Source organism: Peromyscus leucopus, chromosome 17 (assembly GCF_004664715.2).
Source record: "Peromyscus leucopus breed LL Stock chromosome 17, UCI_PerLeu_2.1, whole genome shotgun sequence".
NCBI lineage: Eukaryota > Metazoa > Chordata > Mammalia > Rodentia > Cricetidae > Peromyscus > Peromyscus leucopus.
The window spans coordinates 14,923,414-15,067,592 of NC_051077.1; the positions used below are offsets into that span (position 1 = coordinate 14,923,414).

At 38.5% G+C, this 144,179-nt stretch overlaps 2 protein-coding genes across 2 annotated transcripts; both read left to right on the forward strand.

Moving 5' to 3' along the window:
- Nucleotides 1-20,147: 20,147 nt before the first annotated feature.
- On the forward strand, nt 20,148-76,649 carry LOC119089191 (cell cycle progression protein 1-like). Its single transcript, XM_037211564.1, has 25 exons — nt 20,148-20,221; nt 21,065-21,158; nt 22,958-23,043; nt 24,957-25,050; nt 28,516-28,601; nt 31,374-31,467; nt 32,969-33,039; nt 36,081-36,177; nt 38,294-38,322; nt 38,415-38,487; nt 40,840-40,907; nt 41,594-41,687; nt 42,223-42,296; nt 46,031-46,305; nt 47,334-47,367; nt 49,839-49,902; nt 51,366-51,576; nt 53,766-53,934; nt 57,851-57,921; nt 58,614-58,731; nt 62,114-62,319; nt 63,316-63,535; nt 69,300-69,412; nt 70,575-70,670; nt 76,384-76,649. The coding sequence occupies exons 4-24, from the start codon at nt 25,002-25,004 to the stop codon at nt 70,660-70,662; spliced, it is 2,304 nt and encodes a 767-aa protein (XP_037067459.1). The 5' UTR covers nt 20,148-20,221; nt 21,065-21,158; nt 22,958-23,043; nt 24,957-25,001; the 3' UTR covers nt 70,663-70,670; nt 76,384-76,649.
- LOC114708481 (U6 snRNA-associated Sm-like protein LSm6) lies at nt 73,679-88,352 on the forward strand. Its single transcript, XM_037211897.1, has 2 exons — nt 73,679-73,841; nt 88,065-88,352. The coding sequence occupies exons 1-2, from the start codon at nt 73,679-73,681 to the stop codon at nt 88,301-88,303; spliced, it is 402 nt and encodes a 133-aa protein (XP_037067792.1). The 3' UTR covers nt 88,304-88,352.
- The last annotated feature ends 55,827 nt before the right edge of the window (nt 88,353-144,179 follow it).

Here is a 144,179-nt window from a genome sequence, read left to right on the forward strand (position 1 = left end):
ATGGCTCAGTGAGTTAAAGCATGGGCTGTTAAGGCTTGAGTTAGACCCAGGAACCCAGGTGGTGGGAAGAAAACTGACTCTTGGCAATTGTCCTCTGATGTCCACACTCACTCAGTGGCACAAGGCATTCACATGCATCCACATTCAAAGTAGATCAAATGTAATAAAAAATGAAAGAGGAAAGAGTATAGGAATCAAATTAAGTAAAATAAAGCAGGAGTATAGAGGAAAAAGCATGAAAAAAAACTTTAGAAAATGAATGATGGTATCAGATCTGTGGGAAGACTCTAGTGTGAGCTGATTGTACAAATGCTGTGTAAGTTTGTACAAGGTTCACTGGGGTAAAGCACTCCCAGTGAATCTTGTCTTCTTGACCTCAGGGAAGCCATTAAAGATTAAAGCAATGACACAACTATTAGGGTGTTTGGCCATCCCATCACCAGAGTAGGTCAGTTCTGGCTGTCTCTCGACCGTTGCCAGCAGTCTTTTGTGGGGGTATCTTTGTGGATTTTTTCTGTGGGCCTCTTTAGCACTTTGTTTCTTCCTTTTCTCATGTGGTCTTCATTTACCATGGTCTCCTATTCCTTGTTCTCCCTCTCTGTTCTTGATCCAGCTGGGATCTCCCGCTCCCATAGGCTCTCTTTCCCTCGACCCTTGCCCTTCATTACTCCCACTCAAGTCCAGGTTGTTTATGTAGATCTCAGCCATTTCTCCATCATTGGGCAATCCTCGTGTCCTTCTTGGGGTTGTGCCAGAAACCCCATCCAAGGACTGAGGAATCTGGATGCAGAGATCCACAGCTAGGCCCCAGGTGGAGCGCCGAGAGTCTAATTAGCAAGAAAGAGGAGGGTTTATATGAGTGAAAATTGTTGAAACCAAGATTGGATAAAGCACAGGGACAAATAGCCAAATGAATGGAAACACATGAACTATGAACCAAAGTCTGAGGGCCCCCCAACTGGATCAGGCCCTCTGAATAGGTGAGACAGTTGATAGGCTTGATCTGTTTGGGAGGCATCTAGGCAGTGGTACCAGGTCCTGTGCTCATTGCATGAGTTAGCTGTTTGAAACCTGGGGCTTATGCAGGGACACTTGGCTCAATCTGGGAGGAGGGGACTAGATCTGCCTGGACTGAGTCTACCAGGTCAATCTCAGTCCTCGGGGGAGGCCTTGCTCTGGAGGAGGTGGGAATGGGGGGTGTGCTGGCGGGAAGGGGAGGGGGGCAGGAAGGGGGAGAACAAGGGGATCTGTGGCTGTTATGTAGAACTGAATAGTATTGTAAAATAAAATAATAATAATAATAAAAAATTAAAGCAATGAGACATAAAGGTCTGCATTTGATTTACAATAGATAAGCCCGAGCATTGTGCTAAGCCCTGTATTTGGATAATTTTCATCACATAGTGTTAATACTTTTCATAGTGTTACCACATAAGAAAAAGAAAAGTACATTAGGTATGAGAAAATATAGATTATTTATGCAGTGTTAAGAAATGACAGAATTGACCCAAAGCCTGATTATTTATTTACTATTACATTAAAATCATTTAAAAAATTTTCATGCATTATATTTTTATTGTATTTTCCTTCTCCCAAGTTTCCCAGATTCTCACCACCTCCATACCCATTCATGTTCTTTTCTTCTCTCAAAAAATAAAACCCTAAACACAAAACAAAAAACCCCAAAGATAAAACACATCAAACCATAACAAAAAAAGGACACACACACACACACACACACACACACACACACACACACACACACACACCCCAACCAACCAAACAAGCAAACAAAACCGTGGAATCTGTTATATGTTGGTCAACTATTTCTGGGCATGGGGCCTATCCTAGAATGAAATTGATGACATTGGAGAATACCGATTCCCCCCCCCACCCATCACAGCAATACCAGTTGCAAATCGCTTCTTGTTTAGGGGTGGGACTTTGTGTCCACTTCTCAGTGTTGGATATTGTCTAATTCATGCTGTTGCAGGCTCTGTGCAGTGTTCACAAATGCCAAATCCTCTTTAAAGGGTTTTGGTACCTTATGTCATTTCAATTTGGGAGACCTTATAGGGAAAAATCACTTTAGGTTTTAGCTTCTAGAGTCTAAAAATATCAAGTTATGGTAATGGAATATGGACTACTTCATAATGATCAGGAGCTATGTTCAAAATGCTAATTGTGGTGAGAAGTTCTGGTCTCATTTTGAAGTTGTCATGTGATGCAGATGCTGCCAGAGCTCTGAACTGAATTTTAGTGACAATTACATAGACATCTTTCTAAAGATGTATAAATAACCACTGGGTAATGATCCAGCACACAGCAGGGACAGAAGAAAGCAGAGATTTTGCTATTAGTCCTCACTCTTTTCCTGGCCAATGGAAAAGAATACAGACAGGCAAACATAAAATAATTTGTCTGTTTCTTGATTAATAATCTCATATGGCTCAAAGTGTTTTTTAGGAATTTAATTCCAAGTTTGAAATTACTATTGTTAAGCTGAGAGGAATGGAAGTTGTCAGACACATTCATTTAAAATGTAGAAATGAAAAATAAAAATGTGAATGTGGAGAATTTTTTTCATAGAAAGGTCAATCAGGTAGACAGAACAAGGAGGGGGATACTCCATGTACATTCAGTCACAGATGAGGAACTTGAGAGAACTCAGCACATTACACATGAAATTCATATACTTCCCTCTAAATTAAAGTGTAGACTATTATTGGAAGGAAAGTGAATGGAAGACCATGGCGAGTAGCAGATACTCAATTCTCCACTCAATCACTTGGAGGCAGCAAAGGCCATGGTTACCTTAACCTCTCACCTTCAGTGGGATACATGCGAAAGAAGAAGCCATTTGTATTAACACAGGCTGTTTGATATAATCTAGTGATAAGTTATATGATAAACCAATCATTGGAATAGCAGGGCTGTCTTTTATAAACATGGCTTACATTTCACATGGAGCACTTTTTTTTTTTTTCTTTTTGGTTTTTTGAGACAGGGTTTCTCTGTGTAGCTTTGCGCCTTTCCTGGAGCTCACTTGGTAGCCCAGGCTGGCCTCGAACTCACAGAGATCCGCCTGGCTCTGCCTCCGAGTGCTGGGATTAAAGGCGTGTGCCACCAATGCCCGGCTTCACATGGAGCACTTTAGTAATCTCACATTCTCCTGTAAAAGTCAAGCTTCTTTAAACTTTGGCAATCATTCGGCACTAACAGCTTCTTATTCCTCATGTGGATTATGTTTGCACACTATTTTCAAAGTGCTCACTAAGAACTTTTAAGATATGAAAACTAGAGGAAACCCAGAAATACGGTCCTAAAAATAGTTCACACACATGCAAATGAACAATTCTATGTATTATGTTTTCATGAGTGCATTCAATGTGATTGACTCAGAAACTTCATTGAAATAATTCTCCTTTTTCTAAATATTGGGGCTGCTTTGAGCTTCTAAACTTTATCAGAAATGAGGACACAGAGAACTCTCATTCAATATTGGCATGAGTGATATGGAAATATTTTGCTAAAGAGCCATTCTGTTTCTTGCTACAGTCAGAGCGGAATTATTATTTTTGGATCACGATATTATCCCATAATCACAGTTTCATTTTGTTTTCCAACACTTAGGAATGCCATACTGATGTAGGTTGTTTTTATTCAATTAGAAGAGAAAAACAAAAGAGGTGTCCCCAACACTAAAATTAATAATATTTTGAAAGTTAACCACCAGGAATATTTTTGCTAGTAATTTTGTATGGAAAGTATGTTTAACTTTCTCATGTTTACATATAATTAATTATGTCTCTGACTTTTTAGACTTTCCTGAAGACTATGCTCAATTGAAGGTAATAAGTTTTAAGTTTTTATCTTACATCATTAAATTCATACTATTTGAAATAAGCATGTGTTACTTTAAAAAAGTTGTATGTATTTTTGTGTATCCACCTGATTGTATGTGTGTATGTGTGTGATTGTGTATATGCCGATGTCTGCATAGAGGCCATAAAAGGGCACTGGTCCCTTTGAGTTAACATGTGTTTGGTGGATGCCTGGCTTGATACATGGGTATCAGATTCCCAACTTTGGTCCTCATGGTTGAACAGCATATGCTCTTAACCACCAAGCCATTTAAGTGTCTTGTTTTAAAACCCATACAGAAGAAAACTCCTCTTCTGTGTGAAGCACCAGCAATGGAAGAAGTCAAAGCATTTGACCCAGGTACATTCTGCAGTCCCTCTGGGAAGATGCTTCAGAACAGAAAGTGCGCATGGTCTTGTGATTTCGGTCCTCTGCTCTTCAACTTTTATGTGAGGACTTGGTACAAATAAAGTGTCACTGTTTGGATTATCTTTCCAAAAAGATATACAGTAACTTAACATAATCTTTCCAAATTTCTAACTATAGCTCAAATATTGCACCTTTGAAGTCTTAGTACCCCAACACTCTCATTTTCAAATCACCATGCTTTTTTCTTTGCTGTGACTCTTTTTTAAATTTTATTTTATTTAATTAACATTTTTTCATTTATTTTATATACCCACCACAGTTTCCCCTCTCTTTTCTCTTTCCTGTGCCCTGCCTGCTCCCCTTCTCCCTCCATCCTCTTCTACTACTCTGTTTCCATTCAGAAAGGAGAAGACTTTCCATAGGCTTGATAAAGCATCACCATGCTTCTTACGGATAGCTGCAGTTGTACGTAGAAGTCCAAGGATTTTATTATAGGTAGAGTTTTTCTGTGTCCCAGCCGTCACTCCCAAATAACTGAAAAGAAGCTTAATATTTATTAGAAATGCTTGGCCAATGGCTTAGGTTTGTTTTTAGCTAGCTCTTATAACTTACATTAACCCATTTCTGTTCATCTTTGTGCTGCCGTGTGGCTCATGGCTTGTTACCTCGCTTTGTACATATCCTGCTTCCTTTCGTCTGGTGACTCCTCTGACTCCACCCTTCTCCTCCTAACATTCTCTCTGCCCCTCAAATCCTGCCTAGCCATCATCCAATCAGCTTTTTATTAACAATGGGAGCAATATATATTTACAGTGCACAAAGACTGTTCCACAGGATTTTGCAAAGTTTGAAAACACTTAGATGAATATTATTTCTAGTAGTACATGCTTAATAATGGCATAGAGACTAGAGTTTTCTTGATATCCATATGTATGAGGTATTCTGAGCTATCTGATAAGTTCATGTGCATTAAGAATTCAAAGTGTGCTTATTAGTTGCACTTAGATACATAATCTTTTGGTGATCTTAATCTAATTTGATTTCTTTTTAAAGGAAAAGTTCATTTGATCAAAATGTAGAAAAGATGAGGCTACCACATATGGTACAGTTTACAAGAACCTCACTAAGCATGGGTTCTATTCAGTTTCACAATTTGCTCGTTTCTTCTGGATAGTGCAGTGCTTAGTAGACAGGAAGTGAAGGAGTATGGGTTTAGATGATATAGAAGCAAGATTATTTTCAGTCAGGATTGTAAACTTGCATTGGCCTCTACACTTCTGGGGAAATATGGAACTGTTCAGTCTTAAGATTTTAACTGAGAAATAAAAAGTACAACAAAGCCTGAAAATATGCAGCTCCCGCTTACAGGTACAGAAATCTGTATCCAGTTGGATCAGGGGTTTCCTATTCTTTTGTTAGGATGATTCCAGAAGGATTTAAATTTTGGCTAAATAAAGCCTCCATTTTCTCTTCATTGAACAATGGAGATAAAGTCAGGGCAATTTCTTTTTCTGTTCCTGCCTTGTAGCCAGAGAGACCTTTTGTTGCCCAGTATGTGTTACTAGAAAGAACTATTTGCTCAATGTACTGGCTCACAGTCTTTTATTTATTGTTTTTGAGACTGGGTTGTACTGTGTAGCCCTGGATGTCTTGAAATTTACTATGTAGACTTAAAGCCCCAGAAATCCACTGCCTCCCAAGATCTGAGATAAAAGCAAGTACCATCATGCCTGGCTTCACTAGGATGCTGGGTTGATAATTATTGCCTCTATGACACTCTTCTACATACATTTTCTTTTCATTATAAAATTGTTCTCTGAGAAGCCAATGTCATCTTACAAGACTTACCTGTTGTGGTCTAAGGTCATACATTCAGTGGAAAATATGGTAGAGTTCAACTTTATTCAGACCAGTATGTTTTCATCTAATTTGTCTTTTAGTCAATAGACTCTTGAACTTATTGCCCCTAGTCAATTATGGTAGCTGGTCTATAACTGGAACTAATGCACAGGGTTTTGTTTTTTATTTTTCTGAAACTGGGTCTTACTGTGTTCACAGCTATCTTAAAATTAACTATATAGACCAGGTTGGCCTTGAACTCACAGAGGTCAATATGCATCTGCCTCCTGAGTGTTGGGAATAAAGGCTAGCACCATCTGATCTTCCAATAATACAATTTAAAAATAAAGCATACTCAACTGATTTACTGTTGATTGTCATAAGTTAATTTATTTTTATATTATTAATTACTTAGTTCATGCCCTTAATCAGATATGATACCAAATCCCTGTAACAGGGGCCTTACATTATATATATATATATATATTATATATATATATATATATATATATATATATATGCTATACTATACTTTTTAGCTTTTACTTAAATCTGCAGCATTAATATTCTTTAATTTAGAAAATATCCATACATAGACCTCCAAAAATTGTTACTACCAGTTTTAATTCCAAATCCTTATACTTACAATGTTGACACATCTACCTATTGTCTTCATTTATTTATTTTAATTGGTTTGGAGAATGAATCTAAATCCACATACGTGGCCTGTGTTGTGTAAGAAAGCAAGCTGAGTAAACTTGTAAGCTATGTACCTCCACAGTGCCTTTGCTTCAATTCCTGCTTCTAGGTTCTGCTGTGAGTTCCTGCCTTGGTGATAGACTAGAAAGTATAAGCTGAAATAGATCCCTCCTCCACAGGTTGTGCAATCCTAGTAATGGAAGGAAAACCAGGATAAGTAGAGAGGAAATAGAGATAAGTGTCCAGTGTGATTTCATTTCATTTCAGTTTTGCTCCTATTGGTGTGTCCATTTTTTTTTTAGTAGAATAATTTGTGAATGCATGTTTGAGCTCTATTCAGGCCTTATTCATGGAATTGACTCATTGTAGAAGTGACATATTGGAGCTTCTGGTAGTTGATGTATTTTCTAAGTCAGTGTAAGACCAAGAACACAGCAAACAGCAGCAGCAGCAGCAGCAGCAGCAGCAGCAGCAGCAACAACAACAACAAATGACAGCAATCAATATACATCTTTCAAAATAATGTCAAATATTAATGAATTCAATTTCCCAATCAAGAGACACAGGTTAACTGAATGAATTAAGAAACAAACTCCATCTTTCTGCTGTCCATAACAAACTCAGTTTACCTTCAAATATAAATGATGTCTTAAAGTAAACAGGTAAAGATTAGGGTATTCTCCCCCTCCCAACTCCTCAGATCCTCCTCAGCTCTCTACCTACCCAATTTTATGTTCTCTCATTCTCAAATTAAAAAAAAATAAAATCAAAATAAGCAAACAAAGAAAATCAATAAGACAGAAAAATGGCTAAAATAAAACTAAACCAAATAAAAGCACACACCAGAAAAACATGGAGCTCATTTTGTGCTGACTCCTGGGCGTGGGACTTTCCCTGAAGTCTGGCTGTCCCTCTGTTGTCATGCCACTTGAGGGACTGATGTTCCCTTTGTCTGAAGGTATCAATTGAAAATAGCTTCTTGGTTAGGGGTGGGGATTTGAGTCCACCTGGTCTTTGTAGTTCTGGGATTTTGTGTGGTTTGAATCTTGCAGGTCCTGTGCATGCTGTCACAGGCTCTATGAGCTCATCTGGGTTTCAGTCCTGTTGTGTCTGGAAGATGCTTTCTCTCTGGAACCATCCACCACCTCTGGCCCTTATAACTTTTCTATATCCTCTTGTGCGTAGATCCTTGAGTCCTGAGGGGAGGGGTTTGACAAAGACATCCCTCTCAGGACTGAGTGCTCCAATGCCTCTCACACATTGTGCACTGTCTAGTTGTGGTTCTCTGTGCCATTTCTCATCCACTGCAAGGAGAAGCTTCCCTGAGGAGGGTTGATCTATGGTTACATCAATGTCCTTAGGAGTCATTTTATTGCATATTCCTTTAGCAGAAAAGTACTAGTAGGTTTTTCTCTTAGACCCATGACCTATCTAATCCCAGATTCTTGGACCCTTTAGCAATTCCATCTCATGGACTGGGCCTTAAACCCAGACAAAAGTGGTTGGTTACTCTCATAACTTTTATGCCACGATTGCACGAGTATATCATGTAGGCAGGTCATTCATGTTGCCGGGGTTGTAACTGTGTGATATTGATGAAATAACTTCTCCTCCACTGCTGTGCCTAAATCAAAGTTCCTAAATTAGTAACTAAATATCCATTTTATATTACCACTGATTATTAGCTTCCCTCTCTGTATTATTATAAAGCCTACCTCTTTTATCAAATTGTCTTTGTAGTTTATTTTAATTACTATTTCATTTTACCTAATATGGATTTGTCAGAATCAGATACACAATTGTCCTCAGAGGAAGAGCAAGAATGGCCTGATAACAGTGAAGGGGAACACCTAAAGGTACATAAGTATTTCAACAAATTATCTTTTTTAAGATTTTCACTGGTAAATGTTGAACCCATGGGTCATATGAAGTTAGTTTTTGACTTCCATGGAGAATGAATAGACTGTGATTTAATATTTAATCTCAACTATGTAGCTAGGCAATATGCTAGTTTTAGAGTCAACAGTGCCGTAAAATAAACCTTATCCTTGGATTTGTTCCAATTAAAAATCATTTTTGTGTGTTTTTCAGTTTTTTAATGTCTTCACATGTTAAAGACAGTCAAATTTGAATTCTATCAGTCAGAAATTAAAGCTTTGAGCAGTATACCAGCAATTTACCCTGAATTTAATCCATGCTAAAGAGTTACTATCTTAGTGACTCAAAATTTGTACTACCTATTGCTAATCAGTATTTCACAGCTTCAAGTTTCCATCCATGGTTTGGTTCTTCAGTTGTTGTCAGTGACTCTGTTATGTGAGAGACATGTAATTAGCCCTATTACCTATAAGGAGAATAATAAATCATAGAAAGTGGCTTTTGGTGTTATCCTCCAAAGAATAAATTTTAAACTTGTCTTTGTTTCAAGGACAAGAGTTAGCGAATATAATAAATGATGTTACTCTTCCACTTTACTTGGTATTAGAACATGTCAGGACTGGATAGGTGGAACAAGAATACAGAAATGTATGCTACCATGTGGATCTTGTATAGAACTGTTGAAGGAATATATAATGAAATATAGCATGTAATATACAAGGCTTCTTTACACACATTTAATTTCTTTGACCTCAAATAATTTGTGGCCAATATCAATTATGTATGAGGGTATTAAATGTAGAATGTGTCACATGAATATGTAGATAGTATTTTAATAGTCAAACAAGTAATGAGAAAACAACATCTGTGTTCCAGCTGGAGAATACACATAATGTTTGGTTGGAGAATGTTGCAGGGGTGAGTATGGTGATGAAAGCAGAACCTGTACTCAGAGAAAAGTCTTTCTGAATGTGACTGTGAAGCTCCAACCAAATGAGGGAGAGGGAGCCAGGAGAAAGTCTGTCTGGAAAAGAGAACAGTAGATCACATCAGTCCACTGGTTGAGACTTAACATCCTGGATGATACAGGACACATTGAGTAACAGAACCATCACTATAATCATTTCATTTATTATATTATATGAAAAATAAATTTCACAAGTAAGAACCTACAATAGCTGGGTGGTGGTGCATGCCTTTAATCCCAGCACTTGGGAGGCAGAGTCAGGCGGATCTCTGTGAGTTCAAGGCCAGCCTAATCTACAAAGTGAGATCCAGGACAGGAACCAAAACTACACAGAGAAACCTTGTCTTGAAAAACAAACAAACAAACCCCCCTAAACAAAACAAAAAACCCTAAAACTTACAATATGGTTTGCCATATTTTTGAAGTTCTCTCTTAATTGGAAAGAACCATATATGATATCTAATATTCCTTGTCTTTATTTAGATAATCTATGGAAAAATCCCCATATTAATTTATCACTTTGCTCTGCTAGTTTTCTTCTTCATAACATTTTCCCCCCAGGATACCTAAATGGGGAAGCTCCTACAAATCATTGTTACACTCAACATCACATACTTTAAAGCCTTTCTTCATGGTTCTTTAGAAACAAAACATTCCTGTCATTGGAAATATTGTGCATCAATAATGATATCATAAAACAAAATTCTTCTAAATTATAAAAATCCTTTGTAATTTTACAAGGGGATAATATTTTGGTATTCTGAAGTTCATTCTTCATTTAAGCATGCACATTGGCTGTGCTATCAACTAAAATCTATATCCTCTTGATCTCCATGATTAGTGTACATGGTCAGCAACTCTTTGAAGATAAAACCTAGACATTATTAAGGAAATATATTTGATGATTTTTAAAATTTTATTCATTTTTTAAAATTTCAGTATAATTAATTAAAAAAATAGGAATTGAGATATTGTCTTGGGAAGTGTTAAGTGATCTCTATGTATAACTTACTTTTGATGGTAACTTCAATAATATATGATTAAGTGGTACATTTGTTCACAGCCAACATGCAAAGAAGAGAAAATATCATAAACCTCCAAGAGATCCATACTTCTACTTCCTCAGTGATATTATCAATATAAACGGTTTAAGACTTGATACATGTGATGTTCATAGATGGCTATGGGTCACAATAAACATATTTACGCTATGCGAATCACTATCCAATAAGATAACTGTGGAGGAGATAGAGTGTGTGATGAGCGTGCTCAGTCTCTTCTGCTTTAAATACTCTGATCAATTATTCCATATTGATAGTTGGCATTTCACTTAATTCTCATTACTTTTACTTTTATACACCTAATTTCGTAATCCTAACTTGATCTTCTCCTTCTATTTCGGTTCTGTCTTTCCCATCTTCATTCTAAGGCTGTGTTTCACCACTTGGTGTATCCTTGGTTATTCATCCAGGAACCATTGTTCTAATGATTAGGTTTTTAATTTTCAATTATATCATATATTAAATCAGCAAATGGAAATTTTGATTTGGAATTGTGTATTTAGGACAATTCTCTCATTTGCAGGGACTTAATATCTCGCACTTAATTTTTAATTAAATCCAAGTGATTTAGAGCACACACCTTCTCAACTCACACTAGGTACATTCGCCACATACCTCTACCACATGCTATATTAGATGGAGAACGGACGTTAAATGATCATGAGTTAGATGAGACCGTATAGTATATCAGAGTAAGGAGAGACTGGTTCGTCATTTAACATACTGTGTGCGAGTATCAGAGGAGGCTCATGGAATCTTGTTCTCTTCCATATTGAGCATGAAAGCAATATATATCCTACTCAGTCTGAGAAACCACATGCTCTCGCTCACCAGCCAGCACCACTACTATGCAGAAAGGTCTCAGTCGTGGTGGTCGTAACAATATAAGAGCAATAATGTGTGGTGAGTTCGTCGCAGGCTGGAAGCACAGGATGTGGGAGTTGTACGTTGAAATGTAGAAACATGAAATGCTAACTTCAGCGAGAGTCTTCCACTCAGAGCAAGCTAACCTCATCAGTACGTTGAGTCGGTCTAGAAAATTAAGTTATAGGGAGTAACCTTTAGTTGCAAGGAGCATGGTGGAAGGGCTGCAAGTATAGTCTAAAACTGGAGACCTTTATTATGACCTCCTCACATACAATTGTGGACTATCATGGCACTAATCTGACCTAACAACTTATTTGAGTCAAGAGAACTATAAATGTGTGTAGGGCCTTGTTTTCTGCTATTTCATTTATATTCTATCTACAGTCTATGGGTTGGTTTGAACAAGATCCACGTGATGGTCAGACAATCAACTTATCTTACGTTTCTCTTGTTACGCTACACGTAGATCGAACGATCCTGAATGTCTATCAGCACACGTAAGTGGAACGACACAGCAACCTACACTAATTTAATTATATTCGTACTGTCTTGTCCTTGAACAAAACAGACATTTAAAATTATTTCTTTGGCAGGATAAACACCAAAAGCCACTTTCTCATGAATTTATCATTAACTTTCCTCCTTAAATCAGGTAATAAGGCTAATTACCATGCTTCACATAACAGAAGTCACCTGACAACAACTAACAACCCAAAACCATGGAATGGAAACTTGAAGCTGTGAAATACTGATTAGCAATAGTAGTACAAATTTGTGAGTCACAAAGAGTAAATCGCATAGATTTAAATTTCCAGGGGTAATTGTTGATACTGGAGTTAATTTGGGACTGGATAGATTCATGTTTATGTGAGTATGGAAAGATTTTTGAATTAATGGATATTTTTTTACGGTGTTGACTAAATAGATATTGTAGTATGTTGGATATATTAATAAAGTATTAATTGAGTCAAATATTATATGAATGGGTTAAATTTAAGTAAAATTAAAAATAATTTTTGAAAATAATTAGTGTTTTTTGTTACACAGGGAAATTATTGTAACATTTGGGAAATTGTGTACGATTTGAAATACTATAGTAATGATAGATTAAAAAATAAGAAATTTGAATAAAAAGGTAGTTAATTACAGAGAGGATGTATATATGGAATATAATTTGTATAATGAATTGATTAGAGAAGTGGAGAGAATTATTATCAATATAAAAGGCTAGCAAGACATTTATGATATAAGGAAATGGTGGATAAGTTGAGAGAAAATTTTTGTTTGGGTTTAAGATAATAGATGGAATTGAAAGGTAGAATTGGGATGATAGGTAATGGTTAGAGAAAATTAGTATTTTATGTAAAGGATATAAATCAAAAAATATAGGAATTGAGTAAATAGATAAGGATTTATGGAAGATGGAGAGATAGACAGTGCAATGTTGAGGGATTGGAGAAATAAGTTGAAGAGGGAGTTGTAAAATATAAGATAAGGCCATTAGCAGAGAGTTAAGGGAAGGCTGATGTAGAGCCCATACTCTTCACACTAGAAAACGGATGAAAGAGCTCGACATAGAGCCGTAAGCATGAGATGAAAGATAAAAAGAAAGAAATAAAAGAAGTGAAAATATAAGAATATTTAATTGATAATTAAGAAAAGGGAATAGTAGTGGGAAAGAGGAAGAGATTAGGAGTAGGATGAAAAGTTTTTTGTGATTATTGGTTTCAGTTATTTGATTTTTGTTTTGTTTGTTTTTTTGACTCTCATTTTCCCCTCTTTAACTCCTTACGGCGCCCCCATACAAGTGGTGGACTGTGAGTCGAGTGACGTAGTATGAGGGAAAGACCCTACTCACTTTTCCCCTCAGCACACCAGCTTCCCCCGTGTAACTCTCGTGGTCCGGACTACTTTCTTTATGCTCGTTCTTTTCGGCGTCCGGCACCCGAACGAACCGCTCGCGCGTGGGTTACAGCCTTCTTACCGCATCTATTGCACAATTTTCCCTGAAGCTCTTGATTCCTGGTTACTTTGGCCGTGCTTCTCGCCCCGCTCCTGTTGTTCCTCTTCCTTTTCCTGTCCTTCTCTTCTTTTTCCGACATCTTTCCCCCCTCCCCATTCTCTTTTTCCGTCTGTTTCTGTCGTTGTACTATGCGTCTTCCATCCTATTTCTTGTTCTCCTCGACCTATCTTTCTCCACTCCGCCCCCCTCTCTTTGCCTTGTTCTTATCTCCCTCCTTCTTCTTCCTCCCTGCCCCGTTCTTCATTGTTCTTTCTTCTTCTTCCCCTTTTCCTCCCCCTTCCTCTTCCTTCCTTTTTTTCCCGCGCTCCCGCCAACCCTTATTCCCCCCTCTCTTCTTCCCTGTTCCCCTCCCCTTCCCCCCTCCTTCTCTCCTCTTTCCCCCCTTTCTCTCCTCTCCCCCTCTTCCTCCCCCCCCTTTTCCTTTCTCTTTCTTCCCCTTCTCTTCTTTTTCCCTTCTTCTTTTTCCCCTTTCCCTCTCTTCCCCTTCTCCTTCCTTTCCCTTTCCTTCTTTCCTCACCTTCTTCCCTTCTCTCCTTTCCCTTCCTCCCTCCTTTTCTCTTTCTCTTCTTCTTCCTTTCTCCCTCCCTTTTCTTTTCCTCCTTTCTTTCTTCTCCTTCTCTTCCTCTTCTTTTTCCCCTCTTTCCTTCCTTCCTCTTCCCTCCTCCTTCTCCCCTTCCCCTTCTCCTTTTTCCCTCCTCCCTCCCTCTTCCTCCCTTTTCTCCCTTTCTCCCTCCTTCCTCCCTCTTTTTTTTCTCCTTTTCCCTCCTCTCCCTTCCTCCCTTCTCCTCCCCGTCCTTCTCCCTCCTCCTTCTCTTTCTTCCTTTCTTTTTCCCCTTTCCTCTTTCTTCCCTCTTTTTTCCTCCCGCCCTTTCCTCCACTTTCTCCCTTCCTCTCCCTTTTCTTACCTCCCTTTCTTCTTCCTTCCCTCCCTCCTTCCCCTTTTCCTCCCTTTTTTCCATTCTTTCCCTCTACTCCTCCCTCCTCCCCCTTTTTCTTCACCCTTTCTCCCCCCCTCCCCCCCTTTCTTTTTTTCCCACCCTCCCCCCCTTTTCCCCTTCTCTTTCCTTTTTCCTCCTTTCTCCTGCTCTTTTTTCTTCCCTCTCCTTTCTTTTTTTCCCTTCCCTTTCTTTTTTCTTCCTCTTCCTTTCACCTTCTTCCCTTCTTTTTCCTTTTCCTTCTTTTTTTCTTCTTCTCACTCCCTTTTTTTCTCCTTCCTTTTTCTTCCCCGCTTTCTTCTTCTTTCCCCTCCTTCCTTTTTGCCCCCGCCTTCTCCCCCCCTTCTTCCCTTTTTCTTTTTCCTCTCCTTTTTCCTTCCCTTCTTCCTCCTCTCCCCCTTCTTATCTTCCCCTCCCTTTTCTCCCCTCTTCCCTTTCCTCCCCTCTTCCCACCACCCCCTACCTCACCACCCCGTTTGTTCTTCTTTGTTCCCCTCATTTTTTCCGGCCTTCTCTTGTTCTTTCTTGCCACGCCCTGCCTCACCTCTATTTCTCGGCTACCCTTTCTTTCACTACTTTTTTCTCTCCTTATCTTTTTCCTTTCTTCGCTCCCTCGCCCTTTGCACCTTTCTGCTTCTGTTCCCGCCCCATTTCACTATTTAGTTCCGCGTTTCCCTTCTTTGCATATTTACCCATTCTTTTTTGCTCATTGTACGTTTTTGCCATTAGCACCCTCTTATTTCACCCCCTTCCTTTTCCACCTGTTATTTCCTCCTTTCTCCTCTGTTCTTCCCTCCTGTACCTCCTGTTTCTTTTTATATTCTCCGCCTGCAAACACCTACCCCACTCCTCATTTTGCTCCTTTATTGTGGCGGTTACTCACGCTATTCTACTCAGCTCGCTTCGCTTTCAACCCTTTACGCTTCATTCTGCTCTTCCTCTTGCCTCCCCTTTCCCGTCTTTTTATTCATCACCGAGAACCCCCTGTGCTTCCGCGACCCACACTACCTCTCCCTTGCGCACATATTGGTTGCCCTCCACGTCCCCATCTTCGTCCGCCCGGACTTTCCTATCCGTCACCCCTCCCTCCCCTCTCCTCCTTTCCCACCCCTGCACCCCTCGACTCTCTTTCCTCGTTCCCTCTCTCTTCCTCGCGCGCTCCTTTTGTTCTTCCTTATCATACCGTTTCTCATCACTAGCCCCCTCCTCTCCTTCTTCCTCACTCTCCTTCCCCCCCCCCTCTCCTCTCTTTTTTTTCTTTTCTACGTTTTTTTCTATTCTACATCGTTAAAGGTACATTTTGATATTTTGTATATCTTATGATGTATTTTTGCCTTATTTAATTTTTTACTTCTTCATTTTTGTTCCATCTTCTCCTACATTCATGGGTCCTTATTTTCGTTCCCTCATTTTCTTCTTAGTTGTTTTACATTCATCCTTTCTCATATCCGTCCTCTACTCTGTGCTCTATTCACCGCACACTTTCTATACACATACACTCTCTCTTACGTCCCGCCCCTTGTTCTTATTACCCCCATCTTCTTTGGCATGCTGCGAGGCGGCGCCACCGTAACAATTACCTTACATATTCTATTACCACACATTTTGTTGACCTGATCTTATCCCAATCCTCATTAGCTTTCCACTTCTCCGTTAGATACATCCTTTGTTACCCTTCTTTCTTGTTCTTCTATACATAAAAGAGGATAGCCTCTATTCCTTTACCCTTACCTTTCGTTATCCTCGTACCCTACACTATCTGCGCGATTTCCACCCCGTGTGTCACTTAGTCTCTAGCTCATTCTGTTTCTCGTATTATCTCGTGTTTACCTTGTTCCATCCTCAACATGTCGACACCTATCCCGGTGCTGTTTCCGTTTCCCTTTGTCGTTTTCCCCGCGTGACCTTTAGTCCGTTTGTTTTTCAGCTATACTCTCACTATGCCTCCTTTCATCTCCTTCGCCCACGTGCCGACAATCCTCCCCCTCTCCTTATCCTGACGCCCTAATTCACCCGCCATCACTCCCTCATGCTGATATACATATTTCCCCCCAGTGTGCAGTGTGCATAGCCTGCGCAAATATATATGACTTGCGCCGGTTGAGTCCTTGTTCCCACATGCACGTTCTCTTGAGCCGCGTTCTCGTGGTTGGTGGTTGCACGGTGTATTCCCTGACTGCACTCTATACTGCCTTCCGGTGTAACCACCTGTTCTCTTTGTGTTCTGTCTCCTTCCACTCGTCCTCTCTGCCTCATCTTCGCCGACAACATCCATTCTCCCCTCTTGTTCTCAAGCCCCCTGCGCGAGCTGCCCTATGCTCCCCCCCGCTGTGCGTCCCTGCACGCTTCCGACCTGACGACCAGACCCCTCCGTGCCTAGTGCCACGGATTCCCTTTCCACCATGCCTCTTTGCCCTTGTCCCCATTATTTTCTTCCCTAGCCTCTCGTTCTACTCCTTATCCGTCGCCGGCTTACCACGGTGGTCCGCCTCACCCCTGCATCCTGTATCCGTCTTCTACATCCCAACGCTGCGAGATCTTCCCCCTTTCGCTATTGGTTTTCCCATATTTGCCTTCTCCCTTCACGAGCCCTTTGGTGGTTCTAGTTCTGCTCGCCCTTTCCTCCCCTTATTGGCCTAACTCCTTTCCTCAGCGCTTCTGTTGCGCTATACTCTACCCCCTCCGGCTAGTCCCAGGACCTTGTCCCCTCTTCATTCTTGCGTGTTCCTCCTCCGCTGTCTGTGCCTTCCTTCTTCCCGTTCTTGGCGGCTGCGGCCTGCCCACAGGCATAGCTGCGATGCTACTTGCACCTCTCTCTCTTCTGTTCCCGTGGTTCAGCTCGCACATAGTCACTCACCTGTTACCCCCCTCACACCAGATCCATCTGCAGCACTGTGAGCACGGGTCGGTGGGCCGACACGATCCTCTCATGCCTCCCAGCTCTGCGCGCGGTCGCTGTCTGTTTTCTCCCGCGATTCCCGCCCTGGTTGTCTGCTGCACACCTAAGCTCGCTGTAGCACACCCCCCTGTCCACAGCCTCTACCTAGAGCCAGAACCCACCTTATTGAGACCGTGTGCTCTTATTGTTAACACCCAGGCTTTCGTGTGGAGGCTGTCTCTATAAGGGGTCAGCTCTGGGGCGCTAGAGTGGGCGACCAATGACTGCGGTACCGCAAAACCTTGTAGTTGGCCCTAACTCAACACGACATACTAAATGGTACACTCAATAATTATGACCATACGTCTACGTGCACCTACACCGTCTTTGTACTACCAATTAGATGACAACTAGTCCTCTGCGTCCTGCTCCTCTCATTTGTGTCTCCATTACCATAGGTTATTACTTGTACATAAGTCAATGTTGGCGCCACAGTCACCATGAAATATTCGAGATCTGCGAAGCTGAAGTTTACATTTACTGCAATGTATATAAAAGGTTGTCTTACCTAGTTCTTAACCAAAAGAATCTTAATTTTATATTTAGATGGTTGTCAAATTACATTTGCAAGGCACAGTTTAGCTGAGGCAATATAAGAAAATCCAAATTCATATAACTAATTGGAATTGATAAGATTCAGAATATTGCATTGATATCTTTTGGTGTTATTTCTTTGTATTTTGGCTGTAATTGTTATTTTATCACATAAATTAGTTGGTTCTCTGTTTACTTATAATCATTGGAGTAAACATAAATATAATCCACATATAGATTTATTAATTGAGAATTTTTTGTACGTGAAGAAAGCATATCCTTCATGAGAAATATTAATGATTACCATATAACAAATAGGGAAATTTAAGTGAAAAAGTTAGTGTAAATGCAAATTACGGAGAGGAGTGGACACTCAATATTTCACTTTGTCAGTTTTTCATTTACCTCAGGTGTCTTTTTCGCAAGAAATAGCAAGTACTCAAGAGTACTACTGTTGTTTCAAGGCCGTCAGAGTTTATTGGATATTATTCACATTCTCTTTAATGATTTTTTTTACTTCAAGATATTTTTTTTTCTGTTATGATTCTTAGTTATGTGGGTTTAAATGATTCTGGAACCTTTATGAAGGTATTCAGAAAGATATCTATAGACTATTCAATGACCTTATCAGTTTTTGTACTCCCGTACATAAATGGGTAAGAGCAAAATTTAATGTCAATTCGTTAATTGGCTTAACTATGCTTATTTGCCGACATTAATATTTTGTTTCTCCTTCCCATATATTCTTGAAGTCCGACTCGTGCCTTGGTTTAGCTAAAAGTCGAGTAGATGATACCGGTTCCTTCTAATTGTTAGCTCGTCTTCTGAACACATTTAATTCTATAATTACAGTAAACGCGTTACTTCCGATGCTGAGTTCCTTCTCGGACCTCCCTTTCCAGTCCTTGACCATCTCGTACCAACTTCATGCTGCACAATAATCCTTAATGTAGGTGATAATTCATCTGTAGGATGTTAGATGTACTACAAGTTCATACTCTGTGATGTCCTAGTTCTAGTCGTCACATCAACTTGTACGATACTGGGTTCAATTACATTTATCATCTCTCCCTCTTGTCATTAAGGAGGAACAAGACTCATTACAATTTCTCTTAAAGTTGTAGTGTCTGATCTGTCTGGTGAGGAAATACCTTGCTTGCCCCTTTACTAGGTAATTTCTCTTTAGCTTCAGATTCACATTCCAGTATGAATTAATTTTTCAATAAATTAATTTAGAGAAAATTACTATATATTCAAGGAGACCACTTAATGATTTTATCAAAAATCGTTTCAAAACCAATAATATCCATCACACTATCTAGACGTAAGGAAGGAAATAGAGGAAACAATTTAGTTTAGGTGAGTACTGCAATGCAGGATAATGATTTGCACATTCAAAAGTGTGTTAAGGATAATCTTGAGGGGCTTATGAGATACCGATTATGCAGTGTTTTATAGAGGATGAACTGATGGAGAAATTTAGACCACAAACGAGGTGTGTGCAACTCCAATGTGTAGTGGCCGACCAAAAGAGGGAGATCCACAGGGGAATCGAGAGGGCACTACTTATCGCCTTCTATACTTTATGCTAGAGATGTCAGGAAAGCATCTTGACCGATACACCGTAGTGTAAGAAGCGATACAGTGGAATCAGGCCAAGTTAACCATTGATGGGTTGAACGCAGGCTAAGGGCCCAGTGCCTAGGATGCCCTTTGTGGTCGAGTATGCTGCATATAGTGTATAGCACTTTCAGAAGAAATGAAAAGCAGTTGTGGCTCACTAAATAGTAGAGTCTATCACCTGATAGCAAGACACCTCTCTAACATATAAAATAATGCGAGCTGTACACTAAGAGAGAGAAACATGTTCATTTCTGTTTACTGGAATAATAAGTGCATATATCTTTGTCATGTATATAAAGGGATGAATATGGTGAATCCTACTGTCTATATATAAGATCTATGAAGCTTTTGATAATGACATTTATTTCTGGATCAGAAAACATCTGGTTGATATCAAGATTAATAGAACATTTTTATTGCAAAATTTTATTGCAAAATAAAAATCCAACATTTTGTTGTTCACTTTGAAATTTTTGTATCTAAGGTTTTGTAGCTAATAGCATTTATTTCACTGCTTTCTTGGCTGACTTTACACATATGTATTTGTCAGGAGCCAAGACTGTACAGCTGAGGTCAGAGGGAAAACAGACAGGATGGTGTGGTTGTGGCAAGAGGCAGCGGAAGGTATTCAGGAGTTTGCATTCTCACATCAAGATTCTTCTCTTTGGTAAAGGGGGGGTGTCTTATATTGCACAGCCCTAAATAAAAATGAGGCCATCATCTAATATTTAATTTCAGCATCCTTCTTGTCTTTATTTGTACAATCTGTGTTGATTTCAGAATCTACAGTAATTAGCTCCTAAGCTTATCCTTGGATTTCTTGCAAAATCTTTTAATTATTGCTCAAATTCTAACTACTTGCAAAGTAAAAACGTAAGTCAGTGGAGTTCTATGTTCAGTCACTGTATGAAGAAATAGAAATGTGATTTAAGAAGTATATATAAGAACTTCTCTCTCCCTCCCCCTCTCTCGTCTATCTATCTATCTATCTATCTATCTATCTATCTATCTATCTATCTATCATCTATCTATCTATCTATCTATCTATCTATCTATCTATCTATCTATCTATCTATCTATCATCTATCTCTCTATCTCTCTCCCTTATCTATCTATCTATCTATCTATCTATCTATCTATCTATCTATCTATCATCTCTCATCTATCTCCCAATCTCCCTATCTATCTATCTATCTATCTATCTATCTATCTATCTATCTATCTATCTATCTATCCATCTATCCATCTATCATCTCTCATCTATCTATCTATCATCTATCTATCTATCTATCTATCTATCTATCTATCTATCTATCTATCATCTACCTATCTACATACCTATGTTTACTCTTCAGGACATGCTTCTTTTATTTATGTCTAGTTGCTTTTAAGAAAGGAAATTGTGATGTTTTTGGAGGGTAGTTAGGAAGTCTCTGTGCAAGTCCTTACTAGTCCTAATTTTAACAGCCTATTTTTGAGCGACTTCAACTGAAACGGAATGCTCGAGTGTTTGTGAATCCTGAAAGACAAGTGAAAAATACAGGAGCTGCTGAAGAGAGAGGTAAGAACTCTACTAAAGGTCGTTGCAAGCAATGCCTGTTAAAACATGAGGATGGAGCTGCTCTCTTCACCAAAGACAACTGCCCAGCCAATAGCCATGAGCTAAAAACTGGTCTTACATGACAAAATGTGTATATTCTCAAGCCTCCAACAAGTTACGTCATTGAAGGTGTCTCTGAGAGAGCTGATGTATGATTGGAAGTATTAAAGTCTTCACTCAATATGAGAAGTACTAGGAAATGGAAGAGTGTTTATAAAGAAGGGACAAAGATTAAAGTAGTCAAAATTACAGGGATTAAATGAAGGGAGTCATGCAGGTGTGTATAGCGAAGAGTGTGCAAATAAATTCTTTACAAAATGAAGGGTGGCTGTATTTGATATCTAGAGAGATTTATTATAAGGTAGGGCACCAAAGAGTGTAGGAGCCTGAAATTAGAAGTCATCCTGCATGCCTCCTTACTTGGAGGATTTTGGGCTTCAATATTGGGTCTTATATATCTAGGTTTTCTGCACAGTAGATAAACAGCTATGGCCAGTCAAACATGTAAATATGTTAATATGTAATGCTACTCCAATACATCCCTGCCTCTCTTTTCCTTGGCTTCCACACTCTTGCTTTCCTCCTCAACCTCCATAAACTCACTGGTTATGAGTCACCTCAGGCAATACCTGTGTAGAATCATCACTGACATACTTCTCTATCCTCCAGATCCCAGAGCATACACAAGCCTAGAAAAACCCCAAGAAGTGATTATTATTAAAATAAGTATGATACTAATTTTACAAAAGATGATTTAAACATTGTCACCAGTAGGCCAAGAGCAAAAGAGTTAAAACAATCCAAAGAAATAACTGACAGCTCCAGTGAAAATGAAATTTTTGAAAAATGGATAAACTTCTAAAGTAGTTAAAAGAAAAGCATGCATGCTGACCTGGAGGATGAGAACTATTATCCAGGAAGAATTCAGATATTGTGAATTTTTATAAGAAGGAAGAGGCTGGTCCAAAAGTAGAGCAAAACATTTCAGATAGGAAGGAGATACGAAGTGTAAGATGTGTAATTATGAAGAAAATGCCTAGACACATCCCTCTCTCCAGGTAGAGAACAGTGTGCAGTATGCCAGTATTTGGTTACGTGTAACAACTCTCTTAGTTAGGGTTTTCATTACTGTGAAGAGACACCATGACCACAGTAACCCTTCTGAAGAAAACATTTAATTGAGGGTCTTGCTTACAGTTTCAGTGTTTTAGTCGATTATCATCATGGCAGGGAGCATGGCAACACGCAGGCAGATGTGATGCTGGAGCAGCTGAGGGTCTCACATCTTGCAGGCAACAGGGAGACGACTGACTGTCACACTGAGGGAAACTTGAGCAAAAGAGACCTCAAAGCCCATCCCCCCCCCATAGTGATACACTTACTTAAACAAGGCCATACCTCCTAATAGTGCCACTCCCTTTGGGGGGCATTTTCTTTCAAACTACGATACCAATCAATTCTGTTTCTAAAGTAGGGCTAGTTTGTGTCTAGTGGAATCACTTGTGCATGCATCTTCAACGTGTGTTGACTAACTGTAACATGGTTCCTTTGCCTATGTATCTATTTGGTATATGACTCTCTAGATAATTGTATTCATTTCTCAAGCCAGTAAATACCTAGTTGAATATTACGGTGAGTCTAACCATTTAATTGTCAAGTTAAAAACCCAACTCTTCATTTACTTTTTCAACATTTGTATCAGCGGGTAAGTAGATGATCCTGGTTATTCCACTGTGTTAACACATGATTTTAACACACAGTGCATCTCCCAGGAGCCACAACTGCACAATGGAGGCCAAAGAAAGAACAAACAGGGAGGTGTGGCGGTGACAAGAAGCAGTGGAAGGTACTCAGGAATTTACATTTCCCTTTAAGATTCTCCTCATTGGTGAATATTGAACATGGGCTGAGGCAGTTACAGTCAAACCATCCTACTGAATAATGAGACCATGTCTAACATCTAATATCTAATTTTAGGACCTTTTGCCAACTGTGCCATGCATACCATTTTCAGAATGTACAGCAATTAACTCCTCCTCAGCCTTATCCTTGGATTTCTTTCTTAACGTTTCCTTATTGTTGGAGATCCATTCCTGTAACATCTACCTAATATAGAGATAAGTATAGACCAGATTTGAACTGGTGACCAAGTGGTCTAAAGTATGAACAGTAGAAGAGTGATCCTCCCTGAGCCTAATTTGATGAGCATTCCTAATGACTGAAAAATTCACCTAAGATTTCCTACTAACCAGCAGCATAACAGAGGGTAAGGGTTTGTTTTCCTTTGGACTCTCGCTGCCTTCATCATCTCATGTGTGTGAGTCTATAGGGATGTACATTGGGCCCCACTAACACTCAATAGAATGCTGCCTTCTAGCATGGGCCCTCTTGGGTTGTGCTCCATGTAATTACATTTAATGTTATCATTAATTCAGTGATGGACATCAGCAAATATAATACAAAATTATACATTGGCTTTGCTTGGTGTTAGAATAAATTGAGATGGGCATTCAACTATAAGGCTGAGAGTAAGGGCTCATGGGAAGGCTGGTGCTCACCTATGACCTTAGTGCTTAGGAAACTGGAACTAGAGAATCATCTGAAAAATTAAAATTAAAATGGTGTGGAGAATGGAACTAGAGCTATAGTCACCCTGTAAAACACCTTCTGGTACTTAAAAATTATAAATGTATTATGTGCAACAAAAACATATAAGAAAAAATAGTCCTAACACAGAAGAGCAAATGGGAGGTCATCAGCAATGTCACAAAAATGATTCTTAGGGACCTTGCCCATGTCCACAAGCTGAGGGATGGGGCCCCGGGGGTAGCAGAGTGTGCTATAAATGTGTGGAGGCAGATAATGTGTTCTACACTCTATACCTCTTTGCTTTGCCATAACACTGGACACACACTGCTTTCTTTTGTAGTGATTTAGAGATGATTTGGGACATCTCAATATTGTGTTGTCACTACAAAAGCCAGTTTTCTAAATGGTCACCCATGTCATGTTTTAAATAACTTTTCTAGCCATGAACATGTTCATATGATTTGGCTGCCTTTGCTCATCATGCCTCCATTATGCAATTAGTTTTTAAATTTCTTAATTATCATTCCTTTTTAATGCTTCATTCACTTTTAACAGTTCTCTCTTAATAGGGAACCTGACATGGAATATCTAATAATCTCATGCTCTTATTTAACTGTAAGGTAAAGAAGATTTTCAGACTTGACCTGGTCTCTCCGAGTAGCCAGGTTTTTCTCGATTAAAAATTTACCCAATTTGTTTAGGGCTTTAATTCCAAGAGGACCAACTATAACAGTGTTCAGTTTATTCTCAACAGCTCACTTCCTTTGACATTTCTTCCTTTGATAGGAGATGTTTCTGTCTATGTAAATCTCAATGTCCCATCTTGTCACAGCAAGAGAATAAGATTTGTTTAAAAATTGGGTGGTTAAGTGATGATTACATGGACTAGCCAGGCATCCTGAAGTGCACTTTTTGCTTGAAGATGCACAGTGCAGACTCTTCTGCAGACTGTTTATGATGATGTCTCCCCTGGTCTTCTATGGCTAGTTACCATATGAAGGAAAATGAAGATGTAATATAGAGAGCATAATGTAAGGATCTCATCACATACGTTTTTCTGCAATGCATCTTTTATTTATATCTAGTTGCTTTTGATATGAAGTCTAGCTGTATCTTGGGAGGGTGTCAGGAAACCTCTCTGCAGTTCCTTACCAATGCTCATTTTATCAGCCCATCTTTGAGCGATTTCAACCCAAGTGGAGTGCTCAAGTGTCTATGGATCTTGAAGAAAGTGGAGAAAACACAGGTGGCGCTAAAGAGAAAGGTGAGAACTCTGTTAATTAAAAAGCCATTTGCAGGAAAACAGGAAGATGGAAACATCCTTTGCTCAGCATGTATGCTAACTTGGAGCAAATAGTATAATAATACACGACGTTAATCTTTATCTTTTCTTAAGCTTCTGTAGGAGGTTACATTTCTAGAGTTGGTGAGGGAGCTAAAGTAGGATTAAAATCATCAGAGGTTTGTTTAAAATGAGATATTTGAGGAAATGGAAGAGTATTTCGGAAGAGGGAACAGAGACTGGAATGGGAGGGATTGCAGTCAGTATATAAAGGGAAAGGAGGCTGCTGTATATAGTTGAAAGCATCTTTACAAAATGAAAGTCAGTTGTGTTAGAAATATAGGAAACATGTAAGACAGAAGCATAAAAAAGTCTAATTTAAGAGACTAGGAGTAGAATGAAGTCACCAGGCCTCCTCCATTCCTTACTACTGGTGGAGCATTTAGGGTGGAAATACCAGGTCTTATGGAGCTAGATTTTCTTCACACTAGATAAACATAAGCAGCTGTGTCCAGTTGCGTATATACACATTGTTGTCATGGATAGTGTGGCTCCTTCCATTCAATTCTTCCCTGCCTTCCACATTCCTCTTGGGCTTCCTTCCTCTTTACCTTCCCAAACAGTTTAAGAAGGCTCCTATGTATGACCATCACTGACGTGTTTGTTCATATCCAATACATTCCAGAACATGTACCTAGTAAAAACTCAAGAAACAATGTTTGGTATGTTCTCTACTTTTTATGCTTAATTTTCTATTCTCTTATCCTAAGATTTGTTCTCTGTATTTAGACAACTTGTGATTTTCTATGGTATTTTATTTGTGCTGAAATGTGATTGTACTTGTATGTTAATAAATAAAGTTGCCTGGGGGTCAGAGCTGATAGCAAGCCATTTAGCAGAAGTCTGGCAGTGGTAGCACACACCCTTAATCCCGAACACATGGCAGGCAGAATCTCTGTGTGTTCAAGGACACCACCAGCATGGAGACACATGCCTTTAATCTCAATACCAACCATAGAGACCTGGAGGTCTGTATAGACAGGCAGTGACGAGGAGGTCATGTGGTTGGGTTTACAACCAATGAGAAGGCAGAACAGAAAGCCAATTAAAAAGGAAGTAGGTCTACACAGGAAGTAGGTCTACACAGGAAGTAGGTCTCTTTCTCAGGGGAAGGACGGCAGTGAGGGGTAAGAAGGCAGTGTTGGTCTCAGCTCTTAGCTACTGCTCTGACCTCTTGGGCTTTTAACTCTGCATTTGGCTCTGTGTTTCTTATTTAATAAAACCATTCAGAATTACATCTACCGTTTTCAGGGTTAGTCTCCTGTTTATTACAAAGAGAAACTTCTTTGATGAGGGGTGAGCGCTACAGTTATCTGTGTGTATAAGGACAAACATTTAAAATTCAGGTAGATGTTATACTGGTCTAGTGAAGTAGTGGCAGCAGGTTCTTCTCTAAGATCCATGGCTTCCTAGTCTCAGGTGGTTGGCATGATTTCCCTTGTGTTGAGCCTGCTATTTCTGTCCGATATTTCCAGGCCCATTTTCCTCTAACTGAGATAAAACGTTCTTTCCCTGCCTCAATACATTGTTTCACATGTGTCTGCTTTTGTTTTTGCCCCATCCAACAATATATTTACTAAAGGTCTCTATGTAGAGTTTCTCTTTCATAACGAGGCATCCAGGTGCAGCAAAGCCTACTTACTATAGCTGTGCCTCATTGGCAGCAGCTTCTGCAGCCCTCGGCGATTTATCCTTCGAGTCTCTGTTGGGATCTGTGAATCTCAAGTTGGTAGCTCTACTTGTTAGTATGTCAGTGTTGGGAGCACATGGCTGGCAAGAATTTTACGTTCTTCTTAGAAGCCAGTAAATGCATCATGAAAAAAAAACTATCAAAACAAAACATTTAAATTAAGAGAAAAAACATCACCTTAGATGTCTGATGCTTTCTCTTTAGTCTGATAATATAAGGACTGTAGTGATTCCCAGAGGGCTGAGTGGGACCATTAAGTTTTACAAGTGTCACCATTTTGGCCTGTGCCATGTGGTAACATTAACCAAGATGGGGGTGACGTCATCTTTATGATATCATTAGCAAGGTGGCCAAGTCATATGGTTGCTTCCATCTTGATGGGTTCTCCTAGCCAAGATTGAAGCAAATCTGTGGGAGGCCCACTCCCATTTTTCCCCCAAGGTACTCTTGAAGAGGGAGAAGTGAGAAATATTTAGATAGAAGGATAAAAGGGAGAGAGACAGATAGAAACACAGGATCACTCAGAAGGGCCTAGGTCCTTATCCACTGGCCCCTTCTGTCTCTTCTAAAGGGCTTTTTAAAGGAATACCAAAAGACCTCCCCTTGCTAGATCAAAGCACACCGCACATCCAAGTGCAGACCCTTCAAATCACCTGGTAACCACACACGTGGTCAAGCAATCCTCTAATGTAGCTCTGTTGAGTAAAGCAAGCTCAGATCTCACTAGGAAATCTCTGTGGGCCTCCGCACAAATCATATGGTTGCTTTCTGCTCAAGGTGAACTTGGGCCAATGCTAAAGTGAATCCATACCCCACCAAGGCATGAGTCCCTGGGGAAATAGCCATTTTCTACAACTAATGTGAGTCATTATACCCTTTTATTTAAAAGGACACTTTAGGTAGGTATGTTAGTGTGGGGATAGGAGGATATGGTACCTGTGGTCTAGGCAGGTAGACCCAAACATAACATGGGAAGAGATTTCACGGTCTCAGCTCATAAAGCTGAATCCATGAGTGGCCGATACAGTAGTTAGTTAGATTCAGATAACAGGTTTCTCTCGGAAGAGAAAAAGAAAAAGGGACGAAGAGCCTTTGGGGAGCAACTCTCTAAGGCAGTGGTTCTCAACTTGTGGGTTGTGACCCCTGGGGAGGGTCACATATCAGCTATCCCGCATGTTAGACATTTATATCACCATTCACAACAGTAGCAAAATTACAGTTATAAACTAGTAATAAAGATAATTTTATGGTTGGTGGTCACTACAACATGAGGAACTGTATTAAAGGGTCACAGCATTAGGAAGGTTGAGAAACATCCCATGGTGTTTTCAGTAGTATGTACTTAGCTTCCATCTGTGGAGGTAACCAAGGGCCATAGCAATAGCCTGCAATGTTCACGTGATTCCACATAACTTGTACATTTTGTTTCTGAAGCTGCATTTTTTTCTTTTTTTCGGAACCACTTGTGCATGCTTAACTTCAACATTGTGCCTCCTCTTGTGTACCAATTTGCTATATGAATCTCTAGATAACGGCACACATTTCCCAAGCTAGTTGAATATTAAGCTTACATGAGTGTTTTTATTGTTAAATTAAAAATCCGGTTCTCGATCACTTTATTTTTCAACATTTGTATCAGTGGGTAAGTAGATGATCCTGGTTATTCCACTGTGTTAACGCATGATTTTAACACACAGTGCATCTCCCAGGAGCCACAACTGCACAATGGAGGCCAAAGAAAGAACAAACAGGGAGGTGTGGCGGTGACAAGAAGCAGTGGAAGGTACTCAGGAATTTACATTTCCCTTTAAGATCTTCTCATTGGTGATGTTGAACATGGGCTGAGGCAGTTATGGTCACACCATCCTACCGAATAATGAGACCATGTCTAATATCTAATATCTAATTTTAGGACCTTTTGCCAACTGTGCCATGCATATCATTTTCAGAATGTACAGCAACTAACTCCTCCTCAGCCTTATCCTTGGATTTCTTTCACAACCTTTTTTTTATTGCTGGAGTTCCATTTCTGTAACATCTTACCTAGTACAGAGATAGACCAGATTTGAACTAGTGACCAAGTTCAACAGTATGACCAAGTATGAACAGTAGAAGAGTGATCCTCCCTGAGCCTGATTTGATGATCATTCCCAATGACTGAAAATTGTAACAGGAAGATATATAAACATAGTGATCTATGGTGATACGTCGTTCTCAAAATGTCTCTTGACCCCAAAGAGACTCAATTTTTGCTGGAGCTTGCAGACAAGTTAGTAATATGCCCTGTGATCATTTATGACCATGTACTTAGCCTAATATCCTACTATGTGCTGAGCTTATTTAAGCTTACTTGGTCTTTAAGAGAACAATTTAACCAACCTTACTGTGCTTTGGATTTCCTGTCCAGTCAGCTTTATAACCTGAGCTAAATGCACAGCATCAATTTTAAGCTATGTACCATTCCATTCCCCTGGACAGAATAATGTATGTATATATGTATGTGTTATGGTAATCGTTTGCTGAGAGCAGCCAACATGTTGACAGTAACCTTAAGCAATACATATCCTATAAATTCCGGAAGCAATGTGTGGCTATAGTTGGTAAGAGCTGTTTTTTGCAGTTTTGAGTGTGTTCAAGGTCGATAAGGTGATTCCTTCCCTTTAAAAGTCTATTAAATATTTCTGTAAAAATGTCCTGTTCCTTTCCTGAGTTTTCTGTGCTGTTACGACAAATACAGAGCAAAGCTCCTTGTTAGAGATTGACACCAATACAGACACACACAGGCACACACACACACACACACACACACACACACACACACACAGAGGCAAAGGCACACACAGGCACACACACAGAGACACACACATACAGGCACAGGCTCACATAGGCACACACACAGGCACAGACACACATACATTTTCAAAATTCTGGTGGTTTGTTGTGATTGATGGTTTTTGTTCTTTTGGGGGCCCTGTTACCCAGCTCCCAAATAAATCACACAAGGAGGCTTATTCTTAATTGTAAATGCCTGGCCTTAGCTTGGCTTATTTCTTGCCAGCTTTTCTTAAATTATCTCATCTACTTTTTGCCTCTGGGCTTTTTCCTTTTTTTAACTTCTGTGTATCTTATTTTCACTCTTACTCTGTGGCTGGCTGTGTGGCTGTGTGGCTGGCCCCTGGCATCCTTCTCTCCATGTTCCCCTTTCTTTTTCTCCCAGATTTCTCCTTCTATTTATTCTCTCTGCCTGCTATCCTTGCCTATCCTTTCTTCTTCCTCGATATTGGCTGTTCAATTTTTTTTTTTTTAATTAGACCATCAAGTGTTTTAGACAGGCACAGTAACACAGCTTCACAGAGTCAAACAAATGCAACACATCTTTGCATCATTAAACAAATATTCCACAGCACAAACAAATGTAACACATCTTAAAATAATAATCTACAGCATTTCCTCCTTTTTGTCTAAAGAAAGGTTTTAACTTTAACGTAGTAAAACTATGTACAACAAAAGAAGTTATCAAGTAAGAATTACATTTACAATATGCAGTCCATCTGTATTCAGCATATTTAGAGAAAATAATGCATTATCTATCCTGTCTTAGTGAATCCAAAGATTTACACTTAATTTCTGTCATAGCTAAGGAAAACTATAACTATTTAGTCTTCAACTCCATCAAAGACCCAGAAGGATGTAATGTTATCTAACAACAGAGACATTTGGCTGCCTGGACAGTCACCCAAAGTTCTTCTGCAGCATTGGGGCATCCATCTTCAGCCTACAGGTCCAGAATATCTGGCAGACTTTTCAATGAAGCATGAATTTGAAGGTGTGTCCTGCCTGTATTGACAAAGTTCAACTGTTTTTTTCCCCTGTGAGTCCTGCATGTCCAGTCTGCACAGTACACTGTCAATAGTCAAAGACAAGAGCAGTTTCTTTGCCCTGTGGCTAACCTTGCTACAATGAAATCAAACTCCATAAGCAGTTTCCCCAGTGCCCATCATCTCTGAAGTAAATTGGTGCTGCCAGGAGCAGATGTGTCTCATTGTCATGAAAAGCCCTAAGTTAACAAAACATTTTAAATGCCTGATTCTGTAGGTCTTTGAAAGGTTTGAAGACCATTTATCTAGATATATCTATTTAACCTTGAAAACATACCAAATGTGACTACAAGTTTGATTATTATATATTAACTAGTAACCTCATTGAACAAATATTCCACAGCACAAACAAATGTAACATATCTTAAAATAATATTCTACAGTGGTTTGTGATTATTACAAATATTAGTTAGGTATTCTGAAGTTAACTTCTTGTTCAAGGATGCATAGTATGATTCCTCTATAATCATGTCTCCTCTGGACTTCTATGGTCAATTACCAAGTGAAAGAAAACATAGATGTGTTTAGAGAGCATATGTAAAGATCTGTTTAATTTTTTTCAGTTTTCTGTACATGCAACTTTTATTTATCTATAATTGTTTTTGAGAAATTGTGATGTTTTCCTGGAAAGTTCTTGGGAAATCTGGGCAGCTCCTTACTCATGCTAATTTTATCAGCCCATCTTTGAGCTATTTCAACCCAAGTGGAGTGCTCGAGTGTCTGTGGGTCCTGAAGAAAGTGGAGAAAACACAGGAGCTGCTGAAGAGAAAGGTGAGGATTCTGTTAATAAAAGCCCATTGCAGGGAATGCCCTGAATAAAAAAGGAAGTTGGAGACATTATCTTTACCAAATAAAGTTGCCCAATAAATGTAAGAATCAGAAAGTTCTAAGTGACAGTAGTGAATGTGTGTCCTCAAGCTTCTGAAAGAATTTACACCCAGATGTCAGTGGAGAAACTGTCATGCAATAAAGAGCGTCAGGCTTTTATTTAAAACAAGAACTTTAGGAAACAATGTTTAAGAAGATTATACAAAGATTACAATGGGTGAAGTTACAAAGGATAAATACAGGGAAATCATACCAGTTATTTTAGTGGCAATTATGGAAGAGAAATTCTCCTATAAATGTAGGAAGGATACAAGACAGAAGCCACAAAAGTCTCAGAGATGAACACTAGAACCAGCAGGCACTTTGTGTTCCTCAGTGCGGCTAATGCATTAAGGAGAGAAATAAGAAGTCTTAAAGAGGTGGGTTTTCTTTACAGTAAATGATCAGAGACAGCTATAATGAAGTGATATATGTACTCAAGTTATTATCAAGGACAGTGGCTCCTTCTATCCAACACTTCCCCGCCTCTCTTGTTCTCATATCCCATTCTCACTCTCAGGAATCAGCTCAGGCAGTACCAGTGTCTGAACATCACTGAAACATTTGCTTGTGTTCAACACATTCCAGGGCATGAACCAGTAAGAATTTAGTGAATAATTATTGAGCAAAGTAAATAAAACACTACTGACACAAAAGATGACCTAGACAGGAGCTGGAGAGATGGCTCAGCGGTAAATAACACTGGATCCTCTTATAGAGCATCCAGACTCAATTGCCAGTACCCTCAAGATGGCTCACAGTCCTTTGTAACTCCATTTTCAGGGGATTTGATACCTGATTCTGTCTTCCATAGTCACTAATCATGCATACAATAACAGATATACATGCAGACAAAACACCCATACATATGAAGTAATAATAATAATAGTAATAATAAATTTAAAAGTAGTCTAAACATTGTCATTTTTAGGCCACAAGCAAAAAGTTAGATATCAAAAGAAATAATTGACATTTCAAATGGGAAGGAGACATTTGAAAAAGAAGGAAACTCTAAGGTAGTTCATAGAAAAGCACATGTTGACCTGGAGAGTGAGCATCCAGGAAGATTTCACATTCTTTGCTGAGTTTTATGAGAAGGAAGAGGTGTGTCAAAGTAGTAGAGACACACATTTGCAAGATGAATAAGAAGATGTTTGCATAATGAGGTGTACGAAACTATAAATACAAGAGTGGGTCTTTGACATATTCCTCTCCCCAAGCAGAAACAGTGTGCAATGTGACTTTGTGGTTTTATATAATTATCAATTCTATGTGGGTATTTATATAAAGCCCAACTTTTTTTGGTTTAGTTTAAAGGTTTTTAAACAACTGTTTATATAGATGATCATTTTTTTCTGACTGTTCACATTGTTAATTTTAAACACTTGTATGGATTTATTAGTAGAATCCACTATACTGTTAACACCAGAAGAACAAACAGGATGCCATGACAGCGTAAAGAAGAAGCCACAGTGGGTATGTGAATATGAAAAATTCTTTTATAGTGTTTTCTTTGGTTAAAAAATTATCACAAACTAGGTCCAGTTGCTTTGTGAACTGACCTAGAGACCCACTAGATGGTAATTTAATATTTAATTTGGCACCTTGAAAGCTCTTTCCCTGTAAGTCATCTTTTAACCATCTGCAGTGACTAATGCCTGGCCTTATTCTTAGTAGCTTTTCACAAGGTTTTTGTCCCATCTCATGACCTCATTTCATATTTACAAGATATATTAGATTTGATTTACCACTACAATGTTTGACTTATTAACAAGTATGTGTATTATCATCCCTGGGCACTATTAATGTGAAATCACTGTCATTTCCACTCAATCAAAAATTTGAGATTTCTTATTACCAGACATTGTTGTCCCCATCCCCCAATAAACTTTCACTTCATTCCTTCAGTGTGGTTGTTTCTGCTACATTCAGTGTATAAGACAACAGGGGTCACATACAGATCCCCGCTCACTAAGATTAGAATGAAATTTTCCTGAGTCTAGTCTTTGTCCCTTGTTCCAAACAATAGCGTGCCATTGGAACACAACATCTGCTGCTTGATCCCTTCTTGGGAAGCTTTGGTCGCCACAGCCTTGGTAAATTTCCATTTACTGAATATAGGAGATTAGGATATTGTGCTATATACTATACAATTCAAGAGCAACAAAACAGGCATCAAACGCTGTGATTGCTTCACATAAAAATCAGAGATGATGTCATCACAGAAAAAATTGCCATGGGTTCTCTTTAGCATGGGGATGAGAGTGAGACTTGAAATCTAAGTTTAGTGAATGTCATTTGTCTGTGGCTCTCTTTTGTATCTGTGTATTTCATGCATACTCCACACAATGTGTTTGGGCATGCATTCATGTATGTGAACATGAGCACACATGCAATATGTGTGTTAGTGAGCCAGGGTTTCTTTAGTGGTTTTCTATTGGGAATTATGATACCTAGTTCTTGAGTTTCCGGGGATTCCCCTTTCTTATCCTCCTGTATCCTTGCAGAAGCATTAGGACTATAAATAGTACTCCCATGCTTTTAAGTGGGTTCTGGGGATTTGAACTCTGCTCCTCATGCTTGTATGACATGTACTTCTGCCTGCTTAGCCATCTTTGTTGATTGAAGGGCTTTCTTAACATCACTACCAAATGAAAAAGAGTTCATTGAGAATTATAGGGGAGGGTCACGTGGATAAAGAGAATACGGTATCACATCTGTTCATTTGGGTCACGTGGATAAAGAGAATACCAGATCACATCTGTTCATTTGGGTCTTAGCATTTTGTGTGTGTGTGTGTGTGTGTTTTTTAATATAGTCATCATTTTTATTCTTATAACATATGGGACAAAATGTACCAATCAGTGGCTGACATGGTTCAGTGATTTAACTTTGGATGCATCCTTTTGAATTAAAAAAAAGTGCTATTATTGTGTTTGTGCACGGGGTATGTGTTGGCATACATAGGGAGGACATAAGACAGTTATGTGGAATTCATTCTTTCCTTCTACTTTTGAGTTTCAGAGATTGACCTCAGATCACCAGACTTGTGTGGCATGTACCTTTACTCACTGGGGCTTCATATTTTCTTTTCATTTTTTAAAATTAAACTATAACAGCATCATTTCCCCCATTCACTGTCCTCCTTTCAACCCCTAACATAACACCCCACCCCAACTCTCTTTCCAACTCATGGCCTCTTCTTTTTTTGTTACCATTACACACAGACACACACGACACAAACACAGACACAAACACAGACATAGACACACACACACACACACACACACACACACACACACACCACTATTTTGCTACCAAGTAAACAAAAAATAAAAACACAAGAAAGGAACCAGTAGTCCTACCCAGACATGAAGCCTATGACCAACATAGCAAGATGTCCCTGAGAGTGTAATAGTGGCATATCTTGACAGCAACCAACAGCTAGCTGTATAATCGGATTGAGGGCCCACTCAACAGGAGGGAAATTATGCTTGGTGCTGGAAATCTAGCTGACTTCCCAGGACTACTGAGGTCATGGGCCTTGGCGGAGACATATTATTACCACTTTAGTTTAACCCAGCATAATTTCTAAGTTTAATCTTTATACTTGTTCTCATATGCACAGATAAATTTAGCTCTCATTCCCCATCATATTCTTTTTGAAATGCTCTGTAGAGAAGACTTTCATATGATATCTAATATTTTCATGCTTTTATTTAACCATAACCTAAGGAAAAGTTGTCCTCATGAGTAGGTCATTCTTTCCAATCTATTTCTTAGTAAAATAAACCACCTAAAATATTTCAGACTTTAATCCCTAAAGGAAAACATATACCCAGCATCACATAGTATAATCTCATTTCCTTCCGTATTTCTTCTTTCAACACAAATAATGTTTCTGTCCCTAGAATTCTAAATAAGTAATTCTGCCTTACAACAATTGGAGTATGAGAATGTGTTTAAATACATATTTTCAAAAATATATTTTTTTGAGAACTGCAGATAAGAATTATAAAGTTAATTTATTATGTAAATATGCATATTGATTCTGTTCTGTTTATAAACATGCCTCCTCTTGTCTTCAGTGGTCATTTAAAAATATGAGTTTTTTTAGTTCTTCTTTGTGAATTTCATAAATACATGCAATGTATTTTAAAATTATTCACTCCAGCATCTCCTTCTGGCTCCTCTGTATCACATACCTCTCTCAACTTCATGTGCTATTTTCTTTTGTTGTTGTTTTTTAGTAAAACCATGTGTTCAATTATTGCTGCCCATATACATATGGGTGTGGGACCATTTGACTGTCATGGCCAATTTATCTAGTCAGATATATTATGAAGGTAAAATTGATTTAGAGAGCATATATGAAGATTTCCTTTGAAATTTGGTTATTTTTCAATACTTCTAAAATATTATTGCTTTTAAAAAAATAAATCGAGAATTTTTTGGGGGTGGTTGTGGAAATAACTAGGAAAAGTTTATTTAATTCGTTATACTACCAAATTCAACAGCATATCCTGGAGCGATTTCAGCCAAAGCGGAGTGTTCGGGTATGTATGGAGACAGAACAAGGAGGAGACAACCTAGATGCTGCTGCTCAGATGACATGTAAGAGCTGTCTATTTATAAAACAGGAGGATGGAGACAGTCTCCTCCCTGCTGGAAACTCCCTGTGGAATGTTTGCACAATGGCTCTTTCCAATGCCGGTTAAAGTGAGAGACTCGCTGAGAGAGCCTGAGTATCATTTCCAGTACGTGGGTTCTAAGGGAGACATATCAGGGGCCAGTAAAGAGAAAAGAATGAGGGAGAGACTGTGGAGAGATAAGAGCAGGAGGATGAGGTAGGCGTAGGTAGCGGAGCTTGCGAAAATGCGGTGTTAGGGAATGAAAGGCTGTCGCTTACCGGGGTGGGAAGAGGAGAATGGAAACTAGTTGTAGTGCATCATGTCTGAGAGGCAGAGCAAAATCTCCCCACACTTCTTGTCCTCCTCACTTGGAGGAAGGTATTAAAAGACTGTATCACCAGGCCACACAGACTAGTTTTCATTTATAGAAGATAAGCATCTATGCTCGCCTGTACCTGTACATGAGTTAATGTTATGGGCAAGTGGGATACTTCCCAGGTTATTTTCACATAGGCCAAAAATGGGAGCATGGAATCAGCTATGACATGGTCAGGAATGCCACCAAGAGATCACAGTTGATAGGAATAATTGTGGCTCTTCTGTATGAGAGTGATTCTAGGAAAAAAAAAAAAACAACCTAGGCTTGATCTCAAAACATTCAAAGCTACGTTATATAAATATGGAGGAGACTCCACATTGACCTGAGCCTTTCAAATATATATGAACAGCCTGTTGTGACCCCTGTATAAACTACACATTCTGATTCAGCAGCTCTTAGATTATATGCTAGTAAATTCTCAGAGGATGCAGATGTTGCCTATGAGCTTCTCTTAAAAGAACTGTACAACACATGAAAGCCTCAGTGGTCAGCAGCTCAAGATGCATTGTAATAACAGAAGAAAGTGCAAATTTGCCATTGTTTCTGATAATGTTTCGATCCAGGTAGAAAGGAGCACAAAAAGGGAAAACCTTTCAGATTAAGTCTTCAAAAGGAAATACAATGGAATTCATAAAGGACAGCAGCCCACAGACTATTTTGAAAATGAAGCTTCACCCATGGGAGAGGAGGAAAGATAGAAATAGAGAATGAAAGCTTGGGGACAATGATGAGGAAACTTTAGAGAGCATTTTGAAGAAGGGGCTGCTACATCTTTATTGAAACCAGATTCAACACTGGCAAAATAATATAGTAGGAAAAAGTGGTGAAGTTCAGCCACTCATTTCTTTTGTCCATCAAAGTGACACATGAAAAAATGGAACTCCCATTAAACTCAATGCCATGAACTGGAAAGCAGTAACCTCTGTTATTTTGTCAGGATAGTTAGATTCTTAGTAATTTTGTTGTATGTTGAAAGACATTAGGTAATTCACATTCCATGGAGCCAATGCACTTATGGAAAAATTAACTGTACATCATTCATTTACTTATATGAAAGTTATACTTTCTGGTAAATGTTATCCTGATTTCAAATATAGAAATTTAGTAATTTCAAAATGATTTTGGAAAATTGACATATTTTATTGTAACAATTGTACATTAGAGGCAAAACGAAGGCTTTATATTGTAGCTTAGGCTATATACCTTCTACAAAGTGTTCACTAAAAAGTTTCTATAAACCAAAGGAAATGAAATACATTAATAATATTCCTTAAATGCATATGAAAATGGAACATTTTATGCTTTAGTATTCTACAAGTAAACGTCCAAGATGCTTACTTTGAAAAAAATCTTGGAAGATAAATAATTTACCCATTCCAGTTTACATTTATGACTGATTTTGTTTCCTAAATAAAAATAACACGACGAAACCATAAAATTCCATAGTATAATGGCCAGTTTCTTCCAATTCATTTTGAACACCACATTGGTACCTGTCTTTTTGTTTTAGTAACATTCACTTTCCCCACTGGATTTCAGTTCTGTTTCTGTCCTCATTAGACAGAACAAGCAATGTGAGAATAAACTGAATCCCAGTCTTAAGGGAAATATCCCTAGTGTTAACTATGACGATGATGGTTCTCTACACTAATTCAGTGTGAAATCCTGACTGACTTTGTCATGCTAATATATAATTAGTTACATATCTCTTGCTTTTCAGACTCTTCTGATGAATATATTGAATTGAAGGTAATACTGTTTACTTTTTATTGTATATCATTAACTTCCCAATATATGACATATGCAAAAATCATTAAATGTCTCCTTTCAACCCCATGCAGACTGCCATTAAAAAGCAAGATTCTATACCAGCTGAGGAGCCAACAATGAAGCAAGAAATATCATTCATGGCAGGTAAATGTAGAAATAGGAATTTCTCCTTAACAAGTGCTTATGAGTGTTTGACATGATCAGTCTTTGAATCCAAATTCTTCAGCTCTTCAAATTTGATGGAAGCGTTTTGTGTAAGTAATTCAAACATCACTTTAACCTTCATTGTTCCATAGCAAGCTAGCTACTTGTGAGTTTAAGAGAGTTTCTATAACTCAGCTTTAGTTCAGCTGCTTCAACTTCTATGCATGAATATATCCACAGTCCCATACTGAAAGCACTGTGTTCCTTAGGTTTTACTGGAGTTTAACATTTAAAACCCACATTTAAAACAGATTAATGAATGTTTCCTCAAATATTAGTTAAACGCGTATATAGTCAGCTGCTTGGTGGGCTGAGGCAAAGATTTCTCATGCATAGGAGTTTTGAGTGATCCCAAATTACACATGAAGAAACTGTGTTTTAAAAATACAGGTGGACTTTTTAAATTCAGGCTGAAAACACTGTATATTGGGCAGATTTTTATGTAATTTCTATACTACAAACTTCAGTTCTCCTTGGCCATCATGGTGTCTTGTTTATAGAAGGTATCCACATGATGTGGTAATCTGTGTCTTTTCTATGGTGTAACATTAACAGTCTATTTTACAGAAGGTTTTCAATTATGTTCTAGAATAGTTATAGCCAGTAGCAACTCTAAACTTAGATACTCATTCAGTGTACTTATCTTCTTTCCTTTTCCCCTGCTTGGCTCCTTTTCTTTTGATTTCTTTGTGATTAGTGTTCTCTGTTGGCTTGCTTGTTTATTTACCTATTTTTCCCCTAGGTCTCCCTCTCATCCTCTTCTTATTCTCTAACAGTGAACTAAACTCTGTTCCACGATATTAGTTTTTGGGAGCCTGTTATATGCAAGAGGCAGACATCCCTGAGAAATCTTCAAAGTATTCTGTCAACACATATACACACAGAGAAGAAACCATCAAAGTATACACAAGCAACATTCATGCAGTTTCTTTACATCTTATACGTGATGCTAATACCAGCATCTAGCCCTCTAGGGATCGCAATTTATATTTCCATTCTTTAAATGGAATGTTTTTCTGGACTGATCTTTAGTAGTCTTATACTTGGGGAGACCGGGGAAACATTCTTTTCTTCTCTTAAAACCATTTCTCACCATCTTTCATCATGTCAGCCATTATTTTTCCTTTCGCATTTACAGTAATCTATCTCCGTTGAAAAATGAATGCTAACCACTCTCGTAATTTATTTCTAATCACTTTAAGGCTCCACATACAATTTGCATATCCGACTCCTCCTCATTTTCAAAGTTATTTATTCAGTTTTACTAATTGTAATACAAAGTAGTGAATATCATTTCAGTAGTTTAACACATGGAAACTTTATTTTCATTTTCCCCTTCACCACTGTCCTCTTTTTCCTCTTTCTTTCTTGCATGTCTCCTTCTAACCACATATAGTAAATGCCTGTAAGTTTTTGTCATACACATCCCATTATCGCTCTCCTTCTATACTAATAATCCACTGATACAGAGTTGAAAACAGATAAGGCATATACAGTTACTTAGGAACTCATGACTTCATGGCAGAGCCATACAGAAAACTTAAAATAATGATCACAAATGTTAGAATTGTGGTTACAACAGAAGCCAGGGAGGAAGTCGGTGAGGAGCCCCACACAGAAAGTATTTACTGAATGGGAGTATTCTGTTTGGTAAGTTAGATAGTGGATCAGTTAAGTGCTTATTGTACTGTGATTTAAATTATGCATGCCTATAGTTTGGTATATATCTCAATAAAATGACAAACAGAAAACACAGACATAAAAGTTCCAACTGTGACATGATATCAAAAGTACTTACCAACACCTTGGTTACAAGAACTATAAATTTAAATATTGCGATAGTAATTTGTAGTGAATGTCTTGAGAAAGACATGTATTTTATAAGACAGTGTGTGTCAAATTGAAAATTAAGCTTAATTGGTTATTTTAAACTGGAAAGTAAAATTTTTAATTTTTAGTATAATTATATTTATTATATTTATTAATATATTAAATTAACATACAATTATAGCACTTCATCCTGTTCTTTTCCTCCCTCCAACCCTTCCAACCTATTCCATGTCCCCTTCTACTCTTTCTCAGATTGATGGTCTCTTTATTATTATTATTTTTTACACACATATCTGTATATATTGATAGACAGATACATGCATAAATATATAGCACATAAATATAACCTATTGAGTCTGTTTTTTGTTGTATAACTTACTAATTGTTTTATCTTTTATTACAAAGATTCACACTATATGAATGCTTTTCATTCTCTAAGTACATACATTTATGTTTTGTCAGAGGCAGACTTAGAAGTGAAACCAAAGGAAAAGCAAAGAAGTCATGACTATGAAAATATTCAGTCAGTTGTAAGTAAATATTCAATTTTACTTTTACATTAATATTGTAGTAACTAATTCACCATAGGATTCATGAATTTATATTTTAGAGTTTAAGAATTTCTATATAATTAGTAGACATTAATGAGAATTTTATTTTAAAATATTTGACTAGAAAAAAATTAATTAGTTGTAAAATTTTGAACTTAGAATCTACAGTAGCTTGTGTTTAGTTAAACATTGTTCTGGAAGGTGTTCAATAGGTTTCGTTATTATTATTTGAGTTTCCTTTGCTATAGTATGTAGTCTTTTATGATGTGTCTTTTTTGTTAATAAAGCAATTAAGTTACTGGAATTTCTCTAGATACTTAATGCTGCAGAAAAGCAAGTCAAATTAATATATTCAGGTATGTATTTTAAGTGTCCTCCAGTTATGGGATATAAGTAGTAATTATGTATTCAAAATTGCCAGCGACTACTGTTGCTAATTTCTGTTTCTTCATTCCATTGTCAGTTTACATGATCACCCAATGAAATTAAAAATACACTTGATCTAGGCAGCACTGTGATTTTCCCTATTCAGTTTGTTTTTAAGTTTGCAATATGTAAATCTCTTATTTTTAAGAATACATGCTTATAAAGCAGAACATTCAGATTTTAGCTACAAAGTAATTAGGAAATATTCATGCAAATCACTACCATCATTCATTTTCCAGAATATATTTAAACATCTTCAACCTAAGGGTATTGACCATTTATCCGTGACCTCAGATCAAAGAAGCAAAACTATTATAAGTGGAGAAAAGGAAGGTAAGAAGTGTATGTCACATGTAAATCATTTGGAAGAATGTTTACTAAAGACAAGAGGAGTGATACATTCTGTCAGCTAAAGTGAGTTGCCTTTTGGATGTGTATTAGAGGAGTGTGCTGGAGCACACGGTGAACATCCTCCTCATGAAGTTTCAGTGACATTTTCAGTTTAGAGTGGCGGGACAGGCAGTGAAGTACAGCTACATTTTAAGTATGTTCAAAGAAGAGGCATGGAAAGTGGGAAAAGTAGAGTACAGTGAGTCAACGGAAGGAAGTTGGTGAGTGTAGAGAGTGGAAAAGTGAAACAATCTTTTGATACAGAACTGCAGAATATTGGGTCAGTGTGAAGTACACATGGAGAGGTTGTCTCCACTCTTCTTGTCTTACTCTCCATTGGGAGGGGATCATGGGTTGAAGTAAAGAATATTGCAGAGTTGTATTTTTGTTTATTATAGGTGGCTATAAATATGTGTTCAGCAAATGTACTAAATCGATGAATATATATAATTTTAAACTACAAATATTTGTTTTTCAGCAGAGCCAGATTTAGAAGTGTCATCAGGGGATAACCAAAACAGATGTTATGGCAGTGAGAGCAATCAGTCATCGGTATGTAGATATTTAAATCTAAGTATCTCTTTCAATATTGCTTTCTCTTTTAAATATTGTATAACAGAACAAGAGGAATTGCCTCATAATTTCTCTATATAACATATAATAATTTGACATACAATTTTAAGTAATTTAGACAGTTGTGAGTCTTAATATATTCTTTGAATCTACGATAACATCTGTAAACTTTATGCTCCATGAGTTCAAAAATTCAGAATCATGATTTTGTGTCCATTAATAGAACCTTCTTACATGATAAGGAAGGTGAAGTCAAATTTGAACCTTATGATTAAAGAGTTTAAACAATGTTCAAATTGAAGTCAATGGAGAAAACATGCAGAGCAATAAAAGTTTTAACTTGGAGAAGCAGAACCATACTCCAAGGAAGCATCATCAACATCACCCCCACCAGCACCACCAGCAGCAACAGCAGGCACTCCCACTGATACCTGCAAAGGCCAGCAGGCCAGCAGCCAGAATGAAGGCTTGACTATTGACATGAAGAATTTTGGAAACCAGGAGAGAAGACCTTCACCCAATGTAGTTGTCTCTGACATCACTCACATCTCTGAGGAGGAAATGAGAAAACTCAGCCAAGGACTGTCTGTCTCCCAGTCCTCTCTATCCTCAACTTCCTCTGCCCAGAGTTCTTTTCTCAGAGTGACAATGACTCTGCATGACCTCTACTATCCTGAGCTCTAGTTATAGTTCTTTATGGTGTTTTTAAAATCAGAGGTGTTGAATTTTATCAAATACTTTTTCCTGCATGTATTGGGATAATCACATGATTTGTTCCTAAAATTGTAATTGATTTCTAATTTTAAAGCATTCTTAGCAGGAGCCATGTGATTTCTTCAGGAGACAAAGCCCCAAAATATCACAAGTGTCTCTCCTTGTGGCAAAGCCATGGAGACCCTGACCCACTTGGCAAAGACCTGTGGACAGTTTGCTGCAAAATTCTGGGCATGACCCTGGGAACATATGTTACATGTTCTCCTTGCTTTCATCATACTAGCCATACTGCTGACTTGAATGAGTCACAGTAGGTCATAAAGTTTAATATTACACATTTACATAACTGTTCTGGAAAGAGTGATTTTAACCACAAGTGTCTTTGAGAAATGTTATTAAATAGATGATATTAGGAGTTAATGGGAACAGTCTAGGAACAGGAAGTGAAGCAGAATCATAGTAACCCACAGCTATCTCATTTCTAATAACTGTGCAAATACCACAAGAAATTAAGAGAGATGAATATAAGCATAAGGGATAAACAGTGCCAACTATTAAGAGTAAGTTTCCAAGTTATGTTGCCTATAGGATAAATGGGAAAACTTGCTATGTCCCCAGAGGAGATAGAGTAGTACAGAATGTAGAATGGATTTATCCATCTTTGGCTGGTGAGTTGATTGTGAGAACCCAGACCATACCAGATGTAAATATTAACCACTAGAGACAAATTCATCCTGCATGACACTGTAACTGCATATGCTGCCAACTGGGCACAGTGTTCTCCCTGTAGGTGTGCCCAGTTAGAAAAGTTCCTTTGTAGCTTGCAAAACTGCTTATGCTTCTAACAGTTGAGATAGAGATCAAAAAGGTAATGGCCAGTGGTGGGAGAGTTGGAGGATAGAAGGGAAAAGAAGCAAGGGACAAACCGGTAATTATTGTAATCATTTTTAGAACCTTAGGAAGTAATAACTGATTGTCAAACTGTTCATGCAAACCATTGAAACTGATGAATAAAAACAACTCAGGATATCTGGGGGACACTTGTTTGAATAAAAACAGGTATTCACATTGGCGCCTACTCCACATATCCGTCACATGTCATTGGACCCACCAGAAGCAAGGCTCCCAGCACATACTTGTGCTCTTAGAATAAAACTCAACTTGGTGGGGTCAGAGAGAGGGCTCTGCAGTTAAGAGTGCTTGTTGCGGTTGCAGAGGACCCGAGTTCAAATCCTAGCACTCATGTTCAGTGGCTCATAAGTATTTGTAACTCAGCTCCAGAGACCTGATGCCATCTTCTGGCCTCTGTATGCAGCTGCACACACACACACACACACACACACACACACACACACACACACACACACACACACACATGTAAAAATAAATCTTTAAGAAACTCCTCAATAATATGTAATCATATACTTCGGGATTCAGTTTGTCCAGAATTTTCACATTTATTTTTATAACATATTTTTCTCAGTTTATTATTGTAGTAGTTATTTCATTTTAATAAAATAAATGTGACCAAAGTACTTACAATCTGCTAACCCATTAAATGTTTGGTAGAATTCATCTGGTGAAGCAGCTAGCCTGTTTTATTTTTGTTTTTGGATAGAGGGTATTAAATACACTTTTTTAAGGCTAAAAAAGAATTTAAATTTTGAACAATATCACTTTTGTGACCATTGAATTGTGTTCATGTTAAAGGGTGGGGTGGCTTAATATTTTTATTCTATTTAATGATGATGTTTCACACAAGGATTCTACTGTTGAAGATTTAATTGTACTTTGTGGACACTGATGTCAGTGTTTATATAGAGGGAGAGTGTAGGGTCATAAAAAATCAATCTGGCTGTCCATTATAATGGAATACTATCTTCTGAAAGGTTTATTTTAGTATTTACAAACAATAAACTTATTTCAACCCAGTATAAGAAATTAGTGATTGTTATTAATCTTTTTTCTACTCTTTAGTAGATAGTAAAACATATTAGAATTGGACATAATGCAGATAGTTCACATAGATGTGCAATACTATCACCATATATACTGTCTTTGTTAGGGTTTCTATTGCTGTGAAGAGACAACATGACCACAGCAACTCTTAAAAAGGAAAAACATTTAATTGGGATGGCTTACCTTTTCAGAGGTTTAGTCCATTATTATCATGGTATAGCATGGCGGCATGCAGGCAGACATGGTGCTGGAGAAAGAAGCTGAGAGTCCTACATCTTGACCACAGGCAGCAGGTCTGAGACACTTGAACATAGGAGACCTCAAATCCCACACCCACAGCGACAGACTTCTTCCAACAAGGTCACACCTCCTAATAATGCCACTCACTATGAGCTTATGGGGGTCAATTACATTCAAACCACCACAGATACTTTGAATTAAAATGTAATAATTTTTCTTTTGTATTGTTGTCAATAGATTGTTGTTGTTGTTGTTTTGAGATAGGGTTTCTCTGTGTAGCCCTGGCTGTCCTAGAACTTGCTCTGTAGATCAGGCTGGTCTTGAACTCAAGACCTGTCTGCCTCTGCCTCCTGAGTGCATGGATTAAAGGCCAGCAGTGTTAATAGATTTTTGTCTTTATACAACGTTTGCCAACTGTAGTTACTGCACTTTTTATATGACACTTGTGGGAAACTTACTCATCTCTCTCTCTCTCTCTCTCTCTCTCTCTCTCTCTCTCTCTCTCTCTCTCCCTCCCTCCCAAGTTTAACTTAAAAGACTGAGTCTAAAGTCTACAAATTCTGGAAAATCAACTCCTACAATTTTGTTAGTACCTTTATTTTATTTTTTGATATTTTAATTTCTAGATGAAAAAGGATCAAAAAATGAAATGGGGCGGGGAAGGATGATATCTTAGTAGAGAATGGGGAAATCTTCATTTGTTATGGATGCTCCAAAATGTGACATTTCTAAATATGGGATTTTAACAAAAAATGCTAGCAACTGAGGAGGTAAGTTGCACTTGTGTCTTTTTGTTGAAGGTTGAAAAATCAAAGACGCATGCAAGGAATGGAGGAGACGAAGCAAAACACCCCTATGAAGCTGTTGTTTTTACTGCTACTGCTGCATCTACTGCTGCTGCTGCGGCTGCTACTGCTGCTGCGGCTGCTGCATCTACTGCTGCTTCTGCAGCATCTACTGCTGCTGGCGCTGCTGTTGTTGCTGTTTCCATTGTGGATGAACTGGTTCTACAGAGAAGATCTGGAGAAATCAATAACCAGAGAATTCTTATTATGGAGAATACAGAGCATGATGGGTAAGAGCATAATATTTAGTAGCAGATAACTGCGATTGTCCTATAAAAATTCTAATTTGGGATAATTTCCATATGACAAATTTTATGCTTTTACTAGTGCATAAAGTTATATTGTTAAGGATTTTATTCAAAAGGTAATAATCAGGGTTGTCATAATGGCTGGTTTTGTGTGTCAATTTGACTCAAGCTAGAGTCATCAGAGAGGAAGGAGCTTCAATTGAGGAAATGCCTCCATGAGATCCAACTGTAAGGCATTTTCTCAATTAGTGATCAATGGGGTAGAGTCCCACCCATGGTGGGTGGTGCCATCCCTGGGCTGTTGGTCCTAGGTTCTAGAGGAAAGCAGGTTAAGCCCTTCAGAGTTGGGCACTAAATTGCTACACTGTGCTAAATGCAAAATGATGTTAATGAAATAAAGTGTATTTTTAATGATGTCATCACCCATATACAAGATATTTTGTTATATATTACACTTAGATTGATTCTATTCAAATCTTTACGAGGTAAGAGGATTTTTTCCATTCTGATTTCATTAAGAAATGTAATAAAGTTTTTAGGATATTGTACATCACATGCTGTGCAGACAGAATTCTGAGATGTGAATTCTCTTCTCTAATTGACAAGCTGTTTGTATTTGGGCAAATTACTTGGTATTTCTTTGTCTAGATTGTTGCTTTAGAAAATGCCTAATGTATCCTTTATCTAATAAATTTGAAATTAGTTCAACCCATGTACAGTAATTAGAATATTGTACTGCAATTGCAAAGTCTGTCCTGAACATGTACTTCTTAATATTATTATTAAATTGTTTCCTTCATGTAAGGAGTTAATCCATTTTTCAAATAGATTTTAGTGTTTGTAAAAGTTTAATATTTTTTGAAAAGCATTACTCTTGTTTATTGTTGTCTATCAAAATGCAGAGAACATTAGTATTTTTCCTATATATACTTAATAAGTAGCATAGCCCAAATAGATAGCTTTCTATAAATAATTAATAGTTTCCTGAAATTAATTTGTGCTTTTTGTAGGCCCCGAAAGAAAACATCTAAGAAAAAACATAAGGTATTGTGAAGAGAATCAAAAGTACTTCTTTACTCACCATGTTATATAAAAGACAGTAAAATCTTATAAGACTCTAAGTTAAAATACATTATAAAACATAAAGTGAAGAAGTATAAAGAGCCCCAAACCCATAGACATCAGGAATCTCAACACTTATATGTGGAAGGCAGGGGGATTCCATGACTGTTGGTCCAGATGATAGTATATTGTGAGTTCTAGGCCAGTGTGGGGCACAGATAAAGACCCTGCCTCAAAAATATAAACAAAATAAAAGGTAAAGAGAATATGGATTCTTTTTGTCTAAAACCACCTGTTTGGAAATTATGTTTAAGAAAAAGTAGCTATTGAGAAAAGAATCCATTTTATTTTTAAATTTCAGAGGGTAACCAAGAGCAATGACAATAGGCTTTAATGTTTGAGGTTCTGGGGGACCTCACTGGCCAAAAACTCCAAACAAAGAAACCCATTTCTGGCACTGGCTTTTGAGTTGTTAGCTTCTGGTATCTAGAAGGGGTGTTGCTGCCATGTTATTGGGTAGCTCCATTTTAACTCTCTATGTGGAAGAGTCTACAGTAGTAGGTTTCCATATGCCTTTTTTGATAGGTCTTTAATATTATTTTTCCCTTTCCAAGTCCTTTCCTCCACCCTACCCTTTGCTCCTCAACCCCACTTTAACCCCTCCTGTTTAATTATTCTCTTGTGAACACTTTACACCTATGCTTTCTAGCTCTTTCCTTTAAAAGCACCTGGCCACTGCCCCTCAGTAAATCCCTGAGTTCTTTGGGTATTCCAAATTAAACATGCATACTTGAAATTCAAAGCTACTGTTCACAGATTAGAGGGAACATCTGGCATCTCTTTTTGGGTCTGGGTTACCTCACTCAGAATTTAGAATGGTTATCTCCAGCTCCATCCATTTACCTACACATTTCGTAATGATATTTGTGTTAATAGCTGAATAAATTTCCATTGTGCAAATGCACCATATTTTCAATGTCCACTCATCAGCTGATGGCCATTTAGGCTGTTTCCACTTCCTACCTATTGTGAGTAAAGCAGCAATGAACACAAATGAGCAAGTATCTTTAGAGCAGGATGTGGAGCCTTTGTGTGTATTCCAGAGTTGTATAGTTGGAACTTATGGTAAATCTATTTTTAGCTCTTTGAGAAACTTGCACACTAATTTACATAGTTGTTGCATCAGTTTGTATTCCCACCAGCAATGAATAGATGTTCCTGTTTCTCCATATTCATTTATAGGCCTTTGCTTTGTTGGCCTTAGACATTCTGACTTGGGTGAAATGAGTTCGCAAAGAAAACATAAGTGGCATTTTCCTGAAGACACCACCCTCTTGAGTCATAGAACATGACACAATGAAGCTGGCACGGATGGAAGCTTCATCCATTGTGGTTGACTTTCATAGTGCTGAAAGGTGCTATGCAGTCAACTATAGGAGAAATAGAGCCATCAGCCTGACTTAGCTGTGAACCCTCTGAACTACTACAGTAATGACTGGCCTGGCAAGCTAAGCTCACTGGTGCAGTAGTGGCATTAACGTCCTGGGAGCAAATAACTACTTTCTAAAAGGTTGTATTTAAAGTTTACTCCATGAGATGATGCCCATACCAGCACAATTACTGGCCCAAGAACTTTTGGCTAGCTGGGCCACTGGGTCATAGACCCTAAGGAAAACCTAATATCAGTATGCTGCTAAATGGACATACTACTAAACTGACTTCTAACAATTTGTAATGCTCACAGATCAATGTACCTCTCAACCTTCATCTAAGAAGCTTCTGTTTGCAATAGATGGTGTTTAACACAGTAACTCAAATCAGGCTATTGTGCAAAGGATAAGAGACTGCAGAATGCTCAACCTTAAACCTCAATCCCACTCCCAGTGCTCCACAGTCATTGCAGAAGAGGGTCAGACAGGGTATAAGAGCCAGAGGTAGTTGATGACTACAAGCAAACATTATTTTCTAAACACAGAAGGGCAGTTTCACATATGAACTCACAGTAGTTGTAGCAGCATGCATAAGACCTGGGTAAACTAAGCCAGCCCAAATCCCAACATGAAGGGGAGCATTAGCTACACAATCCCACCACTAGCTGTGAAGCCACTGGTAGGCACCAGTTTCTCGGAGAGACAGGTAGCCCCTGGTTGTGGAAGGTAGCACATGTAAGCGTATTTGGACGGTATGAATTGATCTTGAAGGGTTAAACAACAAGGACACAAGTTTAATGCGTAGGGAAGGAGGGTGAGTCTGGGAAGAGTTGGGGGAGGAGGTAAATATGATCAAAGACATTGTATAAAACCCTTAAGGAACTAATAAAATGTATTAATTTAAAAAAAGATTTCTCTTCAGGGGTTCCTTTTGCTTTGTTTATATAAAGCAAGTAATTGCTACTTTTGTATATTATGTGGTATGAATATCGAAGGTATTTTATAATAGTATTTATTTTTTAGGTAACAAAAGAAGTAAGAGCTATGGTTGAAGTAACTCAGTCATCTGAACCAGTCTCAGAGGATGGTGAGTTATTTAAATGCAAAAATACTTTAAAGTTAATTTTATTAGAATATGCATGCAAATCAGCTGTCTAGTCCCTTTTACTTTTCAGGGTTTTCACTATTCTAGATACTCCACATCCCTATGTAATCCTTCTTTTTTCTCCCTCCCTCCCTCCCTCCCTCCCTCCCTCCCTCCCTCCCTCCCTCCCTCCCTTCCTTCCTTCCCTCCTTTCTTTCTTTCCTCCTTCCCTCCCTCCCTCTTTCCTTTCTTCATTTCTCTCTCCCTCCCTCCTCCCCTCTCTTCCTCCCTCTTCCCTCTTTTTGTCCTTCCTTCCTTCCCTCCCTCCCTCCCTCCCTCCCTCCCACCCTCCCTCTTTCCTTGCTTGCTTATTTGCTTGATTCAGTAGGCATGAAATCTAGGTCCCATGAATAGTAGGCAAGTCTTCTATCCTCTCTAACCTTCATATGAATTTTATAATCAACTGCCAATTAATCCTGATGAGAACTTGGAGATTCAAGTTTTAATAATGGATCTTTGGACTCCTCAACCAGGTTTACCTCTTCATTTATATAAATTGGATTTAATTTTGTCAGAAATATTTTGTTGGTTTTTGAATATAAGTTTTCCAGATTTATCTGCATTTCAGGTATTTTAATAATAGCCTGATAGATAATTTTTTTTTTTAGTAAACCCAGGACCTTGGACAGTCTAGGCTAGGGCTCTCCCTCCCACTGAGCCACAACCTCAGTGCTACAAGTTCTCTTTGGTTTCCAAGATAGCACTTTGCTGGCCTCAGCGGATTCTTCCACTTTCAGTTCCCAAACACTAAGATTATGCAAATGGTCTCTTCTTGGCTGACTTCTTGAGTTCATTCTTTTGTGTCTTGGCTTAAAATCCCTCTTGCAGCAGGGAGCTGGGGCATTAGGAATTCATGGTTTTCACTACCTGAAGTCCATTGTCTTGAAAATTGCTTAAAGCATTTAATTTCTGGTTTATTTGTTTCATGTGCTAATGTTAATCAGTACCCTTTCCCCACATTAGTTAGAAGCAGATCACAGTATTTTTGTTACCTTTGTAGACGGTCTAGAGTCCTTTTTACCATTTGCCTAGCAGATTCATGCTCATGCATTATTTTCCAATGTTGCCATCTTTTCTTCTGAGATTTCTTCTTGTGCGCACTGAAGATAACTTTATGGATCACAGAACTCTTGTGTGTGTGTTTTATTTAACCATAGGTATCTGAATGGTCATTGATCTGTCTTTTCTACTTGACTTTACACTAGGAACATAGATCTAATCTGTTCTTTTTACAGAATTTAGTTTAATGTAATTTGCATCATAGACTTTCAGTCTACATCTGTGCAGAACGTAAATGAAAGGTGGTCAAAATGTATAGTTTTTTTTTTTTTTTTTTTTTTTTTTTTTTTTTTTACACAGACAAGGCACTAATGTATTTTATTTTGTCTCTCTTTTCCTTCATGCAGATTCTGGAAGTTCATTAAAAATTCAGGGATCACTTAATTCATACAATGCATTAGTAGATCTTCAAAAAATCAATGAACTACTTAGGAAAAAAAATGAAAAAATGGAAAATGAGAATAATGCTCTACAGAAGGAGATATCAGAAATAAGAGAGGAGAAATCAAAGTTAGAGGATAAAATAGTGGAACGGGATGAAGAATTACGGAACCTGAGGTATGACACCCTACTTTGAGAACTCTATGTTACAGATATGGAGTGGAGGGTCCTGTAAATTGCTGTTTTTCTCTCTAGAGTTTTGTAGGAGGAAAATTCTGTGTCTTATTGGATCTAGAAATTGTTGGGAATAATTAAACAAATTAATAATCATGGATATCACTAATAAATATATACTCTTTAAAATACCAGTTTCAATGTATATATAATAGACATCCTCTATTTTGAAAGTTCACTATTTATCACATAGTATTATTGGGGTAATTATTAAGGCAAGTCCACATAGTTAAAAAGGAGGTTTATTTTGGGGTAACTTACAGCTAGTAAAGGGGTTGGTTACAGGATTGAGGAGAGGTGAGGTACAGTCCAGTGGTGTTCTTTGGAGAACTCGGCTTGGTCTACCATCCAGTATCCAGGATCACCAGGAATCAAGAGAACTGGCACATCTGGATCTCAGTTCTTAAGCACTCCTGTCTTGGCTCTGCCCCAGGGGCTTGTCATAGGTAGGAGTATCTGTTACCAGAAGCCTCACTAGATGTAGTACTTCCTGGTCAAAGTTGGAACAGCTACCCACTACGTAGTACTGAGTGGAATTTTTATTGTATTGACTTAGCAATAATTCATCAAGTATTATCATTTAGTTAAACAATTTTCTCCAATTTTAATTATTTACTTTTGAGTTTATCAATATAGAATCATGTATTTCAAATATATGAAATTTTAAAATGTCTTTGATTAATATTTCTAAACATTTTTCAAGTAAGTTTATATCCATTTGTAATTCTACTAACAGAGCATGAAATGGCCATTTTAATAACCTGAAAACTCTTCCTTTAAAAAATACACTTTGTTACTGGTGTGCTGAAGATGAAACTTAGGTCCTTGTGCATGCTAACCAGGACTGAAAGTTACACAAATAACGGGCTTATTCTAAATCACCACACATCAAATAACATGTAAAATGGGAAAGAATTACTGGTTATTCAGCATCACTTTCATCTATAGATTAAAAAAAAAGATATCTTTATTTATTTATTTATTTATTTTGGAGACAGGGTCTCCCTGTGTATCCCTGGTTGGCCCAGAACACAGAGACCCACTTGCCTCTGCCTCCAGAACACTGGGATTAAAAGTACATGCCGTATAAAGTGACATGACTGCTCCAAGGTACGGTTGAGGGGAAGGTTTTTGTTGTAGATATGAGAGAGAGTATAGCCAGAGTCGTGTGGAGTAATCCAGAGCATGGAGAGAAAGTAGTACACAGAACATGACCAGTGCCCCAACAGGAGGAGTGAAGAGAAGAGTTGGAAAGGAGGACCAAGGAGAGGGAGCCAAGAGAGAGGAAGAAAGGGGTGGAAGAGAAGGAGGCATGAGACCTAGAGCATGCGGCCAAAATGCCAGGGTTTTATGGGAATAAGAAGCTGGGGGATGAGAAGCCCATGAGCTGGAGGAGTTCAGGGTAACAGGTGGGGTGAGAAGAGCTGAGAAGAGGAGCCGCAGGTACTGAGTGAGCCTGGAGACCATCACACACTTTGCTGTGCTCATAGGCACCACAGTTAACCATGTACCCCAGGTTTCTTTCGGATCTGAAATGACAACATGCCTGTGTGGCTGCTCTCTGTTGTGAAAGAACATGATATGTAACTATTCATGATTGTCTTACTCTAAGTGCAACTCTTAACTTTTTCATAAAGTACATAGCAATCAGCAAAGTAAGTTGAAATTGTTAAAAAAAAAAAACCCAAACAAACATAAAAAGCATAACTGGGGTTAGTCTCTATAATCTAGTCTTTTTTTTTTTTTTTAAACTTAAAATTTACTTGGGCTTATAATTGCATTTCTCTATTTTCTTTCCTCCCTCCAAACCCTCCCTTATACCTTTGCTTGCTCTCTTTCAAATTCATGGCTTCTTTTTATATATTATTATATAATATATAAATAATAATAATATATATTATTAAATATAACCCGCTCTGCCTGCAGAATGGTTAACCTAGTCTTATGTTATGAAATTTGAAATATAAGCCTAGAAAGTAAAAGTATCAAACAACATAAATTCATTGTTTTTGTTTTACATTTTTCCATATAATTTATTATGGTAATAACCTATCAAGATCAGTGTTGAACACTGGATTTTCTGACAAATTTAATTTCATGATAAGCACACTTAACTTCAGGTTTACTTTAAGGAAAGAACTCGAGGAGACAAGAAATATTCATTGCTTTTATAAGAATATTAAGAAACATTTACGTGAAAAAGAAAAACGACTCAATGAAAGAGCTGCAGTATCACAGCTTGAGTCACAGCTGAGAATGCGAGATTTGGAACTGAAGAAGGCAAGGGGCACCGTGAAGGAGGTAAACCAATTTCAAGTAAAACATTCGGCTCTTCACTCAGTCTCGCCAATATTACTTATACCAGCCCTCTGGTGAATTGATGTGTCTATTGTACTTAATGACAGGAATATGATCTGTTGAATATCTTTTGTCAATTTACATCATCAGCCAACCTCTCATAATCATATGCTCACAAAAACTTAAAACACCAGACATATCAGTAGGCAAGATATTATTGCATATCTATCCTAGTCATATATTTTTAATGTTATTTTTAACTTTTCTTTTAATTTTTTTATTTTCAATATTATAATATAATCATGTGGGGGTATTGTGTTCCCCAAAATATTGTGTACTCTAATAAATTTATCTGGGGTCAGAGAACAGACAGCCACTAGATACAAAGGCTAGAAAATGGTAGCACTCACACCTTTAATCCTAGCATTCTAGAGATAGAAATCCCTCTGGATCTCTGTGAGTTCAAGGCCACATTGGAAATAGCCAAGCATGGTGACACACGCCTTTAATCCCAGAAAGCCAGCCCTTAATCTCAGGGAGTGGTGGTAGAAAGCAGGAAGATATATAAGGCGTGAGGACCAGAAACTAGAAGGTTTTGGCTGGTTAAGCATTTGGCTGGTTCAGTTCAGCTGAGATTCATTCTGGATGAGGACTCAGAGGCCTCCAGTCTGAGGAGACAAGACCAGCTGAGGATCCGGCGAGGTGAGATAGCTGTGGCTTGTCCTGTCTCTCTGATCTACCAGCATGGACCCCAGTAACTGGCCTCGGGTTTGATTTTATTAATAAGTACTTTTAAGATTCCTGCAACATAATCAGATCATTTTCCCCCTTCCCTTTTCTATCTCCAAACTCTCCCATAAACCTCTGCCTACTCTCCTTCAAATTAATGGACTTTTTTTTTTCATTAATTGCTGTTACATGCACACACACACACACACACACAGAGGAGATGTAGTTGGTTTTTCTTTGGGTCATTAACCAGCTCTCAAATAAAGACACAGAGACTTATTAATTATGAATGTTCTGCCTTAGCTTGGGCTTGTCCCACCAGCTCTTTTCACTTAATTTAACTTGTTTCTATTCATCTATGCTTTGCCTCGGGGCTTTTTACCTTTTTTCATTCTGTATGTCCTATTTTCCTGCTCCCTTTGTGTCTGTCTGTCTGGCCTCTGGTGCCTTTCTTGTCATCTCCATTTCTTTCTCTCTTGAGCTTAAATTCCTCCTCCTACTTACTCTCCTTGCCTGGAGGTCCCACCTATACCTCCTCCCTTGCTATTGGCCATTCAGCTTTTTATTAGACCAATCAGGTGCCTTAGGCAGGCAACATGAAACAGCCACCTATCTTTACATAACTAAACAAATGCAACCCACTTTACATAGTTAAACAAATATTCCACAAGACAAACAAATGCAACACATCTTTACACAGTTAAAAAATATTTCACAACACACACATACATACACACACATACATACACACACACATCTACACATATGTAGATGCATATGTATATGTATATTCATATCTATCCCTAAATAGAACTGCTTAGTCTGTATAATGTTACTTGTATGCATGTTTTCAGAGCTGACTATTGGGTATTAGGTAACCAATTTTGTGTTCTCTGAGGAAGACTGTCTCTGGCATGTTCAGTATCCTTAGTCAACTGTAGTTCTTTGTGTGGGATTGAGGCCTCCCAGGCTTTCCTCTGTTCATGTTAGCATGTCCATTGTTGTTGTCACTGTTCAAGTCATAGGCAGTCATGTTGGTGAGAATTTCTGAGTGTGGCTCCTTGTAGTTGAAGTTTTCCTGTGTCCACACGGCTCCTGCAGCCGCTCTGACCCAAGTAAACACACAGAGACTTATATTACTTATAAACTGTATGGCTGTGACAGGCTTCTTGCTATGTAGCTCTTATATCTTAAACTAATCCATTTCTATTAACCTATAAGTTGCCACATGGCTTGTGGCTTACCGGTACTTTACATCTTGCTTTTCATGGTGATGGCGGCTGGCAGCACCTCTTGACTCAGCCTTCCTCTTCCCAGGATTCTCCTCTCTGCTTGTCCCGCCTATACTATACTTTCTGCCTGGCTACTGGCCAATCAGCATTTTATTTATCAATCAATCAGAGCAACACATTCACAGCATACAGAAAGACATCCCCAGCAGCTCCTGACATTACTAGGAGACACAATCTAATAAATTCTCTGATCCTCTGGCTCTTACAATCTTTCTACCCCATCTTCTGCAATGTTCCCTGAACCTTAGGTGAGGGAGTTTCTTTCTAGATGTGTCTACTGGGACTGGCTCCACAACTCTGCATTTTTATTGTTGTGGTTTTCTGTAAGGGAATATATGAAAACCACAAAGGTACTTGCATATCCATGTTTATTATGACACTCATTTACAATAGCTCAGATATGGAACCAGTCTAGCCGTCAATAAAGAGTTGGGTGGGTAAAGAAAATGAGGTACATACAAACTAATAGAGTTTTATTGGGATGTGAAGAGTGAAATTATAGAGATGGAGAGATAGCTCAGTGGTTGAGAGCACTGATTGCTCTTCCAAAAGACCCTGGTTCAATTCCCGGCACCCACATGGCACCTCACAACTGTTTGTTGCTCCAGTTCCAGAGGATCTGATGTCCTCATGCAGGTATGCATGCAGGCAAAACAACAATACACATTAATACATGGTGGAATTGTATCATTTTTAGGAAAATTAATAAAACTAGAAGTCATCATGCTACGTGTAAGCCCAACTCAGGATGATAAACACATGTTTTTCTCTAATATTCAGATTGCAGATTAGAAATAGAGGACCTGCTATGCATACACGGGGTGGAAGATTTCTAAAGGGGTATCAAACAACAACACGCATTACATATTTTCTCTCCTGTGGATATCTAGGGAACCTTGATGTCATAATAGAGTCCATTGGTTTCAGATTGGTCATGTTAGCTGGTGTATTGCTAATGAGCAACTTTGTCAAGGCGTGCCGTTTACATTGTGCGATATCATTCATGAGTAATGACAGCATTTAAGCCGTAGATGATCAGAAACGGATAATAGTATTGTTAATGAAATGAGTGAAAGTTTCACAAGATACTGGGATTATATTCTGGGGCTCTTGTCCCTATCCCATGGAAAATGCTGCTCCTTAAGAGATCAAATTTTATTACAAAACAAAATGCTAACACAATATTAATGCTATCAGCAATTTTGTATCACCACAGGTCATATAATCATAATCTGTGTGTATTCTATTTGAATCTGCTCAGTAACCCAGTGAGGTAGATACCGTCATCATGTCTATCTCAAAGAGACTGGAAAGCAGAATGTTAATGTGTTTATGAGGAAGAAACATGTAGTCATTGGTGGCACTTGATGTTGAGGCATCTGTGTAGATATTGCTGTCACCCCCTACTCTTCAGAGAAACAACTAAAAGCTGAGACGTCATGTCACTGTGGCACTTCACTGGCAGAGTTGTGGCCATTAACAGGTCTAGGAACTCTTTGTACAGTACTGATGATGTAGCATTCAGAATTACACACACACACACACACACACACACACACACACACACACACCCACCATGAGGGCCTTCCCTTTTCCCATTTCCCAAGCTATTCTATGTCTCTATACGATAACATACAGTTTAAATTTAAGAATAATGAATAATATATTTCAGTACTATAGAAATATCAAGATATGTTTTTATGATAAGAGACAGTATTACTTCAAACTTTGTGAGCTGCAATACTCAGCTATCTGGGCAGTTTCAAAACCAAGGTTACCACAAACAGCATTTTCAGAAAAGAATCTAGCTGGGTTCCCCAAGACTTCAGTGCATTATCAATTAATGGCCAGATTTATGACAGAATGTTAGTAAAATTATTTTCAACCATTTTTTTTAGTTGCAAGAAGCACAGGATCAATATATAAAAGCTCTAAAAACTGCCCAGAAGATGAAAGGTCACTTACAAAGGTATGTTTTAAAGTTAGCATTTGATATGACTTGAGTGTTCATATAGCAAGTAAGAGATGTGGTGGGGAAGTATGCCAGTTATGAGTTAGTATATTGCTATGAAGCCTGGGACATGTGCTTCGAGTCACTTGAAACACAATTCAGGGTTTATGAAGTATCTCAGTGGTAGAACATATGCTCACATGGATGACAGTCTGGGTTATTACCCTAAACAATACAAAAAGATTTAAAAAAAAAAAGAATCATGCCTGAATTTTGCACATTCTTACAAAGTAGGACTGGAAGATGACACAATTTCTAAATCACATACTTTTCAGATATGTCATAATTTCTGTAGTTTCTATTTCAGTTTTCTAAAACCATGTAGCATTGTGTGCAAATAATGTGTAAGATAAAGAAATAGGAGAAGTGGAAGGGGAGCAAGGGATGTAGGGCCAGGTCAGAAGGGGAGCCAGTGGCTGTGACAGGATACCTGCGACACAAAAGCAGAATGGGGGTAGGGGGAGGAAGTCATTCCAGCTGGGAGAAGGAATGGGGACAGTGGCTAAAGACAAGAGAGAGCAATGTTTAAGGATGTGCATGTCTACAATGCAATAAAAAAAATTGTGAGCTAAATTACAAACCATTTAAAGCTGGGTGGTACTAAAGAATGAGTCTCTGAGAATAACCATTTGAAAACATGCATTTTTTAGGATTGAACAGGAACATTCTGAGTTAAAAGTTAAAGTAAAAGAGCAAGCTAGGCAAATCAAAGAGCATTGTGGATGCCTGCAACACTCATGTCTAAAATCGGAGCAAAATGAAATATTGGTAGGTCCGTCTCATTAATTTCTGTCATACCAAAATGCATTTTCTTCCCTAATAACATATGATAATATTGTAGGGAGTATATTAAGTATCTCATTAAGAAGATATCTGTTGTGTTCTTATTGACTCTGCTGGCTACTCCTGTGCTTTAGTCACCACGACTTTCCACGAGAAGCTGATGTAATAGAATTGATGACTTTGGTAGCAGTTGGTTATGTCGCAGAAAGGATTTTGGAACAAAGCTTTCCCAAGGTCATATATATGCATATAGAAAGTGTTCAGAAGAAAACAGTTGATAATCTGTTCTTCATAGACAATTCCACTATTACAAAAGGAAATAAGGTGAAGTGTACTGGTCAACATCAACTGGTGAAAGTTCCCTTGATCCACCAACCTGAACAGAGACAATTACACTCCCCCCTAATACTGGAATCATGATAGAACTACTTCCAGCAAAGAATTTTCGGGAGTAAAGTGCTTAAAATCACACCATGTCCTGGCAGCTTATTAGAGAAACTTCTTACTCAAAGGAGTAATTGGGCTTTCCAAATCTTAAGGCGACCTGTATGGATGTAAACATGGAAAGCATGTAAACACAGGGATCTTCTCCATAGAAACAGGCCTAGGGGGCCAGAAAGAATTATGCCCATTCATTTTATTCAAAGAGCAGTATGTTTGTTTTATTAAAAACTGTTTTAAATGATTTTAAAATTCTTTATTTCTTCTTGGAGGTAAGGACAATGAAGATTTATTGGAATATTGAGAACAGGCTCAGGATGTGCCTCAGTCATCGAGTCCTGGTTTAGTATAGATACCAGGCCCTAGGTTCAATTCCCCCACCCTCCCTACACTGAAAAAAAAAAAAAACCCAGTCAACTCAAAGTTGCCTTTTGCCTTTAAAAATCAAATCATTGAAGTCAGATAAAAGCTCTGGTTTTTTTTTTTTTTTTATTTAAGCCAGATATTTTCAGCTCTTATTCTTGAAAGCGCAAATCCCCTTACTCACTGTTCTTAACTTGTCTAACTTGGGGAATCTTCTAGCAGGTGCATTTCCCTGCTTGTAGAACATTGCAACCTCAGGGAGCCTTGTCCTAGTGTCTTATTTTCTATTACTCCACCTCTTACTAACAGTGCTCGTCTTCAATCAGTTACTGTCTCTACCGACTGCATTTGACCTCACAGGGCACCACCTGCATGGTGCAACTTGTTTCTGGACCATTTCAAGGCACTCCTTTTCTCTGATAAATCATCCATAGAGTCATGACTTAAAAGAGCTTTCTTTACCATTGTTCTTGGGTCCAGATGGGGCTGCAGTAACTAGACCACAGGTGCTGTGGATATCATTCTATATAAATAAAACACTGATGGCCAGTGACCAGACAGGAAGTATAGGTGGGACAAGGAGAGAGGAGAATTGGGGAAACAGGAAGAAGGAGGAAGAGACACTGCAGCCACCGCCAGGATAAGCAGCATGTAAAGACGCCGGTAAGCCACTAGCCACGTGGCAAGGTACAGATTTATAAAAATGGGTTAATTTAAGATAAAAGAACAGTTAGCAAGAAGCCTGCCACGGCCATACAGTTTATAAGTATTATAAGCGTCTGAGTGATTATTTTATATGTGGATTGTGGGACTGTGGGGCTTGGTGGAAGCTGGAGAGAAGCCCTCTAGCAACACACAGATTTAGACTGTGACCCAGAAAATAGAACTCCTCTGAATAAGCCATTTACAGCCCATGTAACCAACACTCTGCTGGACTCCTACCCCCACCCCACCCCCAAGTCCACAGTAGGAAAGAGAATGCAAGGCACTGAGGGCGGCACTCACGCAGTCTTGAAACTTCTCTGAGACTGTTCCCTGGCCTTGGCGTCATGGTCCAGTTCTCTGTTATGGGGGTTCTGCCTTTCCTGAGAAACAGACTGCACTTGCAGCCGGGCATTTTCTACCTTGAGCTTCCTCTCTGCAGGACTCCCAAGGCTCAACCAAAACCTTCACTCTGTTTTAGCCTCTCCTTAACATAAGCTAGCAAGTAGAACTTTGGTTACATTTCTCTTTAGAATTTTGAGTCTATTGTAGATTTTTTTTTTTTGTTTCAGTCATTCTAAGAGGCACCTTTATAAAATTTTTTAAACATGATTTTATATCTTTTAAATTATGTGTATTTGTGTGTTGTGTGGGTGTGTGCAAGTGAGTCTAGCACCTTTGGAGTCCAGAAGAGGGATCCAGTTCCCTCAGAGCTCAAGTTACAGGTGTTGGTGAGCCATCCAGTATGGGCACTAGGAACTGAACTCAGGTGGGCTGCAGGAGCAAAATGCACTCTCCATGACTGGGCCATTTCTCCAACCCCACAAATCATTTTGGATTAGCTCTTCATCGTGGGCTGCCAGTGAAGCTGTATTCAAATAAAGCTTAAAAACTACTTAGGGAATGTGAAGCTTTATGAAGACATAGCAAAGGGCCTTGCATTTCTGGTCTTGGCTTACACTTTAGACCTTGTGTTCTCCGTGATACCCTTTATTTGGTCTTCTCTTAGAAGGCATTTATTTTAGCATTATTTGGTAACTGGGCATGTGGAAATTCTACACATTAGAAATAACACATTTTCATACAGCACATCCTGTTTTTTTCTATTTGACAGTCTGTAGCTCCTTTCTCATGACACTTTTGCTTTTGGCTGTGATGCAACAATCTTTTTCTTTTTCCGCCGATCTCTTTGAAGGGCATGAATCTCAGTAAACATTACCTCATAAGCCCAAGCACCTTTCATTTCTAGTGTATGTTTCTCATGTTCTCAAATACTCCTTAAATTAGACTCCCCCATTGTTAGTTTTGAGCTGAGTTCACAAATGTTTGAACTGTCTAGTTACACAAACAGTTATGTGAGAACAGTCCCAGGAGGATCACTTAGCTCACAGTTAAGTACTTTCCCAAGAAGATGGTTTCAATCCCCCGCCACATACATACAAATGCACAAAAATGAATGGAAATAGTTAAAATTCAGATTTATTATGATGGATATTGATATTTTTTAAATTAAAAAATTATTTTTATTATTTTATGAGTGGTTTATTGCATGCATGCATGTATACCATATGCAAGCCTGGTGCCCACAGAAGCCATAAGAGTGTGTTGGATCCCCTGGAACTGGAGTTAGGAATGGTTGTGAGTCACCATGTGAATCCTGAGGACCAAACCCAGGTCCTTTACAAGAGCAGCAAGTGATCTTAGTCACTGAGCCATCTTTCCCATGCCTGATGATAAATATTTCAAACAAGAATTTAAAACTGCTATTTGAATCATTTACTCAAAAGTGAAACTATCAAATGTATGGTAAATATTTGAGTATTTTCTCTAAATATATTGTTTCAATTTGCTTTCAACTCAGGCAGGCGCTCAAGAAACTTCGGGGGAATTATGTGAGAACAGCATTTCTCCAATGAATCAGACAGGAACCCGAATCCAAAGTCTGAAGTCTGAACCCTCCCAAATGAAAACTATACAAGACTCAAATATGAGAGCCCTGAAAAGTTATGAGCAACAGTGCATAGAAGAATTAAGGATTAGCAATGCATTGTTATATGAACAATACAAGTGAGTAACACCAAAGGATTGCAGAAAAGAGAGCAACCCTGACTTTTCTACAAGACAAAAATTTCAGTGAAATAATCATGGAGATCAGTGGGTGCAAAAGCAAGCTAGCAAAATAGTTTTGGAAAATCATCTTAGATAGTACAATACTCATCTTCAAAATATTATTCCAGGGCAGACTAGATCATATCGTCCCTTCTGATTAAACATGCAATTCTCTCCATTAATATTCCGACATAGTTGTTTGAGATAAGTTAGCTTGGACTTGCCAATAAACAGAAACAGTAGAAGTCTGGGTGCTGTTTGGAAGGATGTAATGAAACCCTAGGCTAACTACTCTTCTTGTCCACAGTCTGGGGCTTCCTAAACTAGCTTTCCTTGACTATTCCTTTAGGTGTTAGCACTAATTATGGCCTATTGTCCAGTGCTTAATTTCACCCATGTTCTATACTAATGTTGAAACCAAAAGCTTAGAAATGTCTTTGAGGAGATTTCCTTTTAACCTCCTCAACTACTTGTTTACTAAATACAAGTATCCCTAAAAGAACTGCTATCTTAATCATACATATTTAAGGAATATAATATGATTTTTAATAAGCTTTATTAGTGAATTTGTTATTATAACCATATATGTTAGCATACCCATAATCCCATGTTGCTACCTTTTGAATTAAAGTATCTCTGCGCTGACTTTAAGGATTATAGATGTAGGGTCCTCCCAGAGGGCAGCATTTTTACCTGTGAAGTCATATGTCTTTGATAGCCTTGTCTCTACTTCTGATATTGTTTGGTATACTTAGAATTTCTCTAGAAATACAAGTAATCTTTTGGAATAACTTGAAACCTATAATTGTATGCACGGCAAACATGCTCTTACACACTTTTCAGTGTTAAGATTCTCTTTAATGAGGAAATTCTGTGCATTCTTATGGTGCCTTTAAAATAAAAGGAGAAATTTATGGATAGATGAGATATATATTATGGTGTACACCCTTTCAGTCTTTACAGGAATAAGAGTCTAGATGAATCCTGCACACAAGTTCGCATCGTGGTAGAGCAGGACACATCTCCTCTGAAGACATCAGAAACCAGGTTTCCTCTTGAGAGCCCTTGTGTGGCAAGCACTTGCCCTCGCAGAAACGTCTTCCCATGTGAAAACATTGTTCTCCCAGGAAACCCAAGGTCTACTAATGGCTGCCTGCGAGGCTGCCCAATGATGGTATTGTCATTTCCTCTGTTTGCAAACTTGTGACAGAATCTTTGTTTTTAATTTCACGTATCACCAAATTGCTTATTTAGCGTGCATATTAAGTAAGTGTACAATATGTATTAATTACGATAGAAAGCAAAACACGCATTTTTCTAAAGTGCGAAGAGTCTGTGTTTTCCCATTAGATTAAAGAACTGTAATGGAACAGTGAGGTTTCAAGTGTTGTTGAAAAGCTATACTTACATGGTTTCAAAGTGAATGTAACTGGGGGCAGACTTTGAGGCATCTGAGGACATTTCTAGGTGATTACAGCTTGATTGGTCATTACAGTGCTTGAAGTGTTTCCCCACAGATTCCTAGATCTACAAACTTATCATGAGTGTATTACCAGCATCCAAACACTTCACCACATAAGGGTGTTTATAATTTAAAGTAACTTGAAGTAGTGCTTTTAATGCAGGAACTAGATGAAACGAAAACCAAAATCAACTCTTTAAGAACTAGTTTTTTCCATTTTTCTTAAGCAGGAAAATATCCTTAATTGTGATTTAACTTGAAGCATGCTTGTATCAATTTTTAAACATATATTTATAGCTCCATAGTTCTTGTTAGTATTACATTATCTATAAATAGTATAACTAAGAAAACGCTTGAGTTTCTTAAAGTAAAGGTCGCTCATGCCTCTGTATTTCACCCTCGTTTGAATGATGGGTGACAAAGATGTCAGTGATACCAATAGCCTTTAAATAAAAGCAACTATCATTCAAAATTACTTATAGTTTCTATGTCCAAGGTACTATATAAAAGTGGATGCTGCCTCACCACTGCCCTACTCACCAGCTGTATGAATGTGTTCATCGTAAGTGTCCATGTCTGAGAATCTAAGAATGGCTTTCACATGACCAAATGGGCAAAGGAAAAGTTCAAGTATACTTGTCCCAGTATGAAATATATGCCTACGTTTGAGCACCTCACCCAAGAGAAATAACATAAATAGAATGCCCATTTCAATGAAATGTGAACAGACTAGGGGTAGTTTTTATTGGGTGTCACTGTTATTAGAACACTGTTTTGGCTGGTACACAACAGCTTATAGCTCTGATGGTCTTTTCAGCATCTTAATGCACAGGAAAGGTATTTAAGCACATGTCTAATGACACCTAACACTTTTTTTAGGTGCTTCAGACAACAAATTTCAGGGTTCTTAGACAGCATTACAGTTAAATACCTAAAAGGAAACAAATATAATAATTGGTTACATATACAAATTATATAAGACCTTAGCTAGCTGATTTTGAAATTATTGTGTTAGTTGGGTATCATGTATTGAATACGTCTGTAAATTAAAAATATTATATATATATATATTATATATATATATATATATATATATATGAGTGTGTTTACCTGCATGTGTGCATGTGTACCGCACCATGCATGCCTGGTGGCCCCAGACACCGGAAGAGGGTGAGTCCCTTGGAACTGGCGTTAGGACTGGTTGTGAGCTGTCATGTGGATGCAGAGAACTAAAACAGGGTCCTCTGCAAAAGCAACAGTGCTCTAAGCTACTGAGCATCTCTGTATCTGCATACTTTTTAGTGGCCTAAATATAAAAAAGTCCTTTGTATTTATTAGAAAATTTACAGAACATTGTTTTTCAAGAGTGACAACTTGGTGTGTAAATGGTGACTTGGTACTAGGAAGATTTGGGGTGCTAACTTCCCCTAAAGTATTTTTTTGGAATAGAAGGCTGATTATTGTTAAGTAGTTTATTTTTTAGATAAACTGATGATTAGATTACTTTAAACTGAACCTAATAGTCATATATGATTTATATGCCTTTCTTGTGGAGTATTAGTTAATCAAATCATACTATCCTTTGTGAGAGATTAAAAGCAATTATTTTTTCCACACAGGAAGACATTTATAATAGTCACTGTGGAGCCCCTTCGAAGTGCTATTATGTAATTGTCATTTACCAATTCTTAGAGTTAGAGTGCCTTCTGTAACTGCTAAATTTCTATTAAGAAAATAATAGCTCAAAATATACCAACATGTTCCATAAAACAATAGGAAAGAGAGGGTTTTGAGGTAAAGAGTGTGAATCTTGGATAAGAGATAAATGTCACTAAGTGTGCATCAGAACACATCAACGGAACAAGACATCTACATGATCTTATGGGGAGAAGAAAATTATTTAAACAGCAAGCAACTGATAATCTCTTTACCAGATTTACCAGATAAGAAAATAAGACTTAGCCTGCTGGTCAACACCCCAATGCTGAATTTCTACCCCCACCCCTAGAAAGTCACTACAGTCAGAGTTACATCAATGAGAATCAACACAAAATGGATAAACATAACCAGCTTAATGGCTTCTAAAGTCATTGCTTATGAGGACCGACCTGGGAGAAATAAACATATAAATGTCAGTAATGAGTGCAGGTTGCAAATGTGGGTTAGGGAATCTGAGGCAAAGCTTTGAGAATTAAGGAACTCAAAGAATTTAGCAAGAGAAATAGAGAAGAACCCAACTAGACATTAAGGGCTGCTTCATGTAGAAATGAAGGAAGGGGTGCTGGGAGTGTTGGGGTCCATAGACGTTTCCTAGTGAGATCTGAGCTTGCTTTACACAGCAGGGCTGCCTTAGGAGATGGCTTGTGTAGCTAGAGTTTTCCTGCCTTGCCCACAGTCAGGACAAATCTTTGTCACCCGCCAGTCCCACAGCCACTCAGACCCAACCAAGTAAACACAGAGACTTATATTGCTTACAAACTGTATGGCCGTGGCAGGCTTCTTGCTAACTGTTCTTATAGCTTAAATTAGTCCATTTCCATAAATCTATGCCTTGCCACGTGGCTGGTGGCTTACCGGTGTCATCACATGCTGCTGGTCATGGCGGCGGCTGCAGTGTCTCTCCACCTCAGCCTTCTGCTTCCCACAATTCTCCTCTCTCCTTGTCCCACCTACTTCCTGCCTGGCCACTGGCCAATCAGTGTTTTATTTATTGACCAATCAGAGCAATTTGACATACAGACCGTCCCACAGCACTTCCCCTTTCTTTTTTTTTAAAAGGAAGGTTTTAACTTTTACACATCTCCAAAGTCAGCTTGGTATATTTGGGAATTTGGGCGTAGCTTCTCTTACTACTTCCGGCTGGAGGGGGGCGCTGTATCTTATGGGGACACAAAGAAAATTTTAGGATCATGGAGTAGTCCGTGAGACTGTATTGTCTGAGCCAGTTGCCTTGAAATGATTCTGGATGTTGGATCATCTGGGCCATGGTGTCATCAGAGACCTTTCAGGTGGTCTTGGCTGGTCAAACCTGATGTATCTTAATCTGGAACAAATCCATAGCCTCTGGCTTTCTGTGGAAACAAAAGCAGAGCCTCCTTTCCAAAGCAACATATCCTTACATCCAAATTTTGAAGTTAAGGTACCTTTAAAATACACATTTTGGCATAACTCAACAGCTTTTGCAATCAAATGTTTCTCTTCAGTTACGAATATCAAAGAGAACATAATCCAGACTCTCTGTGTGGTAGCCATCTCTATGTGGCTTATGTTTTATATTACCTTGAGCCTATTGCTTTAAACTGCAGCCTTCTAAGCCTGAAACGGCGCTGTGGCTGCTGGCTCCTCCCACTTCAGCTTCCCAACATGGCGGTGGTACGTTTTCCGCCAGCTCTAGGAGTCATCCTGGGTCTATGCTTTTATCAAAGCAGCGTGTAGCCCAGAAACCTCTTTTTGTTTTGTACTAGCAAAGGCTAAATCCACTATGCAGCTTAATGTGCCACTTGCAGAGGCCTCATTCCCGCCATACTGCAGGTCAAGCACACACGCCAGGAACCCGCCAGTAGCTCAAACCGGCAGCTGCTGCTCATTTGAGAGAGACAATTAGGAAGCTGTTTTCAGTTCTGTTTTAGAATCTTTTCTCAGGTTTTAGGTAGAAACTCTTGCCAACACGGTTACATCTACAGGCTTGACCACATGCATGGTTACCAGGTGTTTGGGATGGTCTACACTTGGCTGTGTTGTGGGGAGATCCTTTGCTCCATCCCTTGGCATTTCTTTAAAAGCCCTTTAGCAGAGACAGAAGGGTGTAATAGTGTATGTGACTGGAGTCCCAGTGCTTGGAAGGCAGAGATAGGTGGATCCCTAGAGCTTGCTGGCCAGTCAGTCTGGCAATTACTGAGATCCAGGTTCAGTGTGAGACCATGCCTCAAAAAATAAGGTGAAAAGGTGAATGAGGAAGATACTGGACACCAATCTCCAGCCTGCACACACACACACACACACACACACACACACACACACACACACACACACACAAAGTCAGGGTGATGTAGCAAAGCAAAAGTTATGGGAAAAAAAGAAAGAAAAGGAAAAGAAAACAGAAAGACTTGAAATGCCCTTGTTGACTCTCAACATTTTTCATTACCATTGTTATGACTGAAGATCTGATGTTAATGTAAAAGCTGGTGTTAGGTAATGAAAAACAGGTTTTTCTGTTGACACTGCACCCTACCAAACATTACAGTTCAATGGGATGTGAGTAAGAGGGTGATGGCAAAACCGTGTGAATCAGGCACAGCTATGCTTGAATGCACTATGGAGAGGATGAGGCTTACAACAAAGCTTACTAGCCACAGATGAAAACTAGGCACTCCCAGAGAATGCTTATAGAGAATGAGTGTGCATATCCCATTCAAGTCACACAAGGATAAAAAAAAAATACATTGAGAATAAGACAATGGTTTTCCGAAAATATAAATTACCTAGTAAGTTATGCCTTAAATAAACCTGGACTACCTACAACTATTAAAATGCTTCTAAGGTATGTTTTTACTAGACTGTAAATGCAACCATACTTTAATTAAAAAAAATCCTTATTAGTGAAGTCTTGCATTTTATCAAATACATTTTAGTAATTTAAAGAACAACAAAAAAGAAAAATATAAATTAATTTGAATATATAAATTTTATTATAGAAAACCATTACACACTGAAATTAACCATGTCCAGTCTACACATCTCAATGAAGCAAATATATTCTTATGCATGTATCCACCACCCAAACCAAAAAATTCATGGTAAGAGTTAACTCTTTAAAGAAAAGCCATTGAAGAGGTTATAAAGCTAATTGTTTTTCTTGTTTCAAATATATCATGGATTTTTTATGTTTTATTTATATTTTAGTGGTGGATAAGTACATAAAAATCTACTTGATAGCAAGAGTGTAAACTCCAATATGATGGTCCACAGTTGCAGGATAGCTATTCTGACTGTATTTACTGAGATGTGTATACTTTGGGTCTGGCTAATTTTGCTGTATTTTTTACTTGTAAGGTTTTTATAATAAAGTTTTAATTAAAGTAAATCAGTAGGGAGCTGGAGAGATGGCTCAGTGGTTAAGAATACTGGCTGATCTTCCAAAGGACTCAGGTTTGATTATCAGTAACCACATGATGGCTCACGAGAATCTATAAATCCAGTCTCTGGGGACCTAAACCCTCCTCTGGCCTTCAGGGGACCTATACACACATCACAGTGCACAGACAAAAATGCAGTTAAAATATCCATACCCATACAAAAAGATATATTTGAAAAATAACTCAATAGATAAATAAGAAGAATCACTTAGTTTGTATCTTTCCTTGGTTGTGTTAGGTTTATCACACTTATTAGACTTTTCTAAGCACATTCAGTATAGTTTTAAGAAAGAAGAATGAGTCTGCAGAGTTTTAAAGCTACTTTGTATCTTTTCTTGAAGATGGAATATGGGGGAAAATCAATTGCAGAACTTACCAAATTAAAGCAATCTTTAAAATATAATTTGTATCAGCAGAAGAAGAAAAATGATGAAATCGAAAAGGAAATTGTTAGGTAAGATTTTAGTATTTCAAATATTGTCAAACATTCATATTAGCTATAATATTAGCTATATTTTAAATAAAACCTAAATATAAATTCATTTTTTAATGCTTTTTTATCAGAACTGTTTTTAAGCTTGTAAGATGGCTCAACATGTAGAGGGGCTTATTGCCAGACACAACAAGCTGAGTCACATCTTGAGATCCATGGGGTAAAAGAGAACCAGTTCTCAACACACACACACACACACACACACACACACACACACACACACACACACACACACGCATATGAGGACGAAACAACAACAAAATAACTATCTTAAGTTTTACTTTAGAAACTGACACAATCTGAATCTTCTTCACTTCCTTGCTGAAGCAGGGTCTCATTTCATAGTCCAGGATTCTCCTGTCCCAGTTTCCCCAGTGTGACAAGCTCACATTTGTGCCATCAGAGCCTGGCTGCTTTTAGAACATGAGGATATTATAAAAGGTGATATTCTCCAGCGTCTTAAAAACTAGCACAACACCATCTTTGGTTGTGATGCCTTCTCACTCTACTTCACTGACCATGACGTTTTAGTTCTCATGTTATTTTTTAAATCTTTCTTCTCATGTATGATTCTATCCAACATTAAACAAGTCTAGCATATAAAGCCTTCTCATTATATCCAATAACATAAGTATCTGGCTTTAGTTTATATTTTCTTTTTTGTTATAAAATACAGCATATTATAAACTCCTTTTCCATAGGTATCCCCCATGTGCTCAAGAGGTATATATGTTATTCAATTACATGTGCATACACACATACACACATGCACAGAATAATAAATGAACAAAGAATTTTATAAAAGTATACTTTTTCATCTCTTTAGGTGAACTTTGTGTTAAAGCTAATAATAAGTTGATGTTTTGTATAAGTATATGGAAATAGATAATAGTATTTATAGAAATCCTGTAAACATATATTAAAGTCAATTATTTGACTGCTGCGTATATTATATTAATTTTTATACTCTGTACCTAAGATAATAAAATAAAATGTTTTCAAGAAAAGTTAGATTAAATTTAGGTCATAATTTATAGACACATTTATTTCATATGATTAGAACATCCTTAAGTAATAAGTATGTGCTGATAAAATACATTATTTGTTTGTTACATTCTTGTAGAATGAAGAAATTCTTGAAAATGGCAAAAATTGGGCATGAAATTGGAGAATGTAGTTCTCATGGAAACTCAAGAACTGGTCATTTTTGAGACATGAGGTGAGTTTAAAGATGAAAATTCACTTATTTTTTTAAAATACAAATTGCTTTGAGCAATGAAATGACTATTTGTAAGACCATTGTAGACTGAGTGTATGGACAAAGCTTATCCCTTCTATTAAGAGTGTCTGCTGTTGACTCCCTATGTCTTGAAACAATCCCAAGGGACAGGAACTCAAGACATGAGTATAAAGTCAGTATTATGGAATAGATTTATTAAGCTATACAGTTGACATTGAAATTCAACTTAGAACATTGCTGTTGCTCTAAAAAGAAATTTTATACTTTGTAGCCATCCCATACCCACTTCCTCAGCCTAAGGAAACTGCCTAGACATTTTTTTCTATAGACTTATCTATTCTGGACATTTCAAAGGAATGGCCTCTCACAATATGTGATCTGCCTTCTCTCAAGGTCCCTTCCTGTTGTAGTAGCAGTCAACACGTGATGGTTAATACTACTAACTACTATTAGGTGTGGAGGTTCGTCTTGCATTGTATTTACTCTGCACAGCACCATCCTGCTACGGAGTACATTTATGTTTGTAGGTACATCTGCATGTTTTCCTTTCTCTTGGATGATTACTTGTGGGTGAAGTTGCTGAGTCTTGTGATCACCTGTTTTGACGTTGGAGCACGGACAGTGGCATGATGCTTTCCATACTCATACTGCCTGCACCAGCAAGACAGGAGGGATATAATTTCCCTCCATAGTTGCCAACACTTGCTTTCCATCTTTTTTTATTGAAAAAGTTACCACTACAGTGATGTAAAGTGATACTGCTTGGCATTTCATTTGCATATTCATAAGAACTAATGAGATGATGTGGATTACATGTTTTGTTCATGTGCTTATATTGCTAACTTGCATATCCTTGTTGGAGAAATGCCACTTAAAGCATTTTCCATTTTAAAAAGGGTTATCTTACAAAGTTTTATTTATATATGTATTTATTTATCCTAGATCTCAGCCCATTACTTGATAAGTGATGTTCAAATATTTTCTTTCATTTAACTACTTGCCTTTGTAGTTTGTTGCTGAGTTTATTTCAGTCACCACAGTGTTTAACTTTCCTGAAGTCTTGCTGATCTGTTTGTTCTTCCTGAGTGCTATCAAAGCAGTTATTGGCAGGTCTAGTCAGGAAACATTATTGCTCTATTTTATTTTAAATTATTTATTTTTTAAATTCTTTCATTTTGCTTTTATATATATATGTGTATATATGAGATGGAAAAATAGATCGATTGACAGGTAGGTAAGTAGATAGATAGATGATTGTGTGTATGAGTGTGCATTTGTGTGTGTGTGTGTGTGTGTGTGTGTGTGTGTGTGCAGGTACATACATGTATTTATGCATGCAAGGCCAGAGGAGCCAGGATGACACCTCTACTTTTTATGTTGTTTATTCTAGACAGTTTTATCTTACTGATTATGCTAGTTTGGAATTCCACAAGTAGAATAGGCTGGCTGGCCAAGGGTCTGCTTTTGCTCCTCCTGCCCTGTGATTACAAGTGTGTGTCACTACACACGTTTTTTTTTTTTTTTTAATTTACATGGGTTTGGGGGTAAGACTTGGATCTTGTTTGCAAGGTGTATTCGTCTGGGTTCTTCAAAGGATCGGAACTGATAGAATGACTATCTATATATTAAAAAGGAATTCATTGGAGTGGATAAGTGGCTGTGCTCTGGGTAGTCCTGTAATGGCTGTCTCCCACAGAAAGACCAAGAGTCCAGTAGTTGTTCAGTGCACAAGGCTGATGCTGCAACAGTACCAATCTAGTGCCAGAGTCCCAGAGGATTACAACAGAACTGCTGGTCTTCAGTCTACTCTTGAATCCTGAAGAAGTAGGTTCTAATACCAGAAAAGAAATGCCTCAGCAACAGGGTAGATGAGCCTGCCAGTGAGAGTGAGGGCAAGTAAGCAAAAACAAATGCTTCCTTCTTCCATGTCCTTTTCTATAGGTTTCCACCAGAAGCTGTGGCCCAGATTAGGGTGGGTCTTCCCACCTCAAATGATCCAAGAAAATTCCTCACAGATGTGTCTAGCTGCTTGGATTTTATTTGATGCCAGATATAGTCAATTTGACAACCAAGATTAGCCATCATACAAAGCAAATGCTTTTCTCTCTAACCTAAGGTTCCATATTTATCTCATTTTTATACTATATTTGTAGAGAGGCCAATTTTACTTTATTTTTTTTTTGCAAGTGACTTTTCAGTTCTCCCAGCACCATTTTTTTTGTTAAAAGACTATTTTTAACTTTTCATTTTTTAAAAACACAAGTTGAAAGCCAATTGACAGTAAATGCAGGAGAGTGCCGATTCTCAGTTCGAATAGGATGGTCCATGTGTCTGTTTCTAAGCCAGAACAAAAATTAGAGATTTAACATTAGAATCCTTTCCCACTATGGTTGTGAATTGCTAGATACTTGCAACAATACAGTCTCTAGTGGAGAATGTTGTGTTTGACTTGACTCATGTTGAAGCCTTTTGCTTTTTGGTGGGACCTATGTCTAGCGCATGCTCTATTGATATCAGGGCATGATTTGAAGTCATGCGTAAGAAGACAGTATCTAGTTCTCCTCTTGAATCTCTTATCTGTTTTCTGTCATTCCCTTCTTCACTCTGATTTCCATTAGTTCTTTGACGCAGGATCTGATAAGTCTGTGAATTGTTTCATTATGATTTAGTAACTCATCTACCAACCAGTAGAATTACTGGTAGGTTTTTCCTGGCTGTGTCTTATAGGTTTTTTCAATACATTTCTTTCACCGCTTAGCATTTATTGTAAACTTGGCAAAACTCAGGCTTCCTTAGGAGAAGGGCCTTTGGGCAGGCATGCCTGGGGGTGGGTGTATTTATTACATTGGTCAATGTGGGAAGGCCTGCCATTGTGGGCATCGCCATTCTCCAGGCTTAGAGATTCTGGACTGCATAAATGTAGAGCAAGGCTGAGCACCAGCACGTGTACATTGGCTTGTTAGTCTCTGCTCTTGGCTGGTTGTAACATGACTGCTTCAGGTTTCTGCCACCTTGACCTTGTGGATGATAACTTGGTTTTTGTGATAACCCTTCCCGCTCCCCCACTCCCCAAGTGGTTTGTGTCAGCATGTTTTATCATAGCAACAGGAAAGAAAACCAAAGCATCCAACAAGTCTTCCCTGTATTCTGGTAGGAGTTTGGGGTCAGACGTATAGTATGTTTCAGAAGTGTTTATATCTCCCATATCAATTCTTATAATTTTAATTATATGGCTCACAGCAAAGTGCTTTTGAATTATTTTTCACTTGTGAAGCAAGTGAGAACTAGACATTTAGAACCAGCATAGTCACAGAATTAATGTAAACATTCATTGCCCATAAGCATGGAGAAAGGGAGCATTTTGAACTTCTGATAAAGGACTGTATCTTGTATGATTTCTAATATATCTCTTTCATTCTTCCACAATGAAGTATGCCACATAATCTGGAGAAAAAGTTTTCCTCTGGCTAGTTACTAAGGCATGGTCATTTGTTGTTCCGGATAAATTCAGAAGTCTCTTGCTCAGTTGAAATCATTTGATGTAAGGCCTCATTTTCTTCCTAAAAATGAAGATACAATTTCACAGGAATTCTGGTCACCTGGCTCTTTCAATCTTTCTGCTCCCTCTTGTGTGGTGTTCCCTGAGCCTTGGTGGTAAAGAGTTGTATTATAGATGTATCCATTGGGGCTGGGCTCCGCATGATTCATTAATCTTTACAGTATGACCTATTATGTTTTTTATATATTTGGTGTCCATTTGCTATAAAGAGAAGTTTCTTTGATTAGGGTTGAGAGCTACACATATTTGTGGGTATATGGATAAGTTTTAGAATGCAGTTAAGAATTATCTTGGTTAACAAACAAACACAAATTAAAAATAGGAACAAAACCATGATTTTGTTGTTTGTTTAAATTAATATTCATATTTGTATTTTTATTTCATTTTTATTATGTTTTAAGTTTTCTTTTGTGTGTGGTAGACACTACAAATGTGAAGGGCAGATATGGAGGAACTGGGAAATAAGTGGGGTTGGGGCACATGACGTGAAATTCCCAAAGAATCATCAAAAATTATGTTTAAAAAAGAAAACAAACAAACAAACAAACAAACAAACAAACAAACAAAAAGAGAAGTATTTTGCTCTAGAAACACGGCAGTAGTAATTCTCGCCTAAGATCCATGACCTCGCCAGCCCTGGGTAATTGGCTAGGTTTCTAGTACCAGGCATGATTTCCTTCCTGTTGAGTAGGCCTTAAGTTCAATTAGGCAATTGTTAGTTACTAACAATGTATGAGTGCCATTGTTGCCCCTTTAGGGATATCTTGCCATGCTCTCCTGGTTGTTGTGGTTCATTGGTGTCACCGATGGATAGGACTAGTGTTTCCCTTCTGTGGCAGCTTGCATAGTAGTTTCTGGTCCTGTGAAAGTTGTATCAGCAGGTCACTTTTAAAATTTCTTCTGAGTTTACTTTTCCTTTATCTGTCCTTGTTGACATATCTTAGTCACTTCAAATTCCAATTTATCACCATCTGCCAGCTCTTAAACAAAGGCTGGAATTTGAACTGTGTGTTGGGTTTTTCATAGGTTTTCAGTGTATAAGTGAGTATGGACATATTTTAAGAACAGTGGGTGTCTTTGTTGCATTTGGGCTATATGCTTGGCATGTAGAAGGGTTTACTAGATCCTTCCCAATGCCTGGTTGTAATTTCTTCTCTTCTACTTACTCTATGTATTTTTTGTTAGATTTATATCATTTGACATTTTGTAGATCTTTCACCAGCCAGAATGAGCACTCACACCTCTGTGCATGAGGATTGCACTGAGCTCCTACACAGAGGAGGACTCACCTTTGTGCCCCATATCCAAACCTTTTGAGAAACATATGTAGGTAATTAGCTTCTTGTGTTCCAGTTTGCACAACACAAAAAGCACTAGCTGCAAGTTTGAAGTAGAAGTCTCAGAAGTTCTCTCTTCCACAAGCAATATGCTTGCTTTGACATGTCTCACAAATTATTGTCTCTTGCTAAATTTTCTTCTTTCAAAAATTCTGAGGTACAAGTGCTTGTATCTGAGAGTAAGTGGTCATGCTTGGTAAAATCTGGGTTCTCTGTCACACTGACTGCAGACAGTTACTTAAGCATGTGCCCCATAGGATTGCTGACACACAATGCTCTGCACACCTAGACTCTCTTGTTAAAACCAACTGTCTTCCGAAAGAAACAAAAAGGTATGTGTAAATTTTTTTTACATTCTGCTGTTATCCAAATCCCAAAAGATCAGCATATTGTTTATACTGTGTTATGACCAAGACAACAAATATGTCAAAGACAGCACATTCAGGCACTGTCTAAAGTTCATCGTTTTCTTCTTGGATACATCTCCCATGTGCAGTCATTACCAACGCTTGAACATACATATACATCCTTGCAAAGCTCCAAGTTTAGAAACCACACTTAGAGAAATATGGAGACCGAACAAGTCCCAGGTGTGTTCAGGCTCATTTTGTGATTCCTTTTTTTACTATTCCCTGAGTTGGCCTCATCAATGCTGATGCTATGGAAATCTTTTCATCGATTTCTCCTAAAAAAATAATTACCTCACCAATCTTAATAATACATCATTCCTTGGCAGTTTTTGATACTGTTTAAAAATCTGCTTTTCAACAGTATTTTCCTATTTGCTCTTTCACAGGAATGTGTAGACTTTGTCACACCACTGGGTAGACAGATACTCCATTCCTCCACCATGGATACAGGACTCAATGTGGCAGTCTTGATGTGTTCTAGAGACATCTCCTGGGACCACACCATCTGCACTGAACATCTAGCTAACTTCTCTAACCACAGCCTTGGAAACTTGGCCCCTGATCCAGACACCATCTACCAGCAAAGATGACAAAGCACTGCCCTTAATTAGATTTTTAATTAAACAGTGAATTTTTATTTAAAAAACTACCATCTGGCTACTTGATTATTTGTTTTCCTTTCTTCTTTTTTTGTTTTCTATTTGAGATCAAGATTTTTTATTGTTTTGCTTGCTTTTTCATTTATGTTTATGCTTTCTCCTTATTCTTTTGAAATCACCTAAGTGATTATAATGCAATTTTTTTCACTTAATAAAATTGCTATGAGTATTTTCACTGTTTTCTACCATGTCCTCAAGAAGAAAAGCAGCCATTGAATTATGTTCCCCCCACACCCCCACAGTACATGACTTTTTTATAATGCTCAAGTGTGTTTCCCCTCCTATCCTTTTGTGACTGCCGAAAAGCCCTGAGCCCTACCATCAACCTTATCTCCTGTCCAGGACCACTTGCTAATTGCCCAGTGCCTTGAGGGAAAACCCACAGAGAATGGTGAGTTTACCTCCATGTCTGTCTTAATTTTAGATCTGAGTTTCTGTTACTCTATGATAATTCAATTTAAAACACCTTGATTCTGATTTTCGTTTCATAAAGATGAAGAGGACCTGCATCCATGAATTAGGTCAGTATGGTGGCATTAACTGCCTCTTTCCTTGCCCTGATAAAGTATCTAACCAGAATCAACTGAAAGTTTGTTTTTGCTTTCAGTTGAGAGGTTACAGCCCATCCCAGCAGGAAGACAAGGTAGCAGGAGTGTGGGGCAGCTGGCTACGTGGCCTCCATGATCAGGAAGCACAGAGATTACAAGTGGGACTCCATTAGAAATCTCAAGCTTCACCACTGGGGGCTGATTTCTTACAGCTAGACCATACATCAAGGCCTGCATAAGCTGAGAACCAAGTGTTCACACATGTGACCTATGGGGACATTTCATTTATAAGATATTATTTGAGCTAGTCACTGAGTTTATCATTCCTCTTTTAAAAATTTATTTATTTTATAGCCTGACCACAGTTTCCACTTATTAATTGTTGATCTCAGTATCTGTGCTACTGGTATTATATTCAGGAAGTGGGCTTCTGTCCAAATGCATTCAGGGCTGTTTTCCACTTTCTCTTCTGTTAGGTTCAGTGTAAATGGATTTATGTTGAGATCTTTGATCCACTTGGACTTGAGTTTTGTGTAGGGTGACAGATAGAGATCTATTTGCATTCTTCTAAATGCCAACCTCCAGTTATGCCAGCACCATTCATTGAAGATGTTTTCTTTTTTTCCATTGTATAATTTTGGCTTCTTTGTCAAAAATCAGATGTCCATAGGTGTGTGGATTTACGTCTGGATCATTGATTCGATTCCATTGGTCCACCTGTCTGTTTTTATGCCAATTCTATGCAGTTTTTATTAAGATAGCTCTGTAGTAGAGCTGGAAATCAGGGATGGTGATACCTCCAGAAGTTCTGTTATTATACAGGATTTTTTTTTTTTTTAGCTATTCTGGATTTTTTTGTTTTTCCAAAACTTGTTTTGTTTGACCAACAAGTCAAGTATTGTTCTTTCAAGATTGGTAAAGATTTGTATTGGGATTTTAATTGGGATTGTGTTGAATCTGTACATCACTTTTGGTAAGATTGCCATTTTTACTATGTTAATCCTACCAATCCATGAGCATCTTTTGACATCTTCTCCAATTCTTTCTTCAAAGACTTAAAGTTATTGTCCTACAGGTCTTTTCACTTGCTTGGCTAGAGTTACTCCAAGATATTATATATTATTTGTGGCTATTGTGAAGGGTATTGTGCTGTGGGATGTCTTTCTGTATCTTGTGAATATATGCTGTTCCCATTGGTTAGTAAATAATGCTGCATTGGCCTATGGCAGGGCAGGATGGAGCAAGGCAGGAAAATCCAAGAGAGAGTCTGAAAGGAGAAGGAGGAGTGGGGAAAGATGCTCCAAGGAGCAACATGTAATGGGATGCAATTAAAACCATGGAACACGTGGCGATACATAGATAAATAGAAATGGGTTAATATAAGATGAAAGAGCCAGCTAGCAAGAATCCTGCCACAGGCCATATAATTGGTAATTAATGTAAACCTCTGAATGATTATTTTATAAGCAGCTATGGGACCGTGGAGCCAGGTGGGACCAGAGAACCTTTGCTACAGTATTGTTTTTCTGATTTCCTTTTCAGCCTGCTTATTGTTTGCATATAGGAGGGCTACTGAGTTTTTGAGTTAATCTTGTATCCAGCCACTTCACTGAAGGTGTTTATCAGCTGTGTGAGTCCCCTGGCAGAACTTTTGGTGTCAATTATGTAGATTATTATATTATCAGTGGATAATGATACTTTGACTTCTTTCTAATGTGTGTCCCCTTGGTCTCCTTTAGTTGTCTTATTTCTCTAGTGAGAACTTCAAGTACTATATTGAATAGGTATGGAGAGAGTGGGCAATATTGTCCCATTCTTGATTTTAGTAGAATTGCTTTGAGTTTCTCTCCATTTAATTTGATGGTGGCAATTGGCTTGCTGTATATTGTTTTTATTATGTTTAGCTATGTCCCTTGTATACCCAATCTCTCCAAGATTTTTATCATGATGGGGTGTTTGGATTTTGTCAAAGGCTTTTTCAGCATCTAATGAGATGATCATGTTTTTTTTTTTTAATTTCAAATTTGTTTATATGGTGGATTACACTGATAGATTTTTGTATGTTGGGCCTTCTCTGCATCTCTGGGATGAAGCCTGCTTGGTTATGTTGGATGATCATTTTGATGTGTTCTATGGATTTGGTTTGCCAATATTTTATTGAGTATTTTTGCATCAATGTTCATGAGTGAAATTGATCTATAATTCTTTTTCTTTGTTGTGTCTTTGTGTGGTTTGGATATCAGAGTGACTGTGGCCTCATAAAAAGAATTTGGCAATGCTCCTTCTGTTTATATTTTGTGGAATAATTTGAGGAGTATTGGTATTAGCTCTTCTTTGAAAGCCCGGTAGAATTCTGTGCTAAAACCATCTTTTTTTTTGGCAAGGGAGATTTTTAACAACTGTTTCTATTTCCTTAGGGGTTATTGGCCTATTTAATTTTTTTATTTGATCTTGATTTAATTTTGTTAGGTGTTATCTGTCAAGAAATTTATTCATTTCTTTTATATTTTCCAATTTTGTGGAGTATCTTTTTTATTTTAAATTAATCTTCTGGATCCCTTCAGATACTTTAATATTCTGCCCAATATAGATCTTCCTTTATACCTAGGGTAGAGGCCATTCTTGAGTTCAAATGTTCTTATGGTCATGTCTGACTATAGCAGGATGAATTGACTGTCTCCTGCAGAGGATAACCTGCCTGGAACAATGATGACCCACATCAGCTGCTCTCAGATGGTTGTTCACACATAAGACCATAACTTTGAGCCTACGTCATCCACTTTTGTTTTCACTGTTATTTTATTGACTTATTAAACAAAGTATTGTGAAGAAGAAATGCATGGCAGGTTAAAGAGAAATAATCACCATCATAATTAAGTGAACTTATTTTAATAAATAATGCTAGTTACTTCAGAGATTGAACTCTGAGACAATCAAAAGGCCCATCTCAGTGTTGCTACGTGGAAATTACAGTGGTCCATGTGTCTAATTAAATATGATCTTTATAAGGACCAAGGTTGTGAGTAAAATGTCGTAAGTTAGCTGTGTACCATAGACACAGGCTGTGTTACCTAACTTACTACTGAACACAGTAATGATATCAAACTGTTATCATATGAATTCAGTAATTAATCAACAATAAGGATGTGCTAGTTAGAGCATGAGTGCTAACAGGGTGCAAAGTAGGTTTCACATTACCATCTATGATGCATTCCTGCCAATGATGTGAAATCAGAAGTAGTTATGATTGCTGTTGTCACGTTAGACATGTTAGACTATAGAGAATTCAAGGAACAAAAGAGCAAGCCAGATGACATCTGAAGCAAGCAGACCAAGAAATGAAAATGTGGGATATTCGTGGCGATCACAGTTAGTGCTCCCAAGAAACCATTGCCAAAGAAGCGTCTGAAGCAGACTTAAGGGGAACAATAACACAACCTTGCCCCAGGTCCTATTTTAGACAAGCTAACTACAAAGTTAGAACATCTCTGAGTCAGGAGAACCTCAAACAATTTTTTTGGTTAAATATGATAATATTATTTTATTAATGTTACTCCAAAGTAAATAATTCCTTCCAAGTGCACATTGAAAAATGATGAACACAGACCTAGAAATTTTGGGGCAGGCTACAAAAAAGTGTACTTTTTCACTATTGTAGGTAACAGTACAATAAAAAAAACTTTGGGTATCTGGTTTAATGAATAAAAATAAGCCATGTCTACACACTCAGCCCTATTAGACCCATTGGGCATGTAATGGAGGCAACAATGGCACAGGTAAAGAACTTACTCTCACTAAAAGGAACAAACAAGAATAAGCGTGTTCTAAATCACATAGTGCAAAGTGAAACACCAGAGACAGGGTGATCTCTGGGACTGTGTTTTGTGAAGACCACCTGAGGAGGTCAGGATGTAAGCTAAGATCCAAAGGATGAGATCAACTCACGAAGCTATCCTTTGTATCTCTGTTGTGAGCCATTATGTGTATGTATCTGATACACAGAGAAATAGAGAGGCCTTGCAATGTCCACTGATTGGAAGTAGGTGGCCAATTTCGACCACATATTTTTCTTGCTGTACATTTGAAATTAAAAATTTTTTTGGTTTTATTTGTATTAATTTACTGTGTCTAGTGTGTATGCTATGCTGTGCTAGTGTAAGTAGGACAGCATAGAAGAGTTACTCTCCTGTCTCACCAGCCCTAAAATTTGCTTGCTTTAAAATCTTTTGCAGTTACTCTCCCATGATCATTATATACATGTCCTTGTCATAGAGTTTTATGTCAAATTGACACAAATTAGGGCCATCTAGGAAAAGGGAACCTAAGTTGAGACTACTAAGAATGACTTATAGGCAAGTCTGTGGGGGAATTTTCTTGATCAATGATTGGTTAGGAGGTCCTCACCAACTGTGGTCTTGGGGTATATAAGATACCAGGCTGAGTGAGCTATGAGGAACAACCAATTCTCTGCTTTGGCTCCTGCCTCCAGGTTCCTGCCTTGATTTCCTAGGCTGCCTTCGTTTCATGGTGGGTTATAAACTGTAAGGTGAAACCCTATTCTTCCCAAGTTGGTCTTGGTCATGATATTTATCACAGCAAAAGAAGACTAAGATAATATGTAAATATTTATCCTTTTGAAAATTTGAAACTCTAATGTTAACTTTCACTTTAGCTGCTAGGAAGTATAAGTTACATGCACCCACATGTACATTACAAATTACAGAGTTGAACTTTGCTGGTTGCACAGGAAGGACAAGACACTGTGGTCCAGGAGGGTACCTCTTATGACCTCAGCATCCTGCTATGACCATCCCAGGGAATCCATTTCTCCTTCCCAAGAGACCTGTGCATAGCAACAATAGTTATCTGGATGTGCATTTGTCAGATGCTGGCTGGACCCTATAACCGGGTGACTGTTGGGTGAAGAGGGCTCACACTACAGCATATGGGCAGTAGCTCAGTAAACTGAGTCGGGAGTCAGAGCTCGACTCCTCAGTTCAGTGCTCTGAGTAGCTGTGGAATCATTTGCCACCCACTTGCTCTCTCAGAAACCTCTGCTGCCTCTGGAGATCAGCTGCCTCATTCTCCTTCCCTAGAGATTAGAGGTAATATCCACATTTGTGGATAGTATTCTAGCTAAGACTCAAAGCCCTTGGCAAACATCAGCTTTGTGCCACAGCAGTCCGAAGGCCGAGAGCTGTGCTTTTGAAGGAAGTAGGAGAATCAGGATATATCAGAGTCAAATATCAAAGATAATCTATGTCTAAGAAAAGTGCAATTTAAAATCTGTATCTGAATAACTATATGCATGTGTACATATCTGCTTTTAAATCTCTCTCTCTCTCTCTCTCTCTCTCTCTCTCTCTCTCTCTCTCTCTCTCTCTCAATTCCAGTACTTTGGAGGCAGAGGTAGGCAGATCTCTTGAGTTTGAGGCTAGCCTGGTCTATAGAGTGAGTTCCAGGATAGCCAGGGCTACACAGAGAAACTCTGTCTCAACCCCCTCCCCAGTATATATATATATATATATATATATATATATATATATATACACACATATATATATATCATATATATCATTTATATATATAAATATCACACACACACACATACACACACACACACACACACACACACACACACACAGAGAGAGAGAGAGAGAGAGAGAGAGAGAGAGAGAGAGAGAGAGAGAGAGAGACTATCACTTGAAAATGCCTAGTGGTGATCACAATCTTAAGCTAGAATCATGAGATTTTTTTTCTCTTCTGCATTGAATCCAGAGCTTCTCACGTGCTAAGGAGGGGTCTACCACTCAGTTAGATCCTCAACATGAGACTATTAATTAGTCTACATAATTTCCTCAAAATGTTCTTTCTTTAAGCCAAAGATCAAAACATAATAAAATTGTATTCCACATAGATTTTAGTCATTGGCCGAGCGTGTGATGACAGTGGCCCTATGATTAGGAACCTGAAAGGCTCAAGTGCTCTTTTATAGTGTAGCCATGATTACATGCGGCATGAAAGTGTTACTCACCAGTCCGTGGTGAAGTTGTAATGAGCCTACCCTGCTGGCAGTTGCATGAAAGCACAGCACGCTGTTATGCCACTATAAGCACTGGATAAGGATAGTGAGTGGCCTATGACGACCTGTACTGTACACTGGATCAACATGTTAGAGTGTAGTCCATATAGACTGAGTCCTCTTGCTCTCTTGTTGGCATTCACATTTAACCCTGCCCACCGCTACCCAAATGCCCGGCACAATGTGCAGCACACAGTAGGCTCTTGGTGAAAGCTTGTATAAAGTCAATCTGGTATTCATTGTCATGGTGATTGTTCACACAGTAATATCCAGGCAAAAGTCCCTACTTTGTGTAAGTGAAGAAAAATGTGGGGAGGAGTAGGCTTCATTGTCTGTTTCTAACCATGAACATGACGGTGCAGAATCTGAGGAGTCATGCTAGTTAAGTCCTTTTCTGTGGTTTTTAGCAAGTCAGTTAATAAGATATTTATGGTCCCCACAGATTTGATTATTCTCTGAAAGTTCAAAGATGAAAGACAAGCGAGTCTGCAAAATAAAATCAATAGAATAAAAATAGGTTCAGCTAGAGGAAATACTCTGGATATGAGAGCTGTGCTTTGTAAAGGTCAGTGGTTTAGAGGAGATTAGCGGAATACCAGAGCATAAGAGGCGAACCATGGGCACAGAGGGTCTGCCAGGAGACCGACAAGCTCTCCAAGCTTATCAGTCAGGCACGCTACCAGGGAGCTTTTGTTCTAACATGTGATGCTAGTCTTTTTTTTTTTTTTTTTTTTTTTTTTTTTTTTTTTTTGGTGTTTCGAGACACGGTTTCTCTGTGTAGCTTTGCGCCTTTCCTGGAACTCGCTTTGGAGACCAGGCTGGCCTCGAACTCACAGAGATCTGCATGCCTCTGCCTCCCGAGTGCTGGGATTAAAGGCGTGCGCCACCACCGCCCGGCTGTGATGCTAGTCTTGATGCAGATGAGAATTAGACAGCATTGTACAATGTTGGGGACATAGAAACAAAAAAGGGGAAATGCATCGTGCTAAGATGGTTGGGAAGGGTTTCCATTTGTTTGCTCAGGTTTGAGAGCTCCGTGAAGTCATAGGGATTAGTGGACAGACTGTTCCTGTGGTTCACAGAATCCACTCCTGTAGACGAACTTCTAAACAGTCTTATTAAATAAGAAACACAGAGCCAAATGCAGGGGTGAAAGCTGTAGAGATCAGAGTGATAGCCACCAACTAACTTTAGCTCACCACACTGCTGTAGCTTCCCAAGAGAACCAGCTTTTTCCTGTCTAACCTGCACCTTTATTGCCTTCCTGTTCTGCCTTCTCATTGGCTCTTAGCCCAGCCACTTCACTTCCTCATCTATACAGACCTCCAGGCCTCTATGGTTGGTACTGGAGTTAAAGGTGTGTGTCACCACGCTTGGCTGTGTCCTTGAACACACAGATACTCTATCTGCAATGTGATTGGATTAAGGGCATGTGCTACCACCACCTGACTTTTGTTTATGGCTGGCTATGACCTCTGATCTCCAGGCAAACTTTATTTATTAACATACAAATAAAATATCACCACAGACTCCTATCTGGTTTTCAGGTCTTCTGTTTGTATTTGACACCCATGTTAGACATCTGCTTTTCTTGGGAGTATTCCCTGACATCCTCCCTGTTTAAACAGCACCTTTGTGTCACCACAGGACCTTCTATAAACTTACTAATGATGTTCATAATCTTACAGTCACTATTCCCTATCTAACTAGATCTCAGTTCACTCCTTAAAGACAGGGTGGTCTTTTTGCTATTCTCTCAGGATCTAGCAAATTGCTTTTCCCTTAGCCGACTTAGAGCCAATAGTCTTGAATCACGTGCCCAGTGGTACCTCAACCCCACTCAACCCCCAAGCAGCAGTGCCACAGAAAGATGAATCACTACACATTGTCACAGCTGCGCTTCTGTTCTCACAGCAGAGACAGAGACAGATCCTTCCCAGCCATCCCCAAACCTTTAGTGCCTGGGATAGCAGACACAGCTCTGGACTGATGCTCACCTGCCTCACACCACATGCCTGTTGTCATCACTGGATTCCTTACATCCCCAGAAAAGGACAGTTATAAAAGCTGACAGTTAAAATTGATTGGAAGTGGGAGTTTTGATTTTTTTTTTTGATTTTTGTTAGGAAGAAGTCTCTGAGATTAAAAACAAAACCAAAACAAACAAATGTTTAGGTGTTCCCAATCCAAAATATGTAAAGATTTCAAACTTAAGAACAGCTCACTGGCTTGTGAACATAAGGCATTCTGCATGTTTTTCCCAAATAAAAATGACAATGAAAACAAGTAGCAAATTATAGTGAAGATACTTTTATCAACTGAATAACCCAGAAGGCTTTGAAAGGACAAAGTAGAAGGAAGCTATCGCTGGATGAAGACAAGCTGTGTATGATTTCTCAGAAGGGTTTGAGCCAGCCCATTAGAGTGATCACATGGGAGAAGTATTCTAGGCTTTAGGGACCCATAGGAGGACAAATCCACCACATTTGGGGAATTCACATTTACCAGTTTCTCCAAAAACATAAACATGACAGAAGTACCTGTTCAAGAAGAAAGTGATCAGAGATGCAAGGGGGATGGTTGTTAGGTCCAAAGGCTCCATTCCCCCTCCCCCTCCCCCTCCATGCATCAAAATGGCTGTGCTGGTGAAATGTTCTAAACAGAAAGACTTTGGCCATACAGACAGAAAGATTGTTATTAGGTAAACAGAGGACTAAAGGTAGGTTTCTGTTTACCAAGAACCTCTTTTAATCCTCCCGTAAAGGTTAACTACCTCTACCAAGGACCTTTACTTCCCCATCAATCAAGACAGCCTGTATCACCTCAAAGGCCCCACCCTGCTGATTGCCATATACAATCTGCTTGTTTTCTCACCACTTTGCTCTTCTTTCTCTCTCCCAAGAGACAGCCTGGGCAGTTTGATCTTCAATAAATCTTTCTACCCATGCAGTAGTCCAGTTTGGTGGTTTCATTGCACCCATGTTTATGTTTGGTGCTGAAACCCAGGAAAAGAACAATGGACCTCTTCCAAAAAGCCCTGCACCTCCTAACAGAATAAACTTGCCAATTTTGACCTTCCTTGGTGCAGATCATTTTCTTCTGCTGGATCTTGCCACCAAAATCTTGACTGCAAAATTCAGAGTCCTCTTCTCCAACCATTTCTCTCTTCCTACTACTCTACCCATTCATCTTTCTTCCCCTACTTGGTAAGTGCCTCCTTGTGGCTGCCTGCTCTGTCTCTGTCTCTCTTATTCACTTGCTGGAGTCTTTTTACCTCTATCTCTCTTGGGTCCTGGAGCTTACTCAACAAAAGTCCCACTGGTGCCTCAGGTAGGTTCTCTCACCTTACTGGGTATCCACCATGCCTCTTCACTGTCTCTCCCTTTGGGGACATCCTCAAATTGAGAATTCATCACCATTGCACATTGCCCCTTCCTTCCTGTGCCTCTGTGTGAACAGTGTTTATAGAAAATCATATTTATGAGCAACATATGTTTGATGGTTATAAATTCCTAAGATTATAATGGTCTATTCAGGGTAACAAAAACTGACTTAAAGATATATATCTAACTACTATATGTTTTTCACTCTCTTTCTTAAACTTTAGTCATTTGTTTAACTAAACGTGATTTCAGGCTAAGAATTTGTCAAGGCAAATGGCATAGTTTTACAAGTACAAGTAAGATCCCACTAGTATTTGAACCCAGGGTCTCCTGTTTATGATACAGGCACTTTAACCAACTAAGCCATGGAGCAACCCGAGCTTTAGTTATTTGAAGAAACTGAGTCATATAAAAAACTGTTATTTTCTAAAAGTATACTGTATAAAGATCTAGAAAATGTGGTTTGATGCCTCTCCATGGACTGTACTTGTGGTTTAATGTTTATTTTGATAGTAAAAGGCCTTCAATTGAAAAATTACAAATTTTTAGGCTCAAACTTTAATCTTATAAAAGCTACTAACTTATTGTAAACTGTTAAAGATAATTAAGACATGCAAGTCAATGGTCAGACACCTTATAAATGACCACATGTGCTCAGAACTACATTTGCAGTAATGCTAAGTATGAATGTAATTCACTTACAGTGACAAGCTTTAGCCTTCTGTATATGTTGTCAAGTTAAGTCTGAAGCAAGTACTTGAAAACCAGCTAAGTTTGTTCAATGTAAAATAATATTTTTAAAAACATGAATCTTAAAAGGTCTTATAAATAAAAAACTCAGTACCAGATATTGGGGTGAATTCTGAAAGATCAGTGAAGCAGAACAAGCCACAGCTAACCTCACCTTGATAACTTCTCAGCTGATTCTGTTTCCTCAAACTGGAAGCCTCTGAGTTTTCATCTGAATGGATCTCAGCTGAACTGCTGCTGAAAGCCTCAAAGTTTGAAAAGTCTCTAGTTCCTGGTCCTCACACCTTATATAATCATCTTCCTGCCATCACTTCCTGGGATTAAAGGCATTTGTCTTTTCCAAGCAAGACATGAGATCTCAAGTCCTGGGATTAAAGGTGTGTACCATTATGCCAGGCTTCTATGTCTATCAAGTGGCTGTTCTGTTCTCTGACCACAGATGTGTTTATTAGGGTACACAATATATTAGGGGACACAATATCACCACATTATATTAAGAATACAAGAGGCCTGGGACGGCTCCGGATCTGGCTGCGAGATGAGCCTGGGGCCATGAAAGGTGATAGTTACAAGCTGCACAGCTGATTAAGTAGCAGAGGAGATTAGAACTCAGGTTTCCAGCCTCCCAAGATTGTTAAACATGAGTCTATGGGAAGCAAACCCCTAGTGACTTCTTAAAGCAAATCATCGGACGACCAGTTGTGGTGAAACTAAATTCTGGAGTGGATTATCGAGGGGTCCTGGCCTGCCTGGATAGCTACATGAATATAGCATTGGAACAGATGGAAGAGTATGTAAATGGACAGCTGAAGAATAAGTATGGGGATGAGTTCATCCGAGGAAACAATGTGCTGTATATAAGTACCCAGAAGAGAAGTATGTGAAGACACCAGGAAGCAGCTCTCCTCAGAGTTGGATAGAATTTGTTATAAGGTGTTTGTTTTGTTTTTTGTTCTTTTATGATCTTTTTTGGTGTGTTTTCATAGTGGTTGGTGTATTTTGTTTTGGTGTTTTAATTGACATTGAAATAAGATAGAGGTGTTACATTACAAATTGAATCTTAAACTTTTCATGTTTATGTTTACTTCTATCTGTACAGAATGCTAAAATTAAAAACAAAAAAGCCAAAAAAAAAAAAAAGAACACAAGAGACTAGACGATGGCCCTCAAGCCCCCTCAAACATATCTGTTGAATATACCATTTAAGGTGTATATTGAATGTGAGGAGCAGGAAGAGGCATAAAGGGTGACAGAAATGCTACCTTCTGGATACAGCCCTGAGCCCCCTCCAAAGAAGATGGAGCACCTGGAACTCCACCTGGAGCTTGCTTCAAGTGTGGCAACACTGCTCACAAGACAAAGAACTACCCTACATATCGCCCATTACCAGAACTTTACAAAAGCTCTGGATGGATGGCCACCACACTCTGTTCAGCTAAGGTAGGTCTGCTGTGGGATAATGCCCTTGTACACTAGTTTAATAAAACACTGATTGGCCAGGCAGGAAGTGTAGGCAGGGAAAGCAGACTAGGAGAATGCTGGGAAAAAGAAGGGCAGAATTAGGAGTCACTAGACAGACACAGAGGAAGCAAGATGTCAAGGCAGAACTGAGAAAAGGTACCAAACCACGTGGCTAAACATAGGTAAAAATTATGGGTTAATTTAAGTGTAAGAGATAGTAATATAAGCCTGAGCTAATAGCCGAGCAGTTACAATGAATATAATCCGGAGTGATTATTTTATAAGTGGCTGTGGCACCGCGGGGCCAGGTGGGACCAGAGAAACCTTCTGACTACAGTAGGTCCATCCCCCAAGTTGCCCCTACACAGGAAAATCTCTCTCCGATCCTCCTGGGCCTTGCAATCAAAGACTGATGCTGCCCTGGAACTTCTGCCATCAAGATTACTGTGGGGGAGCCCAGGCTGACTGTCCAGGTAGTGATTAACTCTCTGTCATTTTTAATAGATTCAGGGACTACTCGGTCTATACTTGCTGCTTACTCCAGTAAAACTTACCCTTTTCAGATCTCTGTGGTGGGTGTTGATAGCTTGCCCCACCAGGCCAGGGCTACAGGTCCTCTCCTCTGTCCCCTCTGGGGCCACTTGACCACTCACTCCTTTCACATTATGCCTAGTTGCCCAACCTCAATATTGGGCAGTAACATCATGGCTAAATGACACTCTTCCTTTTAATCAATTCCTGGAATTTTCCTTCTAGGCTCCAAAGAGAATCCGTGTCTTTTGGCTGACACTGCTGCTTCAACCCTCTCCTCCTCCAGACTGCCTTGTTGACTAATATGTATAGGACACCTCCTTTCATCCCTGCATTAAGAATCTACTTTGAATCACTACCTTCTACCCCTGCCACTCTCAACACCACATATCTTTAAAACAATCACACAGCTCCTTCTTAATAAAGGTATTTTCAAGCCCACTCACTTGCTCTTAAATACCCCTGTCTTGTCTCTCCTACCATTCCAGACATCAAGGATGCTTATTTCAGCGTTCCTTTACACCTAGCTTCACATGTCCCCTTTGCCTTCACAAAGGAGGACCCTGACACTGGATCAGTGTCTCAGCTTACTTGGTCTGTCCTATTCCAGGGGTTCCAAGAGAGCCCCCCATTTCTTTGGCCAAGCTCTGAGCACTAACCTCCTGTCTCCCAGCCACTTAGTCCAATGTGAATATGACCTTCTACTATGCAGCTCCATCCTCTCACTGTCACAGTAACATACTGTTCAACTTCTTACCTTTCCAGGAAAACAAAGGATGCAAAGTCTCCCCTTCAGAACTCATCGTTCTGTCCTCACATTGAATATCTAGGCGTTCTGTTATCCCCTAACATTTATGAACTCGCTCTTGCCCTCATAGAGCACATGCAGCCCCTCACACCTTTAACCACCGAGAATGAGATTCTCCCCTTCCTTGGCCTGGAGGGGTACCTCAGAACCTGATTTCCCAACTTTGCTCTTCTTGCTTGCTCCCTCTATGAAGCAGCTAAGGGCCCCTAACCAAGCCTCACTTCATCAAACCCAGCCACCATCTCTCTCCCACTCTCATAGGCCACATTGGATTTCTTAAGCATGAGTTTCCATCTTCATGGCTCTGAATGCAATGACCTCATTCAGAGCTAAGTGGCCCACAGTAAGTTCCTTCACCAGGATTGAGGCAGAGCCCACCACCATCCCTTCTGTTCTATGACACAATTTTATATTCTCCACCTGATTGAGGGCTTCGAGGTTGGCAGAACTGTTTTTTTTCCCAGCATATCCTCCACAAATCCTGATTACAGGGCTCTGTTGTGCTTGCTTTGGCATCTAGTACATGCTGTGTTAGAATTTTGGTAGAGAGTGCTGTAGAATTTTGGCGTGAAGATCTGCAAGACCTGCCTTGACATACATTGTATCTATAGAGTTAGTGAAATGCAATGGATATAACCAGATTCTGCCCCCAAAGATCTCCGGAGGTCCTTTTGGGCATATGGGTAGTAATTCATCTCCATCCCACCTCAGTATCTCACAGTGCCCAAAGTGAGCAAAATCTTTTTCACTACTGCTTAATTTCACTTTGTTTGAAAATATCTTTGTCTGTACTATACTACACTGTTAGATTTGTTGAATGTCCCCTTAACAGTAATTTAATTCAAATGTAGAAAAGGAAAATATCACCCCAAGAAATCTATTTGAGATCTTCTAAAGTCACACCATCCTCCAGGTGCTCAGAAGATAAGCCAATAGTGTTTGTGTCATATGTAGACACATCATGGGACTGGTAGGAAACATGAATCAAGACTTGATGCTGCAATAGACAAGAATATAGCTTTAAGTCATTTAGCAAGGTCAAGGTTACTGGTCCCCATAAAGGGATAGAGTAGATCCAGGCTTGCCCTGGCTACCCCAGAGTTTGTTGGCTTTACTCTCTTGGGATGTTTTTGGACTTACCCTAAGTGTTTGCAAGACAGCTTAGAAACACATCCTGCCAAGCATTGACATCCTAACATAAGAGCAAGAGGACACCCTCCTCAGCTTCAAAGTCCAAGTCCTGGGAGGAAGAAAATCTCATGACACACAAAAAGTTACTGATGCTGTTATTTTCCTAGGCTCCAGTGTGGTTAGCAAGGAGATTTTACTGATCTCACTTTCATTTAAAACTTTGGTATTTTTTCTTATTATGCACTAATTTCAATCTTTACCATTTTGGTACCCCTCTATTACCCATTTTAAATTGTGCTCAGGTACTCTTACCTATGAATGAATTAGGATTTGAAAATGGCCACCTGTGGCACACTTAGCAGCAGTATACCAATATCAGTTGCTACTTTTGACATTGCAATACAGAGACAAGAGATGTCTCTGCTGCCATATGCCATGTGGAAGCTCCTTGTAAGTCTATAATTAGTTCAAAAATGAAAAATTTGAGTATATTTTATTTGATAATTTACTGAACTAGTTGGCACCAAGCTCAACTTGAGCACCAGGGGAGTGACCTGTTTCCATCAGAAGAATCACAAATCCTTTCTTTAACAGTAGTCTAGTGTTAATAAGATATCAAGTGTGTTTAAAACATGCAGTGAAAAACCTTACAACCTCAAAGAGAAGACTGTCTCTCACCTTTTTGGAGAAAAGACCAGGCAAACTAAATCTTTGCCACTCAAGCTGTGGGTGCTGACAATGTCATGGCTTCCTCTTTTCTCACTAGGCTGCTGAAAAGGACTTTGGAATGGATTACTAAAACTTGGGAATTACTAAGACACCCACTTGTAAGCAAGACAGACTCAGTTGTAGACATGCTTCCTCACACCTTGCATTATTTAATTTTCTCAAAGTTCTGGAGCAAACATACTTGACAAAAGAAACTCAATGAAAGAAGGATAGACTTATTTTGGCTCATAGTTTGAGGGTACAGTCTATCACATCAAAGAGTCATTGTGGTAGGTGCTGGACAAGGCTGATCAGATTGCATCCACAGTCAGGACACAGAGAAATGTGAGTGCTGATGCTTGGCTCATCTTCTTTTTACATGCTTTAGGACCCCAGTCCACGTTCAGAGTAGTTCTCTCCTTCATTAAGTCTTTCAGGAATCACCTTCATAGACAAATCAGAAGTATGTTTCCGCAGTTATTTTAAGTTGCATCAAGTTGACAAGAAGCTAATTATCACACATTCCTTGGTCTGAAAAGTACCTCAGACTCCTGTATCACCCTGGCATCTTAGATGCTTTAGTCAGAGCAGGCTGGGTGCTACATGGTATGTGATTTAGAAAAATAAAACAACCTTTTCTACGTCCAGGTGTTATGAAGCAATTTGCACCCCTACTCCACTGCACCCATATATATTCCCATTTCAACGATCAGTTCCTAACTCTACACCACAATTCTTTATACAGCACAGAGAGTAAACTTGAGCAGCAATCTCTTCTTGCCATAGCGCTTATTGCCGCATCTGTTGAAAGAATGTGGAAGCTCTTTGATTTAAAATGAACAGTTTGTTTTTGTGTTTGTTTGTTTGTTTTTCCCTTTACAAGGTTTGGAATTATATAGTGCATGTGTTTTGTGTTGGGCTTCTTTTACTCGGCATAATTATTTTGAGATTCACCAACAGCCTGCATGTATCAGAACTCCATTCTTTCAAACCTTTTTTTTTTTTCATGAGTTGTATTGTACTGTACAGATATGCCACAATTTTAATGCATTTGTTGGTGAGCATTTAAAGTCATTAAACTTTTGTAAATTATGAGTAAAGCAAAACATCTCTGTTCTTGCTTTTTACAATATGTATATTTAGGCTTTTGTATTATTTCAAAAGAAATAAATTATTTGTCTTCTTACAAAGGTAAGGAGGAAGAAAGGGAGTAAATAATAAAGGTAAGCAGGAATAACACCATAGGTTTGAAATAGCAACACTTAGGGCCTTTGAGCTAGAGAGAAACTTCAAGCTAGGCCCGAAGACAGGCTCTGTTTCTAGTCATACCTGGATAAATGAGCACACCTTTCATACACCAGCATTTTAAAAAGTTTCATTTTCTTAATGAAGATTCCACCGTATAGTGTTGGTGAGAGTATTGAAGTCTATGAAATGACCCACGTGAAGTGCAAAGTACTTGCTTAACAAGTGTCAACTCTCCCAGCTCCCTAGTACAGGGAAGAACAGGCTGGAGGAGCTCTCTGATTCTTTCTAAAAGACCTCCCTCTGGGGCACCTTGGCTACTAACTGCTCTCCAGATTCAATTCACACACCATCTACTCTCCACTTGCTGGACCTGTGAACATTTCACAGTCCTCTGCTGCCATCCTCTGGCATGTTTAAATTCCTAACAGCAGACTGTCACTTAAGACAGCCCAAATCTCTGCTCTTAGGGACAGGTGTGATGGACACTCAGGGCTGGTATGTAACAAGAGAAAACGGTTCTGCTCTGCGAGAAATGAGAGCTATTGAGTTTGATAGCACATTGAAGCTAAGGGATTAGATAATGTGTTGAACACTCTTCTAGTTTATTCCTTAGATTCTATAAAATACATCTTAGAAGTGGTTGAAGCTTGGCATATTTACAAATATGTCAGCAAAATCTATTTTTAGGCAAAAATCTTCTCTTCCAGTTACTAGTGCTACTTTCTACTTTGAAATATAAATTTATAGTTGTGCCAATTTTAAGTCATCTAAAAAGGGAATGAGCATGACAGTTCATTTCATACTTTATTTATATTTTGCAAGATGACTGCTGGCTGTGTGTGAATGAGTTAGTGTGTATGTGTGAGTGTGTGTGTGTGTGTGTGTGTGTGTGTGTGTGTGTGTGTGTGTGTGTGTGTGATAAGCCATTTCCCCTAATTCAGCAGAGGAAGGCTTGATAACCGTTACAAACTGTGAATGAATAGAAAGCACAGGAGGGTAGAGTTGAAATGAGTGATTTCTAAGTGTTTCAACATCCTGTTTGTAGCCTGGTTGTAGAGAGCACTGAACTGAATTAAAATGCCACATTGCATTAACACTTCACAGATGTGCGGGACACACAAAGAGGTAACATCTTTTTAAGCTACATTTCTTCAGTTTTTTTTTTTGTGATACAAGAATCAAACCATAATGCAAGTATGTAAGTCACCAAAGGAAAATAAGATAATATTCCATAATCAGAAGAAGGAACAATGAAAGCCGGCAAGGGGAGGTGCCAGAAGCTATAAAAACAGCAGATTTGCTAAAGAACAAAAATAGTCCTCTAATTATATAACACAATAACAAGTTTAAAATTCATTAGGCTTATAAATAGTAGATTTAACATAGATTGAAAAAAATAGGAACAGTGATTTGGTATATAGGCCAGTATAAGCAATCATGAATATAACACAGATAAAAACATAGAGGAATAAACTTGAAAAGGGACAGTAAGAAATATAGCTATAATATTAAGACAGGGAGAGTAGACCTACAGTTGGAATCCCAGAAGAAAAACTGTGATATCACTGATATTGGAAAAAATAATTAAGAATCTCCTAGAAATGGTAAAAGATACCAGTCTAAAGAGTCAGAAAGATTTTTGAGTCCTAAGTACAACAAATTGAGTTCAAACCAATGCCTGACAGAGTAAAACTTGACATACATTTATAGTAAATAAAATGTGTCCTTCTAAGATGAAAACTCTTTAAAGAAAATAGTTCAGCAGACTTTTTAATGAAAACATTAGAAAAGATTGGAATTAGGCCTTACTGAGTCTTGTGAAAACAACTGGTAGTTTTCTATAACCATGAAATTATTCTCCAAGAATTAAAAACAATTAAATTACAACCATAGTTTGTTATTAGGAAGTCTACATTGAAGAAAAACAAAAAAGGCTTAAGTTTTGGGGTGGGGGGAAGAAAATTGTAATGGGAAGAAGTACCAGAGATAGAAGAAAAATACATTAAAAAGGTAGATAAATTGAAGAAAACACATACAACATTGAACTGATTTTTGAATGTTAAACAAATAAATTTATGCATATAACTGACAAGTTTTGAATCACATTGTCTTAGTTTGGATTTTTATTTCATGCTGATAATGATTTGGAATGTGGGGAGCACTATCGTCTAACACGCTCCTACACGTATTCCACATTAAGCAATGCTGAAAGCATTCCACTGCTTTCCCAAGACAAAGTAACAGAGTCCATATTACTCCAAACAAAATCATGGTCAGGCCTATCACAGCAATACCCTAGTCCCTGGTACCAACTTCTGTCTTATTTTGGGGTTTTATTTCTGTGAAGAGACACCATAGCCATGGCAACTCTTAGAAAGAAAACACTTCATTGGGGTGGCTCACTTACAGTTTCTGAGGTTCAGTCCACTGTCATCATGACAGGGAGCATGGCGATGTGCAGGAAGATTTGGTGCTGGAGCTGAGAGTGCTACATCTTGCAGGCAACGGAAGTCAACTGATGGTCACACTGAAGGTCGCTTGAGCAAAAGAGACCTCAAAGTTTGCCCCCACAGTGACGCACTTTCTCTAAGCAGGCCACACCTCTTAATAGTGCCACTCCCTTTGGGGGCCATTTTCTTTCAAACCACCACATGCTTTTCACCTTAAAAAATAAAAAAGAAACTAATATGTCAGGGGAAGAATAGGCAGGGTAATTTGATAATCATTTTTTATCAGAGAATAAGTGTGTTACCAATATGAAAAGACACTTAGCTTCAGTAGTAAAAAGAAAAATGCATTAAAACCATAGTGACATACTACTACCTTATAAGAAACATGTCCTTGAGTCTAGCTAAAATTATAAAAGCTGCTACTTTGGAGTCACTTCCCAGTGTTAGAAAGACATGAGACAATAGCAACTTTTGTAAATGCTGGTGGAAATATAGGTTGTTAGAACCATTTTGGACAGCTTGTAGCAGTGCCACAAAAAATATTTGATTCTTTGTACTGGGTATCTTAGTTGTTGAGACAAAATGTTCTGCCAAGGGTCTGGGGACATGTTTCAGTGGTTAAGGGTACTTGGTGCTCTACAGAGAAAGAACCTGGCTTTCGTGCCCACCCAGAACCCACATGACAGCTCACAATCATCTGTAACTCCAGTTCCAGAGAGACCCAATGCCTCTTCTTGTTTTCACAGCCACCAAGCACACATGTGATGCACATTCATTCACACAGACAAAACAGTCACACACACACACACACACACACACACACACACACACACACACACATATATATAATTTTATAGAACTTGAGTTTGTTATCTAAGCACCCATATAGGACAACTCATAATCACCCATGACTCCTAGCTCCAGGTGATCTGGCATCCTTTTCTGGTCTCTGCAGGTACCCCAGCACACACAGAAACACACGTAAATAAGGAGAAAATAAAATGTATTCTGGTTTACAATTCAAGGGTATAGTCTATCACATTGCAGAAATCAAGGAGGCAGGAACATGCAGCGGCTGGTTACATGGCATCCACCGTCTGGAGCAGAGCAATGAATACTTGCTGCTCTGCAGCACCCTTTCCTCCTAGACAGTCTGGTATTCCAGGCAGAGAAAGGCATCATTCTCAGTAGACAAGTCTTCCCACCTCAGTTTGCACAATAAAGACATTGGCATACTTCTCAGGTGATTTTAGAGTCTATTGAGTTGACAGTTCACTCTAGCCACCAGGCCACACTACATACACAAAAATTATATAGCACCGTTTCACTTAATAGCAAAAATAATGGAATAAATGCCATCAATAGTAGAATGTATTAATATTGAGGTGTATTCATATAATAGACTACTATAGTTCAGAATAATGAAAAGAAGTAGGGCTACATCCATTTATTTCATTTTATTTATTTGCTTATTTGTTGTTCTGTGTGTATTTGTGTTTGCATGTGTGTGATATGATGTGCCATGACATGTGTGGAAGTCAGATTTTATGTCCTCTCCATCAAACTTAGATAGGTTCTATGGATGGAACTCAGGTCTCTAGGCTTGTGTATCAATCTTCTTCCACCAATGAACCATTGTGCTGGTCCCAAATCTTACAAATCTAATATCAAGGTGAAATAATCCATGAGAGATAATTATTGACAACCACACTGATTAAGCCAATTAAAGCTCTGAGTCCTTTTTTATTAATGGCCAGACTAAGAGTGGGCTTGTGCCTCTGAAAGGGCTCTTGGTTTCTAGGCTCAGGGGTACTGAGATTTTAAAGGCAAAACTGACAGATAATAATTTTCAGTAGAGTTAGATGAGAGTCAGGGTAACCTTCAAACATTCGTTCCTGGTAGAACATAGTAATTTTCTCAGACATAACATGATAATTATAGTCTACTTACATCTTCTCTAGTTATTTCAGTTTAATATTTTTTGTTAATATATCTGGACCATGGTGAAGGTCATGGAAATCTCAAGTGCGGTGCCAAGGTAGATGTGACTGTTGGGGGGCAAGGGGAGAGGGCTAAGAACTTTCTAAGCAAACACAAAATGGAGTCAGAATAAGATAGCCTTATTAGTCCATTTCAGAGGCACCTAAGTTTATACAGTACTCACAAAGAGTCCTAAAGGAAGAAAAGGCAAATAACCTAAACAAATGTAGGAGACAAAACAACTGAAAATTAATATTGTTGAAGTTGCAGTTGCCTCTGGAGTCTGCAGATGGGCTGCCATTGAAGGGGTTCAGCGTCGCACTGGGGGAGTTCTTGATTTAAGTGAAGGTTCATCTATGTTTACACTATACTCTCTTTGAAAGTACTTTTTAATTTTATGTCATTCCCCCCCCCTTGAGTTGCATTTTGGGATAAAAAGGTTTTAATAATGGTACTTAATTATTTGTATAATTTAAAAATAAATTAAAGTTTTAGTGCATTCCTTGTATGTTTTCTCATGAAGCTCTAATGTGTCTTAATGTAGTCAGAAATCTACAAACAATGCCTAGGAAGTTTTAACTCAACTTGTTTTAAATTGTCGTATAAGGTTGGAGAAACAAAAATATCAGATGCAAAAAAAATATGAGATGCCATTTCTAGGATATATTTCTAGTCCATATGACATGTGAAATAGCCATATAATAAAACAAGTGAATCATTAAGCATTGAAAATTATTTTGTGGAAATGTACATTGCCAGTGCACTATCATAATAAATGATTCAAAATTTCAGAGACCTATGTATTAGTCATAACGGTATGGACACTGACTGCTCCTTTACTTGGAATTCTTTAATTTGTATGGGAACAGTGGACAGAGAGGGAGTATGGAGTGTTGGATAATGCTCACCTGCACTGTCTTGTATTTAATAAATACTGTCTACAACTTTGAGTTCAAAATAATGGTGAATTGACAGCTTAAGAATTCAAAGAAGTATTAGATCTGATAGAAGCAAGGGCAGTTGTGCCTGAGTGATGGGACCAAGGACAAAGAAAATGGAAACATGTTCTATGACAATCACAGAACTCTCTTTGAAGAACACACTGTGTGCATATATTATTTTCTGGAATGGTAACTTCTTTTTTGGCCTACATTGATCTGCCCCACTACCTAGTGATTTTCAGCTTAGGCATTCCTTCTACGTCATCACATTCACATATATGTGAATGTGTTTTGTTTTTAAATTTCAGTTAAGTGCAGGTGTATGTGATACTTATTTATCCTGATCAATATTGTGCTTTCCCAGTCTAAGAGATGATATTCTTTGTCAACTTTAGAAAGTTCTCATATTCTGAAAAAAAAATCACTGTGAAAAATGGCACATGTACGAAATTTGTAAGATGTGCGTTCAGCATGAAACATGGTAACAAACTCAACTTTCATATATGCCCACTCATGATCTGTGATAATTAAGGTTATTCAAACAAACAAGAGTCATGTTTTCATAGCCCTCTGTTGAACGGTTTTTAAGTCCAATTACTTGACTATTCTGCAGGTCTTGGGAACCACATGATTTCTATTTATATATTATATTCTGCATATTTTAACCAGAGTTAATCTTGTGGCATCCAACTAGTTCTTGACTCATAAAAATAGATTTGTGATGTAACTTTATGCAGTTTTTCTCAATAGGTTTCTGTTGCTGTGATAAATACCATGATTAAAAGCAGATTGGGGAGGAAACGGTATATTTGGCTTACACATCCAAGTTACACTCCATCCCTGAAGGAAGTCAAACAGGAACAGTAGGCAGAAACTGAAAAAAAAAAAAAAAGACAAGACCATAGAGGAACACTGATCACTGGCAAGCTACCATGGATTGCCTACTTTTTTTATACAACTCAGCATCACCTTACCCAGGGTGGTTCATGGTGGCTGCACCCTCCCAAATGAATCAGCAATCAAGAAATGCTACCACACAGACATGCCCACAAAGCAGTAGAGGCAATTCTGCAATTGAGCTTCTCTTTTCCCAGATAACTCTAGTTTGTGTCAAACTGACAAAAACTAACCAGCACAAAGTTTCAACGCATGCTTTAAACTGCTGTAGATATCGCTCTATATAAATAAAAGACTGATTGGCCCGTAGCCAGACAGGAAGTATAGGCAGACTAACAGAGAGGAGAATTGAGGGAACAGGAAGGCAGAGGGAGAGACTGCCTGCAGCCACCGCCAGGACAAGGAAGATGTAAGGTGCCAGTAAGCCACGAGCCATGTGGCAAAGTATAGATTAATAGAAATGGGCTGAATATAAGAGTAAGAGCGAGACAATGATGGGCCTGAGCTAATGGCCAAGCAGTGTCGGTGTGTTTATTTTATAAGTGGGCTATGGGACTGCTGGGGCTTGGCAGGACCTGGAGAGAAAACACTCCAGTTACATTAAACACTTTTTTCTTCTTCCAGTAATTAACAAATAACAAGAAAAAGAAATATGGTGAGTTTTGTTTCAATTATCCATTTCTCACATTTTTTTTGCAAGATTTTTGTAACAAATAACAAGGTTTTATTGTTTACATTCTTTGGATTATTACTTTTTAGATTAGCCAACATTACTGTATATGGCTGAATGCTTTACTGGGGTACTGCATATAAAATTGTATTTATTACATGTCTGTTCTCTCAATGGGGCTAGCCAAAAACAGCTGGCAGCTGGATGGGAGTTTTTCTTCATTTGAATAATTGATTATCTTACAAAGTGCAAGGCTCCATGAGATTGAAAGCAGAAGTTTTCAGGTTCTGGAGCACTTTCCACACGGGTACACTGGTCACTCATACACCTCTCATATATTTAGATGACTCTAAAGGCCATGCAAGATTCAATGGAAAGGGGAGCAGATTGATTCTATGTTTTATAGGAGGACAAGAAAATGTACAGACATTGGAGAGGAATTGTTAGTAACTTTCTTTTAAAGACTACAGTCTGCCCTTTGACCACAGGAATTCATGCCTTACCCATACAAAATACTCACACTCTTTCCACACTAAAGTTCCATCTCTTTATAGTATTGGTTCACAGCTTTGGGTTTTGTTTTATAAGTCAGGTCTAGCCCTGTATGGGGCTCCGCAACATGGCTCCTCATAACTGCCAGATCTGTGAACTGAAATGGACAATTTGTTTCATCATTTCAGCTAGTATACAGTCATGAAGCTGGAAGAAAACTGCCATGGACATTCCCAGACACAAATTAGCTTCAATGATGGAGGCCCATGGAAACTGAAGTCTGTCTCTGCACTATTTGTGAGCACATATTATTAGGGCCTCTACTCCAGGGAGCGGGGAGAAAATGCTTTTTGATTATGAACCAGCTTTGTCCTCACAGGCTAACCCATTGTTCCTCTTGATTCTTGCCTCTACTATTTGGCCCTCCAAGGCTTCATCCTTCCTACCCCCTGGTAAATAGTAGCTTCCTCTGTCTGATGACTGTCTATGCTAGATTGGGAGCTCAGAGGCACTGATGTACTTAGCTTTTCTTTTTTTTAAAATTATTGCTTCACATTTTATAGAGTTCTTTTTAAAAAATATTTATTTATACAGTGTTCTGTCTGCATGTTTTCCTTCATTCTAGAAGAGGGCATCAGATCTCATTACAGATGGTTGTGAGCCACCATGTATGTGGTTGCTGGGAATTGAACTCAGGACCTCTTGAAGGACAGTCAATGCTCTTAACCTCTGAGCCATCTCTCCAGCCCCCTGTACTTATCTTTTCACTTCCATCTTTCCCCATCCCTTTTATTCCAAGCTGGAAAGACTGCCTTTGGTAAAATTTTGTTTAAGATGCTTAACATTTCTTTTAAGCCTTATTCAGATTTATGTCACACCTCAAAGTGACATCCATAAATCCTTGGAGGTGTGTTCCTTTTTGCTTAAAGAATGCCAGACTTCTGTGAACAGTGTCTTTAACCTGAGCGCCTTGGCTTTGTTGAGAGCATCCAAAGGTCAGTACTGTAGATCTTCCTAAGATCTAGTCCTACAGCTGCAGCCCTGATTGGAGTTTTACCTCCCTCCACACAGGATCATATGTTATAAGGTTGCATTTGAGTTTTTTCCTTCCTGATTTTATACTTTACATTTTTTGATAAGCTAGATAGAATATTCTGGATGTTTTAAATGTCTTTTTTCTGCTTGAAAACTACCTCTCATTTATATCAATTTTCTTATAGCAGAGTTCATTAAAGTAAATGGTACTCAGTAGTCTTTGGGAAAACCTCAGCCAGCTTCCCAATGTCATTTGGTTCATTTTTTTCTTTGATGTTCTTACCAGCAGAAGTGTTACCAAAAACTCCACCATGATGGCATGGGTTACTCTCCTTCTACTAATTGGAGTTCAGCAGCCCTGACCAAAGATTCCATACAAATATTTCAGTCTGTTTCTGCCCTAGTTCCAAGAAAAAACCTTTAGCTTCAAGGATGACAGCTCTCCACTTACAACACTATAGGTTTTTCTTCCCATTCATTTTGTTTTGTTTGTTTGTTGTTGAATTGAGTATTCAGTTCCTCAAAACAATGCATCCTAGAATTTGATCTAAAATAACATTAAACTATTGTCATGATTTTGTGGGCAGATTGTTCTCAGTGATGTGATTCTTCCATTATATATAATATTCACTGGGGCCATCTCTCCAAGTGTATTCATCAGAGGGTTTGGGAACCGCATAATCCCAAAGCATGCCTTACTCATATGGTCATGGTTCAGGTGTGTGATATGAACAGCTGTGACTATGTGGCCAAGATAGCTCTTTGGGGGACTGTCAGGATGAAGAGTAGCTGGGAGCTTGCCAGGCCTTCTATGGGTTCTCTCAGAATGGCTCAAGATTTTAAGTGCAAGTTGAAGCCATCATTACCCTTATAGTGTTGGCCTGAAAGTCAAATATTTTCTGTATTGTACATGATAAATGTAGTCACAGGAAGACTCAGATTTAAAAAGGAGAAAGAGAATATATTTTTAAATGGAATAATAACATGAATGTATATGAAAGAAGGAAATGTTAACAGTTTTATTTAAGTAAATTTATAGCAATTGTGGATTATGATAGCTGCTTTAAAAGAATTTTTAAAATTTTAATTAAAGAAATAAAAAAAATTTAATTTTCAGTGCATAATTCTACCAGAGTTTCAAAGAAGAGCTTCAAATTGGTCCACCTAACAGAAGGAGAAGAACATTGCCAAACTATTTTTATGAGGCTATAGTAACCCTGAACCCAAAGCACACAAAGACTCAACAAACAAAGAAAATTACAGACCAATATACCTTATGCACATTGATGCAAAAAACTCAGTAAAATACTGGCAAATCAAATCAAAGAATGCATCAAAAAACATATTCACTATGATCAAGCAGGCTTCATCCCAGAGATGCAAGGATGGTTTAACATATGAAAATCTGTCAATGAAATACACCATATAAATAAACTGAAAGAAAAGAACCACATGATCATCTCACTAGATGCTGAAAAAGCATTTGACAAAATCAAATACCTTTTTATGATAAAGGTCTTGAAGAGATCAGGAGTACAAGGAAAATATCTAAGCATAATAAAGGCAAATTATAGCAAGCTGACAGCCAATATCAAATTAAATGGAGAGAAACTCAAAGTGATTCCACTAAAATCAGGAACAAGACAAGGCTGTTCACTCTCCCCATATCTATTCAATGTAGTACTCAAATTTCTAGCTAGAACAATAAGAAAACAAAAGGAGATCAAGGGGATACAAAATGAAAAAGAAGAAATCAAACTTTCACTATTTGCAGTAGCTCTCCTATATACAAATGATAAATGGGCTGAGAAAGAAACCAGAGAAACATCACCCTTTATAATAGTCACAAATAATATAAAATGTCTTGGAGTAACTCTAACTAAGCAAGTAAAAGATCTGTATGACAAGAACTTTAAGTCCTTGAAGAAAGAAATTGAAAAAGATCTCAGAAAATGGAAGGATCTCCCATGCTCATGGATAGGTAGGATTAACATAGTAAAAATGGCAATCTTATCAAAAGCAATCTATAGATTCAATGCAATCCCTATCAAAATACCAACACAATTCTTCACAGACCTGTAAAGAACAATACTCAACTTCATATGGAAAAACAAAAAATCTAGGACAACTAAAACAATCCTGTACAACAAAGCAACCATTGGAGGCATCACCATCCCTGACCTCAACCTCTACTATAGAGCTATAGTAATAAAAACAGCTTGGTATTGGCATAAAACCCAACACATTTCTCTCATTTCTTTCTCAGCCTGTTTATCATTTGTGTATAGGAGGGCTTCTGATTTTTTTGGATTAATCTTGTATCCTGCCACTTTACTAATGGTATTTATCAGTTGTAGTAGTTCCCTGTTAGAATTTTTGGGGTCACTTATGTATACTATCACATCATCTGCACATAGTGAAAGTTTGACTTCTTTCAAATTAATGATGCAATGTTTATTTTTACATATGAATATATTGTAAATATGTGTAACACATAATATATACTTTATAGAATAATCATTACATAAGTTACATTCCACATATATGCTATATTTATACTAATATATAATTTATAAATGTATGTTTCTAGAGACCATTCTTATGATATTTGGTAAAGAATGACTGCTTTTTGCCTTTGTCTTAAAAATTTGCTGGAGGTTAAGTGGAAGAGTTGTAGATAAATGTCATTGGCAGAATGTCAGAGACTTCTGTGCCAGATGCTGCCTCCAGGTTCCTGTGGGGTTTGAGTTCCTACCTTGGATTTTGACTCAAGATATGTAAGCCAAATAGACGCTTTCCCCTACAAGTTGTTTTGGTCATGGTGTTACATCACAGCAATAGTACTCATACCTAAGACAGACTCTAGGTCTTTTTCATGAACTGCTTGAATGATTCAAAAACCTTCACAGATGTCCTATGTGAGCTGATGACAGATTGAGGGTTGGAGTTCCAGAAGATCTGAAAAGCAACTATATATCCCATCCCAACATTAGCAGGATATAGGACAACCTCATATGTTTGTCACAGTAAATTGGGTCTTACTGAGGGGCAGCTGTAGTAGAATATTATGTTAAGGTGTGTCACTTTTATTTATGTTGCATTTTTTAACTCTGTGAAGCTGTGTTACTGTGCCTGTCTAAAACACCTGATGGTCTAATAAAGAACTGAATGGTCAATGGCAAGGCAGGAGAAAGGATGGGCAGGGCTTGTAGGCAGAGATTATATAGAAGGAGAAAACTGGGAAGGGAATTAGTAGCCAGAGAAGGTGGAGGGCTCCAGGGACCAGCCACCAAGCTATACAGCAATCCATGGAGTAAGAGTAAGATTTATAGAAGTAAGAGAATCAGAAAAGTCCAAAGGCAAAAGGCAGACAGGTTAACTTTTTAATTAAGAAATTTTTTATTCATTTTACATACCAATCACATATCCCCCTCTCTTCCATCTTCTTGCCCCTCCAGCCTCTCCCCCGCTGCAAGCCTCCGCATTTCCTCCTCCAACAAGGTAAGGCTTCCCATGGGGAATCAGCAGAGCTTGGTATATTCAGTAGAGGCAGGTACAAGCCCCTCCCCCTGCATCAATGCTGTCAAGGTGTCCCACCATAGGTAGTGGGTTCCAAAAAGCCATCTCATGCACCATGGATGGATCCTGATCCTACTGCCAGAGGGCCCCTTAAGCAGATCAAGATACACAACAGTTTCGCTTATGCAGACTGTTTCTTGGACTGTACTCTTAGAGCTCAGCCTGGTACTTGGCTGTGAATTCTACATCTGCTTCCATCAGTTACTGGATTAAGGCTCTATGATGACAGTTAGGGTATTCACTGATTTGATTACTGGGGTAAGCCAGGTCAAAGCTGATGAAAGATAATACCATGATAGGGGGAGATATCATGGGGATAGGGAGAAACTAGGTGCTAGGGAAGTTCCCAGGAATCCACAAGGATGACCCCAGTTTAGACTACTAGACAGGTTAATTTAAGTAAAGAAAACCTGGCAAGAAACTAAGCCAAACTAAGGCCAGCAATTTTAAGTAAGAATAAACCTCTGAGTGTGAATTTATTTGGGGGCTGGGTGGCAGGCCCCCTAAAAGAACCAGAAACAAACAACAGAAGGCAGCTACATGGTCATCATTGTTTTGAGCATGTGTGTGTGTGTGTGTGTGTGTGTGTGTGTGTGTGTGTGTGTGTGTGTATGTGTGTGTGTGTGTGTGTGTGTGTGTGTGTTTGTGTGTGTGTGTGTATTTGTGTGTTTGAGACGGGAGAGCACTGAACATTGTTCCTGAGAAGAAAATTCTAAAGTGGCTGGGTAAGTTACTGATAAAGCAGACAAGAATGACTGGGACTTTGCTCACTCAGAAGAATTGATAGACTAGGTTATAAAAGCCTGATGCCGAGCATAGAAACAAACACAACCTAGAACCAAACCTAAGCCAAAGACAGGGACAAATGTGCAAAGCCATTTTACTGATGTGGTATGAATAAACAAACAACACTGTTGATTCTACCTAAAACAAATTGAAATAAATAAATATTTACATAGATGAATAAATATTATATATAATCATAATATACATATAAAATCACACACACATACACACACAAACACACACACACACACACACACACACACACACACACACACACACACACACACACACATTACTGAGGCCAAGGAAGGGAAAGGAAAAGTATTTTTTTTTTTTTTTTTTTTTTTTTTTTTTTTTAGATTTTATTTATTTATTATGTATACAGCATGTATGACAGCAGGCCAGAAGAGGGCACCAGATCTCATTACAGATGGTTGTGAGCCACCATGTGGTTGCTGGGAATTAAACTCAGGACCTCTGGAAGAGCAGTCAGTGCTCTTAACCACTGAGCCATCTCTCCAGCCCCGGAAAAGTATTTTTCTTACCTGCAGCATGCAGGACTTATTCTCACATTGTCTCATACAGGAAAAGCAAATGGAGCTTTTGATTGTCACTATGGACCCCATTTACTTAGCTGAATTTTATTGTCATGTATTTCAGAAAAAGTAATTTGACCTTTCTGCCCCTCCTCACCAAGCTTTTCTGAACTGCTTTATCACGTACCTGAAGATAAGGACCTTGGACTTGAATTGTCCATGATGGGGAAAAATCCTCCATAGGTGCACCCTGATGGATGCTCGAAACTTTTTCAGGAGGAGACCATGTCACAGGTGAGAAAGTGAAATGTATGGTTTAACATGCAGCGTATCTGGTCTGTGAAACACACCTGGCCAATGGAAGGCAGCCAGGAAGCTGCCCATTCTAAGGCCTCAAGGTGTAAAATGAAACCTTTGGCAACCAACCTCTGTGATGTTTTAGGTCATTAAGAATCACTCCAATTATTTCTAGTATCTAAACCATTGAGATTTCCACTGTGTTCAAAGCAGTGCAGTACCAATATCACTTAGGATGCAATCTTTGCTCTGGGAATGTTAGTGCTCTCATGACTCCTTTCCCCTGCTACTCTTTGGACACATGAGGCATTTAGTGTTTGTTTTCACAGCTGTTTTGAGTTCTCAATGCCAATACTACTCAAATTAAATGAATATGCCTCTAAGTCCTCTCATGGCCCAAGAACTCTTTGATTTATCAGAGAAAGCTTACACAAAACCTATCTTTGTGGAACTCACAACGTGCATAGTAAAAATAAGCTGATATGCCAATCATACGGTATGTTAGAAAACAAGTGGTAAGGAAACCCAGTGGAACATGCTAAAGGGATCAGAAATGCAAACATGTACCAAACAAGAATTCTAAATCCAATGAAATCATCGCTAACTCGTAAGAGCATGGAAAAAAAACAACAACTGGACATTGTTATTCTGAAAGTATACTGCTCATATTTCTTTCTGCAAATGACTGTAGGCAGTGTATATGAAAAAAGAAAGTAAAGGCAAAATTCAGACGATAAGGCACATTATGTAAGAGAAACTGATTATGGGTTAATGCAACTTTCAATGTCACAAGCATTAAGAAGACATCTTATGGGACAGATAGTGCTGTCTTCTTACCACCTGTTCAACTGTCATACACAAACATAGTAACAATGAGGAAATAAATATTCAAGTCATTTCAGCAATTTATGGAAGGGACAGCATGGAGAAGAATCATACTAAAGGCATCATGAAAAGGAATAATAAAAATACAAGGCACAGACTAGTAGAGAAAAGGGGGTACATTTGATTTAACTAGTATTTCATGTTATTCCATTGAAATAAAATTATATTAGGAGCTGCCCCAAATAAGTAAAAGCAAAAAGAAATGATAACTCATAAATGTGAATATCAGCTAGTTTTCAGTGATTACTCTGCCCTGAGTGATTTACATGCACTATCAAATAATTCTCTATGATACACTAAGGAGGTTAAAACAATTTCCTTTATATTAATATTATATGAATGGAATCCAATTTTGAAAAAAAAAACAACTTGCCCAAGATTATTCATTAGGGAGTAGAGGAGCTTAATATTTGAGCTCATACATCTCAAAATGCTAGATCACCATGATACCTGCCCCTCCGAGAGCGTGAGTAGCTAAGATGGTGCCCTAGCTCCTAAGTTGCATATTGAACATGTTATTCCCTCGACTGTCAGATCTTTTATTAGTTTGTTCAAGCCACTGATATTTATTCAACAAAGTAGAAGTAATCCAAAGACCAATAAAGCAAAGCACCATAAAGAAGAATGACTAAACTCTCCTGGTAAATTAAAAACTACTGTATTCTTATATCACCCCAAGAGCAAAAATCAAGTTATGTAATATCATCAGAGGCACAGATAAAAGTAACTAAGAGAAATAGAAAGCGAGCCAGACAATAATGATCAAGTCAATAATGTGTGAAAGGAGGGGAGTTCATGTTTCATGCTGATGTTGTAATATAAAATATAAAATAATATAAAAAATACCACCAAGCACTAAAAAAAAGAGTTATTTCCTCTTGGATAAATATGAAAGAACACATAATAGGGAACTTTATGTAGTAACTGACATCATTCAGAGTTTTGAAAGTATAAGACATCCAATAAAGCTAGAAAATCTAAATGTAGGGTTGGGACCCCTTACATCATCCAGCAGATAATTAAGGGTATAGAAAATTCATAGACACAATTGGTAATGGTATTGGATCAGATAGCACACCGTCTCTCAAAGTCCACTCATAGCTGTGACAGTTGCTCATGTTCAATTAATGCAATAGTGCATTAATCATAAAACCCACAATGAGGAAATGATAAAAACCAATGCCATCATTGTATTATACATTTTTTATATCAAATTATAAATGACAGTCACACAAATGAAACCTACGTTCAGGAAAGTAAAAATGTACAATAGTCCTCTAAATAGAACGTTAACAGAATTTGTAAACAAACCTAACATCTGCAACAACTTAAGAATAAATTAGACAGTAGTAAAGTACATAAAATATTAGTAAAAAAATAGATATAAATATAACCAAGGAAATAATCTGAGCAAAATTTCTTACAATTGAAATAAACTCAAACTGGGAAGCCTCGGTCAGTCTGGGATTTAAGATAATATAGATGGCAGATATGTGCAATGTCCTGCATCTTTGGGGCTAAGTCTGAGGTAAAGTCACAGTGCCCTGAACACAGAGATACCCCCCTACACTAACCAGAACGTTAGAACAAGCTCTTGGCAGAGCTGACTGAAGATAAATGGGCTGTGGAGTGAGAAGGGGACAGAAGATAACTGAGCAAAGCTGTTTCCTTATCAGGCTTTGGAGAGCAACATAAACTCTGACCCTTTGACCTTGAGTCAAATCACAAGTTGGAATCTTTGTGGGTTCCCACACTTACCTACCCATCTGCAGCATAGGTATTTCCCAGTCTCTGTACTCTTCTTATGGGCTGCTTGCTGGCCTTGAGGTAGGTGATGATTGAGCATATGGAGGAACCTCCATGGAACATTGTCTTTCTCCTCACCAACATCTATGAACAAAGTATACCAAGGAGTGTACAAGATGACCGAGGACAATCATGCTCTGGCCCACTGCTAGTAATATTGGAAACAGGGGCCTTCCAGAAGAACCTGTGGAACCATGCTTCTAGAAACAACATGCCTATAGCTTTGTAGGGGCAATCTTCCAAAGGACTGAGCTGCATGTTTTGCCCACTCATGTTTTCTTCCTTGAGTCTAGATCTCTTCTTCTTGCTAAGAGGAAATGTGTTCATTTGGGGATTGCCTTAAGAAACATAAAGTCGGGGCTGGAGAGATGGCTCAGAGGTTAAGAGCACTGACTGCTCTTCTAGAGGTCCTGAGTTTAATTCCCAGCAACCACATGGTGGCTCACAGCCATCTGTAATGAGATCTGGTGCCCTCTTCTGGTCATACATGCTGTATACAAAATAAATGAATAAATCTTAAAAAAAAAAAGAAACATAAAGTCCATTTATCCTTTTTTTCTTAGCTTGGGGTTGAACCTTGGAGTAAGTGTGGTAGAAGATGAGGGAGAGAGGGGAAGAGACTCTTTTCAACCAAAGGTGGAGTAGAATATATTAAGCAATAAGGAACCCCTCAAAATTGCTGTTATACTTTTTAATGTAAAAATATACAGGCTCACATATTAACACACTTGGTCCCCAGGTGATGGCACTGCTTGGGGAGGCTGCACATCCTTTGGTTTGTAGGGCCTTGTTAGATGACATTGGCTACCAGGGCAGGTCTTACATGGTTAATTCCTGGCCACTCTTGTGGACTACAATCTTTTTCCTGATTATCCACCATAGTGTGATCAACTCACATCACACTCCTGACATTATTGATCCAAACCATTTCCCCTGCCCTGCCTCTTCTATCTGTACTGTATGAACTGTATTCGCTGAATCATGGACCAAAACAAATCCTGTCTTCCTTAGGTTACTTCAGACAGGTGTTCAGTCTCAATAATGTAGTAGTAATAGTAGCATTACCTTTATTGGCTCCTTTGCTTTGGACAATGTCCTGTGCCCTTGAAAATCAAAACTTTCATTTAAAACTAAGGTAGTGATAGTTGCATTTCCCAAGCACCTAGATATGCAAGAGTGAGATTCTATTAATAGCTGCACCAGAAGAACCAGCAACACATTGGCTGTATGGCCACCCTACTTACAGCACATAATGAATGCCATGTCAGCCACTAGATATAGAAGCCAGAAAATGGCAGCACACATGCCTTTAATCCTAGCATTCCAGAGGCAGAGATCCCTCTGGATCTCTGTGAGTTCAAAGCCACATTGGAAACAGCTAGGCATGGTAATAAGAGCCTTTAATTCCAGGGAGTGATGGCAGGAAGCAGAAAGGTATTTAAGGCGTGAGGATGAGGAACTAGATCCTGGCTAAGCTTTTAGGTTTTTGAGCAACAGTTCAACTGAGATTCATTCTGGATGAGGACTCAGAGGCTTCCAGTCTGAGGAAACAGGATCACTTGAGGAATTGATGAGATGAGGTGGCTGTGGCTTGTTATGCTTCTCTGATCTTCCAGTATTCATTCCAATACCTTGCTCCAGGTTTATTTTCATTAATAAGACCTCTTAAGATTCGTGCTACATCAGTTTGGTTATTGTGATATAGCATCTTGAGCAGGAGGAGCCAAGTTGGGAAGTGAGGGACCAAGTATTTCTCAGTATGTTTTAAATTGTTTTCTCTCCCCAGAAGTTTGTATCTGGAAAGCCAGAAAAGAAAGTTTTGTTTATTCTAACTTCCCAGTGACTTTTTGGAACCATTTTTCTCATTTTGAATGAACTATCTCAAATGCACCATTTGCTGATTCTGTGTGTACTAAGGTTAGCAACTGGTGCAGTAGCTGTTGGTAAGGGCTTAGTCATCCATCACCTGAGAAGATCATACATCCACAGAAAAGATTACATATCTACAGAAAGGAGTGAGGTAAAATAGAAACACATAAAAGCCCAGGTTACCAGAAAAGGCAGGAACCCAAAAAATAGACAGAGGTATAACTCCTCTTTGAAATTATGCTATTAGACACATTGGCTAAAATTTAGATGTAATTTGTCTAAAAAGTCTAGCCACAAAGCAACCAGAAAACATAGTCATTTACAAAAATGACTATAGGCAACACGTAACCAAATCTCAAAAGGAAGAGGATTGCTGTTTAGAAGAGGACAGTATTTAGAATTACATCCCAAATGAATTTCTTCCGTAGGTAATGGACGTTAAAACAGATGCACGGTAATGCAGATCCTGTAGGTGCTGCAGACTGGCATTTCCTCCTAATGCTCTGCTCCAAATGCATCTCCGGAAGGCACCCGAGATAGTTGATTGTGATTGTGAACTTGACACAGGGTAAAAATTACCTGGGAATAAAGTTTCAATGAGTAATTGTTTAGATTAGGCTTGGCTGTGAGGGAAATTTCTAACTGTGTTAATTGAAGTGGAGGGACCCATTTTTAGTGTGGGAGGCCCCTGGAAATTACCACAGTCTGCAAGAGGAGGTGGAATATCAGTGAATTAGAGAGACTTCTGTTGCTCTGACATGATCCCCGGCACAAGCAAGTGAGGGAGGAGGAATTGATTTCAGTTCGTGGCCAGTTGGCTCCTTTCCTTTGGCTCTAAAGGTAAGGATAAAATCATGGCAGCAGAGCTTTTGGAGGAAGATGTTCACAGACTTTGGAACAAGAAATAGTGCCTGGAAACACACCTCATGACCTCCTTCTGGGTAAGCCCCTTTTCCTGAAGTTTCCAGAACCTTCAGAATAGGACCAGCCACAGTGACCAAATCTTCAACATGAGAACCTTTATGACAGTCACATCATACACACACCATGACAAGGACACGTAATAATTGTACATTACATGTACAAATAATTGGACACCGTTGTTCAGAAATTTAATCTAACTTCCTTATACAAATAGTTTTGATAATCTGTATTTTCATAAAAGTCCAGTTATTAAGTTAAATTGCACATATATATTTCAATTAAAAATTTTATCTGTATTTATATTTTCATTTTAATATCTAGTTTTATATGTTTATAATATTTCCTAGCTTAGGTCAGGCATTATATATTTCAAATAATCAAGTGTTTAAAATTAACTTATTTTTAATATATTTTAGTATGTTCTACTTAGTCTTAATCTGTCCCATAACTTTTGACCATAATATTTAATTCAATTATTTCCACTACTTTGCACTCGAATAGATATTAAACATTTACCATTTGACTCAGACCAATTTCTACATTATAACACAAGAACAAGATATGCAATGTTTTCATTATGTTTATACTATAAATATACCTTCAATTTCTCAAGGAGAGGTGCAGGGGGGAGGAAGGAGGGAGAGAGAGGTAGATTTAAGACCTTTGAGCATCAGGTCCTTTTGTTTGTCTGAGTGTTTTTACTTTTCCATCCATTGCTTTGTACTCAGCAAATGCCGCCTGCCTGCACTCTGAAAATTTTAGTGTTTATTATGCATGTGAAATGTTTACAAACGAAGCATAAACTATTGTATGTTTAAATTATGTTTTCAAAATGTGGAGTCTAATCATCTCAATCAGTTCCCTGTTATTATTTAGGCTACTTTAATCTTTTTAAGCTGATAATAACTATTATTTTGCTATAATGTGAAACAGGTGAACTAAAACCTTAATAAAACCAATGTTTGTATATATATAGATGTGTGTGTGTGTGTGTGTGTGTGTGTATACATATATATTGCTGTTTCAGTCTATCTTTTATTTTTATTTTCCTTTCCTGTTTTTCTTTTCTTTTTTAATTTTTTTAAAAAAGAGGCAGGTCTGATTCTGTAGCCCAGGCTGGTGGCATAGAACTCTTGGCAAACTTTTTAGACTTTAGTGTCTGGCTTACTAGTGTGTACCCCTATGCCAGTTTTCCTTCTTTTTTTTGTGGTTTTTATTATTTTAAAGGTATGCTTTTGGTGTGGTGATACATACTCATATTATCATATCTTGGTATTTTTTTTATGTACATCCTTTCAAAGGTGGTATGCTGAATTGTGTCCCTCACCATCCTCTGAGACATGTGGGAGTGCTATGCTATAAGTCAATGTATTTCTGTTATTTAAACCATCCCCACAGTGATTTCACCAAAAGAGACTAATACTTTAAAAGAACATTTCTTTTTACTTTGGGGGTATTATGATATAAATAGATCATTTCCCCATTCTCTTCCTCCACCCAAATCCTCTCCTATATTCTTCCTTACTCTCTTTCAAATTCATGGCCTCTTTTAAAACTAATTGTTGTTTTACACACACACACACACACACACACACACACACACACACACGCACACACGCACGCACGCACGCACATTCCCAAATACATAAATGCACCCTCTTCAGTCTATGTAATGTTACTTGTATGTATGTTCTCAGGGCTGACCATTTGGTTTTAGATAACCAGTCACTGTGCTCTAGCCTAGGGAAGACGATTTCTCGCACTCTCAGCATTATTTAGTTGCTTATAGTGCTTTGTGTGGGGATGGAGCCTTTAGGGCTTTCTCCCACCCGTGTTAGCATGTCTATTGTTATCTTTATGTTTAGGCAGTCATGTTGGTAAGACTTTATGGGTGTGGCTTCTAATAATCCTAGGAGATATAATCTCAAAGCAAACACCTCAATCCTCTGGCTCTTATATTCTTGCTGACCTCCCTTCTGCAATCATCACTAGCCTTAGATGTATCCATTGGGACTGGACTCCAAATCTGTATATTTTAATTGCTTGTGTTTTTCTGTAATGATCTCCATCCGTTTGCAAAGACAAAGTTTGATGAGGGGTGAAGACCACACTTATTTGTGAGTATAAGGACAAATATTTAGAATCTAGTTAGGGATTCTACTAGTTCAGCAAAGTGGAGATTGTAGGTTCTCCTCCGAGATCCACGGACTTCACTAGCTCTTGGTAGTTGACTAGGGTTCCAGGCATGATTTCCCTTTTGTTAAGTGGGTTTTTAAGTCCAATTAGAGAGCTACAGGTTGCTGCCAAGTTATGTGTACCACTATTGTGCCCTTGGAGTTGTCATGCTGCGCTAGACCAGCACTTTTCAAAACTGGAAAGGAAGAGGCACATCCCCAGATGACTCATTTGGTGCAGCTTTTATGAAAACAATCATATTCACACACTGCCAAGACAACTTTGGCTATTAATTATGCCTAAATTAAACATTATTAAGAAAGAGCCACATTTGTGCTAACTGTGAAGAACGTGCGATAATCTACAGCTTACATAAGCCCACATCTACTACAATATCAGTTGATGACAGTGTTCCCCAGGTTACAAATTCTATTTATTTCTTCAGGCTAAATTATCATGATATAATGGTCAGTGCAGTATTTCATAACCACTATTCCCAAGGGAAAAAAAAAGCTTCCAAACATTTCTATGACAGTATGATTTCTCAAGGTGCTTACAGTGTACCAGAGGATACAGGCACATATATGTTAGTAGGAATCTCCTTTTATTCCTCATTTTTAAATTTAACCTTTTGAAATTCGCCTATGTTCTATACCACGTATTGTGGTTGTATTCACCCCCCATCACACTCTCTCATCACATTTCCATTGTTGCTGGCTCTCCTCTTCCCAGCTAGTCTCTCTCCCACGTTCATATTTTTATTTCTCTCTCTCTCTCTCTCTCTCTCTCTCTCTCTCTCTCTCTCTCTCTCTCTCTCTCTCTCTCTCTCTGCGTGTGTGTGTGTGTGTGTGTGTGTGTGTGTGTGTGTGTGTGTCTTTCTTTCTTTTCAGCCTACTGAGTTTAATTAGAGCTGCTTGTAGGAATGTGGCAAAAGGGCTATTTACTAGACACAGACAACTTACAAGTGGCTACACTACTGAAGAAAATGGCACCCCCTCCCATGGTGACCATTAAATGTTGAAAGGCGTAATTTTATGCATCATGCTCATGATTTCAATGGCCATGTCCTAGACATGAGACAGTGTTTTATGGCAATCTTCTCCATTCTATGGCTCATGTATTTTTTTCTACACCATCCTCTACAATGTAACTCGGTCCCTGCGGGGAACGATATAAACATTTAATTTAGGGCTGAGCATTCAACAGTCATTTATTCAGTCTCCAAATTGAAAAGGAGCTTGTTTACTCAAGGATGAAAGCCACACCAGGCTATGTGTATAAACATGGATATTCTGACGGCAGTTTGGCCATATGTCCGTTAGCAAAACAAAAAGTATTAAATTATCCTTAGGGCATGTGACCTCTCCAACCACAGTTTTTTAAAGCAGGTTTACAGTAATAGGCAAGAACACTAAAAGCTGCAAGAGAGAAGGACTGAGTCACATACCCAGGGAGGGCCATCAGAATAACATATCTTAAAAACCAATATTCCACCAAATTGGAAAAATCTGAAAGAGAAAAGTGAAATTCTAGATGCATATGATTTACCAAAGTCAAACCAAGATGAGATAGATAATTTAAGCAGATCTGTAACAAGCCATGAGAGGAAAACAGTATTTAAAAACAACAACAACAAATGAGACCCAAACCAGGACAACAATGAACAACAACAAAACTCTCCTAACTAAATAAGGGCCAGGTTCAGATTGAATCACGATGGAACTCTGCCAGGCCCAAGGAAGAACTGAAACCGACATCTTTCAAATTATTTCATAAAGTAGAAAAGGAAAGCCCACTTACAGACCCGATTTAAATGCTAGCATTGCGTTAGTTGCTAACAGTCTTCAATCCATGTTCCAAGAAAGGAGAAGAGACTTGTAGACTAATATGGAGATACAATTCCCCAATGAGACAGTGCCTGAATTATGTTTTAAAATGTTTGAATCACTGAGATTACAATAAACAGTCAATATCTTTGGAATTAAAGAAGGTGGATTCAACTAAGTGTTTCAGGCTGGATTAGTTCCTTAAACAAAATCTTTAAGTATTCATGTTCCAAGCATGATTTACATATAAAAAGAATGAAATGTGCCCAACCTTAGATCTAATAAAGCTTTCAGTCTCGTGAAGAGGATGACAAGAAATAAAAAAAAAAAAATTGAATAGTAATTATACTCCTTCCAGAGAAAAACAATGAAGAATGATGGGAAGTGAGTCACCGCATGGGATGGTGGGATCTGAAGTAGCAAGGTCCCTCAGGGAATAGTGGGTGCTTACCTGAGTAATTAAATGATATTGAAGATTCATGGTCATGCTCATTGCTGTTCATTAGCATGTGAACAGTGAGAGCATACTTCCCAACACTTGTCCCTTGAAGACCTGCACACAAAGCAACATTTTTATGTGATTGTGAAATACCCCATGACAATAATACCATCCTAAACTGAGGGTTCCAATGCTGGCTGATAAGAACAGTTTGGATATGCAAGTGAATAAATAATCTGCTTCATTTATTTTGGTGGAAGCTTTTTTGGCATTAGCCTGAAATTATTCTATTCTATCAATCCAATAATAAGCGTATCCAATATATCTTAGAATGAATTTGACTGTGTTTTTCTGCACAGTCTTTATTCTGAATTCTGTGGTTTTTATGAATGATTTTCCTGCCTCTCTCAGTCCTAGGGCAATCAAAATGACATCAGTATCATGATCAAAATTGAAAAAGCATGCTTCTATTTGCTCCAGAATAAGTTTTCAATTTTGCAATCAGACAATTATGGATAATTCAGTCATTACTTAAATACTCATTTTTTTAATAAAAGGGGAGGGAGTATTTTTATCAGTTTTATGTTGATTTTTCTTCCTTGTCTAATGTCATATTCTCCTGAATTTATGGTCTTTTCTTACATTTATAGGATGCCTGTGCATATTGTATTTGCAGTTTATATAAATCCTAAGTAGGTGTTATTAAGTCAATCATAACTAAAGCATTTCAAAATTAGATGACTTACCCATGAGATATGAGCAATGAGGAATAGCTGGAGTCTGAGCTAGCATCTGTGGCCCTTGATATAGCTCAGAACAACCAGGAGACCTGCTGACCAACAAGGGCTGGCCACACTGAGCTGCCCAAGGTCTTGAACTTTCCAATGAGCTCATTTGCATTTCAAGATCACTTTATTCTGCACTTATGTTTTTTAAATGATAAGAAAAGAAGTCTCACTAAGAGACTCCTTATTACAGTGATTTTGGTTAGTGATTTGCCTGTAATACATATGACTCAGCTTGAGCATTCCAGAATGCTTAGAAATAAAATTTAAAAATTCAATACAATTTTAAAACAGGATACCCATTTAAATTGCATTTTAAAATTGGAAGTGACTTCTGTGGAGAAATAAGCCAGTCATTAGAAATAATAAAATTGTAATTAGAGAGGTAAAATGCGTGTTTATGGAAAAATTATAACTTTCCAAATGTTTTGTCTAAAACAATTTTTCACAGAATCCAGATTTGTGAAAATTTCATATTTGGCCAAGTTTTTCAAAAGCTTGCAGAGAAATGAAGAACTTTCCATTCAAGGTTAATATGACAAATCATTGAGTTAACTCAAATTTCAAACCACCTTAAGATTCACAAGTAGAACATCACAGTGTGCTGTATGCTCAGATTTCACTGCTCAACATTTTGTAACATTTGCTTAATAGTTGAAACTAAACAGTGCATCCACATTGAGGTGTTCACAGAATTATAGAAGATAAGAGTTGAAAAAGACAGGAAATATTTATAGTCACATATAAGATGGATAAAATGTGGAAGAAGAAACATTTCCTGAAACCACAGACTAAGGAGTTTAAAATTCTGCAGATTCTTTTACACACACACACACACACACACACACACACACACACACACACACACACAGAGAGACATACACACAGCACAGATACACACACACACACAGAAGTAGGTACAGAGTTTCTGTTCACTAAACCCACTAACACATAAGGAAGAGTCTCAGAATTCTTTTTCTTATAATACTTATGGTATATTTTAGCATGTAAAATATAAATAATTTTGTATAAACTCAACAACAAACTCTATGAATTTCCATGTTATATACTTTTAAAGTGCAGAAATCTAAATACATAGTACTAATAACTTTAAAAGTTGACTATTATTACAAATTATGGCCGGGCAGTGGTGGTACATGGCCTTAATCCTAGCACTTGGGAGGCAGAGGCAGGTGAGTCTCTGTGAGTTAGAGGCTAACCTGGTCTGCACAGTCAGCCCCAGGACAACCAAGGCTGTTACACAGAGAACCCTGTCTTAAAAAACCAAAACAAGCTAAAAATACCACAACAAATTATGTTATTTTATGTGATTTTAGTATGAAATTTGAAAGTAAATTTTCCATATTAATTTATGATGCACATGTAAATGATTTTTTATACAACTTATATGCCCTCTCCTAGGAAGGAATATCTAATATATCTACAGATCTAATGTACAACATGAAGACTAGTTAAAAAAGTGATAATATATTCAGAACCTTTAGCTGTGAAATAGATTCTGATGACTCTAGAGACCCACAGAGATGCACAAAAATACAATATAAGTGTGAAAGAATGAGTGTGCTAATTTGTTTGAGTGTAGGTAATAATATTATTATGTATGACTATTTCAAACATCGTATTTTCTTTAATGTATAGTAAAAAGAAAAATCTTTTAAACTATTATATACTTCGTTTATTCTTTAAATGAAAATATTGTATTATAGATATGGTCACTGCAGTCATTGACTGTTACTTGACCCAAACAATTTGCTCCCCTTATCTCTTCCTTAGGGAGCCTCCCCTCTCTTGGTTTTAATCCTTGTCTTATCAATGATCTCTGGCTGCATGACATTTTAGGGAGATATGAATTAATATCTGTTTGTTGCAGAGAGTGCAACCACTGACAGTCTGAAACAACAATTCCATTCAAGTCTAGTTTAGTGAACCAGTGGGGTTTATTAGGTTATGTACAGGAACATGAGTGAAGGGCTTATGTATATGAGTATGTGTGACTTTGGAGCATCTTTATTACTGGAAAGCCTCTGTAGTATGGGTGAAAACTCAAGAATGCCGCTTCCCATGCTGGGTAGTAGTGGTGCATGCCTTTAATCCCAGCACTTGGTGGCAGAGGCAGGTGGATCTCTGTGAGTTCGAGGCCAGCCTGGGCTACAGAATGAGTTCCAGGAGAGGCTACAAAGCTACACAGAGAAACTCTGTCTCAAAAACAAACAAACAACAAACAAACAAACAAACAAAATAATGCTGCTTCCCTGGAGTTTCCTACAGAACAGCTCCAGGCAACAAAATCTGAGTGCCTCCCCTCTTCACCAATTGTTTGATGTTTACGTAACCTAGGCGAGGGGCCGTTTGAATCCTGTAAGTTTCATGAACTTCTTGATTCATACCAACCTCTCTATTTCCTCCAAGAGGGCTTAGCTACATAACATGCCACTCTTTTCCTCTGGCACAGTTTTTCCATCTTTCCTGCCATGGTGTCCTCTGACCTTTGGGGAGGGGGTAATGAAAATGTCTGGTTACTTTCAAATTCAGCCAAGACTGATAGTACTAGTAATCCACAGATATAAACACAAATGTTTAGAAGGCATTTTGACAAGCATAGAACCTCATTTAATAGAACAATGGCAGAAGCCTCTCCACCAGGGCCTGTGACATGCTTAACAAGTTGTTGCACTGACTTGTAGTACCAAACCTGTTCCCACATGTGGCATGGCCTTAAATGTAGATGGGAAGTGGTTAGTTGTCTCCATAGCAGCCATGATACTATGACAATAGCAGGCATGTCTGACCAAGCAATTTGGTTCTGTAGCACACAAAGTCCACAACCAAGAAGGACTGTTACTGTCAATTCTTCCGAAGAAACCCGTTTTCACACTTTTGCCTATGCAGTAAAATCTTCCAGAGATCGACACAAAGCAAAATGGGCTTTAGAATACAATTTCCCACAGGACCTCTGGCTCCATAAAAATCTTGTCACACATGCTTTAGACTAACCCAGACAGGCCTCATTTAATTTTATTTTCTCATCATTTTATTAGTTCTTTGAGAATTTTGCACAATATGTTTGCTCATATTTTCCCTCTCCCTGTACCTCCGCCAAGATTCACCCTGCCTCACTACTCACCAAGCCCTGCAGTCCCACAACCCACGTATAAAATAATCACTCAGACGCTTATATAACTCATAAACTGTATGGCCGTGGCAGGCTTCTTGCTAACTGTTCTTATATCTTAAATTAACCCATTTCTATTAATCTATAAGTTGTCACGTGGCTCATGGCTTACCAGTACCTTACATCTTGCTTGTCATGGTGGCAGCTGGCAGGTATTTTCTCTGCCTTTCTATTTCCTCTTTTCTCCTTTCTGTTAGTCCTGCCCATACTTCCTGCCTGGCCACTGGTCAATCAGTGTTTGTTTATACAGAGCGATATCCACAGCACACTCCATACCCAAATTTGCGTCCTCTTTTTTAAAAGTCTGTTTATGTTTTGAATTGATCTGGTCTGATTTGTGCTGCCCATATACTCTTCAGTGTGTGGCCTTCCATTGGAGTGAGATCAACCTATTAGGGGCTATTAAAGACAAGTGACCCTCCTAGCCACTGTTAATCCTTAGCTAGCTGTTGAACTTTGTGCCCATTTTTCTTTGTTGGGGGTCCCTGAAGTAATCACTGCTGGCAGGGAAACAACGTGAAGAGGTGAGAATGAAAACTTGGGACAGCCAAACTTGGTCAGTTAGACTGGATCAAAACTTGTAAAGAGTCTGATTCCACGGTGGTTTAATTTTCTTACACATTTAAGCACAGTAAAACTTCGGGTAAAAAAATCTCCACATGACAGTTCTCAGAACAAAGCTTCATGGGTGGCTACATCAAAATCCCCTTGCAAAATACACCACTACAGCAAAGTACCGGAGACCTTGATCATAATGAATGGATTCTATTGACTGGGAAACAGTGCTCTGGACTAGGGCCTAGAGAGGAAGGGTTTGTAATAAGCATAAAGAGGGATTCTATTGTTGAAGGATGCAAGGTACATGGAACCTTCTTCATAAGGATGAGTTCTATTCACTGAGAGACAAAGCCCAGGATTAGAGTCTAAACATTTCTCAGGATTTGGGGGAAATTCAGGTGGAAGCTGGCTCCCAATAGTATAGCAAAGCATCACCAGGCTGTTTAACCACTCTGACTCCAGCATTCCAGGTGACCAGGCATCATCCTTACATTGAAGAAGCAGGCCTGCACTGATTAACAATTCTGGTTTCTCCAACGCTTGTTCTAAGTTGTGCTTCCTACATCTCTTCCTGCTGAGATTTTGTCCAGTCTAAGCTTGTTCAGGTCTTGTGCATGCTGCCACATTGTTTTGAGTTCATGTGTGCAACTAATTACCCTGTTGTGTCTAGAAAACACCATTTCCTTAGAGTCATCTACCGCCTCTGTCTGACTCTTACACTATTTCTACCCTCTATTCAACAGTGATCTCTGTGCCTATTGGGAAGAGGATGTGCTGTCTATGTCCAATTTAGGGCTCAGCATTTCAATCTCTTATCTCTACAACTTGTCTACTTGTGGATCTCTGTGTTAATTGTTATCTATTTCAAATAAAAGCTTCTCAGATGAAGGTTAAGGGATTCATTGCATTAATCTATAGGTATAAAGATAGTAATTGAGAGTAGGGTTAATACTGTCTAAATTTTGTAGAATATTTATAGTAGTTTCTTCCATAAGGCCAACGATCTTACAGGTTCTTGGTCAAATAATGTTGCCAGGCATGGTTTCTTCTAGAGTGGTACTTAAATTCAATAAAAAAGTGGTTGGTTCCTCCTATAACATCCATGCCATTGTTGTGATACTGGATGTGTCTTGCCAGGCTAGTAATTATTGTAGCTCACAAAATTCACAGGTGGATAACATTAATGATTGCTTTTCTTCTCTAGTAACATGCACTTCCAGCATTGTAAAAACTAGTCTGTAGGGATGAAGCTTCCAGTTCAGTACCAGCCTGATTTCTCCATATTATATCACTGAAGTATGTGGTTTTTTCAGTAAGAGGGTTTTACCATCAAGTTCTGGAGTACATCCTAGACACCAAACTTCATCAGCTGTATAGTTGGTAAAGATTTTTTTTATTCTGTAGGATACTTTATTTGAGTGATGTTTTTTTTTTCCTGTACAGAAACATTTAGTTTCATGGTGTCCTATTTATTAATTTTTCTTAGCACCTGAACTACCAGGATCCTGTTCAGAAAGTCCTTTCCTGTGTCAAGGAGTTCAAACATGTTCTCTACTTTCACTTCTAACAGACTGAGAGTATCAGGTCTTATGTTGAGGTCCTAGATTCATTTGAAGTTGAGTTTTTTTTTTTGTTGGGTAGAGATATAGATCCAGTTTTATTTTTATACATGTAGCTATCCAGTTCATCAGTATCTTTGTTGAAGATTCTGTGTTTTTAAATTTGCATTGTTTCCTTCCCTCTTGGTAAAAAACCAAGTAGATGTAAAACTGGGCTTATATGTGGGTCCACAATTCTATTCCATTAATCAATGTGTCTTTTTCTAATGCCAGTGCCATACTGTTTTTATTTCTATAGCTCCATAGTATAGCTTGAGCTCTTAGATGGTGATGCCTCCAGCAGACTTACTTTTAATTGTTCAGGATTGTTTTGGTTATTCTGGGTCTTTTGCATTTCCACATTAACTTTAAGATTTTTTTTCAATTTTCTGAAAAATTACATTGGAATTTTGATAATGTTGAATCTTAGATTACTTTTGCTAGGATAGACATTTCACAATACTAATCCTACTAATCCATGAGCAGGAGGTATCTTCCATCTTCTGGCATCTTCTTCAGTTTTTTTTTTTTTTTTTTTAGTGCCTTGAAGTGTTCAGGGTGCAAGTCTTTCATTTCCTTGGTTAGGTTTATTCCAAGATGTTTTGTTTTCCCTTGAGACTATCATGCATAGAATCATCTCCCTGATTTCTTTCTTGGTGTGTCCATCATTTGTAGGTAGGAAGGCTACTAATTTTTCTGTTAATTTTGTATCCTACTACTTTGCTGACTTGTTTATCAGCTTTAGGAGATTTCTGGTGGAGTCTTTAGGATCTTCTATGTATAGAATCACACTGTCTGCAAAAAAGAATATGTGACTTCATTCTTCTCTATTTATACCCTACTTATCTCATTCAATTGTCTTATTGTTCTATCTTGGACTTAAAATACTATATTGGACATGAGTACATAGAACAGACATTTTTTAATTATTCCTAATTTCAGATGTAATGTTTAGAGTTTTTCTCATTTTTTTCAAGGTATTGGCTACAGGCTTGTTATATATTGTCCATCTTGTGTTAAGCTTTGTCCTCTTTGTTCCAAATTCTGTGGGATTTTTATCATGAAGGGACACTGGATTTTGCATCTGATAGGATGATCACATGGTTTCTGTCTTTGATTCTATTCATGTGGTAGATGAAATTGACTGATTCATGTATGACAAATCATCCCTGTATCCTTGGAATGAAGCTGGCTTTATCATGGTGCATAATTTTTTTATGTGCTTTTGGGTTTGGATTGTATTTTATTGAGACTGTTATGTCTATGTTTATCAAAAATATTGTACTGCACTTATATTTTTTAATTGGGTCTTTGTCTTATTTTGGTCTCAGGGTAATACTGGCTTCATAAAAATGTTTTGGAACTGTTCTTTCATTTTCTGTTTTACCAAGTGATTTGAGGAGTATTGGTATTAGTTCTTCCTTAAAAGTCTAGTAAAATTCCATGCTGAATCTGCCTGGCCCTGTTTTTTTTTTTTTTGTGACATTAAAGAAAAAAACGTTCTATTTACTCATTCATTTTCATGTATATATATTTATGCTTGAGTGAGCTCGTATGTATCATGTGCATGCAGCAGCCCCAGAGGTATTGGATCACCTATAACAGGAGTTGTATGTGGTTCTGAACCATCATGTGGATGCTGGGAATTGAATCCCTGTCTTCTGTAAGATCAGCAAGTACTATTAACCTTCTGGCCATCTCTCTAGACCTAATTTGGGAGATTTTTAATACTGCTTCTATCTCGTTGGATGTTATAGGTTTATTAAAATTATTACATTGTATTGATTTAGCTTTGATAAGCCACATATGTGTAGACACTCATTGATTTCTTTTAGATTTTCAAGTTTTGTGGAGTATAGATTTTTTTTAAATCTCTTCATTTTAAAATTAACGTACAGTTATATCATTTCCTCCCTCTAATGTTTTCCTTGTACCCTCCCCACTCCATCTCAGAATAATGGTCTCTTTTTCTTTGATTGTTATTATTATATGCATGTATAAATGTACAAATATATAAACACAGCCTGCTGAGTCTCTTTAGTGTTGCTGATATGTACATGATTTCAGGGCTTACTGCTTGGAATTGGATAATCAGTTAGGAAGCTCATCCTTGGGGGTGACTCCTTAGTTTCCTGTAGCTCTTTTTCTAGGAGTGAAGTCCCAGGATATTTCTCCATTCCATGTTATCATGTCTGTTGGTGTCATAATTGTTAAGGCTGTATTGTTGAGGTTCCATGGGATATTGTTGTTGCTCTTGTTTTCCTCCCAGTAGTTGAAAGTAAGTCCCTGTTCCTGGATGGCATGCATTTTGGGTGTGGAACTTGGAGAATTTGAGCTGGACCTTTCCCAAAAGCCTCCTCCCCAAGGACTAACTTTCATAGCACTAGAAGGTACAATAAAGCAGCTAAGAAAAGGAAGAAGCTATTAGTCCCATCCAACTGTGATTCCTATGAACCACCACAGTGGCTAGCATGACAAAATATCCCTAAAGGTACAAGAGTGGCAGTCATATCTTTATGGCAACCAGCAGCTCTCTATTTGATCTTCAGGCCCACTCAGCAGGAGGGAAATCATGCCTCCTGGAGACCTATTCAGCTAATCAAGACTACTGAGTTCATGGATCTTAGAGAGCCTTCTATTGCCATTTTATTCAACTAACATAATTCCTAACTGCATTTAAAATTCTCATATCCACAAAAAGTGTAGCTTTTATTCCTCATCATCTTCCTTCCTTCCTTCTTTCCTTCTTTCCTTCCTTCCTTCCTTCCTTCCTTCCTTCCTTCCTTCTCTTTTCTTTCTTTTTCTTTTCTTTCTTTCTTTCTTTCTTTCTTTCTTTCTTTCTTTCTTTCTTTCTTTCTTTCTTTCTTTCTTTCTTTCTTCTTTCTTTTTTTGTGATTAAGTCCTTTGCTATGTAGTCTTGGGTGGCTGATACTACACAGCTCAGATTTACCTTGTACTCCCAGCAATTCCCCTGTCTCAGCTTCCTGAGTGCTGGAATTACAGGCTTCCAACACCACATCTGGTTTATTTTTATGGCCTTTAAAGCCTATTTTAGCAGGTTTATTTTGTAATACTAAGTTTCTCATTACCGATTCCTTTAGGTGTTTAATACTGATCTTTATTATTTAAGCAAACAGGAAAAATAGGATGTAGAGAATCATTTTAGGATGTCTGTAAGTCCAACACTACTTGTAAGGTTGTTTTGTCATCGTCATCTTATTTCCAACTTAAATTAGTTGGCTGAACTGATATTCTCCAAGACATAATCACTCTTGGATATATGAGGATAATGTGAATGTAACCTAATATCCTTTGGTCCTAACTAGTTGTTCAAGGACCTAATAGAGTGTATGTATTTTTCTCATTTTTCTAAATCTAGTTGCCAGCATAAGAAGTTGAGTATCATTTCACTTGGGTTTTCTAAAAGAAAAAAAAATCAAACTCTATTTCCATTTCTTGGATTAGCTTCCTTATTGTATTCATTTTTATCTTTTTCTTTTTTCTTTTTTGAATTGTTTGGCATAGTTATTATCATCCATTGGAATTCTTTGTCTAGTAATTCTTCCTGTCTTTTTCATTAAGGCCCATTGACATAAGATTTGGATTTGTGGTAGGAGGCATGCTATTTTATTGATATATTTATTTGTATTTTGGTATTTCTGTGCTGGGATTTGAACATCTGGAGTCTGTTGGTTGAGTGATTATTTCATTTTTGTGTAAGTTGGATCTCTTATTTTCTCAGGGATGTTTACCATGTTCAAGAGAAGGGCTCATTCATAGCAGTGTTGGGATATTGGTTTCTCTGTTTGTCTGAAACTTGGGGTTACAACATCTGTTCCAAGTCTTCTACTTGTTAGCTGTAGTCTGGTGCCTTCAGTGGTTTAGACAAGGAGCTGAGAAGTTTCGTCTGGTCATTTGCAGACTGGTTCTGGGTCTCCAGGCCAGGTAGTACAACTATGTGATTTCAGTAATGGGAGCTGGCAGGGATCTGGTGAGTCCTGAGGTGAAGGTATCCCAGAAACATGTGGTGGCTGAAGAGTCCATTTTGTGGGGCAAACTAAGAACTGGCAAGTTTGAAAGAGAAGGTGAAAGGCTAGGAAGAGGTGATCATCCTTGTTAAATAGCCATGATGCTTCATGGATACCAGAATGGAAGGGGACTGGGGACGGGAACATGGGTAGCCTACTTCGCTATCCATGCCATATGGTCCAGCTAGAGATTATTTGATTGGAAGCAGCCTGAGTTCTGATGAGTCTCCAAAAAGGAGAAAGAAGCTAAGAGGAGTTGGTGATCTCTGGCAAGCAGTTCAGAGCTTTGTAGTGATTCAGATGGAGGAAGGCTGAGAAGAAGAACACAGGTAGCCTATTTTGTTCTTCACACCACTTGAGATGGTTGGGGAGTTCATGGTGGGGAGATCTGATGAGGCTCTAAGCTATGGAGAGGGGCCAGGAAGAGATGATCCTGGCAAGCAGCCATAGGGCTTTATAGTTGCCCAAATTGAACGAGGCTGGGAAGGTCAGGTCCCATGTTTTGAATTTTCCCTTTTCATTTCCTCTTGAATGTGTTAGCACTTTAGGGGCCCAATTTACACAACAGTATAAATAACTTAGCTATGTCAACCTTTTCCTATTTATTAAGAATCATGTCTCACCCTTTGTTCAAAAGAACTACAAAATCCCTATATCACTTCCAGGGTCCTGGCTGAATTAACCTTTTTTCTGTTTTGAATTTTTTCAAAAGAATTTAGTATTATTGTTGTTGTTGTTGTTTATGGTGGTGGTGGTGGTGGGTGGCGGCGGCGGCGGCGGCGGCGGCGGCAGCGGCGGTGTGTGTGTGTGTGTGTGTGTGTATGTGTGTGTGTGTGTGTGTGTGTGTGTGTGCACATGTACATGCTATGTTATGGCATATGTGTGGACAACATATTTTGGGGAATTGTTATTCTCCCTCATACCATGGGTTCTAGGGATCACACTCAGCTCATCAAACTTGTGTAGCAAGTGCTTTTACCTTCTGAGTCCTTTTGGTGGCCCCAAATTGACTTTCTCAACACTCCAATGAGCATAGCACTATCCAGCCCAGTGAACTGAGAAACACTGCTTCCCAAAGTAATGCCAGCTCTTCCCCTATTATCTCCTAGATGACGCTGATGTTCAGGGGAACCTCAGCTAATAAATAACAAGTCTCCCTAATGACATGTGTGAGTCAGTTCCTCAGGACTGATTTTCACCAGGTTGCCTTGGATTAGGCAACATTTGTCTCAAGGAGAGCTGAGTAGTTCTATTCCACAGTTTCTGTACTTCCATGGCACTCAGACTATCCTCACCTTATTCATGTCCCACAGCCTCATGAGACAGGTTTAATGATGCAGAATATTCCTTTATTGCATTATCACAGCTAGGAATTTTTTTTTTTTTGATTCAGAGTCTATGTAGCCCTGGCCATCCTGGAACTCACTATGTAGACCAGATTGGCCTTGAATTCACAGAGGTTTATCTGCCCCTAAATCCCAAGCACTACTATTGAAGACATGTTTCACCACACTCAGCCAGTTGATATAAGATTTTGGAAGGCTGGCGGGGTGGGAGGAGGGAAGAGGGGGAAATCTGTGATTGGTATGAAAAACGAATAAAAATTTTCTTAATAAAAAAGATAAAGATTTTGGTATTATTTATAGGCTCTTGGGTGAAGGGTAACACTAGAATAAGGTGATTATCTGGCAGCTGCCTCACTACAAAACTTCACCCCAGTATGGGTGAAGACTCATGTAATCTGAATTCCTAGAGTTACCTGAGTAACTTAGAGGCAGTCTCCTCTCCCTTCACAATTTCTTACTGTTTATATGGTGTGGAGAAGGTCATTTTATCTTGTAAATTTCATAGGTTTCCTGAGTCTAATATGTTTTATGAACTTCCTGAGTCTTAAAAGTTTAGTGAACTTCTACAACTTAAAGTGCCTCCTTCCAGGAAGTAATGTCTCATCTTGGAGGAAATAGCTACTTCTAAATTAAGAGAGATAAGATTCAGAATATGCGATATTTGTTTTCTCCACGGGAATGAACTAGGCCTTCTGCATAAGCGAGACAGTTGTGTAGCTTGATCTGCTTAGGGGGCCCCCTAGCATAGGATCAGGATCCATCCCTGGTGCATGAGCTGGCTTTTTGGAGCCCATTAACTATGGTGGGATGCCTTGCACAGCCTTGATGCTGGGGCAGTGGCTTGGACCTGCCTCTACTGAATGTACCAGGGTCTGCTGACTCCCAATGGGAGGCCTTACCTTCATGTAGAAGGGAATTGGGAGTGGCTGTGGGGGAAGGCTGGAGGGCAGGAAGAGGGAAGAAGGGGTTCTGTGATTGGTATGTAAAATAAATAAAAAATTTCTTAATAAAAAATAAAAAAATTTACCCCTCCCCAAAGAAGTTAATATGCATAGAAGAAAAAGAAAACATCATGCCTTTTCAGTGTCTGTGAATGGCTGGTAAATTTCAGTACTCAATGGAGGATCTAAAGTACTGTAGGTCTTATGAATATGACATGACATGATCCCTAGTGACATTATGTGTTCCTCAGGAGCCCTCTTTGACTGCGCCCTGGGTCACACTAGTCTCAGACCACTGAGGTATTTTCTGGAACAGCTACCAGAGTTCTGCTTTCCTCATCTAAGTGTCCTTGTCAATTTCTACAATACTATTCCTACAATGGTAGTAGTCTAATGAATTATGGCATTTGAGTCCACTTAACATCATCCCAGGTCCTTTGGTTGAGCTATCATGTGATGTCCATTGGAACTTGAGTTAAGGATGGTGTGAGCCACCATGTGAGTACTGGGAACTGAACTAACATCCTCTACAAGAGCAACAAGTGCTCTTAATTGCTGAGCCATCTCTCCAAGACCCATAGATGTAACTTTTTAGAAAGGTTACTCATAATGATTAAGGAAGCAATCCATCATGAGGATGGAACAATTCTAAATATATGTATACTAAACATGAATATGCCCAATTTCATAAAACAAATAGTGCTAGATGTACAGTCATAGATTAAGCTGTACAAAATCATAGTGGGTAACTTCAATACCCAAATCTTACCAATAGACCAATTATCTTAACTAAAACTAGAGAAACATATAAGTTAAATGATATAGATATAATGAACCTAAGAGACATCTACAGTATATTCTGTACACACACACACACACACACACACACACACACACACACACAAAACACAAACACACACACACACCAAATTAATAACATGAGATCATAATTCAATTCAGAAAATCATTAGAACATATTTTAGAGAGTTGCTTGTCACCAAACAGGAAAATCTAAAAGAAATGAACTTCTAAATGCATAGACCTACAAAAAATTGAACCAAGATGAAATAAACAATTTAAACAGATCAAAAAAAGTAATGGTATTAAATCAGTAATAAAAAAAATCCCTAAGCCAGGGAAGTTCCAGTTCTAACTGGATGAACTGCTGAATCCTTCCCTAGCTTTAAAGAAGAACGAATGCTCATTCTTCTCAAACTATTTCATAAACTAGGAAAAGAAAGAATGCTACCAGACTCCTTTTTAATAAATACATACATAAATGCATAAATAAATAAAACCACTATTACTCTAATGCCCAAACCAGATAGAGACAGAAGAGCAAAGAAAATTGTAGGCCAGTTTCCCCGATGAATATAGATGCAGAATTCTCAATAAAGTATTTGCATACTGTATTCAAGAACACATTAAAAAGATTATTCATATTGATCAAGTTAACTTCATTGCAGAGACTCAGGGATAGATCAGCATAATCAAATCAATAAATGAAATACATACCATAAGTGGACTCAAGGACAGAAATTACATGTTCATTTCAATAGCTTCAGAAAAGGCTTTTGACCAATTCCAACAGTTTTTCCTGGCAAAAACCATGCAAAGAATAATAGCAGGAACATATCTTGGCATAATAAAGGCCATATACAAGAGCTCTGCAGCCAACATTATACTAAATGCTGAAAAACAACACAAAACTCTAAGCATTTCCACTTAAAGCAGGAACCAGACAATACTGTCCATTCTTTTTATTCTTCTCTAATACAGTTTTTGAAGTTTTAGCTAAAGCAACAGGAAAAGAGAAGGAAGCAAAAGGGACTCAATTAAGAAAGGAGTTAGCTATTGTGTCCTTGTTTACAGACAATGTGATTCTATTGTACCTAAGGGACCTGAGAGATACTACCAGGAAACTCTTAGCACTGACAGACACTGTACAATGGGGCGGGGCACAAAGTTAATTCATAAAAACCAGTGGTCTTCCTGTACCCTAATGGCAAACACACTGAGAAAAAAAAATCAAGGAAGCAATCTCATTCATAATTGCTTCAGAAAATAATATGCCATAGAATAAACCTGACCAAGAAAACAAAAGATCTCTACAATGAAAACCTGAAGGTATTGAAGAAAGAAATAAAGATACTGGAAGATGGGAAGACATCCTAAGATCTTTGATTGGAAGAAATGGCTCAGTAGTGGCTTTAAAGAAATTTGTGTTGTCTTTTGATAGTACAATATAATTACATCATTTCCTCATTTCTTTCCTCTTTCTAACTCCTTCCATGCATGTCTTTTTCTCTCTTTTAAAAATCAGTATATTGTTTTCTTTGTATCTTCTCCAGGGAAGAGTATACCAAATGGTTGTCCAATACAAATTAGCTCTTCAAACATGTACGTATGAGTGACATTATATATACCGAGCGAGCTATATTTAGGAATGCACACATATACATATATATCTAACAACAACAACAACAATAACAGAAGATGCCAGGAATGGCTATCTTATCGAAAATATTTTACAGGTCCAATATTCCTTTTAAAGATTCCCATGATATTCTTCACAGTAACAAAGAAATCTTAAAATTCTGCATGGAATCACAAAGACTCCAGGTAACCAAAGCAATTCTGAGTAAGAATAATAATGCTGAAGATATAATCACATCTAATTTAAATTTATAATTCAGAGTCTTAGACAAAATAGCAGCATAGGCCAGGCACAAAAAAAAACAGATACATGTGTCAGTGGAAGAGAATAAAAGATGAAGATATAAACTCACACAGCTACAGACACTGACTTTTTTTTTTTGAAGAATCAAGTATAAACATTAGAAAAAAGCACCTTCAACAACTGGTGCTGGAAAAACTGGATAGCTGCATGTAGAATAAAACCAGTGCACAGCCTCTCACCCTGCACACAGATCAACTCCCAAAGGACCATAGACCTGAATGTAAAACCTTAAACTTCTACAGAAAAGAGTTGTGGAAATGCTTCAAGACATAGGCATAGGTGAAGACTTTGTGCATAGGAATCTAGTTAGGAAATGGAGCTAACATGACAAATGAGACTGTATGAAATAAAAAAAATATTCTACAAAGCAAAGGAATTGTGACTTGAGTGAAGAACTGCCCTACAGAATGGTAAAACATTTTAGACAGTTATACACCTGACAGATGGCTATCATATACAAAGAACTCAAAAAGTGAACAACAAGAAGTAGAACATCCCAATCTGCAATGGACCAATGAAATTAGACATAGTTCTCTAAAGATAAAGTGGAAATGCTCAATAAATGTATGAAAAATGTTTGACCTCATTGTCTATTATGGGAATTAAAATCAATACTTCATTGACACTCCACATCACCCCAGTCAGAACAGTAGTCATAGAGATAACACTAATGAATGATGACAAAGGTGTGAACAAGAGCTAACCATAACTGCAAGTGGGAATGTAAACTGCCAGCTCCTCTGAAGTCATATTGAGATTTCTCAAAAAATTAATAGATCTTCCCTATGATGCAGATATACCACTCTGGGGTATGATGTAGATTTATGACTCTGTGGGCATTTACTCCCAATCAGCCTGTCACAGACATTATTGTATAGCATTTACTGCAGCACTAGTCATGGTAGCTTAGCTATGGAAACACCTAGGACTTCAAAAACAGAATGGATGAAGGAAACATGATTTATAGACACAATGGAATTTCTTCATTGTATAGAAGAAGGAAGTCATGTTCTTTGCAGGAAATTGGATGCAGTGGGGGACTGTAATGTTAAGAGAGGTAAGCCAATAGAAGGGCAGAGTATGTTTTCTTTCAATTGTGATTCCTGGTTTTTATGTGGATACACAAAGTCATATATATCATGTAAAAGTAGCAATTAAAGTGTTTAGGAGATAAATGAACTGACAGGAGGCAAGGGGTAGGAAAGGGAAAGTGGTAATGTTTGGGGAACTATATACTCAACAAACATTCAAATGAAAGCTTTACAAGTAAGCTTAAGAAAACAAAGAAAGTTTAGATTAATTTCCCTTATGAACATAGATGTAAAAAAATGTCAATAAAATACTTGAAAATGAAACCCAAGAATACATCAAAAAGATTATCTACCATGACCAAGTAGACTTCATCTTAGAGATGCAGGGATGTTTCATCATATATAAATTTATAAACATAATCCATCACATAAACAGCCCAAAAGACAAAAGCAACATGACATTTTCTCATTTGATGCAGAAAATGCCTTGGCAAAATCCAACATCCATTCATGATAAAAATCCTGGAGAAACTATGGAAACAAGGGACATGCCTCACCATAATAAAGGCGATATAGACTAAGTCCACAGCCAGCATCAATGTGAACTGATAGAAACTCAAATTTAGAGTTACTGAATAATGGGGGGAGACAATGCCCCAACCAGCACAATTTTTGCCACCAAGTGAAACTTCCAGAGCTGGGTTTCATCTAATTGAGTTGTTGGCCAAAGCTGTCCCATGGAAACCTTAAACAACTGAAGCTATTGCTAAGGTTATTGGTTGCTCTCCACAAACTAATGGCAAGGTCATTTGCTGAAGAAAACACATAACTCATAAACACAGTGACATTCAGCTGGTGCCTAGCTACAGCCTTCACTCCTTTGACTAGTGTTCATGGTACTGGAAAGTACTCTGAACTCTATTAGAGGAGAAAAGTAACCACCAGCCCAGCTATAAACCCTGTACTCTATGATGGTGACCTACTTTCGTGCTAGTGCTGGTACAATGGTGGCACAAACATTTTGGGAGTAACCAACTGCTATCTGATTGGATTTAATGCATACTGCAAGAGATCGGACCTATGCCTGATACTGATCTGGTGACAAGAACCGGAGAGTAGACAGGCTATGGACCTAGGGGAAATACTACTGTTCTGCTAAAGGAACTTATCAATAAAACGACTCCTAATGATGTTCTACTATACCCTTAGATCAGTGTTTCACTTAGCCATTATCAGAGATGCTTCCTCCTACAGGAGATGGGAACTAACACAGAGACCCACACCTGGACAATGTGTAGAATGAGAAACCTTGGACACTCACTCCTAAAGGGGACATCTTCTTCAAACCTTTTCTCTCGGGTTCAGGGAGCTATGCAGAAGAGGGTAAAGGTTGTAAGAGCCAGATGGAATCAGAGGGAATGGGTATCACTATGGAAACAGTGTCTTCCAGACACAACTGGACTGACACACCTATGAAATCACAGGGACTGTGGCAGTGTGCACAGAGATAGCACAGGTCCAGGCTGGATGTGGTCCCAGCACTGAGAAGTGGAGGTTCCATCACTAACCAAGAAGCTATTTTCAGTTGACAACCACTTGCAAGGGAAAAATTAGTGTTCTTCAAGGGAATCTCCTGGATATATACATCCCACTTAAGGGTAGGCCCTATGTCCAGCAGTAGAGGGCCAACACAAAGGAATTCAATGATATTTTTATACATTTTTCATCTCATGTTGCCTTGTTTGGGCATTTTTCTTTTACCTTAATGGTATTTTGCTTGTTTATTATGGTTTCCTATTTTGTGTTTTTGGGGGTTTTGTTCATATATTTCGGTTTCTTAGTTTGTGTTTTTTTTTTCCAGGGTTTTTTTTTTTTGTGTGTCTGTGTGTATGTATTTCTTGCACTTCCTTCCTTTCTTTTTCTAAATTCTGTTTTCTCCCCATTTTCACTAAAGAGAGAGAGAAGGGGGACATGGATTTGGGTGGGTGGGTTTGTGGGAACAATCTGGGGAATGGGAAACTGTGATCAGAATATAGTGCATGAAAAAATTATTTTTCAATTAAAAAAGGAAAACATCTATATTCACAAAATTTTCCTTTTATGTAATAATTGAATTATCATGCTTGATTTAACTTTCTTATTTTTGTAGGTTTTGCCATTTAGTATTTTCAACAGATGCTGTCTGGATATTTTTCTCAATTTCCAGAGATACTCTATGAAGATAAAATGTTCCACTCTACTAGGTAGCAAGGTATTTTATACCTTTAATATTCTATCCAAGTAATATCACTAGTTCTGTGAATGATACAATGCGCAGTTGGTTTTACATTTTGGGGTCTTCAAACTCACTAGCTTTAGGGATGTCAATACTACTTGATTACCAAGACAGGTTCAAAACAGAGACCAGTGTTGCCCTGGGAAACTGCTCAGTCCTGGACAATTTGTCCTGGACAAATAGAGATCACTGGTCACCCACATTACACCATTTGTGTGTTCCAGCCACATGACCCCCTCTTAGTGGGGACATACAATCCCTTCCTTCTGCAGTCCTTTGTGACATGCTGTCTCCACTCTCTACCCAGTGCCCTCATGGCTCTGGGAGCTGCCATCATTCGGGTCTCCACTCCTCAGGTCTCAGCACCTCCTCCTGACTGCCCTATGGAAGGGAAACCCCACTAGCTGCTCCACTGGTCTCTCTTATGGTGTTCTGACACTTCCTGTGTTTGACTGAAAGGTGGCACTGGTTCTTCTTCAAGGCAGGAGCTCATGTAGCTCAGACTGGCCTCACATGTGTTATGTAGGCAAGGTTGGTCCTTAACCTCCCAATGCTCCTGCTTCCTCTCTAGCTCTGGGTTTATTGGTGTGGACCACCACACCCGGCTCAGACCCTTTCTTTGTCCCACTCCATCATACTCATAATTATTTTACTGGCCTGTTTTCTCCTCTAAGACTGCACACTACACACACACACACACACACACACACACACACACACACACACACAATTGTAAATCCTGCTTGTTATACTCAGCACTAAGCACCCTGCCTCTAATATTGCACTTGGCACACACCTGGCAACCTGTACAAACTTAATCATTATTTGGTGATTGAATGTGTACATTACAGATCCTTAAAACTACTTGTTAGGGGAATGAAATCTGAATCTACATGGACCTTAACCCAAGTTGTCCACACTCCTCTATTCCACATTCCCCATTTATCACTGCAAATTGATGAGAGGGTAATACCTTCCATTCGTGACAATATCTTCCACTCATGGATCTATGCCAGTTTGTAGAGGTGTATGTGTGTGTGTGTGTGTGTGTGTGTGTGTGTGTGTGTGTGTATGTGTTCTTCTGAGACTGGTGGGTGGGGAAGGACAGGAGCGGGCAGGTAGGAGCCCAGTTGGATTCTGGATAGCTGTGCTCTTTGCTGCCATGACCTTGGCATGATATCCAAGTTGAATACTATGCTTATCTTTGTTTAGTTCAGGTGAATTTTTTAACATGCCAGTGATTTAATTAGAGAAATTACTTTCCTTGTAAAAATCTGTAACTTTTTACCTCTCGGCACACCAGATATTCTTGGAAAATTGTATTTTATAACAAGTTTGGATTAATGTTTAATTTAAAAATCTACTCTTCTCAGGAAACATCATATATGAGAGAGGAAAGTAATAATTTAATCTTTACATATATACAGCAGCACATGTTTGCAGTGCTTTTGAAAGCAATAAATTATGTCATAATATCCCTTAGGAGCTCAATACTTTTCTACTGCTACAATCATAGGGTATTCATACAGTCCCAGTGAACATTGACATCCGTCATTCAAACACCAGTTAAATATACACAGAAGTAAAAATTTTAAAAAGACAGGCTCTGAAGTCAAGGCTGAAGATGATTGTGACGTACAGGGAAAGTGCTTCACATATGCTGAGATTTTGGGTGTCTCCATGTTGATGGAACGTACCCATCAGTTAGAAAATGTCACTAAAAACACAATGCCAAGCTGGGCGGTGGTGGCGCACGCCTTTAATCCCAGCACTCAGGAGGCAGAGCCAGGCGGATCTCTGTGAGTTCGAGGCCAACCTGGGCTACCAAGTGAGTTCCAGGAAAGGCGCAAAGCTACACAGAGAACCCCTGTCTCGAAAAACCAAAAAAAAAAAAAAAAAAAAAAAAAAAAAAAAAAAAAAAAAAAAAAACACAATGCCAACTTCTGAGGATCTACCTTATGACACCTTACATTTTTCTTTTTAGTGCTGAGTCTGCTAGTGTTTCATGTATGCTAAGCAAGTGTTCTACTAAGGAACCACATTCCCAGTCCCATTAGCTTTTGCTTTAAACTCCTTTAATTTTCAGGAAGCTGAGTGACAGTATCATGACTACATGTAGAAGAAATATGATATAATTCATATTTATTTAAATATGTGGTCTATTAGGACTCAGACCTTTTAAATATCCATCACAGATTCAGAGATGACTCAGTCATCCTTACGATAACAGCGTGAGTACATAATTTTGAATCTCCAGAATCTACATAAAAACTATGCATGCCCGAGAGCCTGTAACCAAACACAAGGGACTTCCAGGTCAAGGTGGCTCTCTGTACTGGCTAGAGCTATCAGTGAAAGACCCTTCCTCAAAAGAGTGGAGCAAAATCAAGAAAGATATTCCACATCAGGCCTCCAAACCCACATACACTCACTTGTATGAACATTCACTTGCACCCACACACATGCAGACATTCATTGGTTCATCACACACATACATACACACATGTAAACAAAAACAAAAAATATAGTATGAAAGGCTACCATTTTTTTCTCCCCTGAACTCTGTTCTTCATTCATTCTAAGTGGATAGACCACAGAAAGACATTTCTTCTGTGTTAGGAATTTTAATCCTGGAGCTGAACTTCTATAAAATAATTCTTGACATGAACCAATTGGTTTGATGGGTTGTCAAACTGTCAAAAAAAAAAAAAAAGCTAACTTCCCTGAAAAGGCTGGTATGATGATCAATATAATTGTGTTTAAAAGCTATATGAAAACCTTGGGATGTTTTTTCTACTCATTTTGTTGGCATTATGAAATATAAATCTTTGGGCAAGTAAGTGTCCTAGGCTTCTTCAATCTCTGTTTTCTTATCTTAGAGAAGATCAGGGATTGATATCTCTCACAGCATCTACATACTATAAACATATGAGACTGTGAATGTACTACCTACCATGTTCCAGTGTCTGACCTTATTCCCCAAAGAGATTTTCTTTAGAACAAAATGAACAAAAAAGGAAACTGCATAATTTCTGAGTGGTTTATGACAGAAAAACTATTATTATTCTTTTTTAAATAAACCAACCTGGGACCTGGTTTGATTTCTGTTCAGATGTCATGGGATAGCTTTTCTACAAGGAGACCAGATGGCCACTGTGATCATGCTCTCCAATGTGAAGAGTACAGAGCCTCCTTTCTATGGGTGCTGTTCAGAAGGAACTAGCCATTTGTTAGGGATACCATGCCCTTACATCTCTCTTTCTTTTTTCTCCCTCTATCTCCCACACATGCGTTTTCTCACTGATTTGTAATCTGCAGCACTGGTGAATCATTCCTTCTGAGTGTTTGGAAACCGTCTGTGTCCACAATGTATATGAAGTACTTGGAAGTCTTCATTGGATGAATCATGAAGTGTGAAGCAGCAGAGGCTTTCCTTTGTCACCCCTGTATTTGATTTGTGATTCCTAATTAAGTATCTGGAGTGTGTTTTCCACTTGTGGTGGTACAAATAAAGCAAAAGTTAGTCCATGAAGGGCTGGAGTGATGGATCTGGGGTTAAAAGCATTGGCTGCTGTTCCAGAGGACCTGAGTTTGATAACAAACATCCACATAGCAGGAAAAAAGGAAGGAAAAGAAAAAAGGATCTGTAACCCCAATCCCTGGAGATCTAACACCCTCTCTGGCCTCCATAGGAATCACACACATATTTAAAAAAAAATAGTATTGAAAAAAAATAATGCATGAGTTTGTCCAGTAGATGGAAGTATTTCATAGGGAATTAGTAAGAAGCCAGTGATTTGGTTTTGGTTCCAGTTTGGGTTTTATTGTTATTTTTGTTTATCTTTATAATAATAATGAAATAAGATGTGATAACCCACCTGGAAAGTGGAAGTGAGAAACAAAATGTTATGAGATGAAGAAAGATGGAGCCAACTTTACAGCATGCAGGGCTTCCAAGATTTTTCAACCTTACCCCAAACCTGTTCTGTTTTGGCTTTCTACTTTTGTCTTCACACACACACACACACACACTCACACACACACACACACACACACACACACACACACACACACACAATCTCTATGTATCTTTGCTAGCCTTCAGAATCTTTTCATGAGAATGAATAATGCAATCAGTGTCTTCAGCAATCAGGCCAGCTTAACATCAAGCTGGTGTCGATAAGAATGCTTATCGCACACCAGTGAGAGTGGAGTCGGGGCGAGGATAGCAGGGGCATCCTGTTCGCAGCTCTCACTGGGCACATATTCTGGCTCCTCTGCTGTTGCGAGGTGGGGGTGGGGTCTACCCTATAAGCCCAGCACAGATCACTTCACTCTAACCCAAAGACTGGTGGTATCATTCTCATAGGTGCTGTGTGAGCCTGCTTCCAAAAATCCCAATTTCAAGGAGTTGTATTTGCTTGAATCTCAATAGGAAGTTTGGGTGAAAAAAAAAAAAAGCAGTTGTGGTCATAGCGTGAAAGTCATGTTTTCTCCATCATCCCAATAAGTTGCAGGAGCATGGAAGCATTCCTCTTTAAGGCCTCATTTCTCCCACCCACCCCTTTCCCAGTCCCCTTTCTCTTGCAAGCTTTGGCAGAACATGAAGGGATCCATCTTTATTTCCATTTTTGGGTTGAGAAAGGCAGATCACTTTCTCAATTATTCCATGAGAAGAACTAAAAGTCCCAGAGTCTTGAAGATACAGAGTAAGTCCCACAAATGAAAATTTGCTTTTATGTACACATCTTAAAACCCCAACAAATGATCTAAGGCGCCTGAATAAGATAAGTGAAATGCCATGAAATTGCTTAAGATCTTCTAAGACAGAGCTCTGTTTACTCATCAGCTCTGCTTTTCTTCTCTACCAAAGGGCAACGCTGCCCTCTTTAGTGTTATTTTCGACTTCCTTCATCAGTACTGTGATTTTAATTGTATTTGTGCAAAACTGCCTCTTTTGGTGGAATGCCCTCCATGGGGAGCCCTTTGTATTAATATATTTAATTTATTTTTCCACCATGTCTTTGAAGCAAAGGTCTCTGGGATAGAACTTGCCAGTGCGGTGGGGATAAGCAATGGTGCATAAAATCGCCAGACATTAACCTGCTCAGCCCCTGGATCCTCTCGTTCCTCTGAAAAAGGAGGAAGCTGAGATCTAGGCAAAGAGATTTGTTCTTCCATCTCTAAAAGCTAATTGGAGTTGCACATCTCAGCCCATCCAAATACATAACATTTTGGAGAGGGAGAAAAAGAAAAAAAAATACCTCTGATGTCAAACCATCATCAGGGACTAGTAGTAAGTGTGTTTGGCAAAACTCTTCCTCCCCTCAGTGCTTTTCAAACATCTTCCAATCTTCTAGCAAGTATTGAACGGACAGCAAGGGAGATAAAAATCAGATCCTACCTGGCTAGGAGAGATAATGAAAGGAGAACACAGAGCAATTTGGTGACAAGATGTTATGTGCTTGACAAGAACACCACACCGAAGTATATGGAATGGCATCCTTTGGGCATCTAACCCCTCCTGTCTTACTGCTACTGTCTCTAATCTGTAGAGTCAAATGTCCCTGACCAGCCAGTGACAGTGCAACTTAGCACCAGATCAAAGCCCGCGCTTTGGATTTCGTGCCACTAGAGGTCAGTCTTGACTAACTTGAGAACACGCCGGTCCGCCATTCCTGCATCTCAAGCTCCACCCTAGCTTGTTTTAGAGAAAAAGTTGCCTCTTTTTGCCCTGGAGGTTGTTTGTTTGTTTGTTTTTGGTGTTTTTTTTTTTCCCTCTAGAAAGCACATATTTTTTCAGTTCCTGAGAGAAAAACAGTCTTTTGAATAATGATATAAAAAGAGAGCTATTTACTCTCAGCTCCTCTATCAAGGCCCTCCTGTCCTGGACGTCAGGAACTTACAGGTGATCATTGCCTGAGATCACCATCTTTTCACTAGGAAATGTAACAAAAGAACCAAAACAGTAAAGAAAAAACAAAACAAGAAACCCGAATCAAATTTGTTCCTCCAAGTGTCTTCACTGGTCTTAGGTTTTCCTGCTGCAAAGGCCACCTGAAGAACAAGCTAGACCCAGACACAGAAGGACTGACAGAAAGCAAGACCAGGCAGGACATGCTCAACACCTTTTCTCTTTAAAGATGTTAGTGCAAGACAAAGTGTAGAAAGTCCAAGACACATAATTACCTTCCCCGAAAAAGGCCATCGTGCTATTACCAAGGTGGTCCTAGGCTGTCTTTTACTGTGTGTCTACTCTTTTCCCCAGCCAGAGAACAAGTGTCTAGAAAATCTCTCACCTCTATCTATCTATCTATCTATCTATCTATCTATCTATCTATCTATCTATCTATCTATCATCTATCTATCTATCTATCTATCTATCTATCTATCTATCTATCTATCTATCTATCTATCAGCCTGCCTGTCTATGTATCTATTTTTCTACCTATCCACCTACCTACTTACCTATCTATGTAACTCAAGGCCATCTGTAAACTAGTCAAGAACTCTAACCACGAGACATATCCCCAAACCTTTAGATCTTTGTAAACTTGGCACAACTGGTTGTCATTTTCCTCAGTGTTGGAGTGAGGCAGCCTCTGGCAATGGACACATTCAGAGTCTAGTTCTTTTACACTCCCCCCACCCCCCAACCACCCAGTGACCACCCCGTTGACTTCCCTGCTGGGGTTAGGGTGGACATAGTGGTGTCTGGGGAGTCAAATGTGCCACTTTTGTTTTCCTGTTTACTGAAAGTTCATGGTATGAAAGTCATGTGTTTTCAGCTAATGGGCCATCTATCCCTCGTACCCCAATAGAAATCACCTTCTCCTTAAAAGATCATTAAGCAAATTGATAGCTCAGGATGACTTTAATGCTCTGGGGAAGAAACAACTCAAACAAACCATTGTTGGTCATTTAAAAACTCATTCTTCACGAGGAATCAGGACCTCTGCTTCACAGGATGGCTTGGCCACTCACCGAATCTGAAAACAAAACAACCAACAAAGGGAGTGAAAAATCAACCCAAAAAACAAAAGAGAAATAAGTCACCTCCTCCATGTTTCTGATTCATAGTGAGTCAAATACAGCACCACCGGAAAGTCCCTTGGTAAGTCTGCACGAGTGAACCTTCAGCATAGAAGACAGAAATCTCCCTTTTGAGATCAAAACCGTGAGGCACAGAGAAATTCAGGAGATTCCCACACCTCTGGGCTGCTGAGAAGTCATTTTGAGTCACAGCCCAGTCTCTCAGGTTCCTGTCTTAATACTAAGCAACACTTCACCAATGGGTCCTTTGCAAATTGCTGCCTCTTCCTTGGATGGGGAACCCAGCATCTGAGGCTGCCTCCCTGCAGAGAAGCTAAACCTCCCTCTGTCTTCCAGGCCACATGGTTCATTACCAAGGGGCACTCGATGCTAATGAAGGATCTTTAATGGCCTTCTATAACGATCGTGATTGCTTCTACTGCTCTGATTTGGAAATCGTGTTGTATCTAAGGGGACCTCTTCAGTTTAACAAGGCAGAGGGGATGGGATGGAGAAAAAGGAAGGCAGAGCACATGGAAAGGATAAGGCCAGCCACCACCCATAATTAGCAGCATTTTTCAGCCTGCACGGAGGGAAGCTCTCCTAAGGGGCAGCCTAACAGGAAGGAGGCAGCTGCTTCCAGGGGGTCTGCTCTCCCCTAGAAGTCAGACAGGTGTGAACTCTGTAAGGTAGAGCCAACTTCATCTGGAGCTACTTCAGTATGGTCTCTGAAGTCCATTGCCATCGTTCTGAAATACACTAAGAACAGAATGAGACAGGAGAGTAGGGCAGAGAGTAGATTCCCAAAGGACTTACACAAAGGCTACACAATTAATGTATGAAAGAAATCTGCTGGCAAAGAGGAAGGCTGGGAAGCTCCTGGCCTTCCAACTATAACAGGAAGCACATGCGCTCTCGCTAGAAGGGTACCTCCAGAAACCCTTGGTAGGCAAATGATCCATACAGGGCCCAATGTTTGAGCTATTGTGCTTCTCCATGCCTCCCAACTCTGCCCCACATCCTTCCTTGGAAATATATTCTTTCGTAATAAACTGCCTCTGCTTCTACTGCTGTCCACGTGTCTCTGTTGAATTTGCTGCTCCAGGATATATGAATCAAGAAATCCTGCAGGTGCCCACCAAACCGGAATGTCTGCTAGTATCAGTTGTTGAGCTGGCCACCCAGGAAGTAAGATTTATGTTTCTAATCTCTTAAACGTTCTGTTCCTTTTGGGACTGCCTGAGAGGAGCCACTCCAAAATTGCAGGTATTGTCTGGTAAAGCACACTGTAAAATCATGCACCATGCTGCCTGGAGAAGACTAACCTCAAAGGAGCCCAGACTATTTTCCTTTTCTCTCTCCTCGAAGAGACCTGCTTTTCTTGGCAGCCCATTCTTCCTCCTTCCCTCCCTCCTTTTCTTCTCTCTCTTACTTCCTTTTTATCTGGTCTCTCTTTGTTCCTTCCTTTCTTTACCTCCTCTTTTCACTTGTCCTGAGTCCTGTGGGAATGCAAAGCTTGGACACATATGTAGTGGAACAGGGCTCTCTAGATGTTTACCCAGAATGGAGCCCTGGGTAGTGTGGCATTGGAACATAGGTGGGCAGACATATGTGAAGACAACACGTGGTGATGTCTTCACATATGTGGTGGCTCCATGTCCAGAGTATATCTCACTAACTCTGCTGTGTAGCACTGCCTCCCTGGGCTCTCCTGATTCTTTCCTGGGGTACTTTTCTTTCTCATTTTAATGAACTCCAA

What these genes read in the sequence shown, in the direction of transcription:
- LOC119089191 (XM_037211564.1), top strand. Translation starts at nt 25,002, where the DNA reads ATGGATCTTGAAGAAAGTGGAGAAAACACAGGTGGCGCTAAAGAGAAA. An exon ending in AGGAGCTGCTGAAGAGAAAG is followed by an intron (nt 31,468 to 32,968) that starts GTGAGGATTCTG and finishes ATTTATTAGTAG; the next exon opens with AATCCACTATACTGTTAACA. An exon ending in TGCTGCTGCTCAGATGACAT is followed by an intron (nt 36,178 to 38,293) that starts GTAAGAGCTGTC and finishes CTTGCTTTTCAG; the next exon opens with ACTCTTCTGATGAATATATT.
- LOC114708481 (XM_037211897.1), top strand. Translation starts at nt 73,679, where the DNA reads ATGACTGCTTCAGGTTTCTGCCACCTTGACCTTGTGGATGATAACTTG. An exon ending in CAAGTCTTCCCTGTATTCTG is followed by an intron (nt 73,842 to 88,064) that starts GTAGGAGTTTGG and finishes GTTAAACATGAG; the next exon opens with TCTATGGGAAGCAAACCCCT.